This window comes from Cygnus atratus, chromosome 6 (genome assembly GCF_013377495.2).
Source record: "Cygnus atratus isolate AKBS03 ecotype Queensland, Australia chromosome 6, CAtr_DNAZoo_HiC_assembly, whole genome shotgun sequence".
NCBI lineage: Eukaryota > Metazoa > Chordata > Aves > Anseriformes > Anatidae > Cygnus > Cygnus atratus.
Genome location: NC_066367.1, coordinates 23,716,547 through 23,848,163, shown reverse-complemented (window position 1 = coordinate 23,848,163; position 131,617 = coordinate 23,716,547). Strand labels below are relative to the sequence as shown.

General features: G+C 64.8%; 11 protein-coding genes and 1 long non-coding RNA gene across 20 annotated transcripts in view; 4 read left to right on the top strand and 8 right to left on the bottom strand.

Annotated features, from left to right (window-relative positions):
• LOC118259812 (protein mono-ADP-ribosyltransferase PARP14-like) overlaps window positions 1-14,554 on the bottom strand; it is a 23,937-nt gene extending 9,383 nt beyond the window's left edge. The window contains exons 1-10 of the mRNA XM_035569589.2: window positions 14,306-14,554; window positions 11,909-12,048; window positions 11,784-11,817; window positions 7,828-8,085; window positions 7,048-7,284; window positions 3,688-5,984; window positions 2,410-2,646; window positions 1,927-2,148; window positions 1,383-1,446; window positions 297-446 (exon numbers count right to left, since the gene is read on the bottom strand). Of these exons, the coding sequence (XP_035425482.1) occupies window positions 297-446; window positions 1,383-1,446; window positions 1,927-2,148; window positions 2,410-2,646; window positions 3,688-5,984; window positions 7,048-7,284; window positions 7,828-8,085; window positions 11,784-11,817; window positions 11,909-12,048; window positions 14,306-14,492 (3,826 nt within the window). The 5' untranslated portion in view covers window positions 14,493-14,554. The remainder of the gene's footprint in view (window positions 1-296; window positions 447-1,382; window positions 1,447-1,926; window positions 2,149-2,409; window positions 2,647-3,687; window positions 5,985-7,047; window positions 7,285-7,827; window positions 8,086-11,783; window positions 11,818-11,908; window positions 12,049-14,305) is intronic.
• Window positions 14,555-16,238: 1,684 nt separating this feature from the next.
• Window positions 16,239-19,405, bottom strand: LOC126913346 (uncharacterized). Its single transcript, XR_007708482.1, has 3 exons — window positions 19,341-19,405; window positions 18,602-18,749; window positions 16,239-16,985 (listed from the first exon to the last, which is right to left on the bottom strand). It is a non-coding gene; the product is annotated as an uncharacterized LOC126913346 (long non-coding RNA).
• Window positions 19,406-19,451: 46 nt separating this feature from the next.
• LOC126913354 (beta-galactosidase-1-like protein) lies at window positions 19,452-21,744 on the bottom strand. Its single transcript, XM_050711662.1, is given in 6 exon segments — window positions 19,452-19,948; window positions 20,025-20,240; window positions 20,534-20,665; window positions 21,301-21,519; window positions 21,521-21,538; window positions 21,718-21,744. Coding segments are annotated over 6 exon segments (831 nt in total). The 3' UTR covers window positions 19,452-19,729.
• Window positions 21,745-25,045: 3,301 nt separating this feature from the next.
• Window positions 25,046-34,098, bottom strand: LOC118243168 (tubulin alpha-5 chain). Of its 2 annotated transcripts, none has more exons than XM_050711483.1 (4): window positions 33,999-34,098; window positions 26,904-27,126; window positions 26,314-26,462; window positions 25,046-26,113 (listed from the first exon to the last, which is right to left on the bottom strand). In XM_050711483.1, exons 1-4 carry the CDS (start codon window positions 33,999-34,001, stop codon window positions 25,142-25,144), a joined length of 1,347 nt encoding a protein of 448 aa, XP_050567440.1. In that variant the 5' UTR covers window positions 34,002-34,098; the 3' UTR covers window positions 25,046-25,141. The 2 variants fall into 2 exon arrangements, with proteins under 2 accessions (XP_050567440.1, XP_035392909.1); XM_035537016.2 differs by lacking the exon at window positions 33,999-34,098 and adding an exon at window positions 28,326-28,417.
• Window positions 30,522-34,098, bottom strand: LOC118243167 (tubulin alpha-5 chain-like). Its single transcript, XM_035537015.2, has 4 exons — window positions 33,999-34,098; window positions 32,095-32,317; window positions 31,772-31,920; window positions 30,522-31,590 (listed from the first exon to the last, which is right to left on the bottom strand). Exons 1-4 carry the CDS (start codon window positions 33,999-34,001, stop codon window positions 30,619-30,621), a joined length of 1,347 nt encoding a protein of 448 aa, XP_035392908.1. The 5' UTR covers window positions 34,002-34,098; the 3' UTR covers window positions 30,522-30,618.
• A 5,864-nt stretch (window positions 34,099-39,962) lies between these two features.
• On the top strand, window positions 39,963-45,402 carry DNAJB2 (DnaJ heat shock protein family (Hsp40) member B2). Of its 2 annotated transcripts, none has more exons than XM_035571169.2 (10): window positions 39,963-40,058; window positions 40,993-41,082; window positions 41,926-42,035; window positions 42,458-42,511; window positions 42,626-42,742; window positions 42,869-42,958; window positions 43,066-43,171; window positions 43,282-43,352; window positions 43,588-43,809; window positions 44,810-45,402. In XM_035571169.2, exons 2-10 carry the CDS (start codon window positions 41,018-41,020, stop codon window positions 44,818-44,820), a joined length of 846 nt encoding a protein of 281 aa, XP_035427062.1. In that variant the 5' UTR covers window positions 39,963-40,058; window positions 40,993-41,017; the 3' UTR covers window positions 44,821-45,402. The 2 variants fall into 2 exon arrangements, with proteins under 2 accessions (XP_035427062.1, XP_035427054.1); XM_035571161.2 differs by having other exon boundaries at window positions 42,623-42,742.
• A 39-nt stretch (window positions 45,403-45,441) lies between these two features.
• On the bottom strand, window positions 45,442-54,756 carry PTPRN (protein tyrosine phosphatase receptor type N). The gene is made up of 23 exons (XM_035569761.1): window positions 54,660-54,756; window positions 53,161-53,211; window positions 52,865-52,978; window positions 52,552-52,657; window positions 52,238-52,436; window positions 51,817-52,141; window positions 51,535-51,651; window positions 51,376-51,443; window positions 51,001-51,290; window positions 50,805-50,891; window positions 50,635-50,714; window positions 50,467-50,531; window positions 48,750-48,962; window positions 48,429-48,638; window positions 48,198-48,345; window positions 47,973-48,046; window positions 47,652-47,729; window positions 47,365-47,484; window positions 47,048-47,214; window positions 46,321-46,374; window positions 46,169-46,233; window positions 46,004-46,077; window positions 45,442-45,922 (listed from the first exon to the last, which is right to left on the bottom strand). Exons 1-23 carry the CDS (start codon window positions 54,754-54,756, stop codon window positions 45,851-45,853), a joined length of 2,874 nt encoding a protein of 957 aa, XP_035425654.1. The 3' UTR covers window positions 45,442-45,850.
• A 627-nt stretch (window positions 54,757-55,383) lies between these two features.
• DNPEP (aspartyl aminopeptidase) lies at window positions 55,384-59,487 on the bottom strand. 2 transcript variants are annotated; one of them, XM_035569611.2, is made up of 15 exons: window positions 59,445-59,487; window positions 59,226-59,313; window positions 59,042-59,130; window positions 58,841-58,954; window positions 58,580-58,705; window positions 58,337-58,467; window positions 58,092-58,176; window positions 57,699-57,806; window positions 57,450-57,527; window positions 57,068-57,151; window positions 56,687-56,847; window positions 56,548-56,587; window positions 56,084-56,185; window positions 55,839-56,006; window positions 55,384-55,493 (listed from the first exon to the last, which is right to left on the bottom strand). In XM_035569611.2, the coding sequence occupies exons 1-15, from the start codon at window positions 59,448-59,450 to the stop codon at window positions 55,443-55,445; spliced, it is 1,431 nt and encodes a 476-aa protein (XP_035425504.1). In that variant the 5' UTR covers window positions 59,451-59,487; the 3' UTR covers window positions 55,384-55,442. The 2 variants fall into 2 exon arrangements, with proteins under 2 accessions (XP_035425504.1, XP_035425493.1); XM_035569600.2 differs by having other exon boundaries at window positions 58,841-59,130.
• A 5,682-nt stretch (window positions 59,488-65,169) lies between these two features.
• Window positions 65,170-69,770, top strand: DES (desmin). 6 transcript variants are annotated; one of them, XM_035571286.1, is made up of 9 exons: window positions 65,170-65,720; window positions 67,410-67,467; window positions 67,638-67,733; window positions 67,823-67,984; window positions 68,063-68,188; window positions 68,886-69,106; window positions 69,220-69,269; window positions 69,529-69,611; window positions 69,729-69,770. In XM_035571286.1, the coding sequence occupies exons 1-9, from the start codon at window positions 65,170-65,172 to the stop codon at window positions 69,768-69,770; spliced, it is 1,389 nt and encodes a 462-aa protein (XP_035427179.1). The 6 variants fall into 6 exon arrangements, with proteins under 6 accessions (XP_035427179.1, XP_035427195.1, XP_035427187.1 ...); XM_035571302.1 differs by having other exon boundaries at window positions 67,410-67,470; window positions 68,955-69,106; XM_035571294.1 differs by having other exon boundaries at window positions 67,410-67,470; window positions 68,907-69,106.
• Window positions 69,771-72,731: 2,961 nt separating this feature from the next.
• SPEG (striated muscle enriched protein kinase) lies at window positions 72,732-105,963 on the top strand. The gene is made up of 41 exons (XM_035571435.1): window positions 72,732-73,161; window positions 83,969-84,058; window positions 84,220-84,598; window positions 85,695-87,172; window positions 87,525-87,668; window positions 88,210-88,392; window positions 89,997-90,208; window positions 90,378-90,466; window positions 90,667-90,848; window positions 92,926-93,186; window positions 94,083-94,241; window positions 94,322-94,511; window positions 94,625-94,854; window positions 94,946-95,065; window positions 95,201-95,305; window positions 95,389-95,595; window positions 95,729-95,852; window positions 95,981-96,153; window positions 96,882-96,994; window positions 97,187-97,355; window positions 97,445-97,538; window positions 97,684-97,884; window positions 98,013-98,073; window positions 98,266-98,343; window positions 98,462-98,634; window positions 98,726-98,752; window positions 98,937-99,089; window positions 99,438-99,480; window positions 99,575-99,643; window positions 99,739-101,980; window positions 102,068-102,214; window positions 102,293-102,409; window positions 102,493-102,660; window positions 102,954-103,076; window positions 103,273-103,437; window positions 103,625-104,252; window positions 104,337-104,576; window positions 104,663-104,886; window positions 105,148-105,223; window positions 105,429-105,578; window positions 105,756-105,963. Exons 1-41 carry the CDS (start codon window positions 72,732-72,734, stop codon window positions 105,961-105,963), a joined length of 10,425 nt encoding a protein of 3,474 aa, XP_035427328.1.
• Window positions 105,964-107,684: 1,721 nt separating this feature from the next.
• GMPPA (GDP-mannose pyrophosphorylase A) lies at window positions 107,685-111,425 on the top strand. The gene is made up of 12 exons (XM_035571422.2): window positions 107,685-107,816; window positions 107,897-107,994; window positions 108,603-108,706; window positions 108,839-109,031; window positions 109,140-109,199; window positions 109,318-109,448; window positions 110,103-110,237; window positions 110,387-110,484; window positions 110,631-110,677; window positions 110,750-110,842; window positions 110,931-111,099; window positions 111,184-111,425. The coding sequence occupies exons 1-12, from the start codon at window positions 107,774-107,776 to the stop codon at window positions 111,282-111,284; spliced, it is 1,272 nt and encodes a 423-aa protein (XP_035427315.1). The 5' UTR covers window positions 107,685-107,773; the 3' UTR covers window positions 111,285-111,425.
• Window positions 111,426-113,356: 1,931 nt separating this feature from the next.
• LOC118261391 (rac GTPase-activating protein 1-like) lies at window positions 113,357-117,394 on the bottom strand. Its single transcript, XM_035572213.1, has 16 exons — window positions 117,310-117,394; window positions 117,014-117,216; window positions 116,812-116,936; window positions 116,572-116,650; window positions 116,401-116,454; window positions 115,874-115,951; window positions 115,501-115,621; window positions 115,088-115,248; window positions 114,781-114,942; window positions 114,582-114,677; window positions 114,302-114,503; window positions 114,119-114,224; window positions 113,889-114,021; window positions 113,697-113,811; window positions 113,493-113,610; window positions 113,357-113,411 (listed from the first exon to the last, which is right to left on the bottom strand). The coding sequence occupies exons 1-16, from the start codon at window positions 117,392-117,394 to the stop codon at window positions 113,357-113,359; spliced, it is 1,893 nt and encodes a 630-aa protein (XP_035428106.1).
• Window positions 117,395-131,617: the final 14,223 nt, after the last annotated feature.

Below are 131,617 nucleotides of genomic sequence, written 5' to 3'. Positions count from 1 at the left end.
AGAACGAGAGCATTTTTACAGAATTATATCTGATCTCAAGAATCCCTTTTTTTTAAAGCATTTTTAGTTTTAAACTACAAAAATCTCCACAGACATCTTCTGAGTAGTTTGGAACCTACATGGAATACTCAGAATATGCTAAAACATTTTACTATCTATTTCCTGACAAATCACCACTTTCTATTTCACATCTGAAGAATACTTCATAAATGTTTCACATATGGACAATTCTTTCGCTTTCCCCCTCCTAAAAGCTAGCACAAATTTAACCACTAAATATTTATTCAGTGCAATACCTGATGTGGCATCAAATGTTGGATTTGATATATTTACAATAACCTCTGTATCCTCCTTCGTAATATCTCCAGTATTTACTCGGAGCATAATGGGACCAATCTGCATTTCATAAACTCCCAATACTTCAGTTGAAACAGACCTAATGAAATCTGCAAGGAAAAGAAGAGTATCTTAAAACATTTCAATTCTAGTTTGGGGTATTATTCTCATTCGTTGATGGAAACTTTAACTTATCCTTTTGAGGAGTTTACTGCCTACTTCTCTTTATTCAATTTCTGAAAGCAGGAAGGTGCAGTATTCTTCCCATTTAAATACTGTGAAAGCGAAACCAGTTTGATTCCTGTAAGTTCATGCAATATCAATTCAGAAAGGACTGTTGGGGTTATCTGATCAGACCAGCTCTGTAAGAGACTTTCCTGCATGAACTCTTAAATGACATGGAGCATCCAACTTAAGCATTACCAGTAATGGCGATCCTACTGCACCACTTTTCTACATTATTTCATCTTTACCCTTACAGAAAGAATACCATTCCTTATTTCTAGTCTGAATGTATCCAATTCATATTTTATCTGTACACTCTAAATATTATCTCACTGATACTCCCAGTAAGTGAGAAAAAAAGAGCTATATATTCTTAAGAATAATTGTCTGGTGTTGATGCAGTTCACTCCTATGATTTTGCTACTGTGTCATGCTACTGTCAATGAGTGGAAAGGAAACTATCCATTCTGTATTACCCCTATACGGGAGAGAAAAAGTACAGAAATACATGTGAGTTATAGCTTACTTGGCAATGTGATGCCAAGTTCTCGTACCCTTTGAGTTGGAGTGTTATTGGTTCTCCTACCAGGATATCCTCTTCCATGTAGTAAGACTGGTCTCACTAAGGGATGAGCATGCCCTCAACAAAAGAAATTCCTCTTCAATATTTTAACAAATAGAATTTAAGAATGATGGTCCATTAGGAGGAAAAAAATGCTCTACTTCTGATGACATTTCATGTGTTTCCTAGTAAGAATAAAAACACTTTGCAGTATTTACATTCTCCCTCACGTCCCACCTCCTGTCCCTGCAAAACTTACTTGGCTGTGGTGCTGCATTACTGCAATTCTCAGTTACCCTATGTTCTAGTTCTCTGGTAAAAGCCTAGAAAGAGAAAAAAGGTACTAAAGATAGTATTTCAGGGTTTATATACCAAATATTTCTAAAATTAAAATTAACAGTCACGTAGCTCTTGTTGCATTTTACAGTAGTAAACGCTACTCTTATTATTAATCGTTAGGTATCATTAGCAATAGTGGAAGCCTCAGTGTGGACAGAGTGATAAGAGATACAGTCTTTGCATTGCCAGAACTGGCAATTGCTCTGTGAAGAGATTAGTGAGCATCTTCAGGTGTTTACAGTGCCAACAGTGAGGCAAATTTTATCTGCAGCTTGTGCTTGCTAACAGTTTACAGTTCAGAGATGTTGAATGAGACACCAGCGTGCCATCCCCTTTTCATTGGCCCAGAGTAGTAAGAAAGTGCTAAGTTATTACCTTAAGAAAGCAATATGTAACTAAAATACATTATTAAGGTTGGACTAGAACATTGTGTAACACAGATGGCTTTCCCTGAGAAGACCTACCTGAATGTTATCCGTATCATTTGGGTGCAAGACAAAATGAACTTCCTGCAGAGTCTTCAGAGTGTGACTGCTACTGAACTTGAATACCTCATTAAACATTATCTTAGAAACGACAGTTTTAGGAAATCCAAATCCTCCAGTTCCAATAGCTGGGAAAGCAATTGAATTCAGTCCAAGTTCTTCAGTTTTGCTCAAGCAGTAATTGACTACATCTTCTAGGATCTGTAAAACACAGCAAAGATCAATATTTTTTTTTTTTTTTTAGATAAAAACACACTTGTTTCATGTGTTATTAGATCTTTAGAGACTATGCTGGTATAAGAAAATGTTTTTAGTCCATTAGGGCATCTTTAGGTTCACTGAAACAGAAGTAAGTGGAGTCAGTTTGCCTAAAACAACTATTTTAAATGCTGAAACTTCAGGATGGGGTCCAAAGTGAATCTGTTTTCAAAACCAAATATTGTAAAAATAGTTAAAACATACCTTTGGGGACTGTCCTTTTCCTCTGTCCCACCCAGGAAGTACAGCATGAAGCACGAACTTGCAAGCCAGAGCGCATCCACCGGTACAGAGCACATTCACTTGCCCATATGTATGTCCTTGTTTTTTCTTGTCAAACTCCGCGTGGAGTTCTGGTCCAGCCTTTTCCAGCAAGGCTTTGCAAAGAGGCCCTACACCAAACTGCAGATCTGTGCCAACGCTGTTGACAATAACATCCGTCTGCAACAAAATCACAACAGAAATATCTATAACCAGGAGAGATCAGGTCATCCATTGCCAGTAAATGCTGAGCCGCCAAACGCTGAGCAGAGGTTAGGCTGTGACTCACCTCATTTTGAGCAGATGCCTGTGTCTGGGCAGGTGAAACAAACCCGCCCCTGCACTCTGCCTTATCCCCTCTCCCCAGACCCAAGCCTTTCCGACATTTCCTTGTTGATGAACTGCAGCTGCACTGCTCCTTCTCCAGCATCATCACAAGATACAAGACGTACGTGTTGTATAAAGCACATGTGATGTATAAACTTTAATGCATCTTTCCTCCCTTTCACTGAAGTGGGATTGTACACTCCTGGTCAGAAAAGCAGCATCTCACACACCAAAAAAAGGTGAAAGAAGGTTGCTGTGCCTTCATGTAGTAAAATAGGCAGATCTCCAAAGGCTGTTGTTTGCTTTGCAGTTCCACTGGAGGTGTATTATTTACAAGTTATTTAAAATTTGTGTCACATTGAGATTTTTTTTTACATCTAGTATTGCTCTTCTGTTGGAACAGGCTTTTACAGACACCAAAATGACAGGGGAAGCAACCAATGTTGGAAAGAAAAAAAAAAGTCTATACTTTGGCATACAAGCTAATCGTGGACTCTTCCATGGGACTGCTTTTCTGATTTCCCTTAATATCTAGCCTAGCTAGCTACAGATCACTTAAATACTCCTAGAAAGTATTATAGTATTTGCCTTTTAGGAAGAAATCTATCTGTTTTACATGTTGATCCTACATCTGGAGAACAAATAAAACCTAGCGAGGAACTTAACGTTCTGAAATTCATGGCTGCTCTCTAGAAATGGCTTCAGAATGACAGATCCCAGTCTGATATCTGTCAATTCTGCCATCTCGATTCCTCGTGTGGCAGGCACACGGTCTCTGTTTCCCTACATAGCAATTATCCTGTAAAACAATATAACCTAATGTACTTCCTCTTCTACTAACATTTCAATAAAATCTTCACATGAAGTTAGAGAAGTAGAAAATTAAAGACCTACCGTGGCATCCTTAATGTTCTTCTTCTCCACTCTGATGAGCAGTCCTTCATTTGTTGTAACCATCTGCTCATTGTCTCTAGCCTCCTGAAGAGCCTCTTTTCTCTTCTCCTTCTGGCCTTCCTGCAGTCTAGGACTTGTAGACTGTGTTGGCAGCAGGAACAGGGAGAATGACTTAGCTGTAAATATGTTTTTTACAATCTCACTCAGAACCCGTACCTTATCCTCTGTGATATCCACAAGATGAATCTCCTTCAAGCTGCTTTTCCCCCTGGATTCTTCCAAGGTTTCCTTGATGGATGACACAATTGAATTTGCAGATATCTGCAGTGGGAAGCCAAAGATCCCTCCACTTACAGAAGGGAAAGCTATAGAACGATGATTATGTGTTTCAGCTAGTTCTAGGCTCTTTTTAACTGCTTCTTTCAACAAATGCACACACTTTCCTGCTTCATCCTTCTTCCACCTGCACACAACAGCATGAATGATGTTTTTGCAGGGGAGTTTCCCAGCACTTGTGATAACTGCACGCCCAGGCTGCAATCCCTCATTCATCCTCACCAGCTCATCATACTCCATTTGCAGCTCTGGACCTGCCGCCTGTAGCAGCGCCTCAGCAAGGCCACCGACGTGTTTCAAGTCTTCGTTTGATGCGCTCACCACAACATCAGCTGGGTAATTGCACAAGTTACCTTTATACACTGCTACTTCAACTCCATCTGGCAGGGTTTGCTTGTAGTGGAGCTTTCTCTCCTCTTTATCATCAACTTTTTCACTCTGTTGTTGATGTTCTTTTTCTTTCAGACTAATCAAACAGTTAAATTTCTGCTTTGCCTCTAAAACAAATGAATCTTTCCTCTCAGTGAAGAACTCTTTGGCTCCTGGTTTATCAATCAGCACATCTTTCCAGTAAAGGGATGAGAGAATTTTTTCAAATAGGGTGACTGCTTTCGGCACTTCTCCTTTTGGTCCGCTCAGGGAAATACACAGTGTCTCGGTGTGAAAGTGCACTGTCACACCTTTTTTTCCCAGTTCTTGATAAACACCAGATTTTTCCTTCTCTACAAACTGCAGTACTGCCACTGACTTAGCTGGGATTACTTTTTCCACGTGCGTGTTTCTATCTATAAAATCATAAAGATTCTGATAGACTTTTTCTACAGTCTTAGAAAAGCCAGTAATAATCACTCTACTTTCTTTTCCAACGTGTTCATCGATGACTACAGTTTCCTGGGAAGAATTGTACTTCTTACGCAAGAAGGCAAGCTGACGACTCCACTCCTTCTTTTTAATGACTGCAGAGTCTTCCACGTCAATGCTTTTATATGCTAAGCCTGTCTTTATTTGCTTTTCTGCTTCTAAAAGATCTTTAGGAGAATCTCCATATAGCACCACAGTATCATCCTCAAGCTCATAAAAGGCATTAATATTTTTCACAGTAAATAATGTCTCTGACATTGTTTTATTATTTTCACGCTGTAGGTATAGGAAGACATAGTGGTCGATGCTAATTGATGTGCGTGGCATATTCAACACCCTTTCCAGTAAGTCAGCTTTGATTTTATATACTTCTGCAGGTAATCCACACAACTGAACTGTTTTTATTGTGTCATCATAGAAGATCTTTAAGTGCGGATATTCTTTGTGAATATTCTCTTCTAGCCCAGCATTGCGCAAAAGTGCGTATTTCCCTGGGATCACCGACACAGAAATTTCTATACTTTGTTTTTTCCTTTCACTTTCCTTCATGGCTTTTTCCATGCATTTTCTCACTTCTTTCTCTGCACTGTCCACTGCTGCTCTGGTGCCTGCTATCACCACCGTCTCCTCAGAAATATCAGTTGTGATCAAAGCACTGCTTTCCACCAGTCTGTTTTTCACATCTTTCCAGTCCGCTGAATTTACTTTACACTTTATAGCTGTGTAATGTGACATGATACGTGAGAATTCAGTGGAAGCATCTTGCTTCCATGTCTTAATCAACTTAACCATTAGCTTCTTCTGCTCAGACATAGATGATGATGGACACAACGTAATTTCCGGGTTCACGCAATCTGTCTGTGGCCATTTTATACAACAATGGCAAATTGCCATTTCCTGGTTTATGTCTTGTATCAGTCTGTCTTGCCTTTGTAAAAATTGCCAGACATAGGGATCTAGTGGTACCACAACAGGGTCTGGCATCTTGATAACTGGTCTTTCTCCTCCATATAGAGCTGTTCCCAGGGAGTGGTAATATGGATGCACAGAAATTGGAGTCTGTTCAAGTAAATGCTGCTTTTCCAAAACAGTCTTTAGATCTAAAAGTTAAATAAAATAACTTGTGGGTTTTTTGCATTACAAGGAGCTGTTTTTATGTCTTTCTAATTTCCCAACCACTCTGTAGGTGTGGCTCCAAGTAGTTTAGTAAATATGCTTATGCCTTTATTTTCCTGTGCCTGGCTTTCGTTTTCTGAGGAAATCCCAGAACAGAGCAGGGCCAACAAGTTATTACTGTGAAACGTACCTTACTTTCAGCCTAAAATAAAACTCATTGTCCCAGTATTTTTTTTCCCAGTTGGAACAGACAAAGAAAAGGAATTATAAAGTTGACAGGGACTTAAAACCACATTACCACAAGCCAAATTACATATTAACTTAATGTAGAAAATATTCATAAGCAAATACAGAATGTCAGAAGAAAAGCAATCACCTGGCATTTAACTAATGCTAAAGGAATTTACTAAATCAGGAGTCTCCTTACACAGAGGTATTTACCAGAGATTAGGCTAACAGCAAAATTGGGCAGTGATTCCACCCAAGGAATAGTAACAAGACTGTTATTTAGCTTTATCCTTCACAGATAATGAAGAAATTTGACCTTAATTTGTTTCTGAAAGCTAACTGTGAAAGTCCAAGTCATTAACAGCTCCTGCTTCCTCTACCACCAAGAACAATTAATGTTGTATCAGAGACAAAAACTTCTGTAAAAGGGAAAAAAACACCCATGGGAACAACCCATGCATAAAGCAGGCATTAAAGTGAACTCCAGGTAACATAAAAAACAGAGAGATTCTGAAATCCTGCACGTGCAGCAGTATTTCTAAACCCTGAGATCTGACCCAGAGTTTACTTAATGCTCGGTCACTACACCTGATAAGACAGGATCAGAAAGATGCTCAAACTACTGGCCAGGGTTTGAGCAGAAGCTGCAAATCACTTCTCAAAAAGGCACAGGACTTCCCAGGAACAGGATGGCGTATGCTGGTTTTAGCAACAGGAAGCCAGGCTTCTCCTAAAGCCCAAATTTTGGTAATTTTCTTTCAGGTCCTCTGCCTGGAAGCACCTTTCTCAGCTTAGGTAAGGGACAGAGACAGCCATTACCTTTGTGATCACAGAAAGTAATGATAGCTGAGTTCTCCTCAGGGAGGAGCTGGATGTCTGACACGGGCCCACCTCCGTTTCGTGCACTCTCGAAATAAACTGTGATATAGTCTGTGGAAATGTTATCTGGTATGTTTTCAGCCTTGATGCTGCAGGTCACTTCAAGAAGCCTGGCAGTCATGTTGAATTTTTTGAATCTTTTGTTCTGTTCACATTTGTTGACAAATTCTTGAGTATCTGTAGACAGAAAAAGCAGTATTAACTGAACATGTTTTCCTGAACCCTTATCAGTCCCAGCTATCACTTCTGGCATAGGAATGAGCTGAATCTACTTCTCCTGGTATGTGAAACAGATCTGCCTTTGGTGCCAAATAACTCTATGTTGCAATAAAAAAGGGGAAGTGGACACAGTCACGTTACTTTCTGCTATCAATTACTGCTATGTTTCTGGTCCACTCTCACTCATCTCTTGCATATACTAAGCTTACTTCTCACTGTTTCATTGTCCTCTGGAACTGAGACAAAGACTGAAAAGACAAAAACAGTGAAACATTCTCTTACAGTTTTAGTTTATGAAGTTGTCATAGTCTTTTCTTTGTAACATTTGGAGCACAGACATTGTCATGGAGCTGTATATAAAATTTTCATCTTCCTTGAGAGACTACAGCCCAGATATGTTTTTGAAGCTGTTTGAATCTCTAACAGGAGAGGAATTAGGCTCTGAAAGCTACTATCCGTACATATACATGGAAATAATTGACAGAATTCACAGTGACTTACCAAAACTTTTTAGAAAAGTAGCTACAGCAACATTTAATTCAGGTATCATTTCCACAACGAACTCATCATCTACAGCTAAGCCACTGATGTTCTCCAACAGCATACTTATGTATTTTGCACTGCATCCTTGTACATTTTCAAGCACCACTGAAGGCGACATCTCTGCAGACTTTTCTGCAATGCTCTTCACAGAGTGAGATCTCTCCTGAAGGTCACTGTCTGGAGGAGAACTCTCCGTCTTCTGCAAGGCTTCTGCATCTTTTTTAACAGAAAGAGATATAAGCCATATTACATATCAGTACACACTTCCTGGAATAAATATATGTTACTTTCTCTCCTTCCTATGAAGAGATATTGTCTAACCAAACATATACTGCAGGGCGCCCTGGGACATTTTGGGATCTAAAACAGCCTAGAGGTGATGTTCTCTCTAGCCCCAATCATAACTGGAGGTCAAGGTTGCTGCTGAAAGGGATCTGAGTGAACAGATTTTAACAGGGATACACAAACAACAGAGTGGATCTGGAGAATACACAGAAGCTGTAAACGAAACGTAACCAGACTAACCCAGGCCACGATTTTATATGGGTCAGGTAATGGCTGTTCAGCTTAGAAGAAGGTTGCATCAAATGAACACATACACCAGACAAGCAGAGTCCTCAGCATCTGCTGACATCTAGCTGTGGAGTGCTTGCGAGCAGCCTTTGCTTTTTCCATCTGCTCCCAAAGAAAAAAAAAAGTCTATGCTGCAGCTGCTCACAGGATTCCTCAGGAAAACCCTGGAGAGTCACCGCAGTGGGTGGGTGACCACAGAGAAGAAAACCACACTACACATAAAAAAAAGGGTCCACTGTGGGGAAGAGGGGACGCTGCTGGTACAGGCAAATTCCACCAACCGTAGCAGGGGGACCCAGTCATCCTGGTGGTAACCGATATACCAGCGGAGACACTGCACCGTCTGAGGGGCTGCAGGCAGTCTCCTTAGTGGAGCAAAAATATCCACAAGTAAATGAGTCCACTGACACAAGCACTGCTGTGCGCCTCCAGGATGGGAGCAAGTCTGTGATAAAATCCAGTGAAATAATTTGCCACGGCCCCTCGAGCATTGGTGAGGGCTGTAAGAGACCCTGCAGGTTCTGCATCGTTCTCTTGGCCCAGGTGCAGACATAACAAGCCCCAACACAGCTCAGTACGTCCGCATGCACTACAGGCAGCTCTGTGTGACTGGACACAAAGCCTTCTGGCGAGCACCATGCGCCGCTGCCAGCACAGCACAACAGCACTGAAGGACCTGCAGGCACAGCATTTGGCAGGGACGTACAGCTGCTCACCACAGCACACCCAAACATCCTTTTCCTGCAGGTCCTCAGAAGTATCGCCTGCCCCGGCCTGCACGGCCCAAGGATCACCAGCCATCACCTGACAGACGGAAATTAAAAAAGGCATCAACTGGTGCAGCCACAACAAAATTTTGCAGAGGAGAAATGACGGGGGGCAGATTCACTTCAGCAGCTCTCTCTGGGGCTGCCTGATGTTACGGGGCACGCACCCCGCCGTTCTGCTTGCCGGGACTATCAGCGGCAGCAAACAGGAACTGAGGGAGAAAAGTTGCCCCACGAGCCAACAGGGGGCAGAGGGGCTTTTCAGGTTCCTGACACACTCCAGATTTCAGCGGTCTGTCAGAAAGAACCGAAGAGGGCTCAGCAGGACCCACCAGAAGATGCTTCCACCCAGCAACCACCTCTGGGACCACCACCCATGCAAACAGAGGCAGCTTTCCTCTCACCGTCCCGACAAACAAGAGTTGCTTTGCTTATGCTCAAAAGCATCTAGCAATCCCTAAACCCTGGGACAGCGACTGACAGATGGCTCTGGGGGCTGACCAGAGTCTCCCAACTCCACCGGAGCCCCGCATCGCCACTGCCGCAGGCTCCCAGCACCCCCATCCCTCAGAGCCACCCCTACAGCTTCTCGTTTGCCTCACCCAGCACCAGTCCCGGCCCCGCAGCGTCTTCTGCCCCTGCACCCGCTGTGGGGGCAGACATCTTCGCCCCGCGGTCCCCTCGGGGGTCCCTGCTGGCAGTGGGAGCAGGCCCCAGGCAAGAGGGAGAAATCCAGGGTGATGGGGCTGGAGCTGGCGGACGCGCCAAGAGGCCGCGCTCTGCTGGCTGGGCGGTTTTATTAGTGACCCTGACGTACAGCAACAACTGATACCCCAGCCACAACATTTACAGAAGACAGTCTCCTTCAAAGGCTTACCAGCATAACCCTGACAAGAGAAAAACAAAAGGCACAGCTGCGGAAGCCACAGCTCTACGCACGCTACTGCGATTTTACTCCTCTCCAGATCGCTGGAATCAACCACGCCACCAGGCCCAGCGAAGAAAGGGTGAAAAAGTCCAAAATGAAAGCTAGGCTGAAGAAACCAAAGAATTAAATGCAGCATCTGGAGTGTTTGGAGTGTTTTTTAACACTCATACTGACTTTAAAGATCCTTTATGGTATAACTAAAAAAAAAAAAAAAAAAGTAGATGTCAACCTTGACATCGAAAACAGGAGAAACATGCAAAGCAGCTTTGAACAGGAAGCAAAATGTACGAGCATAAGCACTGACAAACTTCCTGATGAAGTAGTCTTTCTTGGTGGCCAAGCATTTACTTTTCACCAATGCAGGTGTATTTTGATGTGCAGTACTGTTTTCTAGAAACATGACTGCTGCTTGAGTCATAAAACTTGCTAGAATATTGCTGAAAGAGGATCTAGGCAAGCTCACTGAGGTACTGGGGAGATGCACCATTTTACAAAGCCTCCTAACTGCAAGGAGTACAAAAACACCAGGTCTGGGATTAAGACCTTCCATATAGGTGCTTATATGTATGTCTCCTTTTAGAGCAGTTATGCAGGATATGAGAACTAAATCCCTCTGTAAAGATGCTCCTCTGGTGAAAATGGCTAAGCCTGGCAAGGTGAACTCCATCCTTGGTGAACATGCCTGGCTAGTTATGCTTCCTTGTATCGCATGAGCCAGGTTGCCAAACTCAGAAATAAATTTTCAGCACAATTCCTGTCCCAGTTTTGGCTGTGATAGAGTTAATTTTCTTCCCAGTAGCTGGCATGGTGCTGTGTTTTGGATTTAGGATGAGAATAATGTTGATAACACATCGATGTTTAGTTGTTACTGCACAGTGCTTACACTGAGTCAAGGACTTTTCTGCTTCTCAGCGAGGAGGCTAGGGGTGCACAAGAAGCTGGGGGGAAGACACAGGCAGGAGAGCTAACCAAAATGCACCGAAGGGATATTCCATACTATATGATGTCGTGCTCAGCAATAAAACTAAGGGAGTTGGGCAGGGGGACTGGCATTGCTCGGGGACTGGCATTGCTCAGGGACTGGCTGGGCATTGGTCAGCTGGTGGTGAACAATACTGTTGTTTAACACTTGCTTTTTTTTTTTTTTTCTCTTTTCTTTTTTCCCTTTCTTATTAAACTGTATCTCAACCCACAAGTCCTCTCACTTTTACATTTCTGATTCTCTCCCCCATGCAACCGGGGGGAGTGACTTGAGTGCTGTGTGGTGCTCAGCTGCCTGCCAGGTTAAACCACAACACGCTGGGCCTGGGATTAAGACCATCCATACAGGTGCTTATATGTGTAGCTTATTTTAGAGCAGTTATGCAAGATATGAGAACTAAGCCCCTCTCTGGAGATGCTCCTCTGAAGAAAATGGCTATTTCAGAAGCTAAAACCAGACACATGATCTAAGTCTGGGAAGGTGAACTCCATCCTTGGTGAACATGCCTGGATGTTTATGTTTCCCTGTATCACCTGAGCCAGGTTGCCAAACTCAGAGAGAACATTTCAGCACAATTCCCCACAGAATGGGAGATCTGTGTGAAGAAAAGCACTGGTTTTGTTCTACAAAGAATAATCACACAGAGAGATGGATAACATTTTACCTTTTCTTTGAAGGTTGCTCATGGCATCCGGAGCCTAAAATAAAATTAAAGCAAATTATGAATGACTGCTTCGGCACTCTCATCATTGTTTCAAAACTCTAGTTAGGATAACAATTTTTATTCACCTCTGTGTGAACTAATTTTTCTTCAAATGCTTCCTCTTTGGTAGCTACTGCTGTTTCAAGCTCCGTGACAATCAACTTCAATTTTCCTTGTATTCCCAAATCCAGCTCATGAGTCTGTCTCTCAAGAACACGTTGCTTCACTAAGGAAAATCAAAGAAAACAGTGACAATGTGAACAGAAATACAACTTTATAATTTAAATCATGTGGCACACCCTTCTGCAGCACCGGCATCCCAGGACTGTCCCCGTGCCTCTCACACCCTCTTCCAGCCAGTGCCAAAACAATGGCATGGGGATGTGTTCCCTCAACTTACCAGCTGGGGAGAGTCAGCAGCTGGGAAGCATGATAAGACAGAAATAAAAATTTATATAAATGTATGCACATATATGTATGTATATTTAACATAACTACAACTAAATGCTTTCCACACTGCTGCATGTTTGTTTTATATTTCATATTTCTAATATATATCTGTAATCATATGTTAACTTCGATTAATAGATTTTTTTATTCCAACTACAATTTAGAGAATATTACTGTGCATCAAATTTAATAAACGTGTATATATGGATCTATACAGAAGATTCATAGAACCACAGAATCATTTCAGTTGGAAAAGACCCTCACGATCATCAAGTCCAGCCATCACCTAGTGCTACCAAGTCTATCACTAAACCATGGTCTAAAGCACCACGTGTCTCTTAAATACCTCCAGGGATGGCGATTCTACCACTTCCCTGAGCAGCTTGTGCCAATGCCTAACCACTCTGTGAAGACATTCTTCCTGACATCCAACCTAAACTTCCCCTGAGGCAACCTGAGGGCATTTCCTTGCATCCTGTCGCTTGTCACCTGAAAAGTCTGAAACCCACTTCGCTACAGCCTCCTTTCCAGTAGTTACAGAGAGCGATGAGGTCTCCCCTCAGCCTCCTTTTCTCCAGAAACAACAACCCCTCAGCCGCTCCTCATACATCATTTGCCAGTCCCTTCACCAGCTTCCTTGCTCTTCTCTGAACGTATTTCAGCAACTCCATATCTTTCCCGTAGTGAGGGGCCCAAAACTAACACAGTACTCGAGGTGCAGTCTCACCAGGACCAAGTACAGAGGGACAATCCCTTCCCTGGTCCTGCTGGCCACGCTGTTTCTGATGCAGGCCCACATGGCATCGGCCTTGTAGGCCACCTGGCACACGGCTGGCCCACGTTCAGCCAGCGGCCGACCAGCTCCCCCAGGTCCTTTTCTGCTGGGCAGCTTCCCAGCCACTCTTCCCCGAGCCTGTGTCACTGCATAGGGTGGTGTGCCCCAAGTGCAGCACCTGGCCCCCAGCCTTGTTGAAGGCCATGCAGCTGGACGTGGCCCATCAGTCTAGCCTACGCAGGTGCCTCTGCAGAGCCTCCCTCCCCTCCAGCAGGTCAACACTCCTGCCCAGCTTGGTGTCATCTGCAGCCTTACCAAGGGTGCACTCGATCCCCTCATACAGATTATCGATAAAAACGTTACACAAAACCAGCCCCACTGCCAAGCTCTACGGAACACCACCAACGGATTTAACTCCATCCGCAACAACTCTTTGGGCCTGGCCATCCAGCCACTTTTCTACCCAGCAAACAGTACATCCATCCAAGCCAGGAGTGGCCGGTTTCTCCAGGAGAAGGCTGTGGGGAACCGTACCAAACGCTTTGCTAAGTCCAAGACCATGACACCCACGGCCTTTCTGTCATCCACGAAGCGGGTCATCTTATCATAGAGGGAGACCAGCTTGGTCAGGCAGGACCTGCCTTTCATAAAGCCGTGCTGACTGGGTCTGATCGCCTGGTTGTCCTGTATGTGCCATGTGATGGCACTCAAGGTGATCTGATCCATGACCTTCCCTGGCTCTGAGGTCTGACTGACAGGCCTGTAATTCCTGGGATTTATTAATTCGTAGCCTACTAAGCCTTAATCAAGAAGCCACCTAGAGGATAGTACTAAGCACTGAATTTAGACATATGAATTTATGTAAATCCATATATTCTATATTCTATATTACATGTTATAGGGTCCATATTATGCATTATACAGTATATATCTGCGTAGTTCGTATGAGATGGTGAATCACGGAGTGGTTCGGGTTGGCAGGGACCTTAAAGTCCCCCAAGCCCCCCCACCAGCCTGGGCTGCCCAAACCCCATCCCTCCTGGCCTCGGGCACCCCCAGGGACGGGACATCCCCAGCCTCTCTGGGCAGTACCCCACAACTTACAGTACAAACAATAGCACAACTCAGAGCGTGCACATACATAGAAATCCTGCATGAAGTCACCGCTTCTGAGTTACACCTCACCTCACCGACACCTCAACCCAGCACCACCCCATCCCCTCGCTCACCCCCGGGATCCCTCAGAGCAAACCCTCACCGTCGGGGTGGGCGAAGCAGACGAGGAGGTGCCCGGGCCCATCCCGCAGCTCGCACTCGCCGCCGCCCGAGCGCTTGTGGCTCTGGAAGTAGAGGAGCAGCTTCTTGCGCAGGGCGGCCGGCGGCTCGCCCGCGCCCCAGTCGCCGCGCACCACCAGCGGGCAGGCGGCCGCCCGCGGCCCCGACATGGCCGCCCCGCAGCCCCGTCCCGTCCCTCGGCCCCGCCGTCCCCTCCGCCTTTCGCTTTCGTTTCCCCTCGGGGCGGGTCCCGAACATTTCCCGGCACGCAGCGGAGCCGCCGCCGTCGCCCATCGGGCCGAGGCCTGAGGTGGGCACCGGCCAGGCAGGGGCCGCCATCGAGCTCAGCCCCTCAGCGACCCCGCGCCTTCACCCACAGCGCGCCTCAGGCGCTGTCACAATCACAAAGCTTGTGTTTCTCCACCTAAAGCGAGTTTCTCCAGGGCTGTTAACCCCGGCACCTGTCACGCTGCTGAGACAGCGACCGCCTGCGTTTCCAACAGAGATCTTTCTTTAAGTCTCTTGGCTTCAAAAGGAAAACTTAAGGCATTTGGGCCCCTGACACTTTGCCCTTGGTGACTGCTCACGGAGAGCTCCTGAGCCTGTGCCTGTACAAACCCCCACAGCCTTTCCCTGAGAAAGTGGCATGCTGCTCCTCGCTGCTGTGCTTGCAAGGCTTTTCCTTTAACCGGACTTGTTTTTCTTCACTAATGCAATAGCCTCCCTCACATCGCTACAGCTGGAGTTATCTTCTTCAAGGTCCTGCACTTGGGCCTTGAAAAAGGAGTGTTTTCCGATTAAGAGCCACTGAGTCACTGCACATCCAGTAATGATCAAAGTTTTTCCAGTCTTCTGAAGTTCAGCAAGTGTCCCCACCTCTGTGAGTATAAAAAGTGAAAGTTTGAAAGACTAAAGAAAAATTGCAATGTGAAAAGAGTTTATATCATGGCCAAGACAGGCTATGAGTGCTTGGTGTTGTAAACTGCACTCGAGAGCTTTTTGAGCACTGTTTAGTTAACTGCATTACCCTCTTTAACCAGAGATAAATACATATCCTTTCAGTTTGCAAAACAGTATTAATTCTTAATAAAATCTTAATAACACTGGAGAAAAGCTAGTTGCTTTTAGAACCCCACGTGAAGTTTCATTTTTGAATGGCTGCAGGGGACATATGAAAGCTATATTAGCAAAAACTTTCAGCTAGTAGCAACCTAAGTATTAAAAAGAAGTAATTGATAATTGTCTCCTAATCATCCAACCAAATAACAAGACAAACCTGATAAATTCAGCAGAGCCAAGAACTGCTAAAAAGTTGGAGGTGCTGCACCATTGTGCTTTCTCAGTAGACCTCACGACACCTGATGCTGTTAAAAGTATTTTTTTTATTGTCAGTATGCTACAGAGATTATATTGCTCTGATTCTCCCCCCACCCCCAAAGAATCTGAACTTTGGCTTGGTTAATGATTAGGTCTTTGAAATAAACTATTTCCTCAAGCCTTGTCAAAAAGGCCTTAACCCAATGAAACAAACACACAAACAAACCTCACCTCCCCTCTTCCAACACACGCACCCCTTGCCTTTCTTTGCCCTGTTCTTTTCTCCTTAACATCACAGGAAGGGCACTACAGGTAGTGTACAAGAGCAGGAACACCTTCCTTACGCTTGTTTTCATGGCTCTCTTAGGCTATACCTAATTAATTTGAGTATTAACTAATTGCAGAAGGTTGGTTGAGGTTTACAAATCCTCTTACTGACATGCCCGGGAGGGCTATCGTATTAAAATCAAGCAACACCATATTAGAGAATTCAATCCCCAAGTAGTTGCCTGTAAGTGAACTTTTGAAAACCAATGCTAAATATCTCGAGAGACTGTTTTAGACAAACACAAGCCATTAACTACAATTAGTTCATTTACTGAAATCCACAGTAAATGACAGTCAGCATTATAATTTATGATAGCTTCTCATACTCTATCAGAAATGCAATGCCATGCAATCAGTGGTTGAGAGAATGTCTCTTTCAATCCCCCAACAGCACTACCCACTCTTTATTGCAACTAGGATGGCCAGAATGCTGCATGGAAAGGCCAAGATAGCATAAAGCGGGTGGACAGATGTAGGATTTCTACTGAAAACTACTGTTAAGTTACATGTCAAATTGAACTCCTGTTCGATACGTTCAACTGCTCCAAGTGGAAAAAAGTAGTCTATGGCAGTGCTATCAAAAATTGCCAAAGGTTGCTTAAATATAAACAAGCTCTAAGAAATTTATTTGATAAAACTATTTGTTTTCACTGATATATATATACATATTAATGTGCAGGACAGATTTATAAAATGAAGAGACATGCAAACTTGGCTGCAATCAAAATGCTCATCTAGTGAAAGTGATAAGCTATTCTGGGTAAGCTTGAATGTCATTAAATATGATAAACATGGATGAATTGTTTCCATTATCAGTTGAACTATCAAATAGATCCATGGAGTTGCTAGCACTTTTTGCTGCTGGAGTAATTGATCCTCTTGTCCCTTGAGAACATTCTCCAAAAATACTCGAGCCACGTACATGTACTTCTTTCCATCCACATTTGGTTTAGAATAGGTGTCGTGGGCAGAATAGCTGGCATTAACAGCAAAGTTCATTCCATTTCCAAAGTTTGCAGCTATAGTCAGAAAAAAAAGTGTATTTCATTAATAACAATCACTTATCTGCCAAGAGATTCACAGGCTCTAATGACAGCAATAGGGAGATTTAACAAAACAGAACATTTTGCATACAAGGCAAGACTACACAGAGGACATGAGTTATTCCTAGCCCTATTCAAGGAAATGAGCAGTTTTGAAATTCACATTACTGTGCATTCCAGCATAGCTCCAATTAAATCCAGAGTTGTTAATTAAGGTTAAGGACTCCTTACTTGTCCCATGAAACAAAAGCTTCTCGTCATCTCCACTGACATTTTTCTCAGCCATTTGATGCTTTTTTATTTGGTAGATCTTCCACAAAAATGGGTTCTGTACCCTTTCAATCTGCAAAGTTTGAAATTAAGACTTTTTCTTTTTTTTTTAGCTTGTTGTCATGAAAAGCATCAGCGTATCAACAATTCAGTGTTCCAAGATTCTACTCCTAGCTACAACACATGTAGGCTACATTATAAAATAAGTTAGGCACATCACTCCAGACTTCAGCACAACAGATCGCAGAACCCAACCCAAAATGCAACAGGGAAATAATATGGGATAGTTTTGTGTATGACCCAGAAACTTGCAAAACACCCACCTGCCAAGCACATATGGGTTAAGGCAGAAGATGCTCTGCTCTACTATAGCAAAAGTGATCTAATGAAACTTTAGGAGCAATTGCTTAAGACTTGCTCCAAATAGCTTAACTTGATGCAACATCAAATTGATGCTGATTAAAATTGGTAAAACAGATGGCATTACTGCCACTAATCTCTTACTCTTTGGGGAAACGTCCCGAATAACCTCTCATGTAACTTGACTGCTGAGTAGTTGATGCCTATGCAAAAGGGACACTTACATGCAGAGGTATGCAGCCTTGTCATTTCAGGAGTAGCTAATGCTTGAAGCTAATAGCTTGACTGCAAAAAATTTACTGGATATCAACATAATGTCAAAACTGGCTTTACATAATCAAGCCAGCTCAAAGCAGGGTTACCCTCTTGAGGATTAACACACTGGCAAGCAGTCTGGCACATGCTTCTATGCTACCAGAAGTGAACAGTCAGTAGTGCTCAAACAGGAAGTTTTTTAGGAAGAGTATTTGTGTAGACCTAAGCAGTAACAGCCTTCATTAGCAAATTGCTTTTCCCTTGTTTCTGGACAGGGAATCCCCTCTGCTTGCTGAGTTTTGACACTTGAATAAGCAGAAGAGAAAAATGCATAGTAGCTACCTGAACAGAGACCATACACACAGGCACTTCCATTAAAATCACCCGACTTGGCATGTTTTCAGCATCATAATCTTGGCGTCAGAAGCAGCTTCTTCTTGAGAGTGGAGATATTTTGCAACAGGTTTGAAGTTCATAAACATCACATTAAATACCTGTGCAGGTATTGAAAGTTTTGTGCATCCTCTTCAGACAATTAATTATAAACATAAGTCAATCAGGAAAGCAGATAAAACTGTGTCTGCTTCTTTTCCCATATAGTCTTGTCCCATAAGTCCTAACAGGATTTATTTTTCCACTGTTTACTAGTCGTTATTCATGAGTTGTTATCAAAGTATTTATGCTTAGAAACGGTAACATGCTTTTACCTTTTCAATTTTTAGAAGCTGAAGCTGGTCTTCAGAAACCTTTCTGCCACCTCTCTGTAGTCCTTTGTTTCTGGTTTTAGTTCCACTACCTTGAGTTGCTGGTTTTGCATATCATCCCACGTTTCAGGGAGCACTGTGGTTTCTTGATCTTCAGGAGAAACACGATCGATTACTCAAATCCCCTACTTAAAGAGAAATATGGTCTGCTACAACCCCCTCTGAAAACTTGTACACCTAGCTTATCACTAGTGCCTGTTGGCTTCTGTCACCCAAGAGTATTTCTTTTAAAACCAACCAACCAAAGGAGTAGGGAGTTTCAGTTTCCAGGTTGTCATTGCACTGGCAGTTGATGTGCCTGAATGGGCACATGTCTTCTGAGTGGACCTCCACACCAGACTCTTTCCTACTTCCCTTATTTTGCAGGCTTTCAAACCACATACTTTTTCATCCTTACTCCCCATTCACTGGGTTTGCTGTTCACTAGCTGAATTTAGTCTACAAATAAATGCCTCTTCTGAGGCAAGAACCCAAATTCACTATTTTTCCCTCTTGGCCACACAGAGGATATGGTAGAGGGTTGCTAGTGAAGACAACAGTAAACATGTATTTTCTCACTCAGGGAAGAGGAAAGTTGCAGGTACAGAGTTGCTCCCAGTGACAGAGCTCAGTGTACGGGCTGATCCCCCTCCTGGTGACCGGGGAACCCAGTTTTGGGGCAAGGAATCGCCCTGGCACTTACACCTGCACGGTGTTGAGGAAGCGGGGAGGAAGCATAGCAGCAGCAGCAGCAGCAGCAGCAGCAGCGCTCACCACACACCTGACCTGGCAAGAAACCAACGCAGCCGGGGGATTACTGGGAGACACGGAGGCTCTCAAACGGTTTATTGCAAAGGGTTCCCGCAGGAGACACGGGAGAAGGAGCACGGTCCTCTTTGGCTGTGGCTTCTCTACTCCTTGCCTCCTCTTCGTCCTCGTAGGAGTCCAGGCCCACCTCCTCGTAATCCTTCTCCAGGGCAGCCATGTCCTCACGTGCCTCAGAGAACTCGCCCTCCTCTGTACCCTCACCCACGTACCATGGTGTGCATGAGACACATACCAGGCACGTGACAGTGCCTGGCAGCCCCGTGTTTATTCTGCAGTCCAGGTGCTGGGGCTGAGGGTCCTGTTGAGAAGGGGTTGGTCGAGGAAGAGCAGGAAGGGGGTGGGAGGTGCTCCCTCCAGCTCCAGCACCGTGATGTTGTTGGGGCAGCCAACACGCAGGACTGAGCCAGGCACAAAGAGGGTCTGCTGGGGCCCACGGCGGGGCCAGTACCGGCCCAGGTTGAAGCCGTTTATCCACAGCTGGCCCTGGAAGAGGGAGATGGGACTGAGCTGTGCCCCTCTCCACCCCCTCATCCGCTCTCCTCGCTCTGCACGACCTTACCTTGCTCCAACCTGGGAACTTCACAAAGGTGTCCCAGGCAATGCCAGGGGTCTCAAAGGTCCCGGTGTAGAAGGCTGGCCCCGATCTGCCCCTACCGCTTGATTGTGGCCGGGCAGCGTGGGGCCAGCCCTGCTGGACGGCAGCATCTATGGCCAGGGGGTAGATGAGCCAGTTGCTGAGCAGGCTGGAGTCCAAGGAGAGGTTCCCCAGCAAGCCCTGTGGTGGTGGAGGAGGGAAAATGAGGCAGTGGGGTTTGCCCTGGGAACGGAATAGGATCCCATGGGAGGGGCTGCACGATCCTGGCTGCCACAGCACCAGGAGAAGGCGATGCCAATCCCACTGCTTTATCCTGGTCCCGCTGGATTTGCCCCCTGCCCAGGGTCACACCAGTGGGTGGGTGCGGAGGAAGGGGGAGATAGTGCAAGGTTAACCAGGGAACAGGGCTCAGGGTGCCCGGATAGCGTCTGTGGGAGGGGGCAGGAGGGGGCTGTTTGGCTGTTTCCCCTCACCTTGAAGTCGCTGAAGTTGGCCCCGAAGCTGAGCCTGCCCATGTTCTCCAGGAGCACGTCCAGCGCGTCCCCTGCCCTGCCGGTCACACGCAGCGTGGTCTGCCCGTCCCGCTCCAGCGTGCCCTGGTACTCCTGCAGACACAGGGTGGTCAGCACTGCCTCCCCACACCCCAGTCCCGCCACCCCAAATGCTGCCAGCACAGCATCCCGCTGCCTTCTCCCCCTAGAGCCAGCCCAGGGCTGCCTGCTGCCCCCAAGGGGACACAAACAGGCCAGCGGGGTGCCCCTCGGGGGCTCAGCGGGGTGGAAGAGCTGCCGGTAGATCCCAGCCCGCCCTCATCTAGAGAGATCGGGGAGAGCTGAGCCTGGGCAGGCTGCTGGTAACAGCCAGGCTGGTGCGAGCCCCGTCCCTCATCCTCCTCCCAGCTCCACCTGCCCGGGGCACAGCCAGGACCCGCATATCACTGGGCCACCACGGGCAGCAGGTTTCTGCTCCAGACGGAGGTGGCTGCCACCTCCCTGCGCAGGGCTCGGCTTCTCCCGCCCATGGGAGCTGCTAGTGACCGGTTGGGCTGGTTTCTCTCTGCACACACGTGCAGAGCAGAGGCTACCAGCACCGCTGCCTCCAGGACATTTCAGTAACAAAGCCGGTGCGGAGCTTTGTGGCTTCTCCTGGGGTTACAGGTGCAGGAGACCCTGCAGGCAGCGCACAGCAGAGCCGCTCGCTGCCCACCCGGGGCTGCCCCCTGTGTCACACACGGCCCTGCCCAGCACTCACCGATCACGGTGGGCTCCAGGTCCACGAAGATGGCCCGCGGGACGTGCTTCCCGGCGCCGGTCTCGCAGAAGAAGGTGGTGAAGGAGTCGTCCCCCCCGCCGATGGTCTTGTCGCTGGGCATCTGCCCGTCGGGCTGGATGCCGTGCTCCAGGCAGTACAGCTCCCAGCACACGTGTTTGCCCATCTGGACGCCGGCCTGGCCGACGTGGGACGGAGATGCACTCGCGCTAGGGGGAGGGGGAGGCAGGGTCAGAGAGCCCGGCACAGCGCCCTCCAGCCCACCCCACGGGGGGCCCTGCCTGGTGCCGGTGCCCCACGGCCACCCGCCGGGGAGCACGCTTCCTCTTGCACAAGCTACGTGCCGCCGAGCGGCCCCACTCTGCCCTCACTGCCCTCGGATTGGGACCTGGCGTCCCTCCCGCGGCCCGGCCATCGCTGCGTGCCGCCAGCCATGCACATGCTGCCTCGGGCCCTCCCAGGCTGCTCCGGCAGCCTCAGCCCCTTCCCCACGTCGTGGCAGCCCGACGAGCTGACGCGGGCACATTCCTGTCCCGGAGACGCAGCCAGCACGGGGGGAAGCCCCAAAACATTCCTGCTCCGGAGCTGGGCAGGGGGGCTTTGGGACAGGGGGCAGCACGGGGACTCCCCCGGGGTTACGCAGCCCCTGTCCCTAAGCTGCAATGCCCTGGGGTGGGCAGCGGGCAGGGGACATGCCGGTGGCTCCCTGGCACCCCTGCCCCGGCACCGTACTGGGGACGGGGACGGTGCGGCACCGCCGCGGGCACCCCGGGGAGGGCGAAAGGGCTCCAGGCCCGGGGCGCGGGGCCCGGGGGGGCCGGGGCCGAAGGGCAGCGGGGCCGGCCCGGGGCAGGGCGCTGCGGCCATGCTGGCACGGCCCCGGCCCCCCGCCGGGACTCTAAATATAGCCCCGGGCCCCCGGGACAGGGCAGGCGGTCGCCCCGCCGCTTTGGCCAGCGGCGCCCTGCCCGCACCGCCGCCGCCAGAGCCCCCGCGGGACGGACGGGACGGGACGGGACGGGACGAGCCCTCTGCTCCCAGCCCCGACGGGGACCCCCGGTGCAGCGAGGGGGAACCGAGCCGAGCCCCCCGCCCCGGTGCCCGGCTGTCGCCTCCCCCCGGCACCTGTCCCCGTCCGTCCGCGGCCACCGCGCACCGGGCGCCACCGGAGAGGTCGCGGCCACCCCCCCCCCAAACCGGCGCCCCCCCCGCGGGGCAGCGGGGACGGGTCCGGGGGGACACCGAGGGGACACCGAGGGGACACCGGAGGGGGGGGGATCGGCGGGGGCGGCTGCCCCCAGGCAGGGCCCGGTGGGGCTGCCCAAGGTCACGGTTGGGAAGGAGGGGGCGCGTCGCGGTGGCTCCACCGTGCCCCCCACGCTACCGGGGCGCCCCCCCCGCCGTGCCCGGTGCCCGGCGCGCACTCACCATGCTGCGGGGGGGGCCCGGGCTGTCCCGGCGGCTCGGTGCGGCTGGGCTCGGTGTGGAGCTGCGGCTGCTGCAATCCCCGCCGCAGCGAACTTCTTATAGCGGGGAGGGGTCCGGTGCCGCCACGCCCCCCTCATTTGGGTACATTTGCATGCGGGGCGGGGGGAAGCTCCCCCGGGGCGGCGGGAGCCTACCTGGGTCCCTGCGCACCGGGGGGGGGACCCCAGGGTGCCGGGGCTGTGGGCACCAGGAGGCAGGGCTCAGCCACGGGACAGGGTACAGCAGCCCCATAACTGCTCTGCCACCAGCCCCCCCTCACCCCAAAACTCTGCTGGGAGCTAACCCCCACCCCCCCCCCACACCCCAAGAACTCCAGGGCTGCAGCACCTGGGTCCCTAGAGCAGGAGAAAAGAGGAGAAACAAGTGAGAGATGAGGACCAGGTCTGGAGATCAGGGTGCCCCAAAACGTCCCTTGGCCATCTCAGCACTTGGGGATCCTCTGGCCAGGGGCTGCCCTTCCCCAAAGGTGGGGACAGGCAGGCAGCACCGGGCACCCGGTGAGACTGCAGAAGGGCACAGCCAGTCTGGGCTGCGGGGCTGGAAAGAGGGGTGACTGCACCCATTTGTTGATACCCAAGTGACTCCTCGTGCCTGCCACACAGAGAAACCCCTCTGGGGGAGTGCAGCCCCCCCGGGGCCAGGGCTGGTGCTGCTGCTGGGGATGTGCGAGCCACTGCCAGCATCACTGGCTGGGGAAAAGCAGACCCCAGCACTCCAGCCTTGTGCAATGAGCACGGCACGGAGAGGGCTCTGTCCTTGCCGCCAGGACACGGTCTCACACAGCACTCCCTGCCCTTGGGGACAGGGGCTCTGCTACCTGGGAACATGCCAGGAGAAGCTGCTGGGTACCCCCTGCAGTGGGGTCTAAGGCACTCTGGCGGTGTGTGCTGGGGGTTTGTGCCCCAAACGCTGCTGCTGGGGGCTCGCACAGCCCAGGGCTGAGCCCCAGGACTGGTACACACGACCTGCTGCTAAACACAGGCGCTTACAGAGGAGCAGGGTGTCCAGCACGGCACCCCAAGGGGGCACTCCTGCCCAGGGCAGAGCCGTGGTCGGGGCCCAGCCAGGTGCTGGAGCGAGGCAGGGGGCAGGCGAGACCCGGTGCCTGCTCCACCGCCGCCCTCAGCGCCTACGTTGCCTCGTGTTTTGAGTAAAAGATGTTCTTTATTGCAGAGGTGTGGATGGTGTCCCTGTTCCTGCCGGGGCATGGGGTGAGCGGGACGTGCGTTCTGGGTTGAACAGGCAGCCAGAGCCTGCAGCGTAGTGCTGCCGGAGGGGAAGGGCACGGCAGGACAGCCCTGGTGGGTCGGCACAGCCACAGCATTAGCATTAAGCAGGGAAAATTAATCTCCGGCCCCAGCGTGCCTGATGGATGAGAGTTAACACAAATCTCCCACCTACAGCTGGGGCTGGGCACTGCTGTGCAGGCCCTCCGAGGCAGCACCAGCAGGAGAAGGGGGCTCAGCACAGTGTGGGCACAGGGCAGGGAATGGGCAGAAGGAGCAGCAGCCCAGCTTTATGTGACAAGGACAGCTTTGGGACAGCAGGGCCTGCTCTGCAAACACCCCAGCGCTACGGGCACCCGCAGCCTAGCAGCTGGGAGGGCTCACTGGGACACACAGCAGGTGCAATGCCCACAGGCAGGTGTGTGGGGGGGGAAATAAACGATGCAGCCAAGTGGTTTCCACAGGGAGCGTTCTCCTCCTTTAATCCTCCACCACAACACGGCAGTAAAGCAGCCACAGGGATTCACACTGCGCTGGATGCCCTCGCAGGGTGCACCTGATGCACCGCAGAGCTTGGGCACGGCCCTTGCCCTGTGCTGTGGCTGCAGGGGCAGGGGCACAGGGCTGCTCCCTTCACTCCCAACACTCTCCTTCCAGCCCAGCCCACCTACCCCACTGGCTGCACGTGGGGAGATGTCTCAGCAGCCACAGACGTTTTGTTGCTCTGGCTGAATCTGCTCCTCTGGGCTCCAGGTACGAAGCAGGGCCATCCACAGGAGGAAGCGGTACCCACCCTGCCTGGACCAGGCAGGATGTGCACATCCTGGAGCAGTGCGGGATGTGCGCTGTGGCCCCGGGGACACTTACCTGCGTGGGGAGTGAGCTGGAGCAGGAGAAAGAGCAGAGTGCAAGGAGGAAGCATAGCAGCAGCAGCAGCAGCAGCAGCAGCAGCAGCGCTCACCACACACCTGACCTGGCAAGAAACCAACGCAGCCGGGGGGTTACTGGGAGACACGGAGGCTCTCAAACGGTTTATTGCAAAGGGTTCCCGCAGGAGACACGGGAGAAGGAGCAAGGTCCCCTTGGGCCGCGGCGTCTCTACTCCTCGCCCTCCTCTTCGTCCTCGTAGGAGTCCAGGCCCACCTCCTCGTAATCCTTCTCCAGGGCAGCCATGTCCTCGCGCGCCTCGGAGAACTCGCCCTCCTCCATGCCCTCGCCCACGTACCAGTGCACGAAGGCGCGCTTGGCGTACATCAGGTCGAACTTGTGGTCGAGGCGAGCCCAGGCCTCGGCGATGGCCGTGGTGTTGCTCAGCATGCAGACGGCGCGCTGCACCTTGGCCAGGTCCCCCCCCGGCACCACGGTGGGCGGCTGGTAGTTGATGCCCACCTTGAAGCCCGTGGGGCACCAGTCCACGAACTGGATGCTGCGCTTGGTCTTGATGGTGGCGATGGCGGCGTTGACGTCCTTGGGCACCACGTCCCCGCGGTACAGCAGGCAGCACGCCATGTACTTGCCGTGCCGAGGGTCGCACTTCACCATCTGGTTGGCCGGCTCGAAGCACGAGTTGGTGATCTCGGCCACCGACAGCTGCTCGTGGTAGGCCTTCTCTGCAGAGATGACGGGGGCGTAGGTGGCCAGGGGGAAGTGGATGCGAGGGTAGGGCACCAGGTTGGTCTGGAACTCGGTCAGGTCGACGTTCAGGGCCCCGTCAAACCTCAACGAGGCGGTGATGGAGGAGACGATCTGACTGATGAGGCGGTTGAGGTTGGTGTAGGTCGGGCGCTCGATGTCCAGGTTCCTGCGGCAGATGTCATAGATGGCCTCGTTGTCCACCATGAAGGCACAGTCCGAGTGCTCCAGGGTGGTGTGGGTGGTGAGGATGGAGTTGTAGGGCTCCACCACAGCGGTGGAGACCTGTGGGGCAGGGTAGATGGAGAACTCGAGCTTGGACTTCTTGCCGTAGTCAACAGAGAGTCGCTCCATCAGCAGGGAGGTGAATCCGGAGCCGGTGCCGCCTCCGAAGCTATGAAAAACAAGGAAGCCCTGGAGGCCCGTGCACTGGTCAGCCTGCAGGGAGAGAGAGAAGCATGCGATTGCTCTGCTGCTGATCTCCCTGTCAACACCTGCCTGTCCAGAAGTCCTTCAGGACTTTCCCCATCCCTGCCACGAGCATCTACAGACCCCTCCCAGGGCACAGGGGGGCTCTGACCCCCAGCAGGACGACACAGCCCAGCCCAGGGGACACGTCCCCAGCAGCAGTTACCCACCAGCTTCCGGATCCTGTCCAGCACTTGGTCGATGATCTCCTTGCCGATGGTGTAGTGCCCGCGGGCGTAGTTGTTGGCAGCGTCCTCCTTGCCGGTGATGAGCTGCTCGGGGTGGAAGAGCTGCCGGTAGATCCCAGCCCGCACCTCATCTAGGAGAGATCGGGGAGAGCTGAGCCTGGGGCAGGCTGCTGGTAACAGCCAGGCTGGTGCGAGCCCCGTCCCTCATCCTCCTCCCAGCTCCACCTGCCCGGGGCACAGCCCAGGACCCGCATATCACTGGGGCCACCACGGGCAGCAGGTTTCTGCTCCAGACGGAGGTGGCTGCCACCTCCCTGCGCAGGAGCTCGGCTTCTCCCGCCCATGGGAGCTGCTGTGCCGGTTGGGCTGGTTTCTCTCTGCACACACGTGCAGAGCAGAGGCTACCAGCACCGCTGCCTCCAGGACATTTCAGTAACAAAGCCGGTGCGGAGCTTTGTGGCTTCTCCTGGGGTTACAGGTTGCAGGAGACCCTGCAGGCAGCGCACAGCAGCCGCTCGCTGCCCACCCGGGGCTGCCCCCTGTGTCACACACGGCCCTGCCCCAGCACTCACCGATCACGGTGGGCTCCAGGTCCACGAAGATGGCCCGCGGGACGTGCTTCCCGGCGCCGGTCTCGCAGAAGAAAGTGGTGAAGGAGTCGTCCCCCCCGCCGATGGTCTTGTCGCTGGGCATCTGCCCGTCGGGCTGGATGCCGTGCTCCAGGCAGTACAGCTCCCAGCACGTGTTGCCCATCTGGACGCCGGCCTGGCCGACGTGGACGGAGATGCACTCGCGCTGGGGAGGGGGAGGCAGGGTCAGAGCCCGGCACAGCGCCCTCCAGCCCACCCCACGGGGGGCCCTGCCTGGTGCCGGTGCCCCACGGCCACCCGCCGGGGAGCACGCTTCCTCTTGCACAAGCTACGTGCCGCCGAGCGGCCCCACTCTGCCCTCACTGCCCTCGGATTGGGACCTGGCGTCCCTCCCGGCGGCCCGGCCATCGCTGCGTGCCGCCAGCCATGCACATGCTGCCTCGGGCCTCCCGGGCTGCTCCGGCAGCCTCAGCCCCTTCCCCACGTCGTGGCAGCCCGACGAGCTGACGCGGGCACATTCCTGTCCCGGAGACGCAGCCAGCACGGGGGAGCCCCAAAACATTCCTGCTCCGGAGCTGGGCAGGGGGCTTTGGGACAGGGGGGCAGCACGGGGACTCCCCCGGGGTTACGCAGCCCTGTCCCTAAGCTGCAAAGCCCTGGGGTGGGCAGCGGGCAGGGGACATGCCGGTGGCTCCCTGGCACCCCTGCCCCGGCACCGTACTGGGGACGGGGACGGTGCGGCACCGCCGCGGGCACCCCGGGGAGGGCGAAGGGCTCCAGGCCCGGGGCGCGGGGCCGGGGGGGCCGGGGCCGAAGGGCAGCGGGGCCGGCCCGGGGCAGGGCGCTGCGGCTGCTGGCACGGCCCCGGCCCCCGCCGGGACTCTAAATATAGCCCCGGGCCCCCGGGACAGGGCGCAGGCGGTCGCCCGCTTTGGCCAGCGGCCCCTGCCCGCACCGCCGCCGCCAGAGCCCCCGCGGGACGGGACGGGACGGGACGGGACGGGACGAGCCCTCTGCTCCCAGCCCCGACGGGGACCCCCCGGTGCAGCGAGGGGGAACCGAGCCGAGCCCCCCGCCCCGGTGCCCGGCTGTCGCCTCCCCCCGGCACCTGTCCCCGTCCGTCCGCGGCCACCGCGCACCGGGCGCCACCGGAGAGGTCGCGGCCACCCCCCCCCCAAACCGGCGCCCCCCCCGCGGGGGCAGCGGGGACGGGTCCGGGGGGACACCGAGGGGACACCGAGGGGACACCGGAGCGGCGGGGGGCGGCTGCCCCCAGGCAGGGCCCGGTGGGGCTGCCCAAGGTCACGGTTGGGAAGGAGGGGGCGCGTCGCGGTGGCTCCACCGTGCCCCCCACCGCTACCGGGGCGCCCCCCCCGCCGTGCCCGGTGCCCGGTGCGCACTCACCATGCTGCGGGGGGGGCCCGGGCTGTCCCGGCGGCTCGGTGCGGCTGGGCTCGGTGTGGAGCTGCGGCTGCTGCAATCCCCGCCGCAGCGAACTTCTTATAGCGGGGAGGGGTCTGGTGCCGCCACGCCCCCCTCATTTGGGTACATTTGCATGCGGGGCGGGGGGAAGCTCCCCCGGGGCGGCGGAGCCTGCCTGGGTCCCTGCGCACCGGGGGGGGACCCCAGGGTGCCGGGGCTGTGGGCACCAGGAGGCAGGGCTCAGCCACGGGACAGGGTACAGCAGCCCCATAACTGCTCTGCCACCAGCCCCCCCTCACCCCAAACTCTGCTGGGAGCTAACCCCCACCCCCCCACACCCCAAGAACTCCAGGGCTGCAGCACCTGGGTCCCTAGAGCAGGAGAAAAGAGGAGAAACAAGTGAGAGATGAGGACCAGGTCTGGAGATCAGGGTGCCCCAAAACGTCCCTTGGCCATCTCAGCACTTGGGGATCCTCTGGCCAGGGGCTGCCCTTCCCCAAGGGTGGGGACAGGCAGGCAGCACCGGGCACCCGGTGAGACTGCAGAAGGGCACAGCCAGTCTGGGCTGCGGGGCTGGAAAGAGGGGTGACTGCACCCATTTGTTGATACCCAAGTGACTCCTCGTGCCTGCACACAGAGAAACCCCTCTGGGGGAGTGCAGCCCCCCCGGGGCCAGGGCTGGTGCTGCTGCTGGGGATGTGCGAGCCACTGCCAGCCTCACTGGCTGGGGAAAAGCAGACCCCAGCACTCCAGCCTTGTGCACTGAGCACGGCACGGAGAGGGCTCTGTCCTTGCCGCCAGGACACGGTCTCACACAGCACTCCCTGCCCTTGGGGACAGGGGCTCTGCTACCTGGGAACATGCCAGGAGAAGCTGCTGGGTACCCCCTGCAGTGGGGTCTAAGGCAGAGGTGCAGGCTAGCCTTCAGAAAACAAACAAACAAACAAACAGGAGCTGTGGTTGTGTCCTGTGTGCTCCTGGCAGCAGTCAGGTCTCTCCAAAGGTACGGGGAGAAGTTACCGATGCAGTGGGATTACTCCTGGAGGAGCAGGGTCCTTCCTCGCCCCACACTCAGACATGGCAAGGAGCTGTGGGGAGCAGTGCCCAGCACGAGGGGCAGCAGCTCCTGCCCTGGCGCAGCGGCCGGCACCGCTCAGTCTGAGCCCGGCGCTCCGGACACAGGGAACAGCGCCAGGAGCCACGGAGCAGCCCTGCGCACTGGGACATGCGCCTGGCCCCGCTCCAGGAATCGGTGCGGCCCGCTGCTGGCTCACACTTTCCCCTCCAGCGGACACGGGTGCATGCCGGGAGGAGGAGAGCAGTGGAGGACAGCCCCCGGGGGTCAGCGTAGCTGGAGCGTAAGCGTTAAGCAGGGAAAATTAATCTCCGGCCCCAGCGTGCTGGATAACGGGTAACACAAATCTCCCGTTTGCAGCTGGAGGAAGGAGACGAGGTCTGGATGTTCGGGCACCAGGCAGCACAGGGAGAGGTCTCAGCGTGGTGCCAGTGGCAGAGTCAGGCTGGGAGCAGGCACAGGCACTGCGTGACGGAGAGCCAGATCCCGTGGGTGTGAGGGAAGGGCTGGCAGCAGCACTGCCCTGTCCTGACAAAGAGGGAAGAAGGGAGCTGCTCCGTCAGGATGTGCCTATGGCATCCCCAGAAGCTACCATAGGAGAGGCATAAAATGGAACCAAAAGTCATGGGGGCTCCTTTGAAACCCTCTGGCATCAGCTCCAGCACAAGAACAAGCGATGGCCAGGCTGTTCCTACTTTAATCCTTCTTTCCAGTTGAGTTCAGCCTCCTGGGGTGCCTTCCCAAATCCCTGCTCACAGAGACCAAGAGCACACTGAGAAGACTCAAAACTATTGCAGGCTGCTCCAAGGGGAGACATTTCCCTCTTCTTCCGTGCCCTTCGAATTCAGGAACAGAGCTAGGTTTCTCTCCCATCACAGCATCAGGTTTCCTCCTGATCCCTTTGCTGGACATGGCTGGGTTTTTAACCAGAACATGCTGTGTCCTCTCCTCCTCCCCCAGGTATGGGGCTCTTGCCTGTGTGGGGAGCGAGCTGAAACAGGAGCAGGAGCAGAGCGCGGGGAGGAAGCATAGCAGCAGCAGCAGCAGCAGCAGCAGCGCTCACCACACACCTGACCTGGCAAGAAACCAACGCAGCCGGGGGGTTACTGGGAGACACGGAGGCTCTCAAACGGTTTATTGCAAAAGGTTCCCGCAGGAGACACGGGAGAAGGAGCAAGGTCCCCTTGGGCCGCGGCGTCTCTACTCCTCGCCCTCCTCTTCGTCCTCGTAGGAGTCCAGGCCCACCTCCTCGTAATCCTTCTCCAGGGCAGCCATGTCCTCGCGCGCCTCGGAGAACTCGCCCTCCTCCATGCCCTCGCCCACGTACCAGTGCACGAAGGCGCGCTTGGCGTACATCAGGTCGAACTTGTGGTCGAGGCGAGCCCAGGCCTCGGCGATGGCCGTGGTGTTGCTCAGCATGCAGACGGCGCGCTGCACCTTGGCCAGGTCCCCCCCCGGCACCACGGTGGGCGGCTGGTAGTTGATGCCCACCTTGAAGCCCGTGGGGCACCAGTCCACGAACTGGATGCTGCGCTTGGTCTTGATGGTGGCGATGGCGGCGTTGACGTCCTTGGGCACCACGTCCCCGCGGTACAGCAGGCAGCACGCCATGTACTTGCCGTGCCGAGGGTCGCACTTCACCATCTGGTTGGCCGGCTCGAAGCACGAGTTGGTGATCTCGGCCACCGACAGCTGCTCGTGATATGCCCTCTCGGCTGAAACAACCGGGGCGTAGGTGGCCAGGGGGAAGTGGATGCGAGGGTAGGGCACCAGGTTGGTCTGGAACTCGGTCAGGTCGACGTTCAGGGCCCCGTCAAACCTCAACGAGGCGGTGATGGAGGAGACGACCTGGCTGATGAGGCGGTTGAGGTTGGTGTAGGTCGGGCGCTCGATGTCCAGGTTCCTGCGGCAGATATCATAGATGGCCTCGTTGTCCACCATGAAGGCACAGTCCGAGTGCTCTAAAGTACTGTGGGTGGTGAGGATGGAGTTGTAGGGCTCCACCACAGCGGTGGAGACCTGTGGGGCAGGGTAGATGGAGAACTCGAGCTTGGACTTCTTGCCGTAGTCAACAGAGAGTCGCTCCATCAGCAGGGAGGTGAATCCGGAGCCGGTGCCGCCTCCGAAGCTGCGAAACACGAGGAAGCCCTGGAGGCCCGTGCACTGGTCAGCCTGCAGGGAGAGACGAGTGAGAGTCTTCCACGCACTGACTTTGCTGGAGGGAGGTTTCTGAGTTTCACTTGGGCTAATGCAGACCCCTCCCAGGGCACAGCAGGGCTCGCTGCACGCTCCCACCTCCACCACAGTGATGGATCCCAGCCCAGGGGACACGTCCCCAGCAGCAGTTACCCACCAGCTTCCGGATCCTGTCCAGCACTTGGTCGATGATCTCCTTGCCGATGGTGTAGTGCCCGCGGGCGTAGTTGTTGGCAGCGTCCTCCTTGCCAGTGATCATCTGCTCGGGGTGGAAGAGCTGCCGGTAGACTCCTCCCCGAACCTCATCTAGGAGAGGTTAGCACAATATCAGAGGCCGTGGGGAAAGGTGGCAGGAGACACGCTGGGTTACTCCTAGCACTAGTGACCACCCTCACTGCCCACCTGGGGTGTGCAGACAGGAACAGGAGAGCAGTCAGTGGCTGCCCCCCATGCCGCGCATGGCCCTGCCCCAGCACTCACCGATCACGGTGGGCTCCAGGTCCACGAAGATGGCCCGCGGGACGTGCTTCCCGGCGCCGGTCTCGCAGAAGAAGGTGGTGAAGGAGTCGTCCCCCCCGCCGATGGTCTTGTCGCTGGGCATCTGCCCATCGGGCTGGATGCCGTGCTCCAGGCAGTACAGCTCCCAGCACGTGTTGCCCATCTGGACGCCGGCCTGGCCGACGTGGACGGAGATGCACTCGCGCTGGGGAGGGGGAGACATGGGACAGAGGTCAGCAGGGACCACGAATGGAGCTGCTGCAGGCGCTGAGGTGCCCGCAGGAGCCCTGTGCTCCGCACAGGGCAGCCTCGCGAGCTTGTTCATATCACACTGTCCTACAGCATGGTGCCTTCATCCCAGCCCGCTGACCTGACCAAAACCCCATGCTCTGTCTCCCATCGCTGCACTGCCCACCTGGGGGGGATGGAGACCCATCTGCTGGAGCCGGGGACACCAGGCCAGCATGTTCCCTGCTCTGCCCCAGCCAAAAGCCCTGGAAGCACCCAGGGAGCACCTTCTCCATTGCATGAGCGCTCATGCAGCTGAGGCTGGGGTCCCGCAGCAGCTGGCATGCCCCTGGCCATCTGCTGCACCTACAGCAGGGCTGCGGGCTGAGGTGGCACAGCACCGCCCGGACCCCAGAGCTGGGGGGTGGCGGCGTTGGGAATGGAAGCCCAGCACGGGGGGAATTTGCAGCAGTGAATGGTTGCCATGCTCGGAGGCTCCGCTTCCCTAAATTAGCTCCGGAGTGGGAGGCGTTAGCTCAGTTTGCAGCTGAGCTGAAGGGCTGATGCAGGAGGGTCCCCTACAGCGCAGTGCCTCGGGGAAAGTGTGGCCGAGGTCAGTCCTGCAGCCTCCTTCCCTCCAGGTGAGGCACCGCAGAAGCTGCAGCCCTCTCGACAAGCACCAAAACGCTCAGTGCCTCGGTCCTGTTGTTGCCAAGGGTTGGATGCGTCATCAGGCACAGCCGAGGCAGAGGAGCATCCAAACCAGACCGGATTTCCAGAGCAGCCAGTGCCCCGCTGTGAGTCAGCTGGCAGGAAGGCGCTGGAGCCATTTTGTGCGCAGGGGTACGGCAGCGACGGCCGCCCGGGGAGGCTGTGCGGGTCACGGCACGCACGCCCTGGCTCTGTGCATCTGGGGAGCTTTCTGAGCTGCTCTCCTGAGGCTGCAGTGACAGGGATAAGCCTTGGTACCCTTCGTGAGGACCAGAAGTCCATCTCTCCTTCCTTCCCAAAGCTGAGGAACGAGGAGTTCCCCTGTCCCCCCCAGCAGGTCCATAGAGGTTTGGTATCACAACGAGCCAACGGGGAGGAATCTCCAGGACCCCCAGCAGAAGCGTGCAGCCAACACTGCTGTTAGCACCCTGGGATGGCCAGAAGAAAGACACGGGACAGGGCTCCTTGCTCTGCCTTCCCTCCCCGACAGGCCTGGGGCAGCAGGCAGGGCGCCGGGGCACCCTGATGCTCTCCAGAGCCGGAGCTGGCAGCACAGCAGCAGGGCAGGGGGTGAGGCCGGGGCTGGATCCCAGAGCTCGGCTGCGGGGTTGCAGTCCGAGAGCCCGGCAGACCGGGCACAAAACCCGCCCGCCGTGGGGCCAGGGGCTGTCAGAGGATGGAGAAGGAGGCGCGGTGACGGGTTCGGCCAAAACGCAGGTCTCCCCGCGCCTTGCCCAGGAGCCGTCAGACGCCAGCAGCTCACACGGCTGCAGGGGGTGCTCGGAGGAGCCGCCGAGCGCCTGGGTGCGAGCAGAAGCTGGGGAAAGGCTGAAACCCGGCAGGGGCAGGGGGGCACGCCGGGTGCGGGACCCCTCCGGCCACTGCCCGGACACCCCGGGGGGGCCCTGCCCGGGCTTCCCGGCACCTCGGGGCGCCCCAGCACTCACCATGCTGCCGCTCCGCACCGCTCCGCACCGCACCGCTCCGCACCGCCTCTCCCGGGGCTGCCGCAGCTCCGCACGCCCGGCCCGGCCGCGCCGCCGCCTTATACCGGGGGCGGCACCCTGGGCTCGGGGCGGGCGGCCCCGCCCGCAGCCTTTGCATAAATTGGCGTGCATCGCCGATATTTCGCAGGAGTTTGCATAGGTGAGGCTGGGCACGGTGGCAGGGCCACCGAGGGGCAGCATCCCCAGCTCCCCGCCTGGCAGGGGGCACAGGAGGGCTGCGAGGCTGCTCCTGCACCCATCCGGGCTGGTCCTGGCAGGGGGGCTTCCAGTAACCTCAAGGGGGGTTATTCACTGGGACTTTTCGCTGCTGTGATTCAGTGACGTCCGCTCCATCCTACCCCCTGCCAAATATTTGCAGCATCCACCGCGATGCAGAGCCAGCCTTGCCTCTGGCTTAATGAGTTTTCACTGAAAGGTGCTGTCGTCTCTCAGCTCACGCTGAAAGCTGAAAGCTGGACGTAAATCACCCGCTCACAGGGGTCCTTCTTTGTGCCTGACTCACCTGGAAAGTGTCACCTTCGCTGATGAAGACGTGCCAAGTGGCAGAAGGCAGCGGTACGGCTGTGCCTGAGCAACACATCCTGAGCCCTGCCGAAATGGCTGAGCCAAATGATCAAGGTGGGCTTCATCAAGCCAGCAGAAAAAGGTGTTTTTCCACAGATACCCCTGGTTGTGAGCACTGCCAGAGCTCAGCAGGGCACTGTGGTGACTGTATAGCTCTGGAAACGCCCAAATCTCCTGTGCTATAAATGTCCTTTGAGTGACCTCAGAGATCAGCAGATAACATGGGGCTTGCTGATGCACACAGTCCGGGGGCGTGAGGCAGTAACGAGGCATCAGCGTTTGAGCCCTGTAAGTTAATTGATGTGAAGGGGAGCGGTGGGATCATCTTTCCCTATGAAAACCTTTGCCAAGGCGCTCGCTGAAATACGTCCTAGATGGCAAGGCGTCGGTGCTGACTGGGTGTCTCCTGGCACCGTCCTGACTTTTGCCAATTAAATCTGGGGCGTTTATAGCATGAGTAGTTTGCAGCACAGGTTGGAACACACGCAGCAGAGCTAGGCAGCGAGCGGCCTTTCAGACGAGCAACAAGACTTGGGCAGTTCACCCAGCTTCGGAAGATTTGTTTGATAATCCCGTGGCACCTCGGGGTGTTAAACGATGTGATATGTCTCCGAGAGGTGCCGGGATCTGCTTATATACCATTCTGGTAGGGAGCTGGGGGTGAGACAACACTGACTGATCATTGCTGTGAATGCATGCTCGTGGTGAAAAAATATCATTCAGATGCTGTTATGTTAAGAGCAGGCTGGCAGTGAGCGACAAGGGAGCCATGAGTGATTCGGAGCCATGCACGGCCACGCACTTCCCATCTGAAAACACCGAACAGATGTCTGAGCCTTTCGGAAATGCTGCAGAGCAGCTGGCTAAAGCTGGGCAGCAGCGATCAGCCGGATCGTCAAGGCTGTGGAAAGTCACTGAACTGACATTGTATAAACTGACGTCGTATTTGACTGGGAAACAAACAGAAAGTGTAATGACAAGCCCAACAAAACGCTAACGCGTTCATATCATCCCAAGGATATATTTGCAAGGAGCAAGACCCAGCAATGGAAATTTTTTTCTTTCATCAGTGAGTCAGAATTCAACAAGCTCTTGATGGAAGAATGAGAAAAACAGGTTGGAGGTAGTGCAGGTGGCAGAGCCCCTGCTTGCTGCTGCCTGCAGAGCCCGGACACTGCTACGCGAGGAGGAGGAGGAGGAGGAGGAGGAGGAGGAGGAGGAGGAGGAGGAGGAGGAGGCAGCATAACATTTTGCAGGTCTGCAGTGCCTCCAACAAGGGCAGACCCTGCCAGGGACTTGCCACTCACAAGTGCCTCACAGCCCTTGCAACAGACCCCCGTTGTTTATGGCACTAAATGTAGAGAGTGAATGTATTTCTTAGTTCCTGATTTACGCTAAAAAGCCCTTTGTTGCAAGTTATTATGAAAGGTTGTCTCTTGGTGTGAAAACGCACTTCTCACCAGAGGAGAAGTGCTGCTGCTAGTAGAGGAACTGCTGCCAGCAGAGCTTGCTGTCCCCAAAACAAAACCTCTTCCAGAAATCTGTTAGCTGGTCCAACTGGGCCAAGCTGAGACTCAACAAAGGCCTTAAAGTGTATTTAAGGCAGATGCAGACAGGAAGGGATTAGTTTTCTATGTGCTCAGGTGAGAAGATACATGTTTGAGACTTGCTGGCTGTAAGGGTGTTGAAGCGCGATTGTCCCTGGTCCAAGGAGTCTTCCTTTGTGGATGTCTTTGATAACCAAGTCTGGCTTCTGCTCCAGAAGAGCGGATGGGATGCAGAGCACCGAACTGATCCGGCAGGAGCTCTCTCTGCTGGAGCTGAGCTAGAGCAGCGTAATTGCTGGTTCAGATAAAATGAAGTCAGTTGTGAAATGCCTGCTGCATGGCCCGGAGCGTGCGCGGCATTACAGGAACAATAAAGCTAATTCCAGATCTCGCCGCAGTCCTGAGCCCTGAATCACCGGGCGGTAGCGAGGGCAGGGAGGCGCTCCCAGGGCCGCAGCCTCTCACCCGTGCTCGTCCCCAGCCTGCAAGGCTACGAGGGCCGGGCGGACGAGTCGGGACTGGCCGTCCCTGGGGTGCACCAGCCCTGCGTGAGCAGCCTCCCTCGCTCAGAGGCTGGCTGCGTGTCACCGCCTTGCCTCACGTCCTGGGAAAAGCGGCTACACACCCACAGGAGTGAAACAAAACCTCGGCTGGCTAATTGCGGTGACTTCACGGCGGGGCTCTGAGCATGCCTGGCGTGAACCAGCTGCCCCCAGGCAGGTGATGGAGGGGCTGAGCCCGCCGAGGTGCCCCATGCTCCTGGGTACGGGCAGCAAGGAGGAGCCAGCGCTGCTTTCCCCTGCTCTCTTGCCACTGGGAATAGACAACGAATCCTGCATGGCCAGGTGATGCTAGAGCTCCTGGAGGGGCTCATTGAAAGGGGTTTGGACAGATGTGTGTAAGGGGTTTTGCACGTGGTCCCTTCTACGTTGTGTGCAATGCAAGCAGCTTGTCAGCCAGAGGGCAGGGTACGAAAGCAGCCTGGAGTCCCGGGGATTGCTGCAGAGTCGTTAAAAGCGGAAAGATGGTGCTGGCGGCTGGCCAGACACCAGAGGATTTCAGAGAGAAACAGTTAACGAGATAAAAATGCATTTAATAACTGGGGCAGGCAATGGCTCCCGGGGCACTCCCCTATCCAGCACGGCTCCAGCCCGGGGTGTCCAACCGGGTCCGTGTGGAGCCAGGAGCTGGACCCCGTGAGCCTTGTGAGTCTCTCCCAACTCAGGATATGCTGACACCACCTCACCAAGCTGTGTTATCCCCCCATTTTCTCAGCAGCCATCTCCTGTCACTGTGGGCCATGAACACCCCCTGGGGCTCCCCACTACGAAGGCCCCAGCAGTACACGTCCTGGCTGACAAGCACAGATTTGCTATTGACACATCCAGTGCGTCCTTAGCAGTGCAGGATAATAAATGGGCTGGCTTGGCTTGCCCAGGTAAATCCTCTGCTAAAACACAGAAAGCGGCTCTGGAAGGCGAGGACGTGCCACTGCCTCCAGCAAGCTGCTGCGCTGCTCTGCCACCTGCACCATCTGAAAGTATCTCCTTGAGGAACCTCTCTCACTGCAATATTATCCTTTGCTTCTTCCGTGGGACTGGAAAACGGATTATTGTAGTCCTCTTTGCAGCAATGTTGGGATTTATGTGAACTCTGTTACCATTATCTCCTGCCAGCTTCCAAGTAAGGGTGTTGTGCCAGCAGTGCTGATCTGCATCAGCCAGATGTGTAATCATGCTGGAGAGAGACAACACATTCGCATCGCAATACCTGCCCTCCCCGAGACAAGACTGGTCAGTATTAAACGCATTTCTTCAGTCTTTGATTCTTTGCTGACACAATCCAAATTCTCTCTCTTTTTTTTTTTTCCTCCAGCTTTATCAGTAATCTAGAGTTTTCTGGTTTGACTGACTTATTTTCTTAACTCTTGGAGTGATTTCTGTCCTTCAGAATTACCCTACTTTTCCTAACTCTGTTCAAAATTACTACTAACAGCTCTACAAGACCCTCAGTCAGGTCCACTAATAATCCCAGTGTGGCCCTGATGAATTGAAAACATTAATTTTAGCAGGTGATGCTTTACTTGCTGTTTTTTGATGGGTGGTATCAGAACTACAGCCTTCTCCATCGCACCCACAGCATTGCACTGATATTTAGGCACCAATGGCTATGGAAAACAGCAGAATGCTGAAAATCCCCCTGGCCCTTTAGGGATTTGAAAGGTGGTGGGGTCTTGGGGCTTGGGAGCGTGTAGGCACGAGCATGTTGGTGTGCACATGAAATCAGCTGCGGTGCTGCCTGGGCACATGTGTGCGCTCATGGCAGATAACCTACTTAATCACGCGCTCCTGCCACCTCCGCCAGCCGCAGACTTTGCTGATTTAAAATCTGCAAACACCTCAGTTTTGCCTGGGCTTGGCTCGGGCAGCAGCCCTGGCGTCAGCGCTCACGAGCAGTCCCGCGGGGTGGTGCCTCGCGTGCACAGCCTGGGTCTGTCTGGTTGCTGAAGCCAGCCCAAAGCAGGGCCCTGCTTGAACAAAAGTCACCTTGCCGCGGCTGTTTCTTGCTTCTCCATCCTTCTGCACCTGCTTCTGCTGAAAGCACCAGGATGACTTTTCCCCCCTAGGTCTGGGCAGGCTGCCGGGGAGAGCAGGGCATCAGGAAGCACAGGCACAGCTGGCCAAGGGTGCTGCCATCAGGATGGGTGGCACTGCCTCCTGAGATGGCTTTTCTCCTCTCCGGGAGCCCACCGGCCTGCTGTGGCTGTGCTTCCCGGTGCGTTACATGGGGAGCTCCCACGGGGAGCTGGGAAAGGGAGGGGAGATGGATGAATGTGACGTGGGACCCTGGGCATGCAGCTCCCTGCACAGTTCAAAACCCAGCACTACGAATGCTGTTTTGTAGCCTGCAATAATATCGTCCTGTAGCACGTAACCGCCAGTTTTGAGGAGGCTGTGGAAAGGGTTGCGTTCTGAGGAAATCAAAAGCTGAAACGTTGTGGAGTGCTGAAAAAAAAAAAGAAAAAAAAAAACCACGTCTCTTACCGCGTGGCTTGCACAATTATTATAGCAAAGTTTCTGATGCAATTCAGCTGACTTCCTGAGATAAGGGGCGACCGGGACTAAACAAAAACGTTCCGTTGGGGCCGGGCCTCACTCCCCCCGCAGCTCTCCCCCCGGCAAGCCCGGGGCGCTCTCCCTCCCCTCTCCTTTTCGCGAGGGCAGGCAGGGTGCTGCGGCCGCAGCGGGGCGCTCAGCGGCGGCCGGATCGCGGTGGCACCCCGGGCTCCCATCCTGCGGCTCCCCCTGGTGCCCGGGCCAGCCCGGTGCCGGCGCTGAGTCACCCCAGCTGTCCCCGTCGCTGTCCCCGCCGCTGTCACCTCCTGGCGGTGCCGGCAGGGGCTGTGCCGGGCGGTGGCTCGGCACCGCGGGCCGCGGGGGTACCACGGCAGGCGTGCGCCCCGGCGGGGCGGCCGCGACCCCGCTGCGGGACACGGCTGGGACAGCAGCACCGAGGAGCACCGAGGAGCACCGAGGAGCACCGAGGAGCACCGAGGAGCACCGTCCCCCGTCCCCCGGTCCTCCGTCCTCCCGTACAGCGGGGAGAGCCGGGGCCGCGTCCGGGGCCGCCCCGGGGGGACGGGGGGACGGGGACACGGGGACGGCACGACGTAGCGGCCCGGCCCCTCTCCCGCACCAACTCTCCCCTATGACCTCACCGACGTGAAGGGCGGCCCCATGACGTCACGAGGCGGCGGCACTTCGGTTGGCTGCGGCCGGTGCTCGTCAAGCAGCAGGAGCCGCCTCCAGCCCCCGCTGCGGCCCGGGCCGGGGGACGCGGGGCGCGGGCGGCCCGGTACGGGCGGGGAGGGCTCGGCTGCGGCAGCGAGGTGGGCACGGGGCCGGGGGGACCGGGGCGCGGCAGGGGGACGGGGGGACGGGGGCGCACGGGGGGACGGGGGCGCACGGGGGGACCGGGGCGCACGGGAAGCGGGGACGCACTTGGAACAGGGGCGCACGGGGAGCGGGGCGCACGGCGGGCACCGGGGCGCACGGCGGGGAGCGGGGACGCACGGGTGCGCGCCCTTCCCGTGCAGCCGGTGGCCGGCGGTCCTTCCCCTGCCGGTGGCCTAGATCCGCTGGCCGCAGCCCGGGGCCGCCCGCCGGTGGCGGGGGGAGAGACGGAAACTTCCAGCAGCTGCGCAGCGCCCGTCGCACCGGGCCGGGCCGCTCCCCCCGCGGCTGGCGGGCAGCGGGCAGCGGGCAGGGCGCCGTGTTTACAGCCCGGCCGGGGGCGGGCCCCGTCCCGGTGCCGGTGCCAGCGCCGGGCAGGGCGAGACGGAGCCGCCGGCCCCGGCTGCGGCTGTGCCGGGGCGGGGGGGCACCGGCTGCTGCCGTGCCGATCGTGCCGCCCTGCTGAGCCCCTGATCCGCTAAGGCCTAATAGCCACTAAGCGCCTTATGGCGGGGGGGGGGGGGGAACCGAGGGCAGCCTCCATGCCCCCCCCCGTCGGGGTGCAGTGCACCGGCATCCCTTGCCTGGGTGAGCTGCGGGGCGGGGGGGGGCACCCGGTGCGGGGCGGGAGGATTTGGGGAGGGCGCAGCCGGGGACGGAGGTGACGCAGCTGCTGGGAGGGGGGCAGAGAGCGGCGTGCCCCCGGAGCCGATAAGGATGCTGCGCGTGGTTCGGGGGGGTGACAGGTTCGGAGGCGGCCAGGGCGGTGGGGAGGGTCCGTATGGGACCTGGGGAGGGTGGGACAGCCCGTGCGTGCTCCCGCAGCGCTCTCATTGCTCTGCGCTGCCTGACCCTGCCGTTCCTCCCCAGCGTCCCCGCGGGACGGCCGCGCGTCATGGTGGACTACTACGAGGCGCTGGGCGTGAGCCGCAATGCCACCGCCGACGACATCAAGAAGGCGTAAGCCTGTGCCAGGCGTGTGCTCGCGCCCTGGCGCGGCCCCCGGCCTTTGTTTCCGTCCGTCTAACGGCGCGGGTTGGCGCTGCCTGTCTGTGCAGAGGCCGGGGCAGTGCTGCACAAAGGCTGCCCTTGTTGGGGCTTGGTGCCCTTGTCCCTGGTGTCAGCGCAGGGCTCGGGATGGGCACAGAGGTCCTGCTGGTGTTCACGAGGGTCTCCTTGTCCCCTCCGAAGGACACGGGGGTGGCGGAGGACGGCTGGCAGAGCCAGCTTGGGAAGACCCCTCCTTGCCAAGAGCTGTGCAGCGACCCAGAGCCCTGACCCAGCTAAAAGGGGGAGGGGGAGAAAAGTTGATGAGAAGCTGTGCGGCTGGGTGCTGGGAGAGCTCGCAGAGCCCAGCCGTGCCCCCGGCACAGCCGTGGCTGCGTGCCCAGGCATCCTGCAGCGAGCAGAGCCCAGCACAGCTCCAGGGACCCATTAGCCCCCGGGAGGGGACAGGGTGTGGGGACCGATGCCCGAGCTGGCGTGCGCCATCGACCCGCTCGTCCTGCCCAGCCAGCGGAGGGGAGCGGGATGCCTGGGGCCATCTGAGGGGGTGGGAATAGAAAACAGCTGTGGGAGGGTTTGTGGCTGCTACGGGTGACATTGCAGGGAGGGCAGGAGCAGCGAGTCCACCTCTGTATGCACAGGGCCTGGGACCAAAGCTGGGGTGAAGCGTTGAAGGGAGAGGCTGTGAATCAGAAGGGCACCAGGGGCTGGTTTAAACCTCAGGAGCTGCGAGCGCTCAGAGGGGCTTGGCTGGCCCAGAGGCCGTGGTGTGCCCACCGCTGACTGTCCTCTGTGCAGGTACAGGAAGGCAGCGCTGAAATGGCACCCGGATAAAAACCCAGACAACAAGGAATACGCTGAGCAGAAGTTCAAAGAAATCGCGGAGGCCTATGAAGTGCTGTCAGACAGTAAGAGGCCACGATGCTGTGCTGCGTGTCCCCCCCCTGCCCTTGGGGCTGCTGACTCTGACACCCCGTGTGTCCTGCTGGGCTCACCCGGCTGGCACCCCTGGGCTGCGTGAAAGCCCCCGTCCCCAGGAGGTAGCAGGTCTCTCCTGCAGCCTGTGGGGCTGGGCTGCCTCCTCACAAAAAGGCTCTCGTGAGCGATGGTGCCCAGGGGGAGGTCTCCCCGCGGGGGCTGGCGCAGCCTTGACCGGTGTTGGGGGCTCAGGGGGAGCAGCGGGGGCTTGTGCCACCCCCCTTCCCTCGCTCCCCGCTGCTCTGCACCCACCTTGGCTGTGGGAACATCACCGCTTCGTGCTCGTGCTGCTGCTTTTGGGCCCAGGCCTGGCTCCCAGCTCCCCCCCAGCCTCCCTCTCTTCTTCTTCCAGAGCAGAAGCGCGATATCTATGACCGCTATGGCAAAGAGGGCCTCATGGGGGCAGGTGAGTGGGGGCAAATGAGGGCTACAGAGGGCTACTGCACCCCCTGGAGCTCCCGCCCTCTTGGGGGTCCCCACCCCGGGCTCCACTTAACCCTCTGCCTCTTCTCTCCAGCAGGACCAGGGGGCTCCAGGGCCGACGCCGGGGCCCCCGAGTTCACCTTCACCTTCCGCAGCGCCCACGACGTTTTCCGGGAGTTTTTCGGCGGGCGAGACCCCTTCGCTGACTTCTTTGGTGCGTGTGGGGTGGGAGGGGAACAGGGGCCGGGGCTGGGGTCCTGGGGCAGCCGCGGAGCTCGGGGACGGTTGGATGCTGCGGGGTCTGGGGGCTGCTGCTGAAGGGGGGCTCCCTGCCTTGCAGACGAGATGCTGCCCTTCTCCGAGCTGCGAGGAGCTGGCCACCGGCACCACGGAGGGGGCCACTTCTTCTCCCCGTTCCCTGGCTCCTCAGGTATGGGTATCACCAGCCCCCGGTGCTGCTCACGCCTGGGCAGCGCCCGGTTTGTCCCCGTGTGCCCCGAGCCCCCCGGGCACTGATGCTGTGGCTCCCTCCTGCAGACTTCTTCGCCTCGTCCTTCAGCTCCGGTGCCGACGCGGGGCTGGGTTTCCGCTCCGTCTCCACCTCCACCACCTTCGTCAACGGCCGGCGCATCACCACCAAGCGGTGAGGGCCCCGGCCGTGCCGGGTGCTGCTCGCACCCTGCTGCTTGCTGCCGGGGTGCTTGGGCCGCCGGCTGACTGTCTGTCTGTCTGTCCGTCTGTCGGTGCCTGCAGGATCATCGAGAACGGGCGGGAGCGCGTGGAAGTGGAGGAGGACGGGGAGCTGAAGTCGATCCACATTGACGGTGAGAGGCTGCTTCGGGGCTGGCCGTGCCACCTGCCCGCGCCCCTTTTTGGGGACCCCCTCCTCCCTTAGCGGGGCTGTGGGGTGCTGCGTGAGAGCTTGGATTTGGGCAGGTTTGGGATTTTTGAGCAGGCGTGGACCCAACCGGGCTCTGCGCTGGGGTGCACGGAGCAGGGGGGGACCGGGATTTGGGGAGGTTGGGACCCGGTGCCAGTAATCCCCCTCCCGTCCCACAGGTGTCCCAGACGACATGGCGCTGGGGCTGGAGCTGAGCCGGCGGGAGCAGCAAGCCTTCCCCAGCCCGCGCCCCCCCTCGCCCCCGCCGCCCGCCCCGCACCGGCCCCAGAGCTCCTCGCCCGTCTGCCTCTACACGGACAGCGAGGACGAGGACGAGGACTTGCAGCTGGCCATGGCCTACAGCCTGTCCGAGATGGAGGCCGCGGGGCACCACCGAGCAGGTGGGCACGGCCCCAGTGCCCCCCCAGCCCCGGGGGGCAGCCCCGGCCCCCCTGCCGCCGGCACGGCCCGCAGGAACCGGGGGGGGGCCGAGCGGGAGCCCCCCAGGGCTGGCAGCCCCTTGGCACCGGGGCACGAGCCTGCCCCCAAAGCGAAGCAGTGGCACTGCCACCTGCTGTGAGCGTGGGGCCGGGGGCTGTGCCCCCCCGCCACGAGCAGGGCCCTCCGTAGGGCATGGAGGGGAGAAGGGGTGCCGGGGTTCAGCGCGGCCCCGTTACAGCGGGGCTGCCCGTGGCTCGGCTCCTGCCTCCCCCGGCAAGGGACGGGGTCTGTGCCCTGCCTCCTTGCTCCTTCCTGGGTGGGGAGGCGGCTGGGGGGGGTCTGGAGCTGGGGGGGCTGCCAGGGTTAGCCTGGCTGCTGGGCGAGGGGCCCTCGGTGGGGTCTCGGTAGGACGGGCAGCTCCGTGCCCCTGGGGACCAGGGCAGGTGGGGGCCTCTCCCTGCCTGCCCTGCAGCCGGGCAGGGGCTGTGACAGTGCCCCCCTGCTGCCGCCCCCCCGCCTGGCCTGGGTGGGCCTGGGGAGGGGGCTTCGGGGGTCTCCCTCCTCGCAAGGAAAGGTGTGTGCGTGCGTGGACTCTGCTTGGTGCCGTGTGTCTGGCTGGACGCCACTGCTCCTGCCTTTACCTCCTCCTCCATCCCTCCTGCTGCAGCCCCTGCCTGCCCCCCCGCTGCCTCCCCACCACGTACCCCACTTCTCCCACCCCTCTCACACCCCACAGGGCACTGGCAACCCCCTGCCTTGGCTGGGGGGGGGGCACCCCAAAGCTGTGACCCCCCCCGGCCGTGCTCCCACCGGGAGGTGGGTGCCAGCTCGGCTGTACTGTGCCTTGGCTCTCCTCCTCCTCCTCAGACCTTCCTCCTTCCTTCCCCATGTCCCACGCGCTCCCAGCACTGGGTTTCACCGGTCGTGTTGTGTCCCCCCCCCCTCCGCTTGTCTCCCCAGGTGTGTTCTGAGGCTGCTGCGCCCGGGGGACCGCGCACGCCCGCTCGCCCACGGAGGCTCTCCGAGCCAGGACTCCGCTTTGTCCCTGCACGGCCACCCCCTGCCACCCCCTTCCCCAGCACCCCCTGCCTCCGTGGGGTTGGGGGGGGACGGGCCCTATGGCCAAGCAGTACCTGGGGGGGTTTTGGGGAGGGGGAACCTCAAGCGTGCCCTGGGGAGGCAGCAGGAGGGGGTGATGGGGGGGCTGGAGCAGGGGGTGCTGTAGCTTAGCCCCAGCTGGCTGCTGTTGGGGTGCACCCGAGGAGGTGGGGGGGATATGGGGGGGACGGGGGGGCAGGCAGTGAAGGGCAGCAAGGCAGCAGTACCAGGCTGTGCCCCTGTAGCCCCCCCAGACCCCGTCTGCCCACAGCAGTCAATAAACCTGTTTGCAGGAGCTGCCGCATGTGGGGTGTCTCTGGCGTGGGGGCAGCCCCAAAACGGGGTGCAGGGTCCCCCCCTGCCCCTGCCTGGGGGCAGCTCTGGGCTCTGCAGCACTGGGGGGGTGCAGGCTGTGCTCCCGGGGGGTGCTTCAGAGCCCGCCACCCCTGCGTGTCCCCCCCCCATGCCCACACAGAGGGAGGCCAGGCCCGGCTGCAGCTGCACCAACGTGACACAAGGACTTTATTCACATCCAGATACAAAATTATATTTCTCTAGAAATTTCTCTTCTGCTCGAGTGACGAGGTGGGAACGACACGGAGGGGACGGGGTGGGGGGCAGGACCAGGACCCCAGCGCAGTGCTCCCCCGGCTGGGGGGGGGGGGAGAATGTGTCCCCACGGCACCATCCCAGCGTCGCCCCCCCCCGGCCCCTCCGCTGCAGGGGATGAGAGGCAGGTCCTGCAGCAGCAGCGGGGGCTCGGTGCCACGGGGCAGGGGAGCAGGGGGGGACAGCGAGCAGCACAGACAGCATTTACAGGGCGAGGAGAGCGCTCGAAGCCAGAGGGCAGGGGGGTGTCGGGGAGTGGAGGAGACGAGAGGGAAGCGGGGGGGGTCCTTGCCATCACTGCGGCAGTGCCTTCAGGATGGCGTTCACCTCCTCGGCCACGGCGGTCAGCGCGAACTCAAACTGGTCCTGGGGGCGCAGAGGAGGGGGTGAGCCTGGGGGCAGCCCCCGCTCGGGGCTGGGGGCAGCCAGGGAGGGGGTCTGGGGTACCTTGGTCTGCACCATGCCGGGCCGCTGGTCGCGGATGTGCTCCAGCGTGGCGGCAATGTCGATCTCCTTCACCCCTGGGGGAGAGGCACGAGGAGGGGCGGAGGTCAGGGCTGAGCCCCCCGCCGCCAGCCAGATGGGGCAGAAGCGCCCGCGGCACCGCCGTACCTTTGGCCATGCGGTTCAGGACCATGTCGACGAGGATGTAGGTCCCGGTCCTGCCTGCGCCGTCACTGCAAGACGTGGATGTTTGGCACAGGGTGGCCAGCTCCAGGGGCCGGCCTGTCCCTGCCTCGCAGCCCCCCCGTCCCCAGCGGTACCTGCAGTGCACGATGATCGGGCAGGAGCGGCCCCGGTAGCACTTGTTCACCTTCCTGCAAGGACAAGAGGCAGCAGCACATCAGCGCCCTGCCCTGCCGGGGGCAGGCTGCACCGAGCAAACGGGGGCAGCGACGTGGCACGGGGGGCCCGGCCCTCGGCTCCTGCCACCTCCCTGGTATGGGACAGGGGATAGCAGGGGGGGTGGCTCTGGTCCGGCGGGGGCACGAAGCCGCGTGCCGGCCCCGGCTGGGCTCCCGGCACGCTCCATGCAGCAGGCACGGCTGCCAACGATCACTTTTGTGACTATGCAACTGGAGCCAGATTACTAGCTGCAAATCACAAAAATGACGCCGGCAGCTGCGAGAGAGGGACAGAGACAGACAGAGAGACACAGCGCATGAGCGGGGCGACGTGCCCGGAGACCCCCGGTGCCCCCAAAAGCAGGGTTCCCTGGCCCCAGCAGGAGCCCCCCCCGGCTGCAGGTGAAGCCGGAGCTGAGCCGCGAGGTGACCAGTTCTGTGCCTGCCCCACGGGGTGTTTCTTCTTGCACCCAGGGCTGGGGAGGGTGCCAAGGCTGTGCCATCCCCACCGCGAGGGCTGGAGGGCCCCCAGCATCTTCCCCTGGTGGCTCGTCCCTGTCCATCGCTCCCCGCCACCGCCAGCCCCCAGCCGAGCTGCGCCCACCCTGCCCAGACACCGGTGCCCCCCCGGGGGGCTGACGCTCACCTGCGGAAGTCGAGGAGGGGCCGGGTGGTGGCGGGGATGCCCTCGGCCGGCCAGCTGAGGAAGTGGAACTGCGTCAGGGTGCGGGTCTCCTGCGACTGCACGTTCTTCAGGTAGAAGCTGCGCACCAGGAAGTCCTCGCACCAGATGTGCTCCGACACCAGGTTCACCTAACCGGGGGGGGGACGGACACGGACACGGGATGGGGTGACAGGGGCCCCGGGGGAGCCTCGCAGCGCACAGCCCCACGCTGGAGAAGCAGGGCAGGGCGGTGCTCCCAGGAGCCCCCCCTCACAAGGATGCTCCCAGCCCTCGCTTGCCTCGTAGATGTGGTACAGGGAGGAGCCTTCGTCCGGCCAGTAGCGGTCACACTGCTTCACGCTGTCCTCGGCCAGGGGGCTCAGCATGACGATGACGGTGCAGCCGTGCTCCCACACCATCTGCACACACAGCGCCGCGGCCGTCACCGCCGGCGGACAGCCCAGGCACGGTGGCCGAGCTGCTGGGACCCGGCTGGACCGCAGTGAGCAGCACCAGGACCAGGGCGGAGGAGCCCCGGCTGTGTGTGGGGCAGCCCCCTGTCCCCAGATTGCTGGGGGACGCTCACCTGCCAGAAGTCGGCGATGGTGTGGGACAGCGGTCCCTGCGTGGCGATGTACGCTGGCATCCGCGGGTCGTGCTCGATCTGCAGGGGGAGGGGGGGGGGGGGGGTCACAGGGATGCGGCACCAGGAGGGGCCCCGGGGGCAACAGGGCTGAAAGGGAGCTCCAGCTGCCACAGCCGGGGGGAATGGATTTTAACATCTGAATCCTGGGACGGGTGTGTCACGGGATAGCCCGGATGGATGCACGCTGGGTCTGGCCCCGCCTCACAGAGCCGAGCCCGTGGCAGGGTGGGACCCCCCCGTGGGACCCCCGCGCTCACTCACGATGGGGCTGGCATTGATGAAGTCGCTGCGGGACGGGTTGCTCTCGGCTTTCAGCTTGATCCGCACGTGGTCATCTGGGGAAAAGGAGCCGGGGAGGCCGTCAGCACCCAGGGCAGCACCTGCCAGCTACCTGGGGCACACCGCAGCCTGCCTCGGCCTCAAGCATCCCCCTGCCCCTCGCGTCCCTCCTGCCTCCCCCTGGCAGCAGGTCCCCGGGCCGCTCACAGGGCACGTAGTCCGGGTTGCGGTTCTTCTTCAGGTTGGCTTCGCTCTGGGCAACGGAGCAGACGCTGGGCTCGGCCTGGTAGGCGCACAGAGCCTGCCACTCCTTGGCCAGCCGGTCCCGGTTGCGGAGGTGGTCCTCCATGTAGGCCTGGCACGGAGAGAGGCGGGGGTCAGCACGGTGACGGGGGGGGGGGGTCCTCGAGGGGCCGTATCCCCGCCGGGAGGGCTCACCAGGATCATGTGCCCGGTGGAGATGTCCATGTTGGACTGGACGGGCTCCTCGCACCAGGACGGCGTGCTGCTGTGGGAGCTGGGGCTGGGCTGCGGGGCATCGCTGAACTGCGACGAGACGCTGCTCACCCGCGACGTCTCCGCCGGCGCTGCGGGGGCCTCGGCGCGGCCGAACAGCGACTTGGTGGCCATGTGCTGGCGGCACAGCTCCTGGGGACGCCGGCCAGGACCCCAACCCTCAGCTGCAGGGCACCCCCTGCGCACCCCCCTGAGCAGTGCCGATGCAGTTTGGCCGCATCCCGCGGCACCCAGCACCCCTACCTGGTACTCGAGGGTGCTGTCGGCGGCACCCTCGGGCCCCAGGGCGGCCAGGCGCTCCTTCTCCCGCTGCTTGGCGTGCTGCCGGAGGCAGAAGGCCGCGGCGGCCGCGATGGAGACGCCGGCCACGCAGGCCAGGGCGATGAAGGTCAGCAGCACCGAGTGGAAGCCGTCCCCGAAGCGGGAGGGGTGCGGGTAGGCAGCCGCCTCGTTTCGCTGGGGGCAGAGCCGAGCAAGGATTAGCGGGGGGCATCTGCACGGGGGGAAGACCCCGTTCTGCGTCGTTTTTGAGGGGCTAAAGCAGAGCGAGGATGGTTGGGGCTGTGCTGCTCCTCCCAGCACACGGCTGGGGCAGAGCTGGTGTCCCCCTGGGGACATGCGTGCCGCTGTTTGCACCCGCCTGCATGGCGCACGGCTCACACTCGTGTCCCTGGGGATGCGGAGGGTTGCAGCCTGCATCCTACCGCTCCCAGCACCCGGGGGCTGCTCCCTGGGCCCCCCAGCCTGGGATGCCCCATTCCTGGCCCTTCTGTGGGGCAGGAGCCTGGGCTCAGCGCGCTCCTGCCCCATCCACCCCAAGAGGCTGAACCTCCTCAACCCCTCATCCCGCACGCTGTGGCAGGAGGGTGCTGAGCCCTCGCTGGATGAACCCCCCAAGGCTGAGCCCCCCTTCTGCCGGGTCCGGGGGCAATCCGCCCCCCCCCAAAAAAAAAAACTCCCCACACACCCAATGCGGCGCCGGAGCCTGGCATTACCTCACTGCCTCGGGCTGCCATTGGCCACGGCCCGGTGAGGTTACCGGGGGGATGCGGCGTCACCGCCATCACCATCCTCACCGTCACCATCCCCGCGTCATCCCTCACGCTGCCGGGGATGCCCCCGCCCCGGGGGGTGAGGGGGAGGCCCCGGGGGGGGGGGGGCGCAGCTTTTTGCCACCCCCTCCCCAAGGGGACCTCGGCTGCGGCGAGCACGGTGCCAGCAGCCCTGCGTGAGGCCCCCACCTCTCATCCTGCCCCCCACCCCGAGCCCGGAGCGGGGCTGGGGACCGAGAAGGTCCCCGCAGCAAGAGCTGCTTCAGCCTCCTCCGAGCGCCGCTCCCTCATCTCCCGGCTCCTGCCACTTGTCACATCCAGCGGGTTGCCATAGCGATGCTCCACGGTGCTGATGGAGGCGCTGCCTCGGTGCCCAGGGCCCCCCTCCATGGCCTTCCCCCACCAGGGTCCCCAGATCTCTCCACAGGGGAGGAGGGGTGGGAAATGGGGAGCCGGGGCTCGGGGCTTGCTGTACCCGTCCCCAGGCTGCAAACACGGGGGCTGTGCTCGGTCCCCACCTCTGGCCCCGCTCCCCCGCCCCGGGAGATGGCTCCCGAGGTCCCAGAGGGGCACGGGGAAGGGGTGCCCCCCTCCCAGCAGATGGCTGCTGCTCCATCCCTGCCCCCAGCTGCTTTGCTGTTCCCTGGGGGGATGGCATTTTCCCTGCCTGGTCCCCAGGGTGCTCAGGGCACAGCGCAGAGCTAGGACGGCCAGGCCCTTGCTAGAGAAGGGTGCACGGGTTGTAGGGAAGTGAGGGTACGAGATCAGCCCCGGGGGGCGCAGCCTGTAGCCCCCCTGGTCCTGGAGGACGCCGCCCTCTGCTCCCCGGGGACCCCCAGAGCCCCACGCTCACCGCAGCCCCCCGCTGCCCACCCCAGCCCCAAGGGACGGCCCCGCCGTGCCCCTACCTCTCCCACTCCCGTCTGCACGATCTTCAGGCCCAGCTCTGCCTCCAGCTCTGCCTTCATTTGCTCTGCGGATGGAAGATGCTCAGACGGAGGGAAACAAAAAAAAAAAAAAAAAAAAGGGGGGGAGGGGGGCAGGAGCAGGGGAACCCCAGCCCCGAGCCCACTCACCAGCCCGGCTGGCCACGTCGGCCAGCGAGAGGTTCTGGGCGTTCTGCCGGACGCGGAAGGTGAGCGCAGGACCCACGACGCTGCCGGGGGACACAGGGTGAGACCGGGGTGTGCAGACCCCGTCCCCATCCCCTCCCCTCCTCGGGTGGCCGTACAACCCGCACCCTCACCTGATGTTGATGAAGCTGGCGGTGGAGAGGTGCACGCGCTTGGCGAGGAGCTCCAGCAGCCGCACGCCGGCGGCCAGCCCCAGCGGCCTGCGGGGAGCAGAGGCAGGGTGAGGAGGGGGCTGCAGGGGGGGGTACACAGCCCCCATGCCGGGGATGGGGTCTGCACATGCTCAGGGAGCCCCGACGTGGCTCTCACTTCTGGTCCGTGACGATGTAGCCGTACTCATCCGGCGGCCGCGTGCCCCGCTGTGCCCCACCGCCGTCCTTCGCCTCCGTGTAGCTCTTCTTCTCCACCGCCACCAGTGTCCCGGGGCCGAGCGTGTCCCCCCCGTGTCCCCGCTGCGGCTCTGCTGGGGGGGCTGGCGAGTAGCCTCCCCGGCCCCTGGGCACATCCGCGGGGGAGCTGCTGGCTGTGGTTTTAAGGGGCGGCGCCGCGGAGGAAGGGGGCACCGGCTCCTCTCCGTGCTGCATGTCCCCTTCTGTCACCTGGACGGAGGGGAAGGGAGGCGCTGAGACCCCCGGGGGGAGCCCTGGGCGGGCTGCGCCCCCTCCCCACGCACGCACACCCCACCTGCGGCACGGCGGCGCCCTGCTGCACGCTGACACGTTTCGCTGTGGGCGCTTCGGGGCTGGCAGCACCTGGGAAGGGGAGAGATGGAGATCCCACAAGGAGCCCCGAGGAGAGGCAGCGCCCCACGCCCCACGCTGCGAGACCCCACGCCCAACTCACCAGAGCTCTGGAGCAGCTGGAGCAGGGCGGAGAGGCTGCTCAGCTGCTGGGGGCTCAGCTCGGGCAGCCCCAGCCCGTAGCTGGCCAGGAGGGAGGCCAGCCTCTTCAGGGAGGCATCTGCAAGAGGGCACAGCGTCAGGTCGGAGCCCCTGCAGCGCCCAAGGGCTTGGGAAGCAGCAGGCAGGGGTTTGGGGTGGGATATGCTGCTCACAGGCTGCACCAGGGGGCTAGCAGGCGTGAAGGCAAATGGGATGGAGAGCCCGGACCGGGAGGAACCCGTACCTGTCTGCGCAAGGGGTGGCTGGGCGGCCAGGGGCGCCGGCTGCTCCCGCTCCTCCACGTCCCTGAAGTCTCCGGGGAGCCGCAAGCCGTGCGGGAGCCGGCTGCCGGCGGGGTCCGTGCGGCCGTTCTTCTCCCGGGGCAGGGAGAGCATGCCCAGGTCCTGGAAGAGATGCCCCCCGTCCGCCCCCGGCTGCCCGCCGTAGGAGGGCACGGGGCCGGCCCCAAAAAGGGCCTGGGCAGGGACCCGGCCCAGCAGCGAGGCGGTTTCAGGGCTCTGCCTGGCCGTGCTGCCGGGGAGCTGGTGAGCGCTGTCCTGGTAGCCGAACTGCAACCAGAACCGTGTCCTCGGGTCAGAGCGCAGCAGCCCCCTGCCCATCCCCACCTTTCTGGCGGGGGGGGGGAAAGGAGAGGGGCTGCACACCTTGTGGTAGGAGTAGGGGTGCAGCAGGGCCTCCTCGTAGCCCAGCTGGGGCGGCGGGGGCAGCAGGAGGTGCTCCAGGTAGCGCTGCAGCAGGGCGGCGGGCAGCAGCGCCGGGGGCTGCCCCACGTGCGGGGCTGGGGGCACGCCGGGGTCCGGGGGCAGCAGGGCTCGCCGGGGGGAGCCGCGCAGGGGCAGGAACCTGGGAGGGAACAGCGCGGGGTGACCCTCCTGGGTACGGGGTGCCCCCAGCCCCGTTTGGGGGGAAGACCCCGCAGGGAGGAGCGCGGCCAGGCCGGAGGGTGGCCCTGCCCCACCTGTCCCTGGCCGCGGGCTCCAGCGAGGGCGGCGGGCGGAGGCGGGGGATGCGCTCCATCTCCTGCGAGATCACGTACTGGGTGACGCCGTCCTGCCACGAGAGCCCTGAGCAGGGAGGGGGCCGTGAGACACCAGGAGGCTGCCCTGGGATCCAGCTGACCCTGCGTTCGGCCCCATTCCCCCCAGGGTCAGCTGCATCCCTGCTCACCCCACCCCAGCCTCGGGCCAGCAGGACCCCAAACGCTCCTGCGCCCTACAGCGCCACTACACAAGGCGGCCTGACGCCCTGCCCCCACGGCGCTGCCCCTTCACCTTGTGCCATGAGGTGCCGCAAGACATCCTGCAGGCGCTGGAGCACCGGGGAGGTGACCTGGAAGTAGGGTCTGTCCTGCGCCGAGCCCACCTGGCACTGCCCAAACAGCCCATCTGCAACAGAGCGGGGCGGTGGGGCACGGGGGGCAAACAAACACCCCGCGGTGGAGAAGGGGGGCACCTTTCTCCTGCCGTGCCCAACCCCCCCCCGGCATACCCCAAGTCGCCCTGCGTCCTCCCCAGCTCCTTGGAAAGGGCCGGGAGACGGGACCCCCCCGGCGCCTCCAGGCACTTACCCTGCACACACACCTCCTGGGGGGCGCACAGCCTCCGGTCAAACAGGCAGCCTGGGACGGACGGACAGACAGACAGAGCCAGGACGGTCAGAAGGGGGGGGGGGGGGGGGCAATGGGGTTTGCTCAGCAGCAGCAGGACGGACACCTGCCTGGGGACCTCTGCTCCGCGCGTAAGTGCCACGGGGGCGCAGAGGCGTCTGCGGGGGGCAAAGCCTGGTGGCACAGGGCCCCAGCGCACGCCTTCCCCTGGCCCCAAAGCCACGAAGGGGGCTCGGGGCGGGGGGGGGGGGGGAAGCCTGGAAGTCTTTGGGGTGCCCGGAGCAGTTGGGAAGGGACGGCTGGGAGCTGCAAGACCCCGTCTGTCGCCCACCCACACGCGGCACTACGAGGCGGGGACGCAGCCCCGCGCCCTGCTACGCGGGGACCCGCTCTGCCTGCGCGGGGGGACCCCAGGCACACAGATGGGGCGGGGGGGGGGGGAGAGGGGGGCTCTCCGCTCGTTTCGGGGGGCGGCTTCCCCCTTCCTCCCCCCCGCATCTCGGTCCAAGACCGTCAGCAGCGAGACGGCAGCAGGCGATGACTCAGCCCCGGATGGCGAGGAAGGAACGAGAAAACAACCGGGGGGAGGGGAGGGAGGGGCCCGCCGAGCCCGCCGCGGGGGGGACGGGGGCAAGTGGGGGTGCAGGTGTGGGGGGGTGGTCCCCCGAAAACCCCCAAACCCCGGCACCCGCGGGCTGCGCCGCGCCAGCTCCCTGGGGGGGGGGGGGGGGGGGTGGGGGGACAAACGGGGGGACGGGGCAACGAGCGGGGAGGGGGCGGCGGGATGCGGGGGGCTTTGGCCCCGGAGGGGTGAGGGGGGGTCCGGGGGGGGTTCCCGGGGGTGGGGTCCCCGGGGGTGCCGGTCCCGGGGCGGCGGGGCCGGCCGGGCGCTGTCCGCGGTGCTGAAGCGGCGCCGCCGCGTCCCGCCGGGGGAGGCACCGGCCCCGGGAGGCCGCCCCGGGCAGGGCAGGGCTCGGCCGCGGCCGCTCCGGCGCCGTCTCCGGTTGCTCCCGGGGCTGGCGGGACCCCGCGGGGCGGCCCCGAGGCGCTGCCGTCCCCGCCGGGGTGGCCTCGGGGGCGATGGACGGAGCGGCACCGGCCCGCCGGTGGTGAGTCAGCGGCTACCGTGCGGCCGGTAACGGCACCCGGTGCCCCGGAGCCCCGGGCGGGGGCCGCGCAGGACGGGCGGGCGGGCGCACCGGCGGCTCTCGCCTCCCGGCAGAGGGCGGCCAAAGGGCGCCGGTGTCCGGGGGGGGGGGGGCGGGGAACCGCCGCCGCCGCTCGGTACCGCTGCCCCGGCCCCCATCCCGGCGGCACCCCGGGGCCCGACCCCGCCGGCCCAACCGGCCGCAGCGGCGGCCCTCCCGCCGGAGCAGCGGGGCTCTCCCGGCGCCGGCGCCGGTCCCACCGCGCAGGGCCACCCCCGGCGAGCGCCCCCCGTCCCGGTGCCCCGGCCTCACCGTGCGCGGCGGTGGCGGTGGCGCCGCCGGCCCGCGGCAGCCCGCGGGCGGCCACGAGGAGGAGGCAGAGCAGCGCGCGGAGCAGCCGCCGCCCCATGCTCCGCTCACGGCCGCACCATGGCGCACCCGCCGCCGCGCCCCCGCCGCCGCCGCCGCCAACCCGCGCCCCGCCGCGCCGCGCCGCCGGCCGCGCCCCCCGCCGCCGCCCCGCCAATCACAGCCGGCCCGCCGCCGCGCCGCGGCCAATGGGAGCCCGCGACTTTTTTCCCTCCCCCCTCAGACGGAGCGGAGGCAAAGCCGTCGCGCCCCGCGCCGCTGCCAATCGCTGCGTCCCCCGAGGCCAGCCACGCCCCCCCCGGGGGTGTGTCGGCGCGCCGCGGCGCCAGTGGCTCCCGCCTGGGCCACGCCCCCGGAGCCGGGCCAATGGGCGGCGAGCGCCGGGCCACGCCCTCACACCCCGGGCCCGCGGGAAAGGCGCCGTGGCGCGCCCGGAGCCGGAGCGCGGGAACGCGGCACCAGGGGGCTGCGGGGCCGGGCGGGCACCGCCGTGCCCTGTGCACCCCCCTCTTCCCCGGCACTGCCGGCTCCTGGGGCCGTCCTGCACCGCCCCGTGTCACCTCCCACCCCGCACCCCCCCCGCTGGCCCCCCGGCCCAGGCAGCTCCACGCCCCCCAGGACCCACGCCCCTCTCTTCCCACTGCAACCACATGCACGGACACGCTGCTGAGACAAGAGGAGCTTTAATCGGGGCTGAGCCCCCCCCGGGAAGCCCCCTCGCCGCCCTCAGTCCACCAGCAGGCTGCCGCTGACAGCTGGCAGGAGCTCGAAGAAGGCCTGGAAGGAGGCAGCCCATCAGGGGGAGCAGGGGGAGCCCCCCGCCGGGGGGGGGACGGTGGCAGCGCAGCCCCCGCCTCGCACGGAGCAGGACCACGTCGCCATAGAAACCCAGCGCTGAGTCAAGGCAGCGCCGGTTGCCATAGGAACCATTTGGGGATGGCAGGCACCGGGAAGGCTGGGATAGAGGGGGGGGGGTGAGGGGGCACCGCTGGAAGCGGGGAGCACGGCAGGGTGGGACCCGAGCCGGGGGGTGGATGGGGATAAAGGAGTGCGGGGATGTGGAGCAGTGGGGGCAGGGGTTCGAGGGGAAAAGGGGGGTGGGGGTGGGGGCACCGGGCTCACCTTGAAGAGGGTGATGCTCTGCAGCACCCCCGAGGTGCAGCACATCTCGCGGATGGAGTGCATGGCCAGCTGCGGGCAGCCCATGTCCAGCACGCGCAGCCCCAGGCGGGACGCCAGGATGGGGCCGATGGTGGTGCCGCAGGGCGTGTCGTTGCGCACCATGAACTCCTGCGCGGGGACACGGCGTCGGCGGCTGCCCCCAGCGCCCCGCAGCCCCCCTCGGGGGGCCCAGCAGGGCCACTCACCTGCAGGGGGACGCCCACGCGGGCGGCGATGTCCCGGATGACCGCCTCGGTGACAGCCGTGGAGGCGTAGCGCTGGTTGCTGTTCACTTTGATGACGGGGCCCTGTGCAAGGGAAGGCACGCTGAGGTCTGGGATCGCACGGGGCACGCTGTGCACCTGGGCTCAGGAGCGCCCGGGAGAGACGCACGCTCAGAGACACCGCCACACCCCATGCCACCGGGCTGTTCCCTCCTCCCCGGGACAGCCCCACGGGGCCGGCCCCAGCTCCGAGCCAGGAAGGGCTCCAGGGCGAGGGCTGCAGTTCCAGGCAGCTAACTGCGGGTACGTGGCACAGCGGAGCCATGAGGCAGGACAAAGTACAAACGCTGGAGTTGGACCCGGGGCTGCACTCTGGGGAGCGGCTGGGTGCCTCATGCTGCCGCAGGGCAGCACCGGGTCTGGCACGAAGCAGAAGCCGTGCTCACCTTGTGGAAGGCTGGCCGATGGTTCTCCTCGTGCTTGTCTCTGCAGAAGAGCAGCACAAGTTTCACGCTGCAGCCCTCCCTCCTGCCACTGAGAGAGAGGTGTCCCCCCCGGTGAGGGGCAGGGCTCCCGCATACTCACACATAGTTGGGGTGCACGGCGTGGGCCATGTCAGCGCTGATCATGTAGGACTTGGCCACAGCCTCCTCAAAGGCCGTGAGGTTTTGTGGCGACGCCGAGATCCGGCGCAGCACCAGCTCCGTCAGCAGGGACTCCGCGCCCTGCGCGCTCTCCGACCCCACCTGCCAGGACACCATCAGCACACCGCACCCAGCGCCACCCCAGGGGACAGCCGGGTGACGGGGTGCTCCCCCCAGCCGGCAGGCGGGCTGCCAACCACACCAGGCTTTGTGGTGGGGTGACCAAAGCCTATCTTGCCCCTCAGGTCCTGCCAGACACCGGCGACGGAGAGCAAAGAGGACGGAGCCCCTCTGTGTGGCTGCCCCCCGGCTGTGCCCTCACCTCTTCATTGTCGTAGAGCGCAATGAGACGCACGTTGGGCTCCTGGGAGAGGGAGGAGGGTGCTGAGCACGAGTCGATCAAGGCCTGGAGGCATGGAGGAAGAGAAAGGGCACCAGCCTGAGTGCCACCCCATCGCAGGAAGCTCAACACCGAGCTGGTGGGAATTTCCCCAGGAGAACCCAAAGCACCAGGGAGAGGAGCTGTGAAGCCGGCACCCTTGGGAGCTGCTGGGCGCGCCACACACGCAGCGCAGCTCCCATCCAGCCCTGGGTCCTCTGACGAGCAAGACCCCCCTGGGAACCAGCTCATGGCCCCACTAAACCAAACCAAGTCCCATGGGGGCCACGCTGCAGTCCCAAGGCTCCTTTCCTGCTCCGCTCACCTGCAGGGCACAGTAGCAGCTGTGCAGGTTGTCCAGGCGCGGGGAGAAGATGAACTCGTCAAAGGCACCACCGAGAGTCTGCAGGCAGAGGGCGAGGAGCAGGACATGAGCTTCGGGTCACCAGAGGCACGCTGGATGTGTCCCAAACCCGGCCCCTCACGAGCCACCTCCTCGCAGCGGGCCCGGCTCCCAGCAGAACCTGTGCAGGCACGCTGCGTGCGGGCAGGGGAGGCTCCTGCCCCTACTCACCGCCGGCTGCGTATCCGCCAGGCACAGCTCCAGCTCCACGATCTGCTCCGGTTTCACCCCCAGCTGGGTGCAGAGCAGGGAAAGCAGCACGGGGCTGTGCCGCTCTGTCTGGGAAGGAAGCAGGGCTGTGGGCAGGCTGCCGGGAAACCTCCCCACCACGCCATCGCCCCTGGGAGCACCGGGAAGCCACCCGTGACAGCTTTATGGGGGCTGCCCCCCTTTCTGTGTGCTGGCTGGGAACAGAGCACAGCGGAGCGGGTGTGCAGTGTACGTGGTGAAACTCGGGGTTACCAGCAGGGAACAGGGAGAAGGGGAACCTGAGGGCTGGCAACCAAAAGGTGGCACATGGAGGTCCTGGCACGAGCCTCCTCTAGTCCTGGACGCCTAGCTCACCTGGGCGGCAGCGTTGCACGGTGTGCCCTCCATGAGCACCTCCTTTTCCAGCTCCTCCTGCACAGCAGTGGCCAGAATGGGGACCCTGGGGGAAGACGGTGCTGTCAGCACACGGGGCTTTGCTCAGCCCTCTTGCTCAGGTCACACACGAGCGTGCCCTCCCGGCGTGCCCGCCCTGCTCCCCAGGGAGTCACCGTCTCGCCGAACGCAGCGAGGACACACCGAATGTTAAGCACAGGACTTACAGGTGGTGCTCGGTGTTGGGCCCGAAGCTCTCATTGACGCTGCGCTGCAGATGGATGGCCAGGTGGGGGATGCGCAGGACGGGCCGCTCCACGTGCACCAGGCGCTGCTCCAGGCGCCCCGTGCTCGGCTCCTGAAACACAGGGAGCACTGCTCGGCCGCCCTGCGGGGCCACGGGGGCAGCAGCGGGCCCCGCTCGGGGTGAGGGCAGGCACCCGAGCCACCATCCCCGCGCCAGGGCTCACCTTTACGATCACCCTCCCTGCCACCGTGAGGTCGCGGTCGAACCAGGTGTTCCAGATGCCCCCTCCGTAGGTCTCCACTCCCACCTGCACCGTGCCCACCTGGCCCCGCTTGGAGCGCCGCTTCACCTGGGTGAGGGCAGAGACGTCGCCGGCACCGCAACGCCCCGGGGGGCTCGGGTGGGCACCGGGAGCCGTGGGGGCTCACGGAGAGCTCCCCTTTCGCCCACGAAGCGTGTCCGGGCGGTGCTGGTGCTCGCTCACCCTGAGGCAGGGGCTGTCGGTGTGCGCCCCGAGCAGGCTGAAGCCGTTCCCCGGCTGGAACCGTCCTCCGACGGCGAAGGCGATGAGCGTCGAGTGGTTCCTGGTGACGAAGTACTGCGGGCAGAGGCGCGCGGTGAGGGTCCCCACCTCGCCGCCACGGCTCCCCCGGCGGGGAAGGGGCCGCCCGAGCCCCCAGCCCACCTTGCTGGCGGGGCGGATGTCCCAGTGCTCCGTCTCCTTCAGCTCCTGGAAGCCAGCCTGCAGCAGCCGGCTGCGGCACTCGGCCACCGCTGCGGGGGGGAAACGGCGCCGTTACCGGGGGGCTGGGGGGGTTTTGGGGGAGGGGGATGCAGGACGGGGGGGGGGGGGGGGTAGGGTTCCTTACCATGGTAGGGCGAGGGGCTGCGGTTCACGAACCTCACCAGCTCCTGCGCCGCCGCCTGCACGGCCTGCTTCGGGGCTTGGGTCGCCGCCTGCGGGGACCGGCACCGGGGTCACCCCGCGGCTCGGACACCCCCAGACCCCCCCCCAGCCGGTCCCGGACGGCGGCTGGACCCCCTCCTCGGGGGGACCCCGTCCCCGCCAGCTCCCTCCCGCCCGGTACCTGCATGGCCGCCGCCGCCCCGGCCCGGCCCGCCCCGCGCCCGTGCGCCCCCCGGTGCCGCGGAGGACCGGAGGCAGCGGGCAGCCCTCCCCCGTCCTCCCCCCCCCCCCCCCCCACCGCTCCCGGGGAGCGCCGTGCCTCCTGCAGCGTGCTCCGGGCACCTCGCACCGGGCGCCCTGCGCCCTCCGGGGACGCGGTGCCCAAGGGCGCTGCAGCTCCCGGCAGCGTGCGAGCAAGGGGTGCCCCCGTCGGTTGCGCCCGTCCTGCCCGGCGCTGCGGGGGGATTGTGCACGCTGGGTCGCCCTGGGGTCGTGGCCGGGGGCACGGCTCCCTGTGGCGCTGCTTCACCCCGGCTTCGGCGCTGCCTGGGCCTCGCGAGGAGCAAGCCCTCGGTGCCACGTCCGCCAGGGGACCGTGGCCGCGGGTGGCGGTGCTGCCCGCCGTGCTGCGCCGGCTGGGGCAGCCCGGAATGGGAGCAGTCAGGGTGGCTCCTGGCCTCGCCCTCACCTCATCCCCCGGCACGGGTCGGGGTCGGCAGCTTGAGGGCTCCCACCAGCACCCACGTCATTTCCCAGCAGGACTCCGTTTTCCCTGAAAGCAGCGTGGCTCAGGGGGGGACGCACGTGGCAGCCCGTGAGTGGTACAGAGGGGCCAGGTGCTGGGTGCCAGCCGGATTCCCAGCTCCTGAGTCACCAGCATTGGGCACCGTTAGCCTGAGACGTCGTCCGTGTCCAGGGGAATGGAAACTGGCGGTCCTGCCGCCCCTGACCCGGGACCTGCCGTGCCGGCAGCTCACGACAGCTCCGGATTTATGCTCCCAGCCCCCAGCACCTGCCTCTCCCCCCCCCCCGGAGGGGAACAAGTGCCCCCACCTCCTGGCACCCCGCGAGCAGACAGCTGGGGGGTCTCCATGTCAACCGCAGCCACCACAGCAAAACACAGGGCCAGTGCTGCACCAGGGCAGGGCCGGGCGCCCAGCACCCCTTGCCCTTCACCCTCCTTCTGAGGGGACCCTGTGCCACCGTCCACCTGCTCCTCCTGCCACCATCACCCCCACTGCTACGGGCACCCGGCTGCTCGGGTCCCGGCTCTGGGGACATTTCCGAAGTGGGTGCCTGGATCAGGTGTGTCCCCGGAGCCCACGGGGACCCCAGGATGGACTGTAGGATGCGGGTTGCCCTGGATGGATGTGTCCCCAGTGGCTGGGTGTGGGATCGAGGGGGTGCCCTGGGGCTGGGGTGCCCGGGGTGGGTGTGCCTGGGATGGGGGTGCCCAGGGTGGGGGCGTGGGTGAGTGGCAGTGCCGGGTGTGGCCCCTGCCCAGCGCCACGGTCGGTGAGCAAAGGGCAGCGCCTTGGCATGCGGCAGCTATTCCTGGAGCCACGGGGGCTTCCCGAAAAAGCTCCCGGAGTCTATTTCTGGGCACTGACTCACCCCTGGCTGGGTGCTGGGGTCTGCGCAGCACCTGCCGCGGCCACCCCCCACCCCATCAGGAGGATCCGCTCCTGCCCCCGAACCGCCGTGTCCCACAGCCCCCCCGGTGCCGCGGGGAGCCCCAGGCAGCCCCATCGGCCCCCCGGAGCTGGCTCCAGCTCCTCCTCGGGGTGCTTGCACCCCGCTGCAGGGCTCACGCATGTGCCCAGGGGTAGCTGGCGGGGAGCAGGGTGCTGAGCAGTGCGGGGAGCAGCACGGTGTGGGCTGGGCACCGGGAAGCGTTCCTTGGGCTGGCTGGCGGCTCTGGGAAACGGGCAGCCAGAGCTGAGCCCCACTGGAAAGAGTTAAGGGAGAGACGGCCCGGGATGGGTGTGTAAACACAGCCCGAGCTCCGGGAAGGGCCGCCCCTTCTTCTGCAGCCCGGACCCCTGCTCTGCCAGGACGAGGGCCGGGATGGCACCCGCGCTGCCGCCCAGGAGCGGCGAGAGGCGCCGAGCCCCCAGCCCAGGCCACGTGTCCGAGCATGGGGAAGTGAAATCACCGCCCAGCATTGCTGCAGGCTGAGCGCACGGCCTCCGCGCCTTACGTGAGCCGCCAGCCACGCCGGGCAGCAGGCACTACCTCATCTCACTGGCACGGCTGATGCCATCGGGGCCGTGCAGACAGATACCCCCAGCATCCTCCAGGACCACGGGGGCGGCCCGTTATCGTGGGTCCGTGCGGACTGCGAGGGCAGCTGGGCTGCATCCCCATGGCCACGGGGGGAGGTGACAGCCCCCAAGGACCGCGGGGGCAGTGGGGTATCCCCAGCGTCCCCTCGGGATGTGGGTCAGGTGAACACCACCAGCACCACCGTGGATCATGGGGGCAGCTGGGTATGACCGATCAGTGCAGGCATCCGCAGGGACTATGGGGGCAGCCGGTCTCCTCCAGCATCTACACAGGCCCTGGGGGCAACAGGTCCCCCCCGGCATCCTCATGGACCACAGAGGCAACAACTTGCCCCAAACACCTACGTGGACCACGGGGGGCAAGCAAGCATGCCCCAGCATCCCTGTAAATTATGGGGATAGCCGGACACCCCCAGCATCCACAGGTGCCATGGGGTCAGCCAGGCACCCCCAGCATCCTCGTAGTGCCTGGGGACAGGCAGTGATCCCCAGCATCCCCACGACCCGGGGTCAGCCGAGGGGAGCAGCGGGCGGTGGGCTGCAGCCTGCGGTGCACCCACAACCTCCTGGGACCCCGGCACGCTGCCTGGGCCGTGGTCCAGGCGGGGAAGGAGCGCTATCTCCTATTTAGACAATAGCACGCGCCCCGGGCCTGTCAGCGCCGGGGAATGGGCGCACGGTCCTTCCCTCTTAGGGTAAAGGCGCCTGGGAGGCTCGTGGCTGTAAAAGGAGCGGGACGCAGGGAGAGGGCCGGGGGCCAGCAAGGAGGGGGTGGACGCCCTGGCTGCTTCATTCCCATCCGCCCGGTCACCCCTGCTCGCCGGGCGGGAGGCGGGCGTGGGGGCACGCAGAACCAGAGTGGCCCCGGGGCACGTGGTGCTGCGGTAGGGCACCGGGGAGGAGCCGGCCCCCCGTCCCGCACCCTGCCCGGCTCCAGGCCCCGGTGCCCGCAGCCCCGGGGAGGCTGTGCGCGGCTCCCCGCGCTCCTAAATCCTGGGGGAGCAGCGGGGAGGGAGGGCCGGGGAGGAGGGGCGGCTGCGGGATTCAGCTGGCTTGGCTCACGGGCCTTGTTTGACATTCCAGCTCCCGACGTCTTCCCGCTGCGGCCTCGTCCCAGGGGCCCTGCGGGAGCTGGGGCCAAGCCAGCACTGGGGGCTTGGGGCCCTGTTCCCAGGCTCGGCTTGGGTCAGCTTGGCCTGGGCTGGAGCTGCGTGGCCGCTGGGTGATGCTGGGCATCCCCCCCAACTGGAGGGACCCCACGAGCCCCTGCCATGCCCCTGGGGTGCAGAGAGGAGTTAGCCCCCCAGTTCGGTGGAGGGTCTCTCTCTGGGGGTGCCAGTCCACCCCGAGCCCTCCTTCCTGCTCCTCCCTGCCTCTTTCCTGTGCCTGCTCCTCGGGGAAGGGGATTTCCTAAGAGGCGTCTGCCTGTCCACGCCAGCCGCCGGGCCTCTGCACTCGCAGAGATGTCCCGGAAGGCTGTCGGGGCGGCTGAGGAAAGGCCACTTCAGAAAGTTCGTCCCAGAGCAGGATGGGCACGACGCGGCTCCTTAACCCCTTGGAAACACTTCCCCTGCGCCCAGCGGTGCCCAGGAGCACCCCAACCCTGCCTGCAGGATGGGGTCACGGGAAGGGGCGGCAGAGCAGTGGGGCTGGGTCCCCGTGCCAGCATGGGGTCCCACGTGCCCTCTGTGCCCGATCCAGGGGCTGGCGTCCCACCCTTCCTGCCCGAGGCGGCGTGGGGACAGGCAGGGCACACGTGCGGGGGTCAGGGATGCGCCGGGCACTCCGGGAGCAGGGCCAGGAGGAGGAAGGATGCTGTATGTTTTTCCATCTTCTTCTCCCCCCACCCCCCCCAGCCCGTGCTGGGATGAAACAGCCCCATCTGGAAATACCTTCCCTTTTAAAGGCAGGCTCCGCCAGGCAGCGTGCACCGTCCGGGAAGCCACGGCATTACGCTGTGTCTAAGCAGCCTGGAGGGGCTCCAGAGATTGAGAGGGCTTGAGGGGGGGGGGGACAGGCTAGATTTGGGGCCTCGAGCTTCTGCCCACCTTATGGCCCCGGCACCCAGACCCTCGCTTTCCCCCCCCCCCAGGCTGGCAGGGAGCCGGGGCAGCGGAGGATGCTGCCGCCAAGCCCTGGCACCGCTCGGTGCCTGCGCTGCAGCCGGCGCAGGGGGCCAGGAGGTTGTGCGGCATGCGAGGCTGAGCGCTGCTCCTGCTGCTGAGTCACCACGCACCCGGTGGCACCGCGGTGTCCCCCGCCAGGACGTCCCAGGGACAGTGGCACTGGGGCTGTGCCAGCTGCTGTCGGTCAAAGCAGCCTGGTTTGGGCAGGGCGGGGGGTCAGCGGGTGGGCAGCGGGGCTTGGGGAGGAGGGGGTGCCCCAGCACAGCCCCACTCTGGGAAGTTTTGGAGAGTTAGGACGGGCGTTCTGCTCCCCAAAGCACTGTAGGGCGAAGGGGAAAGCTGAGGAGACAGGGCAGAGCCTGCTGCTCCTGGGGACATCGCCCTGCTCTCGGGGTGACGGGGACCAGGGAGGTGTTGGGGGCTGCTCCGGGCAGGGTCCCCGTCCACGCTCCCGGCACAAGAAGGGTTAAGAGGGTGCCTCCCCCAGCTATAAATACCACGCCTGTCCCACGCGGATGAGTACGGAGGCTATTTTGGTTGGGTGCCTGCTGCTTCGGGAATGTGCCGGAGCCGGGACCCGGGTGATGTCACTGTCACCGAGCGCTCCGCACCCCGGCACCTGCTCAGGGTCACTCAGCACCTCCCCGCGGGTGCCCGGCCCCACCTTGGACCCCTCTGTGTCAGAAAAGGGGGGGCCTGCCTGGGGGGGTGAGCCCAAGCACACTCAGGGCAGGGCCCCCCATGTTGCCCCCTCCAAAGGGTCCCCCCTGTGTCCCCCTCTCTGTGGGGCAGGTCTCCGGGGGGGGGGTGGTGTCACTGTTATCTGGCCCCAAGCAGGGAGCTAAGCCTGGGCCTCTTGCCATGGGGCAGGTCAGGGTGGTACCAGGGACGTTTTGGGGTGCCCGGGGACATTTTGGGGTGCCCACGGCCAATTTGGAGAGTGTGCCCACCAGGACATGGGGTCTGGGCTCCAGGAGGGACAAGTGATGGTGCGAATGGCTGAGCGCCCCTCTTTCCCCCCAGCACCATCTGTCTGCCTGGGCACCCCGGTGGGGGGGCACTGCGCCCCATTGGGGATCTGGGGGGGTCACCATCCGCTGCCCCCGATCCTCTCCTTGTTCCCCCAGGGACACTGCCCAGGATGGGGCAGCATGAAGGGGGTCCATGGGGGGCAGTCAAACTAACAAGAGGTCTGGGGGTGCCCAGGGGTGCCCAGGCGGAGGTGTGAGCCACGTGGGGGGGGCCGTGGGGGGGCCGTGGCCCTGCGGTGCCCGCAGGTGAGCGTCGGGGGGCGGGGGCTGGCAGCCGTCCCCCCCAGCATCCCCCAGCTGTCCCGGAGCAGGAGGGGCCGGTGATGTCAGCAGGATACAAATAGCGGCGCCGCGGGTCCCCTCCCGACGCCTCGCCGAGCTCCGGCCGCTCGCCAGCCCTGCTCCTGCTCCCTGCTCCCTGCTCCAGCCTCGCCGCCGCCGCCGCCGCCGCCGCCGCCGCCACCATGAGCCAGTCCTACTCCTCCAGCCAGCGGGTCTCTTCCTACCGCCGCACCTTCGGCGGCACCTCCCCGGTCTTCCCCCGCGCCTCCTTCGGGAGCAAGGGCAGCGGCAGCTCCGTCACCTCCCGCGTCTACCAGGTGTCGCGCACCTCGGCCGTGCCCAGCTTCTCCACCTTCCGCACCACCCGCGTGACGCCCCTGCGCTCCTACCAGAGCGCCTACCAGGGTGCCGGCGAGCTGCTGGACTTCAGCCTGGCCGATGCCATGAACCAGGAGTTCCTCCAGACCCGCACCAACGAGAAGGTGGAGCTGCAGGAGCTCAATGACCGCTTCGCCAACTACATCGAGAAGGTGCGCTTCCTGGAGCAGCAGAACGCCCTGATGGTGGCCGAGGTGAACCGCCTGCGGGGCAAGGAGCCCACCCGCGTGGCCGAGATGTACGAGGAGGAGCTGCGGGAGCTCCGCCGCCAGGTGGACGCGCTGACCGGCCAGCGGGCACGTGTGGAGGTGGAGCGCGACAACCTGCTCGATGACCTGCAGAAGCTCAAGCAGAGGTGAGGGGGGCCCTTGCCTCTCCGCCCCGTGGCTCCGTCCCTGGGGACGGCTCCGTCCCTGGGTACGGCTCCCCGGCACCCGCTCGGGTGCTCGCTGCCGTCGTGGCCCCGCTCCTCCATCCCCTTGTCCTTGCCCCATCTCCCTGGCCACGGCCCTCGCTGGCTGGCTGCTGGGCGCCCATCTGCCCCACGGTCCTGCGAGTCCTGGGAGGGAGGAGGGCACCCGCGCCCCGCCGTGCCGGTGCTGAGGCTGCCCAAACCACGGCACAGGGTGAGCAGGAGAGGAGAGCCACGGCCAGCAGACACCAACCCTTGTGAGGTGCCCAGGGAGCACCCAGCAGGGAGGACGTCCCCGGCAGAGGGGGGTGTCCCCTGTACCCTCCCTTCCCAGATGCTGCAGCAGGGCTGGGGACCGGGCTGCGATGGCACGGGACCCCCAGAGCTGGGGGATCGGGGATCCCTGCCCTGTTCACGCCAGGAAGGGGCAGCCAGCCCGTGAGTGTGCTGAGCTCCGGGGGATGGACAGATGGAGAGATGGACAGACGGACAGATGGACAGGGGCAGCCGGGCAGGCGGAAGCAAGACGGGTGGGAGGGGGGTGCTCCACCGGCTCTGGATGCGAAGGAGGAAGCGAAGGAAGCAGCCGTGCTTCTGCAGGCCAGGGGTGCCAGGTCTGCCGTGGGTGCCCATGGTGCCAGGGGAGCTGCAGGGACCCCCCGGCCTCCCCAGGGATGCTGCAGGCCCTGCTGGGGCTGGGGCTGGGGGGCACAGCCAGAGGGATGGCTGTGCTGAGGGACTCCCATGGATCCCCACGGCACCAGGCAGCACCCCTGATGCTGGGGGCTCCTTCCCCCTGGCTGCTGTGCCGCTGCGGGGATGTGGGCGAGGGGGGCTGGCGTACCCAACTCCTGGGGTGACCCAGGCTGCTGCCCCCCACCCGGAGCAGCAGCCCCTGCCCCAGACAGGCAGGAGCAGCAGCCGGAGCTGGGGCCCCTGATGCAGTGAGGCTGGGGGCCGCAGGGCTCTCCTGCCACCCTGCTGTGCCAGCTCCCGGAGGGACGACCCCAAATATCGGGGGAGGAGCAGGGCACAGGGCAAACGGGTGTCAGGTTCCTGCTGCCCTCTGTGCCAGCATGGCTGGGCATCGCCGTCCCCCTGAGGCTCCGTGAGCCACGTCCTGGGGCACCTGGTCCCCTCCCCGGGCACAGCCCAGCCAGGGTGCACATCCCAGAGCTGCCCCCACACCCCGGCACTGCCCCCCTGTCCCGTGGTATGGAGGAGATCCCAAAACCCAGTGACCTGCTGTGGCTCCCTCCACTGCCCTGTACCCCGAGCTGGGTGCCCAGCTCACTCTGCTGCCGTCCCCACGAAGGGCTCAGCCGGTGGCCGTCCCTCAGGCCCCCCGTGCCCCCCGGCTGCCGGCCACTCGTCCCTATAAGGGCCGGGGCAGCGAGCGTGGCACCGAGCTGACCTCATGCCTTTGTGCTCCCGCTGCCGATGACTATAATAGGGAATGGGAGGAAGAGCCCCTGGCCCCCCGCCAGCCCTCCCTCCGCCTGCCGGGAGCGCAGGACAATTCGCCCTGTTCCCACCAGACCGCGCTGGGCTCGGGGACAGCAAGCGGGGACACCAGCTCCAGGGGACAGGGTTCCGTCCAGGTCCCCCTAACGTCCCCCTCTTTGCCCCTAGGCTGCAAGAGGAGATCCAGCTGAAGGAGGAGGCTGAGAACAACCTGGCCGCTTTCAGAGCGGTGAGTACCCGTGCCCCCCCCACTGCCTGGCCACTCGGCATGGCTGGGACCCCCGCCCTCCCCGTGCCCCTGCTGGCGCCAGGGATGGCCATGCATGCAGCTTTGCTGCTCCCAGCCCTGGCACCCCACGGGGTGCTCGTCACCACAACCCCTCCGTGTCCCCCCAGGACGTGGACGCGGCCACGCTGGCACGCATCGACCTGGAGAGACGCATCGAGTCCCTGCAGGAGGAGATCGCCTTCCTCAAGAAGGTGCACGAAGAGGTAGGTCCCGGGCAGCCCCCGCTTCCCGCGGGCACCGCTGGGGTCGGGGATCGGGGCGGGTGCCCTGACGCGTCACCCCGTGTCCCCAGGAAATCCGGGAGCTGCAGGCCCAGCTGCAGGAGCAGCACATCCAGGTGGAGATGGACATCTCCAAGCCCGACCTGACGGCTGCCCTGCGAGACATCCGCGCGCAGTACGAGAGCATTGCCGCCAAGAACATCGCCGAGGCTGAGGAGTGGTACAAGTCCAAGGTGCGGGTCCGGGCGGCCGCGGGCGGCGGGTCGCATCCTGCCCGCTGCCAGCACCCGCTGACCCCAGCCTCTCCCCAGGTGTCCGACCTGACGCAGGCGGCCAACAAGAACAACGACGCGCTGCGGCAGGCGAAGCAGGAGATGCTGGAGTACCGGCACCAGATCCAGTCCTACACCTGCGAGATCGATGCCCTCAAGGGCACGGTGAGCTGCGGGCAGCGCGGAGCAAAGCCTGCCTCCCGGGAAGGACGTGCAGCTCCGGGGTGCTTGGGGACCTCGGGGGCTCCTCCCAGCTCTCAGAGCTGCTGCTGTGGGGACTCGCCCCCCGCATTTGGGCCGGGCAGTGCCTCCCCTGGCTCCGCAACAGGTTTTGGCAGAGCCCTGGTGTCGATGCAGGACGTGCAGAAGGCGCCCCAGCCCGGGAGGCTCCAGGCAGACCGGGGCAGGGCACGGGGTGTCTGGTTGCAGGGTGGGAATTACAAACAAATGGCACAGCAGTCCCAGCCTGGCATGGGCACGGTCACAGGAGCCGGCCAGGAGCCACCAGGGTGGCAGTGCCCCCCCCCGGCAGCTGTCCTGTGCTCCTGCACCGCTCCCCACCCTCCAAGGGACGGCCTTGCCGGGGTGCTGGGCTCTCCTCCCTCCTTGGAGCCCTGCTAGGGGTCATTTTGGCACCCTGGAGGCTCAGGGGCACCCTGGGTGAGGCTCTCACCCGCTCCCTGCCCAGGCTGCTGAGGGCGACAGCCCCTCGTCAGCTGGACCCCGAGGTCCCCATTGCTTAGGGTGTCCCAAAAGCACCCCACATTGCAGATCCAGCCCCTAGAGCCCCAGAATCGAGCCCAGCTCCTACCCCAGGTGCCCCCCAGCCCCCCCACCCTGCTGATCCCCCCTGTCCCCCCAGAACGACTCGCTGATGCGCCAGATGCGGGAGATGGAGGAGCGCTTCGCGGGGGAGGCCGGCGGGTACCAGGACACCATCGCGCGGCTGGAGGAGGAGATCCGGCACCTGAAGGACGAGATGGCCCGGCACCTGCGCGAGTACCAGGACCTGCTCAACGTCAAGATGGCCCTGGACGTGGAGATCGCCACGTACCGCAAGCTGCTGGAGGGCGAGGAAAACCGGTGAGAGGTGGAGGGGGGCAGGACCGGACACCAGCGGGGTCGTGGCGTGCGGGTGGCTGCCGCCCCGCTGCGTGGGCTGGCGCTGAGCTCTCCCTGTGTCTGCGTCCCTGCAGGATCAGCATCCCCATGCACCAGACCTTCGCCTCTGCGCTCAATTTCCGAGGTGAGCTGGGGGGGCACAGCCCCACCGTGGGGACACACCTCGGCTGGCTTTGGGCAGGTCCTCGGGGGTCCTGTGGGTGCTTGCCATGAGCTGGGGGTGAGGTGGGGGGGGTGACCCAGGGCTCCCGGAGACCCTGGCCGTAGCAGGGCACGTGGAGAACGGCCCCACTGCCCGCAACCCAAACGCCCCCCCTGTGCCACATATTCCCCACGGTGGCCGTCACCACGGCGGGTGCCATCCCCTTGTCCCCTGCCCGCAGAGACCAGCCCGGAGCAGCGCGGCTCTGAAGTGCACACCAAGAAGACCGTGATGATCAAAACCATCGAAACCCGGGATGGGGAGGTGAGCAGGGGCTGAAGGGGAGGCGGGGGCCGCGCCCGGTGCCTCGCCCCCTCTCGGGGCTGGGGGCTGGGGCCCGGGGGGGGCCATCTCAGCACCTCACGCCGCCTCTCCCCGCAGGTGGTGAGCGAGGCGACCCAGCAGCAGCACGAGGTGCTGTAGACGACGCTGCCCAGCGGCACCTTCCGTCCCTTCCTCCGTCCCGCCGCCCCGGCGCCCAGCCCCTGTCCTGACCCCCATCTCCCCCGTCCTTCCCCCCCCCCACCCGGGCACGGCCCGGGCTCCCCCCCTACACCCCCGGGCTCTCTCCTTCGGCTTCGCAGCGCTTCGCAGCTTGGCAGCCAGCGTCAGGATCAGGGCCGGGCCGGGGGGCGGCAGCAAGGGACGGAGGGGACAGGCAGGACGGGGTGGGGGGAGCAGGTGGTGGCCTCGGCCAGCTCGCCGGAGAGCCGGAGGGTCCCAGCAGCGGGTTCTGGATCCCCCCGCGCCCCGCAGCCCCCTCCCCATGCCGGGCACAGGCTCGGGGTCGGTCCCGCAGGAGCAGGACCCGTCTCCCCGCGCCGGCATCGCCGCCCGCCCCGGAGCTGGCGTTTCTCCTGGGGGGCCGCAGCGATGCCGGGGATGGGGAGAGGCTGGGGTGCACCCAGCCCGCGTCGCCCCCCGCACCGGGGGGGGCGGGGCCCTGCGCTCCCCCCCCTGCCCCAGAGGCAGCCCCGAGGGGCTGAGGGCAGCGTCCGGCCCCCCCATGCTGGGGGTCCCCGGCAGCAGGAGGCTGCGCAGGGGCGGCCGGGCTGGGTGAGCCGAGAGGAAACCCGTAGGTGGACACGGGAGAGAGGAGGAGTGAGTGAGTGGGAGAGAGGGGGGAGAGAAAGAGAGGAGCCGGAGAGAGGCCCGGGGGCCAGGGCAGGCGCCCCCACCCCTCGCCCCACTGCACCCCCACCCCACCGCGTGTACGTGACTCTTCAGGCGGCTGAAATAAACAGCGGAGCATCGCCCTGCCTCTGAGTGCGAATCTGGGGGGGGGGGGGGGGTTGGATGGGTGGGGTGGTGGCACCCAGGGGGCATCGCAGGGCCCCCCGCTGCTGAAGCAGAAGGGGCGAGGGCCAGCCCTGCACGTCCCCCTGAGCCATCACGCAGGGTCTCCCCGAAAAGCGGGTTGCTCACGCTGCAGGCGCCCCAAAACATTTCTCTGCCCGTGGTTGTGGGGTTCCCAGTCCCACTTCTGGGGGCGTCCCAAGGGTGCTGAGCCCTGCGCAGGTTCGCAGGGGCTCTGGGGTCACCACGGGGACCAGCCAGGTGCGGGGTGCTGCTGCCACCAGCGGGGACGGGGCTGCCACCAGAGAGGCAGCGCAGCCCCCTGGCCTTGTGCCAGCGTGGGGATCCCCAGATTTGGCCGCGGGGCCAGCGAGGGCTGGAGGGGGTCGGACCTCAAGGGCTGCGTCCAGCAGGTGGCCCTGTGACACCGAGCACTGCCCCGGGGAGGGATGACGCCAGGCAGCCCCATCCCTCCCCGGCCGGCAGGGCCAGGGCTCTGCTGCAGCTCCGGGGCAGGCGGGGCTGGGGGCACCTTCCCCTCCTTGCCCACCTTGTCCATGGCTCCAGCCCCCTCGCAGCCCCGTGCCCCCCAGCACCGGCTGCCCCCAGGGCTGCCCTGTGCCAGCCGCCCCCTCCATCACCTTTGGGGCCAAGAGACCGAGCTGGGGGGACAGGGAGGGGGAAGAGCATCCCTTGGCGCAGAAGAGGTGCCCCAAGGCTCTCAAGCTTTTCCTCCAGCCTCCAGACCCCTGGGCTCTCTGCAGCCCTGGGTGTGGGTAGCAGGGACCCCCACCCCGGCACGTCCCAGGGCATCCCGGCTGCCCGCCAGCCCCCCTGGCACGCGTGCCGCCAGCCCTGGGGATGTGCCACTAATGACGGTGCCCTTGGGCTGGTGGCCGCGGGCTGTGCCGCAGCCAGCCAGGGGAAGCGGTGTGCCGTGCTGTTAACGTCCTGCTCGCCCAGATTTACAGCCCCTGGCGAGGGTGGCCAGGGCCAGGTGACGAGGCGGGTGCCATAAATCCACCGGTCGGGGAAGCCCTGCCTTGCCCGGGGGTGGCGAGGCGCCACGCGGGGCTGCTGGCTGCAGGGAGCCCGGCGTGTGGGAGCCCTTGTGGGGCACCCCAAACCCCGACGGCGGGGTGCTCCTGCTCCTAGCACGCCCTGGGTGCTGCGAGCCGGGGCAGAGAGGCAGGGCTCAGAGAACAGAGGTTTTGCTGCTTTCACAGGGCTGGTTTGGGGACAGGAGGGATGTGGGGATCCCCAGCCAGCATCCCTTTGCTCTCCATGCCCACGGCCCTTCTTGGGGATGGCACGGAGGGCCCTGCGGGGCCGGATCCTGCCCGGCCTCACCGCCAGCCGGCCCCCGGCTCCTGCGCGGGGTCTCGCGTTGCAGGAAGCATTACGGTGTCCTTTCCCTCCGCATGCCACCAGGGTCTCTCTGTCCTGATCCGGTGACACAGCCGGGGATGGGGAAGGCTGGTTCCCCCCCCCCCAGCCTCGCTGCTAATATGGGAAGGCCCTGGCCCCTTTCTATCTTTGCAAGCGGAGCTGTGCTGCAGGGCCGGCGCGGCGGGCGCGGAGAGGGGGAGCCCGGCCAAGGAATGTGACATATCAGAGGCAGCTGCCACTTGAGGAGAGGGGGCAGAGGGAGCGCAGCTCTGTGGGGGCCGCGCAGGACGGGCGAGGGGGGGACGCCACGGCCCCAGCGCCGGGGCAGCGCCGGCACCCGCGGGACCCGCACCGGGGCAGGCGGCGGAGCAGGTGCCGAGGCGCGGGGAGGGCCGGGGTCGCGGCGGAGCATGGGGCGTGGGTGCGGCACCGCGTGGGGCGCTTGGTGACCGGCGACGCAGCGAGCAGCAACCTGAGCCCCCGGCCTAAAAATAGCCCCCAGCTTGCCCACGGCGCTGCGACCTTCGGGGCTGCGGCCGGCCGGGGGGAGGCACCGAACCGGACGGCACCTGGACCGGGGAGCCGCCTCGCCGCCGGCGCCCCTTGGCAGGCACCCAGCGGCCCGAGAAGAGAAGAGGGGCGCGGGGCTGTGGGATCGGGGCCGCGGGGCTGCCAGAGCGCACCGGGGAGCCGTGCGCCATGCACCGGGCGCGGGCACGCGGCGGCATGAGCGGGGCCGGCGGGGAGCCCGGGCGGCCGATGGGGAGAGCAGGGGCAGCCCCGCCGAGCCCCGGCATCCCCCCGAAGCGCGCCAAGGTCACGGCGGAGCAGGGGGTGGCCGAGGGGGGCCCCGCTCGCCTGGCGGCGCCGGCCTTCGTGCGGAAGCTGAAGAACGCGGCCATCGGCACCGGCTGTGACATCCGGCTGCGGGTGGTGGCGGTGGGGAACCCCCGGCCCAGCCTGCGCTGGTACAGGAACGAGGAGCAGCTCGCCCCGCACGAGGAGGAGTACGGCACGCTGTGGATCCGGGACAGCAAGAAGGAGGACGCTGGCGTGTACACGTGCATCGCCGAGAACGAGCGGGGAGAGGCCATGACCAGCGCCGTGCTGGCCATCATCGACATGGAAGGTAAGGACTGCGCGGCTGACGGCACCGCTGCTCCGGCTTCCCCACGGACACCGGCAGCCCCATGCCAAGTGTGGTGGCTGTGCTTTGCAGGCTTCCCCCATGCTGCATGCCCGGGAGCCAGCCAGGGCTGGGCTCTGCCGTGCCCACCCCGCTGCAGGCAGGGGTCCCGGTGCCGGCAGCAGAGGGGCAGCTCGGTGGCCTGGGAGCGAGCATGTGGCTGCAGCACCCGCTGCCAGGCCAGGCAGGGTGCCAGCGCTGGGCATGCAGGTGGTGGGGGCATGTGATGGTGAGCCTGCGTGGGGCAGCAGGAGAGAGAGAGGGAGAGAGAGAGACCACCCGGTCTGGGCGCACGGCGCCGGCGGTGCCACCTCCCGTGGCCCCCGCCACCCACCCGAGCCACCCCTGTGGGCACAGATGGCCGTGGCGTCACTGGTGGGCACTGGGGGAACTGGGACACCTGGGTGTGGGGAACTGGGGGAGGAGCCTGATGAAGGGGGGAGGAGCCTGTGCACTGCAGTGGGCGGGGCCTGGTGGTTAATTAGCAGTAGGAGGAGCCAGTCATTGATGAGTTTTCAGAGCCCCATGGTTACCTTGTGCTCATGGATGCAGCCCCTGATGCTTGCGGACAGATGCCACATCCCTGGGGCACTGCGAGGATGGCGGCACTGTTGGGGAGCATGTGGGGGAGCATCCCTGCAGGGTGGAGGAAGGCGTTCCTGCTGCTAGGGAGCCTGCTGTGGGGACAGGAGTGCACAGGAGCAGTCGTGCCCGGAGGTGGGGAGGTGTGGGATCGCTGCACGTTGCACCACTTTGGGGATGGTGGTGCCGAGGGGACACAGAGCACGGTGCTGTGTGTGTGGAGTGCTGGAGGCTCCCTGCACCCCGGATCTCACCCCGCTCTTGCACTCTGACAAGCAGCGTGTCTCTGCCTGGCGCCACGAGCCCGGGCCCTGCCTCTGCCCGGCCGTGGCACCGCCTGATTTCCCCCGGTGCCCGTTCCCGTTGTGCTGACGCACTCCTCCCTGCTCCCGATTCCCAGCCTCCGGCCCTCGCGGCCACGTTTCTGGAGCAGCCGAGGGAGGCGCGGAGCAGCCGGGGCTGCGAGCTGGGTTAATGTCACCCTGCCCCAGGCGCTCCTCAGAGCTGGTGCTGGGGCTGGGGACATGCTCTGCCTTGAGCAAACAGCCGCCGAAAAGCCACCCCGGGGGCAGAGACGTGGCTCTGCCCTGCCCCAGGGCACAGCGCTCTCTGTGCCGTGCTGCAGCAGTGCCCGAGGAGTGCCACGTCCCCAACCCTTTGCTGGGGGGGGTTCAGGAGGGCGTGGGATGGGGTTTAATGCCCAGCTGCAGAGGGACCCGTGCTGGAAAGGCTGGGGAGGCAGTGCTGAGGTAGTAGTGAGGGGGTTTGGTGGGGGTCTGCAGGTGCAGCACCCCCACGAAGCGCCAGCCCTATAGCCTGGCCCCGTGTGCAGGCCCTGGCACTCGGCGTGTTGTTCCCCCGAGTCCATTTTGTCCGTGCCGGGAGCTGATGACGGGTCGTCATGCGAAATGGAGGAGCCGTGCCATGGCCCTGCACCCCCTGCCCTGACACGCTGCCAGGCCCCGGCGCCTGGGCTCGCTGGCATCCAGCACGGAGGCTCCGGCTGCTCAGGGGGCCCCCGGCACCCCTCGGGGAGACCCGGCTCTCCAGGGGCCGTGGGTGTCCCACTGGTGGCAGAGCCAGCCCGTGCCAGGCAGGGACACCCTGTCCTTGTTCCCTGGGCGCCCTGCAGGTCAGGCTATGGCCAGATGAGTGCAAGGTGCCCCGGCAGGACGGGGTGCTTCCCTGGGCTCGGGGGCCCTGTCCTCGGTTTCTGGGGGGTGCAGAGGACTCCGGTGGGTGCAGAGCCCTGTCCTCTGCCTCCTCCTCCTCCCCCTGAGCTGCAGCTCTCCATGGGGCTGACGCCGGCTCTCCCAAGGTGGCTCAGGTCACGGCTGGTGGGGTGGGGGGGCTCCGCGCTGCCCGGCTCCGCGCTCAGCCCCGGCAGGTCCTCCTGCACCGGCTCTGCATTCCCCCTTGCTCGCACGAGCCCGATTTAGCTCTTCTAATCCCTTGCCCTGAATCTGTCGCTCCACCCCACTAATGATTTTCCCTCGCTCTTCTCCCAGGTCCCCTGAGTGTGTCAGCGCCTGGTGTGGGGATCGGCGAGCACACGCGTGGGGCTGGCCAGGAGGGGCTCCCCGGGGTGGGCTGGCCCCCCCTGCGTCCCATCCTTTTGCCTCTGCAACACCAGTGCAGGTTCTCCCTCGCTTCCTGGCCCTGTGGGTGCAGGTGGGGCATGGTGTCCCCTCTCCCAGTGGCACCAAGACCAGGTTGCTCTGGGGTCTCATGGGTCTGCAGACCCCAGACCCTTCTGGGCAGCCCTGGAGCTCCCCCAGGTCCCCACCGTAGTTCCATTGTCTCCAGGCCCGCTAATGCCTGTATCACTTCTCAGCTGCATCTCTTGAATTTTTCCCCGTAAGCCGGATTAAATCACCTCTTAAAAACTCCAGCTAATCTCCTTTTAAAGAGCCGAGCCCTCCCTCGCCGTGCCAGCACCGACCCCTCCTCCCCGCCGGGGCTGCGTCTTATTTCAAGGTTGGCTTTGCCCGTCCCGGCTCCCGGCGCAGGGTCGCTCCGCTCGCCTCCACCTGCACTCAGCAATCAAGGCGCCCTGTAACCTTTCCTCCTGGGGGAGCGGGCTGGGCGCAGGGGCAGGGGAGGCACACGGGGCTGTCCGTGTGCGGCGGCCCTGCACGGCCCCTTCCCTCTGTCGGTGCTGGGGGTGAAGCCTTCTCGCAGCGTGGGGGACGCCCTGGGGGCTCTGTGCATTTTGGCACGGCCCGCGCAGCTCTGTGGCTGCGGTCCTGGACCCCCGTGCCCCCCCAGACCCCTGGTTTCTTCCCCTGCTGTGGGGCCTCTGCGGCTGGTGGCGTGCGGTGGTGGTAGCCCGGTGGGGACGGCCATGCTGACAGTGTCCCCGGTGGCTCAGCACCTCTGGCTGTTTATCTCGGTGCCTAATTTTAGGCCCTTACTTCGCAGAGCTGTGTCTGCGCCTAGTGCCAGGTGCCCCTTTCCTCCGGAGCCCCTGCCAGCCCTGCGGAGCACTCTGGGGCTGCACGCAGCCTAATGCCTCCCTTTGCCTTCACCTCCCTCCCATGGCACTCCCCGGGGCTGCCTCAGTTTCCCCTTGGAGCTCTGCCCCGTCTCCCAGCCGGGGCTGCTGTGCCCACCCTGGCCCCACCGTGGGGTGGGCTTCGAGTCTGTGGGGGCTGCCATGTCCCACCTGAGCCCGGCACCGCTGGTGCCACCCCAGGCGCGGGGACAGGTCCCCAGGCCGGGCTGTGCAGGAGGGACGGGGCCCTTGGGGATCTCCCCGAGGTGGCTCTGCCTGCAGCTACCTGGGCATGGGGCTCGCACGGTGGCCCCTGGGGCCGGGTCCCCTCCTGGGGCACTGGGGACCGGGCAGGGGAGCAGCGTGTGCAGCTGTCCAGTCAGTCACCTCCACCCCTGCCCTCTCTCCCGCTGCCGGGGGGTTATTTTTGCTGAGGAATGTGCCGTCCCCTCGGATTCTCGCGGGCTGCAGGGCTTGTGTTACAACGCGAGAGGCCGAGACCCGGGCCCGCATGCAATAAATATAGCACCGCCGCTCGGGGCTGCGTGTGGGACCACGGCCCCTTCCTCCTCCCGGGGCTGCCCCCCGGCTCCCACCGCTCCCTGCCCTGGTGGCACTGGGAGAGGCTTTGCTCCTCCTGCCCCACCGCCCGCGCCCCTGCGGCACCGTGTCCGCTTCCCCCTGTGCCCTCTGCACCCGGTCCCTTGGCCACGGGGTGCCGGCAGCAGGGCTGGCAGGGCGGGGAGGAGATGTCCCCTCCCATCCCACCCCGTGCCCGGCACCCGCAGCCAAGGTCACATTGCCGTCCTGTGTCCCCGTGTCCTCTGCCTGCAGCGGGCACCGTGCGCTCGGGCATCCTTCTAGAGGCAGCAAGGGGAGGGGATGCTGGGGAGCTGGGGTGTCCCTGCCTGTCCCCACAGCCAGGCTGTGCCACGCCGTGCTCCATGGTGAGGGGATGGCCAGCAGAGCAGCGGTCTCTGGTGCTCTGGGGCCACAGAGCTGCTGCAGAGCTGTCCCACTGTGTGACAAGGGATGGAGCAGGGGGATGATGGTGACAGGTTTACAGCCATGGGCAGCACCGTGCTGAAGCCTGCTGTGCTTATTTCCCCCTGGGAAAAAAATAAATCTCACCCCCACCTCCTGCCCACCTCTGCTGGGCATCCCCAGCACAAACACGTGAAAGATTCATGATCAGCCCTCCTCGCATCCCAGCCGGCTGCGTGCACCCACAGCCACCAATTACTCAAGCACTCAGCACCACCAAGACCACGGTGCTGGTGGCCACAGCCGGTGGCCAGCCGGTGATGCAGCACGTGGCAGGGGCAGGATCCATGCCGGGGGAGCGCAGGGGAGACCCAGCAAGGCGTGGGGCTTGCAGGGTGCTGCTGCCTCTGGAAAGGGGACTTTGGAGACCGGCAGCAGGTCCAGCTCCTCCGAAGTCACCCGGCTGCTCCCAGGGGTGCAGCATCCCTGTGGCACTGCCGGGGCCACTCCTGGCGCCGTTCCTCGGGGATGGCCAGGCAGCAGATCCGCGGCGGCAGGGAAGGGCTGCGTGCCCGGGGAACTGAGGGGGCGGCAGGTGCTGGGGGGGGGGGGGGGAGGCTGCGCGGCAGCGGGGTGACACCCAGGTGTGCGGCCAGCCCCCGTACCTGGGGGGCTCCGGCTCAGGGGTGCCAGGCTGCGGGGGACAGCAGCGTCCCCTGGCTCTGGCAGGAGGTTCCCTTTGTGCCAGCTCCGGCGTTCGCGTGACTCGCCTGACGTGCGGGGTCTCCGTGGAAACCCCGCAGCATCACTCGGATCGCGGGGCTGTCAGAAATGTTGTATAAACAGCTCCCTTTGTGCTGGGTAATTTGCAAGTTATTATGAAGCCACGAAAAGCTTCACGTTGGGAGTCAGGGGCTGGGAGGAAAGCTGCCGTGCGCCCCGGCGTGCGTGATGCCCGCGTGCGGGGCGGCGCGGGGGGGCCTCCTCCCCGGGGGACAGGTGAGCAGCACGGGGACAGGGAGGCTTCCAGCCGCGTCCCCACGGGTGTCCCGCGGCGGGAGGAAGCAGCGTGGCTGGCTGCTGGGCAGGGAATTTGGCAGCCTCTGGGGGAACCCGGGGAGAGCGGGGGCAGGCGGGCAGGGCTGGGGAGGGCGCGCAGGGGTTGTGTTGGCGCCCTGGGGACGCTCACGGGTGGCTCAGCAGTGCCGGGACCCAAACCCGCACCTTGGGGAGGGTCCTGGCGGTGTCACCCGCGGACGGAGGGCTTGGGGTGGGGGGTGCTGAGCAGGTCTGGGCTGGGCACCGTTGTGGCACCGGAGCTGGCCTGTCTGTGGGCACGCTGGGGACGGTGCGTGGACGTTATCTGCCGTGGGGTGCGTGTGGGAGCCCCGGCGTGGGCTGCGCCCCACGGTGCTGAGCGCAGGAGGGCAGGGAGCCTCTGCCCCGGGCGGAGGGGCAGGGACAGCGGCACGGCAGGGCACGGCGCTGGGCAGGGGGCTCAGAGCCCCGCGTCCCGCGGGGCCGGGAGGGGGGTGCGGGACGTGCGCGCCCCTCGCCCCCCGCCACCTGCGCCCCGCCTGTCCCCCGCCGCTGCCGCTGCGTGCCAGGGCTGGCGGGGAGGCGGAGGCGGAGGCAGGCGGGGGAAGGATGGAGGGAGGAGCACTCCAGTGATGCTTCATGCTCACAGCTCCAGCCCTCCCGAGAGCCCGACCTGGCGAGCCCCTTCCTCTCCCTCGGCCGTGCCCGGCTGCCGCCGGGGAGGATGCTCGGAGGGGCTCCGGCCCCGCGCCGCGCTGAGCCCGGGCCCCCCGCCGGCAGCGGGTCCTGCCGGGCCTGAGCCGCCGGGGCCGGGCCGCCGGGGCTCTGCAGAAGCATGAAGAAGATCTGGGTGAAGAAGCGCTTCCAGGTAAGGGCTCCGGGCTGCTGCGCCGCCGAGCGCCCGCAGGAGGAGGCAGCGACGGCGGGGAGAGGGAGCGCGCCCGGCGCACGGGGGGTCCCGGCCCCGCGCTGCGCCCCCCCGGGGCTTCGCCAGCCCCAGCCCCGCCTGCGGAGCCGCCGGCGAACGGGGCCACGGCGGCGGTGCCCGGGAGGAGCGGAGGGCAGGTGCTCGGCACCGCGTTGGGCACGGCCCCGGGCCCGGCGGCGCGGCTGTGACCCCCCGAGGGGGGGTCCCCCCCAGCCGGCCTCTCCCCTCCCTGCCCTCCGGAGCAAACGGAGGCGGCTCCATGGCCCCCCCCGGCCCCGCCGCCGGTGGTCACGGAGCTGGAGCCGAGGCTTTGCATGCGTCATCCCCTCCGCGTCAGGAGCATGCCTGGCACAGGCAGAGCTCCTCCGCGGGCCTCGCCGCACGCTCCGCCGCTGAGCAAGGAGCAAGGACGTCACTCGGCCCCGGCGGGGGGGGAGGATGGGGGCCATCCTTCCAGGAAGCCCCCCCGTGGGGCACGCCAGACCACCCCGCTTCTCCACCCGGCGTGGGGCACGCGGCCACCCCGCCGTCACCCCGCCCGGTGTCCCCGCAGGGGCCGGGGAGGGGATGTCACCCGCAGTCCCCACCGAGGGGTGCGGGATGCGTTTGGGGACGCGGATGCCCCGTGCCGTGGTGGGGAGGTGACAGCCCTGCCCAAAAGGGGGCATCCTTCTCCCTGGGGCACCGCCTGGCTGCCCCGTCTGCCATAGGGCAGCACGCCCAGGGCCACCTGCGTGGCAGGGCAGGGTCCTGCTGCACTGGCTGTGCGCTGGGGACACCAGGAGAGCCACCCGCTGCCTCCCCTCAGCCCCTGTCCCCGTCTGTCTCACAGCCAGTGGCACCAGCACCACATGGTGCTGGGCTCCATGTGCCCAGCTCTGGCAGGCTGCGAGGGCTGTGCTCCGTGGCCCCAAGTGCCCCTTCTCCCCTACCATTCCCCTTGACCCCACGGCCATGGCTAGGGATGGAGAAGCCCCCCCCCAGGACCCCCGTGTGGGCAGGGCGGGGGGGGGAAGCGAGGCAGGGCCAGGTCTCACCCCACCGCGCAGCGGGGCAGGGCTGCAGCCAGGTGCTGATCCCTGCTGGCTCCTTTCCCCCTCTCCATGGGCACAGAGCGGGCTCCGGGGGCGCTCCCCCACCCCTTTGTGCAGGCTGCAAATGAAAATCCCAGGCAGGGCGCACATCCCCCACTCACCGCTGGCCCATTCGCCCAGATCCTGGCCCCGTGGGGTTTGTCCCGAGCTGCTCCTGCCCCCTTTCCACCTCCCTCCCGGGGCTGCTCCCCTCCTCGAAAGCAGCAAGGCAGCAGCTGGGAGGTGACCCTGCGTCACCCAGAGCGGGGCCGGGTGCTGCTCCCTGCCGAGCCACGCGTGGGTGCTGCGCCCCGGGGGGGGGGGTCCGGGCAGCGGGGACCTGTTGCAGGGCGGAGGGGAGCACCCCATAGCCCTGGGGGAGGGAGCCCAGCCCGGCCCCGCTGGGTGCAGCCACCAGACCCGATGGGGAGCCGATGGCGCCAGTCCCCGGGGAAGCCAGGAGAGCACCCGATAATGGCACTCAATTGCATTTTCATTTTTTAATGGGGGAATTATCCGCCGATGGTGCAGTTAATCACTCATATATCTTTCCCTGGCCTGGAAGACGGGCTGCCGGCCAGCACCGGCACAGTCAGCCGAGGAGGGGAGGTGAAGCCTGGCTCAGCCTGAATACAAATGTGTCTCGTGCAGCCGCTGCCCTCCGGCCAGCGCCGCATGCCGGGAGGGGGCTGGGGGGACCCCTCGAGCTGCCCACCACCAGGGGCTGCCGCTGCAGTGGCAGCAGCTCGGGGGCTTGCAAAACGAGCCTGCTGCCCTTGCAAGGGCAACTAACTGCTGGCCGTGCCTGGCTGCCTGTCTCCGGGGGCGTCCGTCCCCGGGGGCTGTCTGTCCCTGGGGCTGTCTGTTTGCGAGCTTGCTTGGGAGCTGTGGAGAGGCAGGAGCGGCTAGGAGAGCCTCTCTGAGCTCCCGGCAGGGAAACAAGGGCACAGGGTGTTAGTGTCCCAGGGGGACCCCGCCGCCCAGACTGCTGCTGGCAGCCCAGCCCCGCCTGTCTGCACGCCGCATCCCCTGCCCTGCCTGCCGTGAGCTCGCCGGGCATGGCAGCCGGGTGGCCCGGGCTGGTCTCTCCCTTGGCAAGCGTGTGTCCAGCCCCGAGCCGTGGCGCGGAGGAGGGCAGGGAGCTGGCAGGGAGCTGCCGGCACCTCCACCCCGTGCTCCCATCCCTCCTGCCCAGACAGCGCGGGCGAGCGTGGCTCCCACGCCTCGTCCCTGCGCGGGCTGGCCGTCCCGTGCCACTTGTGCCAGGCGGCCTCTCTCACGGCTGGCACGGCCACCGCCGGGCTGGGGGACGCTGTCCCCGTGCTGGGCCCATGCCCGGGGCTGAGTCTGGGCCAGAGCCTGGAAGACGCTTGGCTGGCTCCGTCCCCGCGCTGCCGCAGGCGGTGGCTTCGAAGGGGCTGCGGTGCATTTGGGCACCCGCCTGGGCGAAGCCCTGCTGCAGGCAGTGCTGGGGCAGGTGGGGTGCACGGTGTCACCCCTGGGCATGGGCAGCGTGTGGGGGCTGCCAGGCACCCATGGGCAGGCTATAGGGTGGGTTTTTGGGAGGGCAGCAGGGCCGTGTCAGGGGCTGTTTATGTGTCCTGAGGGTGCCCAGGTGTGTGCCAGGAGGGGAGCAGCACCGCGGGGTGTGCGTGTGTGTGTGTGGTTGTTGTGTGCATGGCTGGGCATGCGCCGCACGTGCCCACCTACACCCGTGCACGGCTGCGTGCGGGGGGTGTGCGCCCGGGGGCGTGCGCCTGCAGGTACCCCGGGGGCGTGCAGCGTGAGCGCGTGTAAGCGGTGCCGCGTGTGCCCGCGGGTGGGCGCGGGCACGGGGGGGGCCGTGCCGTGGATAACGCTCTCTTCTTTTTTCCTTTGCAGAAGACCGGCCACTCGCGGCGCTTCGGGCGCTTCACGCATGGTGCGTTGAGTTACCAGGATCTGGCCCCACCGCCCTGCCGGGGAGGGGGCGGCAAGCTGAGGCTGCGCAGGGCTGGGCACGGCCCCGAAATGGGGCTGGGGGCTCCTGGTGTCCCCCGTGAGCCTGCTCTTGTCCGGACACATGCTGGGGACGCAGGATGGTGGCAGGCAGCCTGCTGCAGTGGCAGTGACGGGGCAGCTGGTGGTGTGCTGGGCTGCAGGTGGGGGGAGCAACGTGGACCCCCACGGGGCTGTGGTGTGTGCTGAGAGCTGTGGCAGGGCAGGGGGGCGCTGCGCCCTCCTGTGCCCTCCACGTGGCGGCGGGGCAGGGGACGTGTCCCTTGCCAGAGGGCTCTGTTGTGGCAGCTTGCGATGGCTCAGGTGGTGGCGTGGAGGAAACGCCGACCCTTCGTTCCTGGGATGGGACTTCGCGGTGGCTCTGAGCCGGCATGGCCTCATCCTGCCTCTGGGGACTGTCACTGATGCCCTGCTTGTGCACACAGCAGCGCACAGCCTTAGCCTGAGAGCAGCGATGCCAGAGCTGTGCTGCAGGGCATGGCAAAGCCTCACAGCACTTGCCGCCTTGGGGATGGACGTGCACATGTGTTTGCACACCAGCCCCTGACGTGGTGTGTGCGCCCCTGGACACACACGTCCATGTGCACCAGCACCTCTAGGAGTGCCCAGCAGGGCCACGGGCTGCAGTGCCCTGCAGAGCACAGGAGGTGCAGGTGCTGCAGCACAAAGCCAGCCCAGGGGGCAGCAGGAGGAGCAGCAGGGGCAGGAGCTGGCTGCAGTGCGGGCAGGATGTGACCGTGGGGCGGGGAGGGGGTGATGCCACGTGCTCCGCAGGGGGGATGCTGCGTAGAAGGAAGGGGAGGACATGTGTGGTTTAGGAGAGGTGTGTAGTGACTGTGGGCGTACAGCAGACGTGGTGGGGAAGGCTGGGGGGTGCCAGACCTGTCTCCATGCCCCGTGGGTGCCTGGTCCCTGCCATAGCAAAGAGCAGGGTGTGGGGTGCCCAGCGTGGGTCCTGGGTCAGGCAAAAGCCCAGTCCCAGCCCCATCCCTGGCCCCCAAGGCCAGCACACGGTGCCAGGCTCCCCGAGCCGTACGGCCCACCCGGCTGCTGCCCTGGCAGGTCAGTGCCCCGCGGCAGTGCGGGGACATGCTGGGGACAACGTCCTCCCCAGTGCCCCACGCGTCTCCGCAGGCCGGGCCGATAACCGGGTGTTGATGTCTCTCTCTCTCTTGCTGCCCCTATGGAAGCGAAGTTTTCCGCTCCTGCAGGAAACAAAGCTACGGTAGGAAGACGCCCACCTCCTGCCAGCCCCGCTCCCAGAACGGGCCCTGTGCCCCCTCCCTGTCGCAGCGCCACCACTGTCCCCCTGTGCTGCCTCCTCGTATCCACCACCCCAATTTCAGCTGCCTTCCCCCGCATTGCAACCCCGGCACCATCTCCCCTCCTGCCTCCACCCCACATCTGACCGTTTACTGCTGCTCCTGCCCTTGGCCCCGACAGACTTTCCAACCTTGGTTCTGCCTTTCCCTGCTGGCAGCTTTTGTGTCCCCTGTGTCACAGTCACGCCTCTCCCACCGCATCATCCTTCTGCTGCCTGGAGCTGCCCGGGCGCTGCTCATCTGCCACCTGAGCTGGTGGCTCTGCGAGGAGCAGTGCCAGCCTGGCCTGCCGTCCCCACGTCCCCTCACCCCCTGCTCTCCCCCCCCCCAGACTCGGAGACCGGCGAGGATGAGCCCAGCGACCCCCAGGTGACGCAGCGCAGCGAGCTGCAGGATGAGACGGCCTTCAGCACCCCCACGGGTGAGCCGCGGGGGCACGGGTGGCACCGGGAGCTCGGACACGGGTGGCACTGCGAGCTCTTCCAGCCCAGCCTTGGGGGTCCCCGTGCGGCGAGGAGGTCAGCGGGGTGCTGCTCGGGACCCCCAGGGGCACCCGTTGGCGGCTCACCCCTCTCCTTCCAGGTGGGTCCGACACCCTGGTGGACGCCTCCATGAACACGACGCCGACCTCGGTGCTGGCCCTGTCGCAGGCGGAGGAGCGCTCCAGCTGGTCGGGCAGCCAGCAGACCGTGGTGGAGAAGGAGCCGGATGCCAGCCTCCCCGCGCGGGGACCCTACCTGCGCCCCAGTGCCTGGCAGCCGCAGGGAACCCCAAGGCAAGCAAACGCGCCGGCCCCGCGCGGCGCCGAGGTCCGGCACCTGGGCGTGGAGCCGCTGGTGCGGGCATCACGGGCTAATCTGGTGGGCACAAGCTGGGGGTCGGAGGATAGCCTCTCGGTGGCCAGCGACCCGTACGGCAGCGCCTTCAGCCTGTACCGAGGACGGGCGCTCTCGCTCCACGTGTAAGTAGCCCGGGGACGTGCGCGGAGGGGACATCGCGCTGGGGCCATCTCCTCCCCGCTGCCATCTCCTCCCCTCCGCCTGGGCTTCCTTTGCCTTCTCCACGGCCGGATGAGGAACGGCGGCTCTGAGCAGTAGGCAGCCCGGCCCCGGTGAGGTGGGGACAGGCCCTGGGGTTGGATACAGGGGGGTTGGAGCGGGGACACTTTCTGCCGTGGCCAGTATGGGTTTGGGGGTAACCCCTGTGCTGCTGCACCTCCAACCCGGACCCCCCTCCTGCCTGGCTGCGGGGGCTCTGCACAGGGATATAGGGGTGCACAGCAGCCTGAGGCACCTACAAGCAACCCGTCCCCACCACCCATGGGTGGCAGCAGGGACGAGGGACGTGCTCCCTCCCCAGGGCCCGCTGGCATGCTCAGAGCCCCCGTCCCTCCCCACCGCCTTTGGTCCCCACCCCTGCAGGCCTTCTCCTTCGACCTCCATCTTCCCCTTTGTGTTCGAGGCTGCTTGTTCCACCACCAGAACCTCATCTCCACCCTCTGATTTCCGCACCACGCACGCCGAGCGGGGTGGTGCCACTCGGCTGTGCTGCCGATGGGGGCGGGCGGGGGTCTGGGGGTTGGAGGGGCAGGGGGACGTGCTCGCAGCAGCATGTGCACGGGGTGATGGCTTGTGGCCTCGGGGACCTCTCTGCCCTGCAGAAGTGTGGGCCTGTGCCACATGGTCCCAGCACGCTGGGACACTGCAGGCAAACTGGGGTGTACCCCTCCGCCCGGTGCCCCAGTCCTGTCTGCATGGCAGCACTGGGGAGGGGGCTGGCTGGGTGTCCCGGCGTCACAGCCCCAAGTGTCGCTGTCCCACAGGGGTGTCCCTGGGGAAGGGGGCCCCCGACAATAAAGGCACTGCTGGGTTACATCAGCAAGCCAGCTCCCGGTGACCTTAGGGTGGCTGGATCCTCTTGCCATGGCCTCTTGAGGGTTCTGGGGCTGCCCTGGCCACCTGCCCCATAGGGTGCTGTGGACTGGGCTGGGACCCCTGATGCAGCATGGAGACGAGGACGGGCTCTGACCCGCTCTCCCCTGTCCTCTCCCCTTGCAGCAGCATCCCCCAGGGGGGCTACCGGAGGGATGACCCCCACAGTGGCCCCGTCTCTCCGAAGCCCGGCGCTGAGCCCCCGCGGTCCCCCGCTGCCCTGCCGCTGACCACCAAGCCACCCATCATCCGCTCGCCATCACCTCGACCCGGCGCGTGCCCGCTGCCGCCCTCCGGCGCCGCCCCCCAGCCGGCCGCCCGCAGCCCCGGCGTCCCCTCCTGCACGCCCGTCACCCCCCGCAAGAAGTCCTCGGTGCCGACCGAGTACCAGGACACTGTCCCCGAGGAGTACGAGGAGAAGATCAAGAAGCCCAAGTCCTCGGGGTACTCGCAGGGCAGCACGCAGGACTCCCGTCCCCCGACGCCCATGAGCGACGCGTCCGGCCGCGTCTCCGTCCGAGCGTCGCCCAAGCTGGTGCGCGCCGGCTCCAGGATCTTCGAGCGGCTGCAGTACTTCGAGGAGCGCCGGAGGAGCCTGGAGCAGGCGGACAGCCCCTTCCCCGCCCGGCCCTGGCTGCCCCTGCGCAAGACGCGCTCCTTCGACCAGCCCGGCTCGGAGACGCGGCGGCCGGGCACGCCGGGGGGCTGGCGGGACGAGGCGGGGGGCAGCAGTGCGGCGAGCCGGCGCCTGGCCTTCCGGCAGAAAGCCGCCTCCTTCGACGAGCGGGGCAAATTCGCCGGGCGCGTGCAGGACATCGAGCACAAGTTCTCGGAGGAGCTGACCCGCATCAAGAGGACGGTGTCCAAGCAGCAGCTGCGGCGCTCGCAGGAGCTGGGCAAAGCCCGGGCGCCCTCGCCCCAGCCGGCCAGCGAGCCCCCCGCCGCCCGCGCCCCCCGCACCCCCTCCTTGCCAAGCACCGGCGGGCGCAAGGTGCAGCCGCCCAAGGCCTCTCCAGCAGCGGAGAGCACGCACGTCATCCAGCACCTGGCCCTCTCCAGCGTGGCGCTGGTGGGGCCCAACGGGGAGCCGGAGCCGGGGGGGCAGCGGGGGCGGAAAGCCCCGGCGCGGGGCGGCGCGGCGGAGGAGGCGAGGAAGGGTGCGCAGCAAGAAGGCGTTGGGGAAGTGAGGAAGAAGGAGCAGTGGCCGCTGGCACAAGCCACCCCGCAGGGGCAGACAGCCCTGTCCCACGGGGGTGCTGCCGAAGGGACCTCGTGCCCGGACGGGGGCCCCGCCGGTGCAGCCAGGGCCCCCGGGGCGGCGAGCGAGGGCCTGGCCGCCAGGCTGGCCGTGCCCCATGGGCTGTACCGGAGGCCAGAGGCGCCCACGGAGGTGCGGTTCCTGCCCTGGGCGAAGCCGGGGATGGAGCAGGAGGCCCGGCTGGAGAGGAGCTGGGCAGGGCAGCACGGCGCAGGCAAGGAGGTGGAGAGAAGGCAGATGAAAGTGGCAGAGAAGAAAGAGAGCGTTCGGACAGCAGCTCAGGAGGGCAGGAGCACGCGGAGCAAGGGGAAGGGGCGCCGAGCCCGGCCCACCTCTCCAGAGCTAGGTAGGGCATGGCTTACGGCCCTCCTGCGGGCACAGCGATGTCCCTGAGCGGGGTGCGGGACCCCAGCCTGCCCCTTGGGGGGGGCACGGGGGCTGGGGAGCACCGAGATGGGATGGGGGGGCACAGCGTGATCTGGAGGCTTTGGCAACAAGTTGGGCCTTGGGGTCGCGATGCTTGCTGATGCCTCTGTCCCTCCTACCCAGCAGGGGAAGGTGCCGGGGGGGGCTCTGTAACCCTCCTGCTTCTGCACCCCGCTGTCACCTGGGGACGGGCAGAGGGCTGCAGCGCTGCGCAGCACAGGACGTGCCTGCTGCTCCCCCTCACAGCCACGGGGCCGTCTCTCCCTGTGCAGAGTCCTCCGACGACTCCTACGTCTCGGCGGGTGAGGACCCCCTGGAAGCGCCCGTCTTCGAGATCCCCATCCAGGACACGGCGGTGGCCGTGGGGGCGGAGGTGCTGCTCAAGTGCATCGTCACGGCCAACCCCCAGCCAGAAGGTGAGCGGCCCCGGGGCTCGGGAGCGTGACGGGCTCTGGCACAGCCACCCCCCGGCGTGTCCTTGTCCCTTGGGGCCACCCAAGCTGGGTGGCTTGGGGCTGGCAGAGCTGTGCCTGTGCTCCTCAGGGAGACGCCGTGCCCACCTCGGGAGCATCCCCAGGCAGGAAGAAAAAAGGGCTAAGGCACCGCATGCCAGGGCAGGGTGCGGAGGGCAGGGTGTGGGCAAAGTGTCTGCGATCGCCTGCATGGGGCTGGGCTGTGGGGAGAGAGGGAGAAGGCACCAGGCACAGCACAGTCGGCAGAGACGGGGAACGAGCAAAGCGGCTCTGGTTCCCTCCTCTGTCCTCCACTGGAGGGCAGGAGGATGCCAGGAACCAGAGAGGGGCCAGCGCCGCTCTCGTCAGGGGCCTTGGGGACATGGGGCTGCTGCCCATGGCAAAGGGGTCCCCAGGCCGGGCAGGGACCCCACGCTGACCACCGGGGCTAGCGGGGGCTCTCCTGCCCCGGGACGGTCCGGAGTGACCCCGCGTCTGCCCGCAGTGTCCTGGAGGAAGGACGGGGTGCCGCTGCGGAGCAGCACGGCGCGCCCCATCAAGGCGGAGGGCGAGCGTCACACCTTGCTGGTGCGGAGCGCGCGGGTGGCCGACGCCGGCCTCTACACGGTGACCGCGGCCAACGAGGTGGGCGCCACGTGCTGCAGTGCCATCCTCAGCGTGCGGCCCGGTGAGTGCCGGCGGCCGGCCCGGAGGCAGCGGGGGACGGTGGGAGGGCCGGCGCGGCGGCAGGCAGGCTGGCTGCCAGCTCGGCCGCTGCTGTCACTGGGAAGAAACCGGCTTCCTTACCCTACAAGGCTCGGTCTGAACCAAAGCAGCTGACGCGCTGCCGGGATCCTGCCGTGGGGGGAGCGGGGTCAGGCTCTGAGCATCCCTCGGCGCCCAGCAAGCGGCCCAGCGGCCGGCCGCCCCCCCCCGGCCTGCCCCCAGCCTGCCCCGGCTGCGGGGACACCCCAGCTTGCCATTTGTGGGGACACCCTTGCCTCCCGCCCCAGGGGACGCCCAGCGCACCCTGCACCCCTCCGTCCGCGGACACCCATCCCACGCAGCCCCAGGGCTCTCCCCACCCCGACATTTCCCCGGGGGGAGCGCGCAGAGCCCCGCAGCTGCCCCGGGGGCCGGCGGAGCCCCGTGCGCCCCGGTGCCGCGCCCTGCACCCCGGGGCGCCCTGCCCGCCGCCGGGGCTTCGTGCCCCAGCCCCCGGCAGGGAAGGGGCCGGCAGCCCCCGGCCCGGCTCTGAGCCCTCCCCCGCGCTGCTGGCCCAGCCCCGGGGGCCGGGCGGTGGCGGCAGCGGGCCCGGGGCGGTGCTCGGCCGGGGAGGGCGCAGCGGCTCCGGGCTGGACGCGCGCCCGGCGCCGCCGCCGCCGCCGCCGCACCGGCCCCGGTCCCGGCAACGGCAGCGGCCGTTCCGCGGCGCGGTTCGCTCCGGCTCGGGGCTGCCCCCCCTCCGACCCCATCCCCCGGTGAGTGCGGGGGGCACCGGGGGGCTGCGGGCGGAGGGGCGGCAGGGCGCCCGGCGCCGCCTGGGGGGGGACGGGGAGGGAGCCGGGGGGTGCCCCCCCTCTTCCCCCAGCTGTCCGGGGGCATCGCGGGGGCCGGGGGGGGCCGAGCCCTCGTCGTGCGCCGGGCAGCCCGCCCGCCTCCCCGCTTGGGCAGCGCCGTAAGGGGATCCGCTGCTGGCTGGGGGGGGGGGGGCATTGGGGAGGGCTGAGGCACCCGGGCTGGAGGGGGGCCAGCCCCCCCACCTCGGGCAGGGCTCTGCACGCTCACCCCCGGCCGCTCGCGCCCGGCTCCGCACGCATCTCGCCCCCCTCCCCGCTTTTCCACCCCCCGTCGTGGCCCCACAGCCCCCCGGCCACCCACGGGGGTTCGCTGCGATGCCGGGTGCGGGCCCCCCAGGCTGGGCTGCGAGGGGAGCGCAGCTGCAATGTCACCTTCAGCCCTCCGCCGGCTCGGGGCAGGGGCAGCCATTCCGGGAATCCAGGCGGCTTAAGGATGGGAGCGTGGCCTGCTGCGTAAGAGCCACTTGAGCCCTGCTGTCGCCTTGCGGGATATCGCGTCCCCTTATCGGCCCCGTGGCGTGTTTCGCACCCCCTCCCCCTGCACAGCCCGGCACCCCTTCGCTGCCGGCCGCCGTGCCTCTGCCCCGTGGGATGAGCAGTGGGGTCGGTGTCCCCGGGCACCCCAGGGGCGCAGGGTGGTGGGAGGGGGGCCCTGAGCCCCCTGCCCGGCTCTGGCTGCTGCCAGCTCCTTACCCGGCCTCTCCTGCGCTAGCCCCCGCTGTGGAGCGGCATGGGAACTTGGCACCCCCCCTCGGCCAGGCCAGCCCCATCACGTCGGACGAGGAGTACCTGAGCCCGCTGGAGGAGTTCCCCGAGGCCGGGACCCCCCAGCACCGACCGGCCATGAAGCTGCAGCCTCGAGCGGAGCACGGGGCTGCCCACGGCTCCCCGGAGAGCAGCTTCAAGGCTGCGCCCACCTTTGAGGTGAGCTGATGGCCCCCCCGGGACCTGGCAGAGGGGGAGCAGTGACGCGTGGCCGCAGCCCTGAGGGGCTGCCCTTGTTCTGGGGGATGCGTGGCCCCGGGTGCAGTGGTGGGGACACGTGGCCCTGGGGTGGCGGGTGCCGGCTGCTCCCTGACCCCTGCTTCCCCAGGTGGCCCTGTCGGACCAGTCGGTGCTGGAGGGGCAGGATGTCAGCATGAGCGTCCGCGTCCGCGGGGAGCCCAAGCCCATCATCTACTGGTGAGTCCCGGTGCTCGCTGGGTCACAGCAGGGCAGGGAAGGAGGGGACAGGCATGGGGACCTCCTCGTTTGGGGCCTGCCAGCTCAGAGCGGCACCAAGGCGGGGAGCTCTGCCTCTTGAGCAGGGATTGGGGTAGAGGAGCGGGGGCTTTCTGCGGGGCCAGGCGTGACCGTGCTGCTCTGCTCGTGTCCCTGCGCAGGCTGCGGAACCGGCAGCCGGTGAAGTACGGCCGGCGGCACCACGCGGAGGAGGCGGAGGGGGCCCGGGGGCTCTTCACGCTGCACATCCTGGCGGCGGAGCGCACCGACACCGGCTTCTACACCTGCAAGGCTGTCAACGAGTACGGCACCAAGCAGTGCGAGGCCAAGCTGGAGGTCAGAGGTAAAGCTCCCTGAGCGCGTCCCCATGGGACTGGCCGGCTCCGGCACCCTGCATGAGCTGGGCGGGGAAGGGGCCGCTGCAGACCCCTTCTCGGCGGTGCTGCTTCTCACCCTTTCCTGCCGCAGAGCAGGCGGGCGTGAGCCCGGAGCAGGAAGGGCCCGGCAGGGCCATGGACCTGCATGCCTGGCCCTGCTTAAGGTGGCAGGGAGGGGATGCGGAGCAGCAGTGGCTTGGCCGTGCTGGCCGCAGAGCCCATCCCCGCAGCAGGAGACAGGCTGTCCCCCTGCCCCATCCAGATGTGCGGCCCCACAGCATGGGTCCCGCTGCCTAGCTGTGCCGGGGTCTCCGGCCCGACCCAGAGTCTGCTGCTCCCCCAGCCCAGCTTCATCCTATGTCCCTCTGTCCCCGCAGGCACCCGTGCTGGCGCCAGGTGCTGGCTCTGGCTGCGCAAGAAGGGCTTATGCCCTCGGTGGCCCTGCAGGGGACATCTCCCCCCAGCACACCCACAGCTCCCTCCCTCCCTGCCTGCAAGCTGTGCCCAGCCAGCGGGCAGCTTGGAGAGGTCCCCTCCCTGCTTGTTCCCAGCTCAGAGCAGGTCCCACGTTAGCCTGGGTGCCCGGGGCTGGGCTGTGTCTCCCCAGCCCTGCTGTGGGCTCAGCATCCTCCTAGATCCCCTAAAACGTGCGCGCAAACGGGGCGGGTGGCTGGGGACCACGCGCCAGGAAGGAAGGAGCCCGCGGGGACGAGTGATGCTGCCTCCTTTCTCTTGCCCTTTGCTTGTGTGCCCTGCTCCCCCCAGCCCTCCCTGCTGACGGCTGCCTGAGCCCCCGGGCTGTCCCCAACCCACCCCAGCCTTCGCTGCACCGCTTGTGTCCTGCCAGACCCCGCTCCAGCCTCCAGCAAAGCGCAGCGGCACGGGGGCGGCTGCGGGAGCCGGGCACGTGCCCGACGGACGGATGGGCACCAGGCTCAGCGTGGTCCACGTCCGTGCCCGGGGCACGCGGCGCTGCGTGCCGGCGTGCGCTCACACCCCTCGCGCGTGCACGCCCCTCGTGTGCGTGCCGGCCCCGTCTCCGCTGCACTAACCCTTCCGCTTGCTGACTGCGGTTTTTGTCTGTACGCAGGGGGAGTACGATAAGGGGGTGCATCTCTCAGAGCCGCGGCCGCGGGGCTCTTAGTTGGACACCTCTTAGGCAGTGGACCTCACCTTGTGTTATTACCTTCTGCTCCATCCGCCGCCTCGTCCTGGACGCACCGCGGGGATGCGCGGGCCCTCGACGGCGAGCGCGGGCGCGTTGGATGGCCGGGGGAGGCGGCACCGAGGCCGAGCAGCGGGTGGGGGGAGAAGGGGGGGAACGGCGGGGTAGCGCCAGGAGGCACCCCCTCAGCCGGGCCAGGGCGGCCGTACGATGCTGTCTCGTCTCTCGCTCCGTCCGTTTGTCTGTGTCTGTGTCCTGCTGCTCCTCTCCTCGCCGCCCAGGGGACGGGGAGCGGGGAGCCCGGCCCAGCCGTTGGCTCAGCTTCCATAGGGAAGGGGACGTGGTGCAGTGGGGGCTCCACAGCGGTCACCTGGGAGCGTGGGGAATGAGGGACCCGGGGACCCCCATGCCGGGGCGGGGGCTGGTGGCACAGAAGTCCCTCGCAGCCCAGCCACGTCCCCGGGGTCCGCCCGGCTCCTGGCCGCAGAGGCAGCCCCGGCTTGGGTCTCTTCTCCCTGGGGGGGCTCGGCGGGGGGTGGGCTGCGAGGCCGTGACCCTTTTTGTAGCTCTAATAAAATCTGTTTGGTAAAGCGCTGTGTGGTGTGTTCCTGGCACGGACACCTCCCCTCACCCCCACACCCCCCCGGCCCCCCGCCCCGGCTCAGCTCCGCTTCCCACATCTCGCCCCCACCTCCTCCCCGCTGCACCCCCCTGCCTGCGCCCTGCGCACTCGCCCGCGGCGCCGGGCCCCCTCCCCGCATGCCCCTGCCCCGCACGGCCCCCTCCCCGCCACCTCCCATGGTTGCTTTTCAGTTGCTGAGACGCGTCTCTCTCTCTCTCTCTCTCTTTCTCTCTCTTTCTCCCCCCTTCCCGGGCAGCTCGCCCCGAGTGCCAGTCCCTGGCCGTGGTGGTTCCCCTGCAGGACGTGGTGGTCGGGGCGGGGGAGCTGGCGCTCTTTGAGTGCCTGGTGGCTGGCCCGCCAGACATGGACGTGGACTGGTTGTCGCGGGGCCGGCTGCTCCAGCCCGCCCTGCTCAAATGCAAGATGCACTTTGACGGGCGCAAGTGCAAGCTGCTGCTCACCTCCGTGCACGAGGACGACAGCGGCATCTACACCTGCAAGCTCAGCACGGCCAAAGGTAAGCGGCGGGCACGCAGCCCCACCGGGGGTCTCGCTTGGGGGACGGCCCCCGCGTGGTGGTCAATGAGGCCGGCACCCCTGGGGCTTGGGGCTTCAGGGTCCCCCCAGCGTGGCTGTGAGTGCTGGAGGGGGTGTGGGGATAGAGAGGGACGTCTGCCCCCCGTAGCTGGTGTGTGCCATTCCCTGGGCTCCCTGTGGAAGCTCTGGCACCCAGGGAGACGTGTTTGCACCACGGCTGTACCATGCACCCCGAGCTGCCTGCCTTCATCCCGGCTGTTCTCAGCCCAGCTGGCTCCACAGCCTCTGGGCACCCAGCTCCAGTTACCAACATGTCCCTGCTGGCCTGGCGGGGGCAATGGGCAGGGGTGAGGGTGGCCTGCCCTCTCCCCACAAGCTGGCAGCTGGGGAGGGGCAGCAGCATCCAGCCTCCTGCATGCTGCCCTGCCCTGTGCCTCCGACATTGCCCTGTGTGCCCTTCATCGGGCAGGGACATCCCTGTCCCGTTCCCCTCCTGGGCTGGGCGAAGACCCCGTCAGTGCAAAGCGGTCCCTGCCACAACCACCCCACCTGGAGCACTGCACCCGCACTGAGCCCCATGGCACTGTGCTGGCACTGCCTGCTTCAGCGTCACCGCCCCGTCCCCAGGACTGCGACCCCATGCCTCAGGGGAGGACAGGGCACCCTCTCACCCCTCCAGCAGCCAGCATCTCTCTTGTTTGAGGGGAGGGAAGAGGCACCCCCCTGCCAGCAGAGCACCATCCCTGCGCACGGGCGCCTTGGTCACCCTGCAGCACCCTGGGGTGACACACCGCTTCCTGCCCTGCCCCTGCACCCCCGCGTGTGGCTGTCCCCCCGCACCCGTCTGGGGCTCAGCCCTGCCCGCTCTCCTTGCAGACGAGCTGACCTGCAGCGCCCGGCTGACGGTGAAGCCCTCGGTGCAGCCGCTCTTCACCCGCAAGCTGGAGGACGTGGACGTGGTGGAAGGGCGGACGGCACGCTTCGACTGCATGGTCAGCGGGACGCCCCCGCCGGCGGTCACCTGGACCCACTTCGGTAATCCCCACGCCCACGGCCCCCCCCGGAGCCCCCGATGGCACAGGGCTGCGAATGCCGAGGGCCGTGTCTCTGCGCAGGCCAGCCGGTACAGGAAGGGGAGAACGTGAGGATCCAGCGGGACGGGGGGCTGCACTCCCTGGTCATCGTGCACGTGGGCAGTGAGGACGAGGGGCACTACGTGGTGACCGCCAGGAACGCCCACGGCCACGTGGAGTGCTCCGCCGAGCTCTACGTGGAGGAGCCACGGCCGTCTGCTGCCTCCCAGATGTAAGACGGGTGTCTCCCTGCTCGCTGCCCCCTGGGATTTGGGGGGGGTCCCTCCCCTGGGGCCGGGCTGGGGGCACCGCGCTCCCGTGGTGAGCACGTGTGGGTGGTCGCAGCTCCAAGCTGGAGAAGATGCCGTCCATCCCGGAGGAACCGGAGCAGGCGGAGACCGAGGCGGAGTGCTTCACCATGCCCGACTTCCTGAAGCCTCTGCACAACCTGGAGGTGGTGGAGTCGAAGGAGGCGGTGCTGGAGTGCCAGGTGGCCGGGCTGCCCTACCCCTCCATCACCTGGTTCCACAACGGCACCCGCATCGACAGCACCGACGACCGCAAGATGATGCAGTGTAGGGCCCCCGCCCTCCCCGCGGCACCGGGCGCTCCAGGAAGGGAGCTCGGCACGGTGCTGCTGACGGGCTCTTACCCCTGTCCCCGCAGACAAGGACATCCATCGCCTGGTGTTCACGGCCGTCAGCCACGCGCATGCCGGCGTCTACAAAAGCGTCATTGCCAACAAAGTCGGGAAGGCCACCTGCTACGCGCACCTCTACGTCACGGGTAGGTGACAGATGGGGCTCGGCGTCCCCGCAGCACGGTGCTGGGGTGGCAGGGGACAGGACCACAGGGAAGTTCAGCTGGTGGTGTGTGGGGGGCTCCCAGGGGCTCACGCCGCTCCCCACCTCTCCCATGCAGACGTGGTGCCCACGCCCCCCGACGGGCCCCCCACGGTGGCCTTGGTGACCGGCCGGGCCATCACGCTGACGTGGAACAAGCCCAAGTGGCTGGACACTGCCATAGGTGAGGGGACTGGGAGCGGGCAGGGGGTGGGCAGCAGCGTGGTGGGGTGCCGGGGGCTCTGCACTGACCCTGTCCCCACGCAGACCCCAGCTCGGTGACCTACGTGGTGCAAATGCAAGTGCTGGGCACGACGCAGTGGGTGGTGCTGGTGAGCGGCGTGCGGGACACCACCTACACGGTGCACAGGCTCACCAAGGGGGCCCAGTACCTCTTCCGTGTCATCACCTCCACCCCCAAGACCAACAGCAAGCCGTCCCCGCTCGTGGGGCCCGTGCAGCTCCTGGATCGGGGTGAGAGGGGCAGCGGGGCGAGGGTGGGGTGCTGGGGTGGGACGTGGGGGGTCTGCACGCCCGGCGGCATGGCGAGCTGCCTGGGGCTGGGTGACACGGGGTGCTGAGGTGGTGGTGACGATGTGCGTGGCAGGTCCCTACCTGGAGGAGGCCCCGGTCATCCTGGACAAGCCAGACGTGGTGTACGTGGTGGAGGGCCAGCCGGCCTCCGTCACCATCACCATCAACCACGTGGAGGCCACCGTCACCTGGAAGAGGTAGGTGGGACGCGGTGCGGTGCCCCACGCCCGGCCTGACCCCTGGGGCTGGGCACGCACCCGAGGGCGACGCGCAGAGCTTGTGGGGTGCCATGGGGCGGCCACAGGCTGACGGTGTGTGCCCGCAGGGGCGGGCAGGTGCTGGGGGAGCAGGACGGCACGTGCGAGGTGACGATGCCGGATGACGACCAGCACTGCCTGCGGCTGCTGCGCGTGGGCCGGGGGGCCGCGGGGCCGCTGGCCTGCGAGGTGAGCAACCGCCACGGCTCTGCCCGCTGCACCCTCCGCCTCCACCTCGCAGGTAGGTGCCCCCGCGCCGGGGGGCCGTGCCCCTCTGCCATGGGGGGGCATCGCCCTACGGTGCCCCGAGGCCGTGTGCCGTGGGGGCGGCGTTGCCCCATAGGGTGGCACTGCCCCCACGGTGCGCCGTGGCTGTGTGCCATGGGGACACTGCCCCATAGCACGGCATTGCTCATCCGTGCTCCATACGTGTATGTCACCCTGTAGGGCTGAAGGCCCTCAAACCATGGTACCTACCATTGGTACTACCACTGCTAGTGCTGCCTGGTGTCCTACACCTCTGTCTGACTTGGGCAGAGGTGTTCTGTGCGCCCCATGAGTGTGTGCATGGGGTGGCACTGCACTGTGGGTGGCACTGCGCCGTGGGTGCACTGTCCCATCGCGCCCCTTGGCCACGTGCTATGGGTGGCACTGCTGCATGGTGCCCCATTCCTGTGTGTAATGGGGTGGCACTGCCCTGCAGTACCCCACACCCCTGTGTAACGGGGAGATGCAGCCCCACTCTGCCCCATGCCCATGTCTGCTGAGTGGCACTGCCCCACGGTGCCCTGCTCCCAAGAGTGTCGCATTGTCACAGCCCTGCGGCACTCCACGTCCCCATGCCATGGGCTGGCACTTGCTCTCCGTGCCCCGTAGCCGGATGCCACGGGGCGGTCCCCCCCAGCTCCCTATGCCCACGGCAGGGGGATGGCACTGCCCCATGGTGCCCCACGCCCCATTTCTTGGCAGAGGCGCCGCGCTTTGAGTCCATCATGGAGGACATCGATGCTCAGGAAGGGGAGACGCCGCGCTTCGCCGTGGTGGTGGAGGGGAAGCCGCTGCCGGACATCATGTGGTACAAGGTGGGATGGGACCCCACCACCTCCTCCTGACCCCCAGACCCACGCTCCCTGCTCTCCTCCGCTGCCTCGGGGTCCCCGCGCTGGGGCTTTGGCTTCGTGTCACCCCAACTGATGCGGGGTGCTGCATCCGTGCCGGTGGTGGGAGCTGGTGGGGGATGGCAGGGGCCCCCCTGACGCCCGCCGCGCCCCCAGGACGGGGAGCTGCTGGAGGAGAGCAGCCACCTGAGCTTTGTCTACGAGGACAACGAGTGCTCCCTGGTGGTGCTGGGTGCTGCCGAGCCCGACAGTGGGGTCTACACCTGCACAGCCAGGAACCTGGCCGGGGAGGTGTCCTGCAAGGCGGAGCTGGTGGTGCGCTCAGGTACGGCTGCCCGGCCCCCACCCTGCCTGGCCCCACGGGGCAGCCCCCGGCCCCTTGCTGCCCCCCCCCAGCACCTCTCCTTCCCCCAGCCCAGCCCGCGGCCGATGCCAGCATGGAGGAGGATGCGCTGCACAAGGCGCGACGCCTGACCGACTACTACGACGTGCACGAGGAGATCGGGAGGTACGGGGCCACCGGCTCCTCCAAGGGTGGTCCTGGTCCTCCAGGGATGGTCTTGGGGCAGCTCCCTGCAGACCCAAGTGCCTGCAGGGACGGGGGTGTCTCCAGCTGCCCTGCCAGCCCCTTTCCATCCCTCCCCATGTCACAGGGGGGCTTTCTCCTACCTGCGGAGAGTGACGGAGAAGAGCAGCCGGCTGGACTTCGCCGCCAAGTTCGTCCCCGGCAGGACCAAGGCCAAGCAGTCGGCACGCCGGGAGCTGCACATCCTCTCGCAGCTGGACCACGAGCGCATCGTCTTCTTCCACGACGCCTTCGAGAAGAAGAACGCCGTCATCATGGTGATGGAGCTGTATCCTCCGGGACTGCGTGGCCTGGGGGCCAGGGGAGGGCTGGGGGACACGGGTGGGCAGGGTGGGTGCGTGCGAGCAGGGTGCCAAGGGGGGTACCGCGTTCCTGTGCTCCTTGACCAACGCCCAGCTGTGCCGAAGACGAGCTGCTGGACAGGATGGCGAGGAAGCCCTCAGTGTGCGAGTCTGAGGTGGGTGAGCCCTGGCAGGGCAAAGCCATGGGGTGGAGAGGGTAGCTGGGGACATGGGGGGCCCAGGGACATTGCATCATGCCCAAAGGGGGGTGACAGCCCTCTTCTTCCTCCGCCTGGTCCCACGTGGGGCTGAGGGGATCACAATGGTCCCCTGGGTGCCATCCCCACCCCGCCTCCGGCCTCTCACAGGTCCGCTCCTACATGCGGCAGATCCTGGAGGGGATCTGCTACCTGCACCAGCACCACGTCCTGCACCTGGACATCAAAGTGAGTGCTCTCCCCACGGCCCCGGTCCCTGCTCGGGGAGTGCCCCGTGTCCTGCCCTGCCTCTCCCCAGCCTGGGAGCCTCCCGCCAAGCTCCCGCCCGCCCCGCGCTGTCCTGTAGCCAGAAAACCTCCTGATGGCGGATTCGAGCAGCGAGCAGGTCCGCATCTGCGACTTCGGCAACGCGCAGGAGCTGACGCCCGACGAGCCGCAGTACTGCAAGTACGGCACCCCCGAGTTCGTGGGCCCTGAGATCGTCAACCAGAGCCCCGTCTCCAGCGTCACCGACGTCTGGTAAGGGCAGCCCCCTGCCCAGGTGCACCCCAGCATCCCCGTTGTGCCGGGGGGCTTGGGCTGTGCAGTGACCACCCTCTCCTCTCTGCAGGCCTGTGGGGGTCATCGCCTACCTGTGGTAAGTGCCCTGCCGTATCCCCATGGAAGGGACCCCATTTCTGCCCCCTTTCCAGCTGGGGCCATGCTCACCTCCTCCCCAGCTGCTCCTGCCCTGTGGCACTGGGGCTGTGGTCTGTTCCTCAGTCCCCAGGGCTTGCCGTGCGGCTGCCCCATGTCCCAGTGGCCGTGTCCCCCCCTTGCAGCCTCACAGGGATCTCCCCCTTCGTGGGTGAGAACGACAAGACGACGCTGATGAACATCCGCAACTACAACGTGGCCTTCGAGGAGAGGATGTTCCAGGGGCTCACCCGGGAGGCCAAGGGTTTTGTCATCAAAGTGCTGGTCAACGACAGGCTGTGAGTGCCACGAGGTCCTCCTGGGGGCACGGCACTGACTGTGTGCCCCATACCCGTGTTCCTGGGTGGTGACGGGTGTCTGGGGGTTCAGGGCACCCCGGATCAGCAGATGGGTCCTGCTGGGGCCGGACAAAGTCCCTGTGTCCCTGCTGAAGGTGATGCCCTCCCTCTCCATCCTGCCACCCCATGGCATGAGCCTGGTGCTCCAGGGAGCCTGGTGGTGGTGGTGGGTGCACGGCTGGATGCAGGCAGGCTGGGTGCACCCCAGGGTGCTGGGGTGAGGGGGCAGCACGGGATGCCAAAACACTCTGGCCAGGGCAGTCCTCACCTGGCGGTGCTGCTTCACAGGAGACCCAACGCGGAGCAGACCCTGGAGCACCCCTGGTTCAAGGTGAGTCTGGGCAGGGAGCAGCACCTGGGGGCAGCAGGGCCCCTCAGAGCTCGGTACGTGGTCCGTGTGACGCTGCTGTCCCCTTTCCCCACAGACGCTGGCCAAGGGGAAGGTCATCAGCACTGACCACCTGAAGCTCTTCCTCTCCCGTCGGAAATGGCAGGTGAAGGCAGGAGCCGGGGTGGGAGGCTGGGTGCTGGGCTGTATGGTGCTATGCCGCCCAGCCGGGCCTGATCCAGCCCTGTCCATGTGCTGCAGCGCTCGCAGATCAGCTACAAGTGCAACATGGTGCTGCGTCCCATCCCGGAGCTGCTGGAGGACACCTCCAACCACCTCTCCATCGCCGTGCCCCGGCACCTCAAGGAGTCCCCGGCGCTGTCGTCCTCCTCGGACTCCGATGACCTGGACGAGCTGCCCTTCATCCCCATGCCGCACCAGGTGGAGTTCTCTGGCTCCCGCATGTCCCTCAACGAGATCCCCACGGACGACGAGGCACCGGGGCCGCCCGAGGGCCCGAGGCAGGAGGTGGCCATGCCAGGGGACGGCTCCGCCATGGAGTGGCAGAGCGAGGGCGCGGGGAAGCCTGGGGTGGCCCTGGGGAAGAGACCAAGGGCCACAGGGCCACGGCGGCCGTGCGCAGAGGCAGAGGCACCTGGCTCCTCCGACGAGGAAGCCCCCGAGGCCCAGAAGTGGACGGAGTACCCCCGCAAAGCCATGAGGAAGGGCTCCAGCCTGGAGTCCCCGGAGAGCGCCCGCAGGGGCGAGCTGAAGCGGGGCAGCTCAGCCGACAGCGCCCTGCTGCTGGGGCAGCCTCCAGGGGCCGAGGAGGGGGCCGAGGCGGGCCGGGAGCCCCGCCGAGCCCTGGCCAAGGCGGCCTCCATGGAGCTGCCACGGCGCCGGGGGGGCGAGGAGGAGCACGCCCAGCGCCTGGAGCTGATGCGCCAGCGCCTGCTGCGGAGCGGCCCCACCGACGGCAAGGTCAGCGGCTTGCGGGGTCCCCTCCTGGAGACGCTGGGGGTCAGCCCCGACAAGAAGGGGCTGCGGCCGCCCCGCGTGGAGCAGCTGGCACCGGCGGGGCCAAGGCTGGTGCGGGCAGCCTCCAGCGAGGCCGCCTCGTCGCAGCTTCTGCCTCCTGAGCGCGTCCTGCAGAAGAGCAGCTCCTTCAGCCAGGGCGACGCCGAGCCCGTCGTCCGGCACCGCCGCTCCGGTGCGCCCCTGGAGATCCCGGTGGCCCACGCGGAGGCCCAGCGGCTCAAGGAGTCCCCGTCGCTCTCGGCGCTCTCTGATGCCCGGCCCCAGGCGCTAGAGGCCACCTTACCCAGGCCCCCCACAGCCAAGGCTGCCCAAGAGAAGAGGCGAGTCCCCGAGGAGCGGGGCCAGCCCCCCGCCAAAGCATCCGCCACCACTGCAGGGAAGAAGCCAGCAGCCTCAGGGCAGGAGGAGAAGGTGACCACCAAGGCCGAAGCCACCAGAGCTGGTGGGGCAGCTGGGGAGGGGGCTGCCAGGGCGAGAGCAGCCACCCCGCAGCAGCCCGCAGTCCCCGGCGCCCGGGCCCCCAAGACGTCCTCCTACGCTGAGGTCATGCAAGCCATGGGAGCCACGCAAGGTGGGGAGCCGGCCACCGAGGAGGCCCCACAGCTCCCAGCCGCTGCCCCTGCCCCTGCCCCTGCCGAGCCTCCCACGCCGGCACCGGTGGAGAAGAAGGAGATGAAGGCCAGCGGCTCCTCCAGCTCCCTGCTCATCGAGGACATCGACTCGGAGGAGGTCTTCGAGGCCAAGTTCAAGCGGAGCCGCGAGTCGTCGCTCAGCCGCGGGCTGAAGCTCCTCACCCGCTCCCGCTCCGAGGACCGGCACTTGGCCAGCCCCGCGGCCCACGACGAGGGCATCTACCGGCCCACACCGGCCGGCGTGCCCCTGGAGCTGCGCAGGAGCCAGCCTGACGGCTTGGCGGAGAAGTCCAAGTCCAGCGGCTTGGCAGAGAAGTCCAAGTCCGTGCAGGACCTGCACGAGGTGCAGAAGGACAGCGGCTTCCTCCGCAGGATGTCCGTGCTCCTCAAGCGCACGCCGCCTGCCGAGAGGAGGAAGAGCAAGGGGGAGGAAGGGGGCGGCGAGACCCCGACCCGCGGGCGCCGCTTCTCCTGGAGCCTGGGCCTGGGCAGCTCCAAGGAGCGGAGGGACTCGGAGAGCCTCAAGTCGGAGCCGGGGGGTGGCGGGGAGAGCGAGTCGCCGGTGGTGGCGGTGCGCAGGAAGATCAGCGCCACCATGGAGCGCGTGTCCTCGCGGCTCCGCAGCCTGTCGGACGAGCGGCCGGAGGACGAGGAGCCGGGGGAGCCCGGGCAGCGGCGGCCCTCCCTGCTGCGCCGCTCCATTTCGGAGGGCGACAGCCTGCGGCGGGTGGGCGTCGCGGCGCAGGACCAGGTGGGCCCACCCCCGGCACCGGCGCCCTCCTCCGAGTCCCTGCGCTCGGAGGGCAGCACCCGCTCCTCCGCCTCCGCCAAAGGTGAGCTGGGGGCTGACGGCACTGCCGGGGCAGCCCGGGCTGTCCCCAGACCCCCATCTGAGCAGCCCCCCGTCCACGTCCCCACAGGTGAGGGGCAGAAGCGGTCACGCTGGGAGCGCTGGGGGCTGTCCCGGGCTAAGAAGGAGAAGATGGCCTCGCAGCCCAGCATCCCCTCCAGCCTGCTGCGGGAGGAGGGCTCGGCAGCCAGCCGGCAGCATGCGCCCAGCGAGTCGGGTAGGCACGGCCGGGGCGCAGGGCGCGCGGGTCCCCCCTCTGGCACCCCAGGTCCTTACCCTGCCCTCCGCCCTGCAGACTTCCCCCCCGTTTTCCACATCAAGCTGAAGGACCAGGTGCTGCTGGAGGGCGACGCGCTGACCCTCTGCTGCCTGCCCGCCGGCAGCCCGACCCCCAGGATCGTCTGGATGAAAGGTGGGGGGCTGCTGCCGGGGCTGCTGGGCCAGTAGGTGCCGGGGGAGCCGCGGTGGCATCGCTCTCCTCTGCTCCCCCGGCAGACAAGCGCTCGCTGCAGCCGGACAACGCGCTGAACATCGTCTCCTGCAAGGACGGCCGCCAGATGCTCACCATCTCCAAGGTCTCCAGGAAGGATGCGGGGCTGTATGAGTGCGCAGCCGCCAACACCCTGGGCACAGCCATCAGCTCCTGCACGCTGGCTGTGGCACGTAAGGATGCGGGGGGGACCTCGGGGGACAGAGGTGCTGCCCTGCAGGGACAGAGCATGCACCAGGCGCTGGGGATTGCCTGCTCCGGTTGCTGGGGGCTGGCTCTGGCAGGAGGGACACGCTTGGGCACTGCTGCTCGCCTGGTGGCACAGCCCTGGGGCTGGGGATCCACTGGGGCAGGGCGCTCGATCGCTGCTCTCCACATCCCCACCTGGGGCTTTCGAGAGGGGCAGGCTGCTGTTGCACAGGCATCGCCCCGTGGGTCCCAGCCTGCCCTGTCTGTCCGCCGGCAGGGCTCCCCGGGCGGCCGGGCACCCCGGAGATTGCCCAGAAGTACAAGAACACGGTGCTGGTGCTGTGGAAGCCTGCAGAGAGCAAAGCCCCCTGCACCTACACGCTGGAGTGCCGGCTGGAGGGTATGTGGCCGGTAAAAGCGTGGCCACCAGCCGGCCACCCCCCCACGCTGCTTGGGGACACCCCCTGGCTGGGCTACAACCCTTGCCCTTGCATGGATGGGTGCTGGTGGCCTGGGGAAGTGTCCTGGGGGGGGGGACAGGATGCTGCGCCCTGCCTCACAGCTCCCTGAGCCTCACCGTGCCCCTGTGCCGGCAGGGGAGCACGAGTGGAAGCTGGTCAGCACCGGCATCGCCGACTGCTACTTCAACGTGACGGAGCTGCCCCCCGGCAGTGCCCCCAAGTTTCGGGTGGCCTGTGTCAACAAGGCCGGGCAGGGGCCCTTCAGCACCCCGTCGGGCAAGGTGCACCTGGAGGCAGCAGGTGAGCAAAAGCCCTTCCTGCAGGGCAGCACCCACAGCGAGCTCAGGGATGTGGGGCGGGGTGTGGGGCTGCAGCCTCTGCTGCTCTGGGGGTTCTTGGTCCTGGGGGATCTTCCCCCGAGGGCTTCAGACCGGGGGATGCTGCCTGCACCCCGCTCCTGGCTCACAGCTCCCCTTCCTCCCCACAGATTCCCGAGCTGCCCTGGCCAAGGACGTCACCGTCCCTGTCCCCGACAAGGTGGCCTCCAGCCGCTCGACCCAAACCCCCCAGGCACAGCTGGAGCCCCCGGCCGCAGGGCTGCCCCCCACCACGCCGCCCCGCAAGCACAAGGCAGCGCTGCAGAAGCCCGAGCGGCCACCGCAGGCTGGCGTCCCCAGGGGGCCACGGCCAGACCCCGAGCTGCCACCCAACATCACCGTCTGCGAGCCCCCAGAGCTGGTGTTCACCCCCCCTCGGACTGCTGCCGTGCCCCAGGCCAGCTCCCCTGCCCGGGGCTCCCCCACCGCTCCCACGGACACATCCACCCCCACCTCGCCCACCCAGGGCTCCCCCCAGCCCCGGGCACCCTCCCCATCCAAATCCACCCCCGTTCCCCCGGCGTCGACCACCTCCAACGCTGCTCCCCCCAGGAAGATGCCCCCCTACATGGTCACCTCCTTCGTCTCCATGCCCTCCACCTCGCCCCCTGCCCAAGAGGCCCCCACCTCTGCCCCGTCCTCCAAGGAGCCCCCGGCTGACAGCGGGGCCCCGGACGGCACGGCGTTGCGGCAGGGCATCCCCCAGAAGCCGTACACCTTCCTGGACGAGAAGGCGAGGTGAGGAAGGGCGGGATGGAGTGCTGTGTCGGGGTGACCCCAAAACATCCCGCCCGGGGGGCTGAGCATTGCCCTGTGCTGCAGGGGCCGCTTCGGGGTGATCCGGCTGTGCAAGGAGAACGCCACGGGGAAGCACTTCATAGCCAAGATCGTGCCCTACGAGGCGGAGAGGAAGCAGAGCGTGCTGCAGGAGTACGAGATCCTGAAGGCGCTGCACCACGAGCGCATCATGGCCCTGCACGAGGCGTACATCACCCCCCGCTACCTGGTGCTCATCTGCGAGAACTGCGCCGGCAAGGAAATCCTCTACAGCATCGTGGACAGGTCCCGGCGGGCGGGCGGGCAGGCGGGGGGGAGCACTGGGGTTTGGGGAGCAGCGTGGGGACCCCGCTCACGTCCCCCACCCGCAGGTTTCGCTACTCGGAGGACGACGTGGTGAGCTACGTGCTGCAGCTGCTGCAGGGCCTCGAGTACCTGCACGGCCGCCGCATCGTGCACCTCGACATCAAGCCCGACAACGTCGTCGTCTCGGGCATGAACGCCCTCAAGATCATCGATTTCGGCAGCGCCCAGACCTACAACCCCCTGGTGCTGCGGCAGCTGGGCCGGCGCGTGGGCACGCTGGAGTACATGTGTGAGTGGGGCAGGGGGACGGGGCGCAGGGATGGGGTGCAGTGAGCCCCGGGTGGGCACGGGCTGGGGGGCCTTGGGGAGGCTGGGGAGTCTTTGGGGTGCTGGGGGTGTCTATTTTTTTTTTTTTTAGGGTTGCTGGTGTCTGTTGGGGTACGGGGGTGCTGGAGGGTGGAAGACGGGGTGCTGGGGATGCCGTGGGTGCTGTGCATTGGGGGTGCTGGGCTGGCCACCCCGTGCACATGCCAGATTTGCTCCCTTGCAGCGCCGGAGGTGGTGAAGGGCGACCCGGTGGGCTCTGCCGCGGATGTCTGGGGTGTCGGCGTCCTCACCTACATCATGTAAGAGCAGGGGGCCGTGGGCACGAGCACCTGAGGTGTGATGAGCAGGGCTCGGTGCCATGGGGGACACCGGGCTGGGGGGGGGTGCTGCAGCCCTGCAGACCCTGCCCAACTGGACCCCCTGTGGGGGTGTGTGGGTGCGGGGTGCCCTCCCACGGCTGCACCCCATCCCGTGCCACCTCCTCCCTCCCTCCCTCCCTCCCAGGCTGAGCGGGCGGTCGCCGTTCTTCGAGCTGGACCCCATCGAGACGGAGAACCGCATCCTGGCGGGGCGCTTTGACGCCTTCAAGCTGTACCCCAACGTCTCGCAGAGCGCTGCCCTCTTCATCCGCAAGGTCCTCACCGTCCACCCCTGGTGAGTGCCCACCCCAGCCCGGTGACCCCTGGGACCCATCCCTGCTCCTGGAGAGGGCTGGGACGCCCCGGGGCCGGGGGGGGTGGAAGCACTGGCATTCGGTTTTGGGATGCCGTGGGGCACGGAGGTGGTGGTGGGCACCCCGTGGCCGCTGACCCCGAGCCGCCCCTGCGCCAGGAGCCGCCCCACGGTGAAGGACTGCTTTGCCAACGCCTGGCTCCAGGACGCCTACCTGATGAAGCTGCGCCGCCAGACCCTCACCTTCACCACCAACCGCCTCAAGGAGTTCCTGGTGGAGCACCAGCGGCGCCGCGGCGAGGCCGTCACCAAGCACAAGGTCTTACTCCGCTCCTACCAGGGCGGCCAGCCGCCGGGGCCGCAGTAGCCACGAGGGGCGAGGAGCCAGAGGAACATTCCAGGGGCCGCGGGACGGGGCGGCCGAGGAGCCGGGATGAGCCCACGGACCCCACGTGCCGGGGATGCTGGCGGGGCAGGACGGGGAAGGGGACGGGGACAGGCGGCGACTCTTTAGGTGGAGACGATGGAGAAGGAAAACGGAGCCCCAGCCGGGGCCGGGCAGTGATGCCGGGATGGATGGATGGATGGAGAACGTGTCAGAGGGTTGGGGGGAGGACGGCATGGGGGCGGGATGCGGATGAGGGTCTCGGAGAGCCGCCAGCACGCCGGCCAGCCTGGGCCACACGGTCGGTGGGGGGCTGGCCCCACAGCACGGGTCCCGCCGCAGCCTCCAGCTCAGCCGCGTGCCTTACACCACAACCCGCGGCTCCCACCGGCCACAAGCACAGGGGGCGAGGGGCACAAGCCCCCCGGCACGGACTGAGGGTGCCCGCGGTCACCCTGCTTTGCCCGGCAGTGCCCGAGGAGGGGGGGCTGTGCAGAGAGGGGCCAGCCACCAGCACGGCCCCGCTCCCACCCCGCGGGGCTGCAGCCCGGGACCCACGCCGGTGCCTTCCCCGGGGCTGCGTGCCACCCCCCGCCGGCACCCGGGCAGCCCCGTGCCACGCACACTCCTGCGCCTGCTCAGGCCCACGCTGCTCGTGCTCCCTGGGGGCACCCCGAGCGGGTGGAGATGCTCGCACACGCGCCTGTTTCTGCAAAGCCCCCCCCCCCCCCCGGCACCCCCTGCAGCACCTCCCGCCCGCAGCGCGCTCACGCACGGCCCCACACGTGCCTTGCTGAGCCACGCACACACCCCCCTTGCACACGCGTGCCCTTGCACACGCACAGGCGCTGCCCGCACCGGGGCCGTGCGGGGTGCTCCCTGCCCAGACCCCCTTCGCCTCCCCTGGGTGCCCCGGTGCGGGTCGGGGGCAGCGTTCGGGCACCGCCTTCCAGCTGCTGCTGCATCGCTCGGGCTTTTATTTATTGACTTCGGGGAGAAGGCTTCTGCCCCGGCTCTGCCCCCGTCCCCGCGCCTGCCCCCGCCTCTCTGCCGGGCTCCAGAGTCGCCACCGTCCCCGTGGCCTGGAGCAAGCGACGTGCCAGAGCAGCAATAAAGGCCCTGAGCAGCCGGTTCCCGTCTCTGTGCTGTTACTGGGGGGGGGGGGGGGGGGATGCTGGGGGGGCTGAGGTGTGGGTGTGCAAGGTGTGCAAGGTGAGGGCGGTGTGGGAAGGTGGGGATGGTGCCAGGGCTGCGGGGCCGGGCCGGTGGTGGGGTGTGTTCATGGGGTAGAAATACTGGGGGGGGGGGCTGGCACCATGCACCCGGCCGTGCGCATCGCCCTGAGGCGCGCACCTGCAGTGCACTGTGACACACGCGTGTGCAAGGGTGCGCGCGGAGAGACGCTCATCCAAACGTGCGCGTGCACCTGCTCGCCCGGGCGCGTGTGCATGCACGAGGGCCTGTGCCTAGGCACCACCCCGCGCACACACGCGTGCTTACACGCGCACACACACACGCACACACACGCACACACACCGCCGTGCGCAGCGCGCCCACGAGCCCCGCCCCCACACGCCCGCAAACCCCGCCCACACCACAAAGCCCCGCCCATCCCACCCAAACCCCGCCCCCCCCGCGCCCCGCAGCCGCCCCCTGGCGGCCGGCGGGCTGCGGCGGGGGGGCGGTGGCGGCGCGGTGGCGGCGCGGTGACGTGTCCCACACGTGTGCGGAAGCGCCGCGCCGGGCAGCGCCGGGCAGCGCCGGGAGCGGGGCCGGGCCGGGCCGAGCCGCGATGCCGCTCAAAGCCGTGATCCTCATCGGGGGCCCGCAGAAGGGTGAGTGCCGGGGGCTGCGGGCGGAGACCGGCCCGGCCCGGCCCCGCTGACCGCCCTGCCCTGCCCTGCCCTGCCCGCAGGCACCCGGTTCCGGCCGCTGTCCTTCGAGGTGCCCAAGCCGCTGTTCCCCGTGGCCGGCGTGCCCATGGTGCAGCACCACATCGAGGCGTGCGCCAGGGTACGGGGGGGGGGGGGAAAAGGGGGGGTACGGGGGGACATGGGGGGGTCGGGAGGAAAGGGGGGGGCTGGGGGGGGGGGAATTGGGGGTTCGGGGAGAAAGGGGGGGCTGGGGGGAAATGGGGGTGTCGGGGGAAATGGGGGATCTGGGGGAAAGAGGGGGGCTGGGGGGAAAGTAGCAGGTTGGGGGGAAAGGGGGGTGTCAGGGGAATGGGGGACCTCGGGGGTAAGGGGGGGGGTCAGGGGGGAAATTAGGAGGTTGGGGGGAAAGGGGGGTGTCGGGGGAAATGGGGGACCTGGGGGGAAAGGGGGGTGTTAGGGGAATGGGGGACCTGGGGGGAAAGGGAGAAATAGGGGGGCTGGGGGGAAATTAGGGAGGTTGGGGGGAAAGGGGGGTGTCGGGGGAAATGGGGGACCTGGGGGGAAAGGGGGATGTTAGGGGAATGGGGGACCTGGGGGGAAAGGGAGAAATAGGGGGCTTGGGGGGAAATTAGGAGGTTGGGGGAAATGGGGCAGCCAGGGGCAAATGGGGGTGTCAGAGGAAATGGGGGACCCAGGGGGTAAGGGGGTATCGGGCCCCGGCGCTGCCCTGCCCCCTGTGCCCCGCAGGTGCCCGGCGTGAAGGAGATCCTGCTGATGGGCTTCTACCAGCCCCACGAGGCCCTCAGCCGCTTCCTGGTGGCGGCACAGCAGGAGTTCAAGATCCCCATCAGGTGGGTGCCCGGCTGCACTGCCCCCTGCCACCCTCCTGCCGCCTTCCCCTGGCTGCTTCCCACTCTAAGCACACTTGTCCTTGTCCCCTCTGTCCCCTTCCCCTTGTCCCCTCTGCCCCCCTCGGCCCGCAGGTACCTGCAGGAGTACGCGGCGCTGGGCACGGGCGGTGGCATCTACCACTTCCGAGACCAGATCCTGTCGGGCGGCGCCGAGGCCTTCTTCGTGCTCAACGCGGACGTGTGCTCCGAGTTCCCCTTGCAGGAGATGCTGGACTTCAGGCAGCAGCACGGGGACGCGCACAGCTTTGTCATCCTGGGCACCACGGTGAGTGGCGGGGCTGGGAGCAGCGTTGCTCTGCCCTGGGCTTGTCCAGGAGCCGCTGGATGAGGCCCTGGGTGCAAACTCCAGCACTCATACGGCCTCGCCCCACAGGCTAACAGGACGCAGGCTCTGAACTACGGCTGCATCGTGGCGAACGCCGACACGCAGGAGGTACATCAGGGGCACGGCGTGGGTGGTGGGTGCCACCCCACTCCTGCATGCACTGGGGCAGAGGGCGGTGCTGGGCAGGGGTGCTGTGCCCCAACTCTCACGTCTCTCCCTTGATCAGGTGCAGCACTACGTTGAGAAGCCCAGCACCTTTGTCAGCGAGGTGATCAACTGCGGCATCTACCTGTTCACGCCCGCCATCTTCCAGCACATCGGCGAGGTCTTCCAGCGGAACCAGCAGGAGCTAGCGCTGTGAGAGCCCCCCCCCCTGCCCTGCGTCCCTCCCACCCCACTGCTCCCCGGGGCTGCAGCGGCACGCTCATCCTCCATTCTTTCTCTATCTTCTCTCCTCCTCTGCCATCACTCACTTGTTTCCTGGTCCTGCACCAGCTGTCCTTACCTTGGGTAAGTCCGTCCCTCTGTGTCTGCGCTGGCTGCTCTCTGTGCTGGGTCGTGCCTGGCGGTAACGCGTGCTTTCCTCCTGCTCCAGCCCTGCGAGGCTGTCCTCTGTGTGTCTCCTCCTGGCCAGCTTGAGACTCCCCTTCTCCCTCCCTCTCCTCCCACCCCATCCTCATGCAGCTCTGGACAAGGGGCCGAGGCTGTTCAGCGGGGAGCGTTCTGCTTCCCCTTCAGCTCTGTGCCAGCGCCCTGCAAAAACCCGGCTGTGCAGTGAGGGCAGGGTCCAGCACAGTTACTCCTGCCTGGGCCAGGTGCAGCTCTTGCACCACCCACTTCTGGCCCAGAGCTTGTTTCAGCTGGAAGAGCGACTCCGTCCCTGCCTTCGGGGAGAAGTGCACGGCTAGGAAGGAGTCTAGGAAGAGCCCCATGACCAAGGAGCCCCTAGATTTGGAGAGTCTGCTGGGGTCCCTGGCTGGGGTGGGTGGCTAACGGTCCTCTCGCTTGCAGAGAGGAGAACTCCAACGGCTGGCAGCGTGCAGAAGTGATCCGGCTGGAGCAGGACGTCTTCACAGCGCTGGCTGGGAGCGGCAAGCTCTACGTCTACAAAACCGATGGCTTCTGGAGCCAGATCAAATCAGCTGGGTACGGGCTGGGGCAGCAGGAGCACCGAGAGGGAGAGGAGGGTGCTCAGACACGGCCCCACGGGTGGGGGTGGCAGGCGTTGAATTTGGACCCTCGTCTGCCCTGCGGGCACTACAGACACAATAACAGCCTTGCTTTTCGTCCCCCAGCTCTGCTATCTACGCCAGCCGCCTCTACCTCAACCAGTACAGCCAAACCCACCCGGAGAGGCTGGCCCAGAACAAACCTGGAGGCCCCATCATCAGAGGTATCCCTGTGACATCCCCCCAATGGCCCTAGGAGCTGCCCCACGCAGCCAGAGGAGGAAGGGGACCCACGGGGCAGGTCCTGCCCCGCTCACAGAGCCCAGTACTCCCGGGAGCTGCCTCCCTGACACCCTGCCTTGTGTTGCAGGGAACGTGTACATCCACCCCACGGCCTCCATCGACAGCACGGCAGTGGTGAGTGCTGGGGGACCCTGCGGGGCTGAGGGTGCCGTTACCTGACCTCATCGTGTCCCTCTGCCCCTGCAGCTGGGCCCCAACGTCTCCATCGGGGAGGGGGTGACGGTGGGAGCCGGCGTGCGTGTGCGCGAGTCCATCGTCCTCCACGGGGCCTCGCTGCACGTAAGTAGGGCTTACCCTAGGGAGGGGGTGTCCTCCTCCAGCACCTTGCTGCTCCTCTCATCCGTCACTGCTCCCTCCCACCCTCCAGGACCACACCTGCGTCCTCAACACCATCGTGGGCTGGGACAGCACCATCGGGCGCTGGGCCCGGGTTGAAGGAACGCCCAGCGACCCCAACCCCAACGATCCCTATGCCAAGATCGACAGCGAGACCCTCTTCAGGGACGGCCGCCTCACCCCTTCCATCACGATCCTGGGTGAGTCCCAGCTGCAGCCTGGGTTTTAAGGGATGGGGCAGGGTCCGCTCCCCTATTACTGCCCCCCTCGTGCTCTCCCCACAGGCTGCAGTGTCACCATCCCTGCTGAGGTTGTTATTCTTAACTCCATCGTCCTTCCTCACAAGGAGCTGAGCCGCAGCTACAAGAACCAGATTATCCTCTGAGTTCGCTGCTTGCTGGGCTGGGGTGGCCTCTGTCACCTCTGCCACCTCCTGGGGGTTCCCAGCACCCCCGGGGGGGCAGGTGAGGAGCCCTGCAAGTGCCTGATTCCTGCTCCAGACAGACATTAAAGCTGGTGAGCATCAGCCTCGCTTGCTGCTTCTCTCGGAGCCCAGGGATTTGGGTGAAACTTGGGGACAGCACGTGGCTCAGGCTCCAGGCCAGCTGCTGCGAGCGTGCGCAGGGAGCTCCTGCTGCCTGCAATGTCTCAGGTCTTGAGCTTCGGGTGCTTCTGTGCCAACGGGCACTACCCACGAGGGCTTGGTGCCCCATGCCAGGCTGTCCCCCAGCTGGTATCTCCAATTCTTGGGAAGGTTTTAGAATCATAGAATATCCCGAGTTGGAAGGGACCCATAAGGATCATCGAGTCCAACTCCTAAGTAGGAGTCTTGACCTATCTAAGAGGCAAGGGAGCTTTGAATGTGCCTGTTCTGCCTCAGCACCCCACCCAGCACGAGCCTGTTGCGAGACTCCCGCTGTCAACAGCGTGATTGCAACAGCCTGAGCTGGGCTCCTGCCTCCCACGGGGCAAAGACAGCAGCACCAGGCTGTCCTGAGGGCACTGGGCAAGAGGGGTGGCTGGGACAGGCGAGCCCTTTCCCACCACTGCTGCTCCTGGAGGGAGCTGTGGAGTCACCCAGTAACACCTCCACCCCCCCAAGGCTCAGTGTGAGCCAGGAGAGCAGCCAGGAGAGCAGGCAGCCCAGTGCAGCGTGCTCCCGGCAGGCTGAGACCTGTGCAGGAGCAGTGCTGAGCGATGGCAGCAGCCCCCTGCCCTGCTGGGGGCCCACCGGGACGGCGGGGGCGCTCCCTGCGTGCCTGCCCTCGTTACCAGCTGCGGCCACAGGGCACTGGAACGATCATCTCACTCCTGCAGAGATCTACCGCCTTGCTTGCTCTGTGGGTTGGAAAAACCTGTTTTTGTTGAAGGCAGCACCGTGCTGCTCCTGGCACAGGGCAGTGACAGCGCTGCCCCTCAGCCCCTTATCTCCCTGCCTTCTCCCCGTGCTGAAGCCCCAGCCTGCCAAGGGCCCATCACGATCGCGCCTCGTGCTTCCCACCAGGCACCGCATTAGGGATTCCCCATCCGTCCTGTACCACCCCAGCTCGATGGATTTGCAGCAAATCCTTGCTCCCAGCCCTGCGCGTTCCCGTGCCAGCTCTGCTGTGGTCCTGGGCGGGGATTAGCTGTTCCCTGACTTTAAGCACATTAAAAACTCCTTCAGTTTTGCCTCTGCCTTGGATGTGCTAATTTCCGTGCCCTCTGGTGAGCACCCCTGCGTGGAGGGAAACTGGGCCAGAAGACTTGCTCAGGACTGTACATGAATTCTCTCTTCTCCAGATCCCACATCTGCCCTGGGTTTTAGTACAGTTTCGGGGGCAGTTTTCAGCCCTGCTGCGGGGCAGACAAGCCCTTGCCCCATCCAGCTCCCCCGGCACACCTCCGCTGTGCTCCAGCTCTGTGCCGGAGGGGAGGAAGGAGTTAAAGGGGCCTCAGCAGAGGTGCCAGGAAGTCTGGAAGCGCTTAGGGTTGTCCTGCCCCAGCAGCTCTGATTACTTGAGGCCAACATCTGGGCTGACAGGGGCCCCTCGCCCTGCGGGGTGGGGAGAGGGGGGCTGCAGCAGGACCCTGCCTGTCCTCCCCCTGCCCACCCAGGCGGGTGGTGGTGCAGGGATGCAGGGGAGGGCTGCTCACCCGTGCCTGAAGGAAGCACGGCTCTTCTCCCTGAGCACCCAGGCCCAATCCTGCCAGCGAGCCCCAACGCCCTCCTGGCACAGGGACGGATGGACGCCAGTCACAGCCAGGCTGGTTTTGCTGCAAAAGTTTAATACAAGCACTTAATACAAACATTTAACACCAACCAGCCCGTGAGCACAGTGCTGGGCCACCGTACCAAGCTCCAAGCTCAGCACCACAGGCCCACGCTGCTGACTGCCACAGGCTTCCCTCCTCCTCCTCGTCCTCCTCCTCCTTGTCCTCCTCCTTGCTGCCAGCTCCGTCCCCAGGCAGCACAAGCTACACCGGGGAGGGGAAGAACCGTCCCACCTTCCCAGGGGGGGCTGCCCCCTGCCTGGGGGGGAGAGGAGATGAGTCAGGGGCACAAGCCTTTTCCCCCCTTTGGTTCCCCCCACCCCCTTCCAGCAGCACTCACGGGGGCCGTGGGGCCGTGCCCACGCAGCTCCGCAGGGCGCTGGGGAGGCAGCAGGTCCCGGGGGGGCTCAGCTGCCCCGCGTGGGGCTCCGGGGAGGCAACGGGGCGGCAGAGGGGCTCTGTGGGACAGAAGGCAGATTTGGGGTTACGGTGTCACACCCCAGCCCCGCTGCAAGCACAGGGGTGGGGGGTCCCACGGGCTCACCGCGTTCACCCCCTGGGTCCGGGGCGCTGGCTGGCGTTGGCACCAGGTTCTCCTGCTCCATCCCCACGAAGCCTCTCCAGAAGTCGGGCGGCAGCGCGAGGAGCCGAGCCACCACCTGGGCACGGAGGGATAGAGCCCGGGGCTGCCGGCGGCACCCGGGGCACCGCCGGCACCTGGGGTCCCTGCCCTCACCTTGCTCTGGCGCGGCGTGTCCTCCATGATGGCGAGCGGCGTGGGGTTGGCCGAGCTGTGCCCCACCAGCGTGGGGCCGAAGACGCGGGACAGGTTGAGGACGTCCATCTTGCAGTCGGGGCTGCGCGACACCCTGCGAGGGGGGGACGGGGGGAGCGTGCTGCCGGGCCCAGCGATCCCATCGCCATAGGGCGCAGGGAGGTGGGCGCAGAGCCCCCAGAGCCCCTCACCTGAGCAGGTGCAGCATGAGGAAGGCCAGCGTGTCCCTGTTGGCTGGGGGCAGCTTGCCGACCACGTGCCGCAGGGCCGTGCTGCAGGCGGTCTCATCGGGGATGTCTGCGGCGGCACCGGGGGTGTTAGAGGAGGGTCGGCCCCAAACCCCACCCCGAGCCCCTGCTCGTCCCCCCGCTCACCGGCGGCCCGCAGGAAGGCCGGGTGCAGGCTGAAGGTGACCAGCGGCTCCTTGAGGCCCCGCAGGAAGTCCTTGAGCACCCCGCACACCACGTGGATGTCGGCCACGCTGCCCAGGGCGGGCGGCACGCTGCCGGCACGCAGCAGCCTCTGCTTCCACTCCCGCACCAGCGGCTCGGCACCCGGCACCCGGTACAGCCCTGCCTGGGGGCGTGGAGGGGCTCAGCCCCGTGGGGAGCACGGCCTCACCGTGCTCCCCGTTGTCACCACCCTGTCCCCTACCTCGGCCAAGCCGCGCGTCTCCACCTCGGTCACACACTGCACCACCAGCGCGGGCACCAGGGGAGGCGTCGGGGGCGCGAAGTCGGCCAGGACGCCCTGGGGAGGACGAGGAGAGGGGAAAGCAGCGCCAGAGCTATGCGACCCCAGTCCCCAGCCCCACATCACGCCCCGGCCCATGGGGACCCCATGTCACCCTCACCTCGCGGGGCCAGGCGTGCTGGTGAGGCCGGGGCGCGCAGGGCCCGGGGCAGCGCGGGCGGCACTTGGCGTGCAGCAGCAGCTGGCACTGGCGGCACTTGAGGGCGGCCTTCCCGAAACGGAGGCGGGAGCCGCAGGCACCGCACGGCTCGGGGCGGATGACCTGGTGGGGCAAAACTGGGTCAGCGCCCCCCTGCATCCCTCCTCCATGCCCCCCAAGCCAGCCTCTGCCGCCTCCATCCATCCCAGCTCCCCCCAGAGGCTCCCTTCTCCCTGGGGTCAGAGGTGGGGAGGAGCTGGGCACGCACCGTTTTGGAGGTGAACTGGTGCTGGGGCTGCGGGAGGCTCGGTGGAGGGGAGGCAAAGGGGACAGGCGCTGGCTGCCCCACAGAGCCGCCCTCGGTGTGGCTGTCCTGCCCCGGGGCACGGCTACCCAAATCCTCACTGGCACCCCACACTGTGGTCAGCTCTACAGAGAGAGGAGACAGTGGAGGGGACCCCATCGGTGGGGGACCCCATAGGCAGGGGACACTGGGAGGCTTTCCCCATCCCGCGGAGCCCCTGCAGCCTCCCAGCACATCCACAGGACCCCAGTCCCACCATGGTGGGGGCAAGCATCCCCCAGCAGATCTCCTCCCTCCCCCATGATGGCAGCACCCCCAGGCTAGTCCCACACCCCCCGGAGCATCTCACCACCTGCCCATGCCCCCCTGTCCACGACCTGCACGCGTGGAGACGCGGTGTCCCTGGCGAGAGCGGCGGGGTGGCACAAGCGTGGCGGGCGGGAGGCTGCTGGTGGGCTCCGGGACCTCAGCAGGAGGGGGCGCAGCGGGGACGCTCACCTGCTGATTCAGGGGGGCAGTGAGGAAGCGCCCAGCTGCAGCCCCACGACGCTCCCCATGAGCTCTGTGGTCCCACACGGCCGGGGGTGCTGTCACCCAGGAGAGGGGGACAGGGGCTGAGGGGACCGAGGTGTACCCCAAGCCCTCACAGCCCTGCAGGACCAAAGGATGCACCTCGTGTCCTTCTGGCACCGGGGCCCTGCACCCCCACCGCCCCCCAGCCCTGCCCAGGGTGCTGGGGTCCCTACTCACGGTGCTCGGGGGTGCCACAGAGGAGCGGTGTCGCTTTGCCACCACCACGGGGCCGATCTGCGGGGCCAGGGACACACGCTGGGGACAGAGAGATGGATGGGGTGAAGGGTGCGCAGGGACCGCTGCCTGACTCTGGCCCTCAAGGCCCCTAACATCCACATACCAAGAGCCCAAAACGAGTGCTCCCAGCCCCACAGAAGGTGCCGGTCGCATCCTGTGCCCTTGCACCACCTGCCCCACACCAGGTACCGTGGGGACCCAGCCCCCCTGTGCTGGGGCAGGGGCAGGCCAGGCCTGCAATGCAGAGGTGCGAGCGGAGCTGCGTGCAGGATGCCCGCACGTGGGGATGAATTATTGAGGAGCCCAGCTGGGCCGCGGCACAGGGTAATGGAGTTTCTATTGATCGCGGGCAGTTTGCTGAGAGATGACGCTCCCAGCCCAGCGCCAATAAATTAATCCCCCTGCCAGCCTCCTGCGGGGGGAGGGAGGGATCCGGGTGCCTGCGTGCCCCAGCGTCCCCCTCCTACCTGCCTCTCCTGGGCTTTGCGCTTCAGGGCCCGCACCACCGTCATGTCAACGTCCTGGAAGGCAGAGGAGGTGCTGGGGGCCGGCCGGGCTGTGTGGGGTGAGCAGCACCCCGGTATTTGTGCTCTGCCACCCCCAGCCCAATCGGGACAGGGAGCGGGGTCGCTCCTTACCACGTCGTCCTCGGTGCGGTCGTAGCTGATGTCCGAGTGGGACAGGAGAGACTGGCACGAGTCGTCCACCATGGATGACCTGTGGGAAGAGCTGGGGCTCAGCGCAGCCGGGGCACCCCCAGATCCCAGCCAGCACCTGGGGCACCTCCACAGAGCCTGAGCGTGCCCCAAGCCCACCCAGCCCCAGCAGAGGAGAGGGGCAGGGGACACAGGGCCACCGTGGCCACCAGCTTTGCTCACCTCCTGCCCGGTGCCAGGGCCGCCCCAAGGCGCCGGCCAGCCAGGGCGCTGAGGATGGAGCGCTGCTCCCCGTTTCCCCACGGCTCCTGCATCAGCAACTCGAAGACCAGCTGCAGTTTGCGCTCCTGCAAGCCGAAACGGGGCAGCGGTGAGGCCGGCACCCCCCCGGTACCCTATTTCAGGGGCTGCTGGCCCCGCTGACCTGCTTCTCCAGCTCAGCCTCCGCTCGGTGCCGCTTCTTCATCTCCACCTCCACCTGGTTGCGGGCGTGCTTGAGCTTCACCTCCAGCGCCGCCCGCTCGGCCTCGGCGCGGGCCAGCTGCTCGCGGGCTCGCCGCCCGTCCTGCTCCAGCCGGCAGCATTTCTGGCGCGTCGCCTCGAAGCACCGCGCGATGCGGATGTAGTCTGGGGGCAACACCGAGCGGCACGGTGACCGTCCCCAAGCCCCCCGCCCCACGCGCTACGGGGTACCCGCACCCAGGGGCTGCGCGCTCCCACCTTCCTCCAGGCTGCCGCCCAGCTCCAGCAGCTGCAGCGCCCGCTCCAGCTGGGCCAGCAGCCGCCCGCAGCGCTGCCGCAGCATCCCCGCGCCGAGGGAGGGGACGGGGCGCACCGGGGGGGTCCCCGGCCCCGCAGGCTCCAGGCTGCGGCCGCCGCGCTCCGCCGTGCGCCCCCGGGATGGCGCGGGCTGCAGGGGGCTCGGGGCCCCTCCCGGCCGGCCTATGTGGGCCGGGGGTCGGGGTGGAGCCCGGCCCGGCTCCGCCTCCCCCCGTCCCGACGGCTCCCGGAGCGGCGGAGCTGGGGGTGCCCCGGGCCCCCCGGCAGCGGGGAGCGGGGGGGGCGCGCTGGGTGCGGGCTGGGGGTGCCGGGCGCTGAGCGAGACGGGGGGGGTTGGAGAAAAGAGGTGTGGGGTGCCCCGGGGGGGGCAGTGAGGGGGGCAGCCCCCCGTTTGCCGGGGTGGGTGCTGCTGGCGGTGTGGGTGCTGCGGGGAGAGCGGGGGCGATGCCCTTGGTGGGAGCGGAGGAGCGGGCGTCCTTGGCTGCCTCGTCGCGCCGGTGCGTGCTGGCACATGGCGCGTCCCCAGCCCGCTGTCCCCGCGCGTGCTAAGTGGCTGGCGGGGACGATGGTGTCACCCCGGCACCCAGCACTCGATGGGCATTCCCACCACCCTGCTCCCTCCCCACTGCCTGGGCGGGGGGGTGTCTGGGCTCCCCCAGGAGCAGAAAAGCCCACGGGACCTCTGGCCACGGCTGGGCCTGCCGCCACCTCCGGCTGTGCTGGCGAGGGGGACCTGGAGCCCCCAAACTGCGGGGCTCCTGGCCAGGGCCGTGTCCTGCAGATGGAGCCACCTCCCTGCTGCAAAGCCCAGCTGCTGCCCTTCCAGGCCCTGAAGGGAAGCTGTGCCACCCAGGACCCCTGCCAAGGGGGTCCCACACACCCTCCCTGGCACAGCCCCCAGGTCCCCCCCGGCCCTGAGCTCCCGCGGGGCTCCGGGTGGGTTCGTGGGGCCCCGCTGAATGGCAGCCGCCTCTCCTCAGCGCCTGTCCCAACCTGCTGCAAATACCGGGAATAGCAGCGGGGCTGGCGGCAGGGCTGGGCGTGCAGGGAGCCCTGCACACGCACGCACACATGCACACACACACGCTCTCAGATCCCCTGATGTGCACCCCCCCAGCACCCTGGGACCCAGGAATTGAAAATTGAGGGACAGCGTGGACAGGGCAGGGAGCACCCCCACATCCCAGGGATGTGTCCCAGAGGCTCAAAGAGGCAATAGCTTGAGATAATCCCAGGCTGTAAAATCCAGGTGGTGAGCAGGGCTTAAAGCAGACCCCCCTCTCCGAGGGCTGACACTCGTCAGGGTCACTTTGGGGCTGTGCAGTGCTGGGGACACCAGCCAGGACATCGCTTGATGGGGTGCTGCTGCCCTGGGACCCAGTGGGACAGAGCTGTCCCAGGGCAGCCCCCGGGATGGCCACCCTGTGCTGGGGAGGAGCACGGGGAGCAGAGGCTGTTTCTCCGAGAAGCTCCTTCCTCCCAAGGTTGAATATGAGTCAGGTTTTGGAGCGACTTTAATTACCGCTGGATCGATAGGCTTGGCACGGCCAAGCAAAATCCAATCGCAGCCCCAGGAGCCTTCCTGCTCAGCCCTCTGCCACCTGGCTCCCCGACACCTGCCTCCCCGTGCCCGGCCCCGGGTGGCACCCATCCCGTGCACCCCAGCATCCATCCGTGCACCCCAGCACCCTTCTCACTCGGCCCTAGCAGGGGACATGGGGATATTTGTTCCCCTGGGGGGCTTTGCTGTGGCCACCACACGGAGCAGGGAGCTGGGAAGCCTCTATCCTCGCACACTGGGTTGCTGGGACCCCACACACCGCCCAGCCCCTTCCCCACCTGCGTGCCCTGGCTCAACACACAGGGCAGGGTTGTTCCCCTGGGGACATCCAACCCCGGGCACAAGGGACACTGCGGGGAGCCCTTCGCATGCCCATGGACAGACAGGGGGCATCCCCCCACCCCCTGCACCCGCCTGCCTGCTTCCCGGCTCGGCCAGGCGCTGCATAAATAGCTGTTTGTGTCTCCGCTCGGCCCCTGCGTGGGAAATAATATCGGCTGATGGAACATAATGCCCTGCTTCACATGTTCAATTTTATCATTTTCCGAGGCAGGCAATCTTCGTTTAAAGCTGAATGGGCTGGGGAATGTTAATGAAGCGCCGGCGCTGCTCTGCACCGCGCTTTATCTCTTCGAGAATAATTTGGGTGAGCTCGGAAATAGAGTTCCCAGTCCCAATTCAAGCGGCAGCAGCACCGCGTGCCGATAAAAGTGTAATTCCTGGCCAGCGCATGGCCCTGAATACATGACAGCTTAACCCTTGGGGCCCCGTGGGGACGGTGCTGGGGAGCCAGAAAGGCAGGCACCAGGAGCTGGAAGCTTGGACCACAGAGCCTGCACCCATGGGTGCTCTGCCTGGTCCAGCTCCCTGCCCAGGGTGACCCCAATCCACACCTCCAGGTGCCACGGACGGGTGCGCCCAGGCAGCCAAGGCCCCCCACGCCCTGGGCCACCTCACCCTGAAGGTGCTGAGATGCTTTGGCCCAGCAGATGCCAGCCCAAGGGGGCACAGAGGCCCCTCCGGTGGGTGCTACGGATGGACCCTTCCTCCGGGAACGAGCGGGGTGGGCAGGTTTCCAGCACCGTTAATCAGGGCTGTGAGAGCCGGGATTAATGTGCACTCCAAGGCTCTCCAGTCCCAGCTGTGATCCAGCCCTCTGCTCTCAGCCAGAGCCGCCTCCACGCGCTGAATTATCAGCCTGAGTAATTAAGTGGAGAGCTTTGTTTTAACGCAGACATCTGATGCCTTCACGCCGAGAAGCACAACAACTGTCGCGGGTGTTTATGCTCCGTGCAACACATCTGGCTCGCAGGGAGAGAACCCATCGCCGCCGCTGCGCGAGGTTAGAGGGAAGGCAGCTGGGGATGGGGTGGCAGCGAGCGGAGGGCAGGCTTCACCCCGGGGCATCCCCCGCTGCCCCCGGCCATCCTGGTGCCTCCGGCAGGGTGCTGTGCTCCAGGGCCGCCCGCCAGGCAGGCGCCCGCTCCGCTCCTGCACGCGCAAGGCAGCCCGGCGTGCGGTGAGATGGGCGATAATTGCAGGCTCGGAGATAAAATGGAAATAGGACGAAATGAAACATGGGTTTGTCGGAGGTAGGTGGTGCCTGGCTCACCTGATACCTGCTGCTGATAAGGGAGCCGGGATTTGGAAGAGGAGGAATGCAGATTTCAGCTGTCTGGGCCTGCGAGAAGCAGCCACCGTGCCACGCAGGAAATCGTTGCTGTGCGCAGATTAGGGGATTAGCACCGGCAGGAGGAGGTGGAAGGAGGCTGGTGCGGGGAGAAGCCAGGCTGCGGGAGGAGAGGAGACAGCAGGATGGGGAGATGCTGCTCCTGGCACTGCTGCGGATGCGCCTCGTTGCACAGCTTCCTCTGCAGCCCCAAAAATAAGGGGCACCGGGGGAAGCTGCTGATGCTCCAGGGACACGGCCCCGGAGCCGCAGGGTGGCACCGGGCACGTGGAGGCGGTGGCCCCATGTGGGCTGCGGTGGTGCTGGCCACCAGCTCCCTGCTCTGGGGCTATCGGGGCTGGGTCCCCAGGTGACAGAGCAGGAGCTGCGGCACGTGCAGCGGAGCAATGCCACCACGCTCCCTGTGTGTGCCAGGGCTGCCCCGTCCCCCTGCCTGCCGAGGGCGAGGGACGGCTGTCCCCGCCAACTGGAACTAATTCCATGAGATACTACATCAAACACTTTAATAAAAGCCAGATATATCACACCTCTTGTCTCCTCTCTATCGATTCATTTAGCAATTTTACCCAAAAAAAGGCAATCAAGTTGGACTGGGCAGATTTATTCTTTGTGATCTCCGAGCACATCTTTATTGCTCCCCATTCCCCTGCCCTCGAGGTCCTCAGAAGCATTTTTCTCTTAATATTTGTTCTATTATTTCACTAGGGATGAAGCTCTGTTGATGGGCAGTAATTGCCTGGACTGCCCTGCCTCCCCGTGATGAAGATTGGTACCTTACCGCCTGCTGCCTCCCCCTCCCCTGCTCTCCTGTCCTTCCTCAGCAGCGTTATTGACTAGGAAAGTTCATTAGCAACCCCCCTTAATGACTGCGGCCACTCCAGCCCAGCCCATGAAGCTAACCTCTCCTGTGGTTTCCCTTGGCGGCCGGCTGCAGGAGATGCTGCAGGATGTTTTCTGCATCTCCGGAGCCACGTGGGTGCTGAGCCGCTTCTGAGTCCCCGCTGACGCCCTTGCTGACGGATGCTGGCCCTGCACGGGCTGTCACGGCCCCATTTTCGGGGACTGTCCCCGCAGCTCTGACCCCTCCGTCCAGGCTGTGCTGGCCGAGCAGCGCGGGGGAGGTGTGGGCTGGCTGGTCCGTGCTGGTGGGGAGTTTCTGGGGGGTCCTGGCCATGCGGGGTGCTGGAGCATCCCCCAGGCTGCCGGCCCCCAGTGCCCACAGCCTTGCGAGCCAAGCTGGCGCCGAGCCAGGCGCGATGCCGGGATTAGGCACTGCCTCCTACAAATGAGCTGTTAATTATCATAATCTGGTAATTGAGAAAAATCTAATTATGCAAAGCTAATGGATTTAGAGCTGTGCTGGGGAGCACAGGCCACAGGAACGCAGCTGGGCAGGACCAGCATCGCAGGCCCGTGAACCCCAGCGCTCGCAGAGCTTTGTGCTCTGCTCTGGGACGTGGCTGGGTGCCAGGCCAGGGCTGAGCACCCATGGGAGAGAGCCCAGACCCTGTGCTTCCCTCCAGCCCCCTGGGCCTGGGCATCACCTCCTCCTGATGCCCATCCTGATGCCCACCTCAACCTCTCCTTTCCCCATCGTCCCTTCCTGCAGCCTCCTGCACCCGGTGTGGGGAGCAGCCCCGTGACAGCTTTACATCCTCCCTGCCCCACAGGCACAGCTCAGCCCTGCGCTCCCGCTGCCAGCAAAGCCGTGCTGCTGGATCCGGCCGGGTGGATGCACGCGTGGCGAGCCTGATAGGGAAAGGCAATACCTTTTATTAGACCAGCTGAGATGGTTCAGAAAGGGATGGCTCAGAAAGGGAGATAAGCTTTTGGGCATGAAGGCGCTTCTCTCTGTGCTCACAAGCAGCTGTGTTTCCCGCAGCTGTATCACTGGCCTAATCAAAGATATTGCCTCTGCCTGCACGCCTCCGGGCTGAGGGATGTGGCCTCTGCACCGTGCCAGAGCTCCTGGCCTCACAATAGCCGCCACACCGCAGTGGCACAGCGGTGATGCCACCCCCGCAGCCGCCCCAGTGCCCTGCGCCGTGCTCCCCACTGCAGGCTTTGGGGACATTGTGGTTGAGCCCAAAGGTGCGGGAGATGAGCCATGGGTGATACCACGCACTGCAGCTCCTCGGTGTCAGCCCAATGTCATGGCACTGTGCTCCTGCAGAGCTGGGGCTCCTGGGGACCCCACGTGCCCACGGCCACCTCCCCATGGTGACGCTGCCCCCATGCACACCCACACACCTCTCCCAACCCCGGTGCAGCCCTGCCTGGGCACCTTCTTCACGTCCTGGCAGGGAGACTCGAGGCGTTTGCCCACTTCTGCCCCCCGGGGAGCCTGCGCTAAGTGCACGGAGATGGAGGAAGCAAGCAGGACTGCAGCTAATTGCCTGGTCCCCTGGGGGATGTGGGCTGAGAGTGCCCCGAGGTTTCCAGGGATGCTTTAGTCTCTGGCTCCGGATGGCTAAGTACGTCTGTGGGCTCAGCACTTAGCGAGCTTCCTGCTCTCCCCGCTCGGGCAGGGTGCAGCACCACGCCGCCCGCCCAGCGCTCAAACCTCCTCTGTTACCTCGCGCTCACCCGCACAGCATGTGGCCGGAGGAACCCCGCGGGCTCCCCCCGCGCCCCTGGGTGCCCGCCCGGCCCTCTGCACCCCTCCACCTGGAGGGCTGTCCTGCTGGGCGCCCCGTGTGCCGTGCCCACCTCGCCGAGCCGGCGGCTGAAGCCGCAGCCCCGCGGCAGCGGCCGTGCAGCCTGGAGGAGTTCGCCCGCCGCTGCACGCTGCACGGCATCCAGCACGTCCTGCGGCACCGGCGCTACACCGCCCGCAACCTGCTCTGGCTGCTGGCCTTCCTGGGCTCGCTCGGCCTCCTCGTCCACGTCTACACCAAGTGCGTGGGCTTGTACTTCCAGTACCCCCACAGCACCCAGCTGGAGGAGGAGACGACGCGCAACAAGACCTTCCCCGCCGTCACCTTCTGCAACCTCAACCCTGCCCGCTTCTCGCGGCTCTCCGGCCACGACCTGTACTGGGCCGGGGAGCTGCTGGGGCTCCTGGACGGGGCCGGCCGGCCCCTGGCCCCCGAAGGCACGGAGCGGAGCACGCTGGCGGCCCTGCAGGGGAAGCTGGACCTGAGCGAGGAGGAGAAGAGCCGCCCCTTTGACCTGGAGGAGTTTTACGGGCGCGTGGGCCACCAGCTGGAGCTGGGCAAGATGCTGGTGTGCTGCACCTTTGGGGGCGAGGAGTGCACCAGCAGCGACTTCCAGACCGTGAGTGGTGGCGGGGGGGTTTGGGGACAGGAAGGGATGGGCACGGGGCACCCCAGGTGGTGGTGACCTGGATTTGGGGACAGGGACAGCAGGCAGGGGGCAGGTTTTGCAGGCACAGCCCTAATGTGTGGTTTGGTGGGGCTGTGCAGAGCCGGGCTGGGGGTGCTCGGGCAGGGCTGGGAGCTGCGGGGAGAGGCTGGGCTGGGGAGCACAGCCCTGGGATGGCTCCACCTGGGTCAGACCCCAGCAGGGATGGGACGCGACCTCTCTCCATCCTGTGCTTCCTCCACTGGGGTGCCCGCCAACACCGTGCTGCGCTCCCCGGGCTGGCAGCCGCTGCTGGCACGGCAGCTGCAGCGCTGCGTGGCGGGGGGGGGGTTCCCTAATTTACCGTGACGGCTCCGCTCATCGCAGTAATGAGAACAAAGCGCCGCTGCCGCGCGGGGCCCACGGCCAGGTGTCACGCAGCTGGAGGGAGCCGGGAGGCCACCGCGGGGACATCGCTGGTTTCATGACATGGTGCCACCGTCGTTCACCCTGCTCTGTCTCCCCACCGGGGACACCGGTGCCCAGACGGGTGCTGCAGGGCTCGGGCTGGTGGGCAGGCAGGGCAGAGGCGATGCCCAGAGCCAGCCACCTCCTCCCCTTCTCCTCCGGCTCCTGAGTCAACGGAGTGAGGATTACGGGGCTGTAAACAAGGGGATCAATGGTGCTGATAGGAACATTTCCTGTTAATAGCTCCGGCCTGTAAAACACCGCGGAGGGGGAGGATGGGGAGGCTCCACTTCCAGCGCCGTTAACCCTTCCCACCCGTGGCCTCGATCTGGCTTTTGGGTGGCGAGGGCGAGCAGCGAGGCCAGCAGTGATCGGTGGTGGGATGGATGCCCAGCGAGCAGCTTCCAGCACGGCCATGGCAGGAGGATGCTCAGCTCTGCCCAGGGGCAGCCAGGGAGCTGGGGCAGCCACCAAAGAGCCCTGGGCAGGGCACACAGCGTCCCCCACAGCCCAGGCAGGACAGCCTGCCTGCGTCCCTCTGCGGGCATGGCTCGGCCACCCTGCCCGCCCTGCTCGGGGCTGGCAGGTAAATGTCAGCCTATTTTTATCCACTCCCCTCATGGGGCTGCTGTTCCTTCCATTTGGATGAGCAGCGTTACCTCTATTTCCCGTCCCGCTGCGGCGCAGGGTTAGTCTCCCCAAAATTAACCTTCCCTGTGTCCTGGGGGGGCCCTCCCAGTGCTGGGCGGCGTGGGACCAGGACTAATCCTCCCGAAAGGAGCCGGGCTGCAGCAGCTCTCGCTGTGACAGCACGATGGCTCCTGCGAGCCCCACGGCACGCGGGGGAGCCTGGTTTTACACGGAGCTGAGATCCAGCCAGGGCAGGAGCAGGGTGTGGAGGATGGTGAGGGCTGCAGGGACTGCTGCAGGGGTGCAGGAGGGCTTTGGGGCATCGGGTCGGTGAGGATCTGTGCGCCAGTTCTGGGAGCGCAGGTGGGCACGGGCAGCTCTGCAGGGCGGCTTGCAGCACCCGACAGCAGGGGAAAAGGAGGAGCCCAAAGGCGCTGGTGCAGCGGTGTTTCCTCCAGCCCGCTCCCCCTGGAGACCCCTTTGCCCAGCCGCAGGGTGCTGTGGGGTTTGTATGGGGTCATCGCTGTGACGGGGCTGGTCCCTAGGTGCTGCCTGTCCTGGCTCCTCCATCCCCAGCACAGGGTGCCCCTGGGCCAGGTGTCACGTCTCCTGCCACCTGGGCACCCCGACCTTCACTCCAACCTTCCTGCCTCAGACAACAGTGGGTATTTTAATGTTCTATTAATAGTTTTACCCCCTTAAATTATTGATCTGAATTTACAGCCAGAGCTGCCAGCTTACCAGCGGGCCTCCCCAGGAATCAATCTCGTGCAGGAGGCCGGGGGGAAAGCAGCAGGTGAGGGTGAAAGCACGGCACAGGGCTGGGCGTGGGGTCCCCGGGCACCCTGCTCACCTCCCGCTTCGGCTGGGCCATGTCGGGATGATGCTCTCAGGGCCTTTCCTCTGTGAACGCCGACCCTTTTCCTTCCCAGGCGGAGGTGCCAGCAGGCTCGGGGCAGCACTGGGGTCGGCGCGAGGCAGGGTGCTGGCAGGGACCGCACTGCTATCTCTGCCACCCAAGCACCGCCTGGCTCCGTGCGCCCTGCGGCAGCCTCTGTGCTGGAGCTCACACCGGTGAATTATTTAAAGCTTCCCCTGGTGCCGCGGGGAGACGATAAATTCGGACGCGGGGATGGATGGGGAGCAGGGGCTGATCCCTCCGGCCCCAGTGCCAAGCCCTGCAGAGGAGCCAGCGGGGGGCTGCGACCCCCAGGGCACCCGGAGCTGGGGGGATGTGACCGGTGCCGGAGAGGAGCCTGTTGTCCTCCCGTGAGCACCCATGGGTGTCCCCGAGGTTGCTGCCAGGCAAGGAGAGGGCCAGGGGGTGAGGCAGGAGGGAGGCAGGACAAGGTGCCCGGAGTGGGGGCTGGTAGGGGGGGTGAGGAGGTTGGGGGGGGGGAAGCAGGTGGGGGGGAGCCCCGGGCACTCGGCGCTGATTGCGGATCCGCCTGGCAGGGGATGCGGAACCTGCCGAAATAGCGGATTTAATTATCTCCGCGGAGCAGCAGGAAACCAGCGAGCGGGGAGGGGGTGCGGGCGGTCGGGGCTGGGGCATCACAGAGAGGGGGGGGAGAGGACTTTATCTAGCAGGGCTGTGCCCCCCCAAACCTCCATCCTGGGGGTCCCCACAGCAGCCGCCCGCCGCCAGGAGCCCCCGTCCTGCCTCCCTTCCAGGAGGAGCACGGCCTCGTGTCGTGGAGCACCCCCCCTTCAGTGAGGGTCCCCGTGCAGTGCTGGGGACCCCCTCACGGTGCACCCCGCTGCGGCTCCCCCCTCCCCAGCCCCTGCTCAGTATGCTGCTCGCTCCCTCTGGGCACTGGGCAGGAACTCTTCATTTCACACATCGTTTCCTGCTGCTGCTGCAGAGGCACCCGCAGTCCCCATCCCCACCCCTTCCCAGCCCCCCCGGCTGCCCCCAGCCCCATCCCCTCAGCACCTGCCCCCCGGGGGCTGCTCCGTGCTCCCTGCTGTCCGTGCGCCCTTGGCCACTGATGGCCACCGCGCCCCGTCCCCGGGGTGCCATCCCTTTGTCACCACCTGCCATCCCTGTGTGCTCAGCACCGCTCCCTGGCACCACGACCCATCCCCTGTGAGCTGTCCCCTTATCGCTGCCCACCATCCTCAAACCTTTGGCAACCCAACCCTTTTGGCACCAGCCCTGCTCCTCCAGCCTCGCCCCTTGCCAAGGGACGTCCCCGCCGCCAGCACCACCAAACCGCCCCTGCCTTCACCTCCCTGAGCCCTGCCCTTCTCCCGGGAGAAGGGCCCTGGCTCCCCATTTCCATGGGACTTTCTCATCAGACAGCTACACAGCGTGGCTGCGAGGGAGCTTGGGGAGGGAGAGTCGGGCTGTGTCTGGGTGCCCTGGCTGCAGCGGAGCAGAGGGGAGCCCGTCCCCAGCCCCCAGGTCAGGAAGAGTTAACAGGCAGGGCTGAGGCAGGAGGGGCTGCGAGGCGAGGGAGCAGCGGGAGCAACCAGGAGTGATCAATACCGTGTGCTTGAGCCGCGCACAAATCGCAGCTTGGAGCCATAAATCTCCCTCCCGTCACACACAATGAGGATGAGAGGGGAGCTTATCTCCCGGCTGCCGCGCTGCCAGCCGCTCCTCCCACGTGCACCCGCCTGTGCTGCCAGCGGGACCGTGCCAGGACGGCACCCCGCCACGGGCACCCCGCCACGGGCACCCCATCATGGGCACCCTGCAATGAACACCCCATGATGGGCACCCCATGATGGGCACCCCACGATGAGCGCCCTGCAGCATCCGCAGGAGGAGGCTGGCAGCTCCAGGGGTGTAGGTGCCTCTCAGCTGCAGGGAGCAGGTTTTGGGGAGCAGAGCGAGAGCACACGTGGCTTGGCAGGGGAGATGGGCTGGCTCCAGGTGAGATGCCTGGCTCTCTGCAGCCCTGGCAGCTGCCGGGATGAATCCCGTGGGCTGGGTGAGGCACCCATCGCTCCGACCAGAGCTGAGCTGCCTGGCAGCAGGGCTCGGCGCAGCCTCACCTCGGCTCTACCTCACCTCGGCACGGTCACGGGGCTGGGGCTGCCCAGGTTTCTGCAGGAGGAGAGGAGCTGGGGAATAACCAAGGGTCTGGGGAGGGATGGATGCACCGGGGCTTCGGCAGGGTCCCCAGACTCTGCTGGGTATCTCCAGAGCTCTGCGTGTGCCTTCCCAAAATGGGGCTGGGGAGTGGCTGCGGGGTCCCCCAGCCAGGTGCTGGCTGTGCCTGTCCTAGCTTTAGATGCTTTGGGCAGGCTCACCCGAGGCCAGCAAGCAGCCTGCTGCTGGCTGCTGGCCTGGCTGGATTTAAGCTTCCAACCAGAGGAGAGCCAGCGCTGGAGAGCACCGGAGCGCAGAGCAGCAGGCAGGCACGCACGCTGGGCTGGTGACCCTGTCCTGTGTCCCTGGCCAGCCTCCAGCTCCTCCTGTCACGGCATGTCTGGGAGCAATCCCGAGCTGGGCTGGGCGCATCCATCCCTGCTTGCAAGCAGCTGCCCAGAGCATCCCACGGACAGGCACACGTACCCTGCGCCCTGCCCCGCTGCGTGCAAGCCCGGGTGCTGCCAGGCAAAGGGCAGCCCTGTGCAGGCAGCGCTGGGCAGGGGAGCCCTGCAGGACCAGGACCCATGGCTGGGCAGTGCCCAGACCTGGGCAGGAGGCAGTCCTGGCCACTGGGGGCTGGCAGCTGTCCCCGTTGTGCCCGGGAGCCAGCATCGGCCGTGAGCCGAGCCCCGCAGCGCTCAGAGTGCCGGGGTCCTGTGCCTTGCGGGATCCCCCAGACAAGCCCGGCTGGGAGCAAAGAGCTGTGCAGTCAGCAGCCGGGCAGGATCGATGCATCGATCCGGCATCAATACGGGGAGGGAGCTGGGAGGAGCCCTGGCTTTGATCAGGCTGGCACAGAAGAGGCAGACATCAGACGTCAGAGGCCGGTGCGCGGGCAGTGATGGATCTCCCCAGGACGGAGGGGAAATCCGGCTGCCGTCCTGCCAGGGAGGCAGGGATGCCCCGGGGCTGGGTCCCAGCCTGGGAGGCCACACAACACAGGATGGGTCCCCAAGAGGGGCAGTGACATGGGGCAGCCCCACGGCCCTGCCGGGCCCTGCCCTGAGGCAGAGGAGCGGGAGAGGTGAGGGGAGCGGGGCAGATGTTAGCGCAGCTGCTAAGCAGGGGTGACAGGTGGGATAAACGAGCCCGGGCTCTCCAGGGGCCAGTAAATTAGAATCAATAGGAAGCAGGAATAATTTATTTGTTTGATATCGTGTGTTAATTAACTGGGCTGATGTGTGTGATGGGAATGGCACGGGGGGGGGGAGAGCAGCCCCTCCACCCGCTCAGCCGGTGCCTCTCATCGGAGCTGGGATCGGTGTTGCAGAGCCCTGTTTCCACCTGGGCAGCACCCATCCCCACCCCGCACCTAGCAAAGGGATGGGACGGGCAGGGTTTGCAAGAGCTCCCACAACACACTGACCGCCCGAGGCCATGCACGAGGACGCTGGGTGGCCGGGAGCAGCGCCGTGGTCCCTGTGCTGGGGGTCCCCTCCTCGTGCCCAGCTCCTCGTGGGATCCGCGCTGTCCCCAGGGCAGCTGGTGGCCCTGCCTGGCACGTCCAGGCTCTGTGGCAGCTGGCTGAGCGCTCGCACACGTGTTGCCTGCTCCGTCTGCACGCGTCCTTGACAGCTCCCACGGAGGCGGCCGGGAGCACAGCTGGCTACAGATGTGTGCCACAGGCACTGCCACCAGCGGGGGGCACGGGCGCAGAGCCACCCCCGGAGGGGTGCTGGGATGCACCAGGACCCTGTGCCCCGGCTCCACCGCCCCGGCTCAGGCCCCCCCTGCCCCAGGCAGCGCCATCACCTCCCTGTGTTTTTTTTTTAAAGAATAACATTTCTGCTAAATACTTTAATCAGATTAGTAGCAGTGTGTCTGCAGTGCTGTTAAATCAATGCTCCCCAACACATCTCGGCGGCTAGAAATCAATTACTGTTTAAGCCGTGCCTTGGTCCCTGGCCTGCGATCAATATGGGAGATGTATTACTCTCCCAGAGTCTTTCCCACTAAAAACCTTTCATTTGTATAACAGGAGCTCAGGCAAAGTGCCGCTGCCCTCCCCTCTGGATGCTGTGCAGGGGCCATGCGGACCCAGCCCAGCCCCTGCCCAGATCCCATTGTGCCCCATACCCACCGCCCAGCTCCTGCATCCCCTGGCAGGGCATGGCCAGATCCAGGTGCCCCCCTACACCCCCGGCCCCCTACTGCTCCCCAAACCCCCCAACGAGGCTGCCTCTGCACCCCTTGTGCCCCTGCCCCACAGCTTTCCACCCCTGCAGCCCCCTCTCCCCACATTTCCCCCCCACCCCCTCCATCCGTGTCCCATAATTTGGAGCCTGAGCTTCATTATTCATGATAAGGATCTTTAATTAGCTGTGAATATTAATGACTTACTCTGTAATTAATCACGCTTTGCTTGCTGGGGAGGGGGTAGCTCCCACCGACACCGCGGCGGAGCACGGTGGGTGGGGAGGCCACTGGGACAGGGGGTGCGATGTGGGGCCTGGGGGGGCTGCATGGGGTCAGCACCCCCCTGTGATGACGGGGAGGAACTCCCTGACCCTCTGCAAATGTTGAAAATGGCCTCCCCAGGAGCTGGGAAAGGTGAGGTGGGGATCCGGCCCCTCACCCCCAGGGCTGGGCTCGGGGATGCTGCGAGGCACCGCAGGGTGCTGACCCCACGGGGCTGGGGTGGGAGCTGGGGGAGGCCTGGATCACTGCCCCCACCCCATGCTGTGCTGCCGGGGTGCCTGGAAGGGGGTGAAAGGGGGCTTTCAAGGCATCACATCCTCTTCTGCCCCGTGCTGTGCGCTCAGGCAGGCTCCGGGATGGGTCCCTGTCTTGTCCCTGTGCAGCTGCGGGTGCCCGCCGTGGGGCAGGAGGAAGGTGAGGGGCAGGAGGAAGGCGAGGGGCAGGATGAAGGCAAGGGGCAGGAGGAAGATGAGGGGCAGGAGGAAGGAGAGGGGCACCCTCCCTTGTTGGCAGCTGAGGCACCCCCCGGCTGGAGCCCGCAGCCTCCCTCCCGCGCACGGCCCCAGGCTGCGTGGCACCAAGCGCTCCCACGAGGGCACAGTTTGCTTAAACGGAGACAGATTTAACTATTTCCATTACAGCTAAATGATGAGGCCCATAAACTTTATGGCTCCGTGCGCGCGAGAGCGGCTCTAATGGCCTTCGCCATCTGGAGGAGACGGCTCCGTGGGGGCCCCGCCGCCCGCCCTCCGCCAGGACCCGTGCTCCCGGCCAGCACGGCCCCGGGTCCTGTGCCTGCACCGGCACCACCTGGGGCACCCTGCACCCATGGGTGCCCCTGACACACAGGGATCCTCTGCAGGGATGCACAGGGCTGGGTTTTTTGCTCTGGTGCTGCCCGCATCTCCGGCATGCTCCCTGCTATGGGGATCCGTCCCTGGCAGGAGCAGGCAGGTCGCCCGTGTTTTGCATGCCCTGCATAGCTCCTGCCTGAAACCTGCTTGCTTTTGGTCATGGCAAGGGTATGGGGGGACTGTGTGCCCCCCCAAAGGGCTGTCTGTGGCATCACAGATCC

Excerpts from the sequence above, each read along its gene's own strand:
- LOC118243167 (XM_035537015.2), bottom strand. Across the intron at positions 31,921-32,094 it reads CCTGGAGCCCACCGTGATCG|ATGAGGTTCGGGGAGGAGTC; the intron begins GTGAGTGCTGGG and ends AACCTCTCCTAG. Across the intron at positions 31,591-31,771 it reads TGGACAGGATCCGGAAGCTG|GCTGACCAGTGCACGGGCCT; the intron begins GTGGGTAACTGC and ends CTCTCCCTGCAG.
- LOC118243168 (XM_050711483.1), bottom strand. Across the intron at positions 26,463-26,903 it reads CCTGGAGCCCACCGTGATCG|ATGAGGTGCGGGCTGGGATC; the intron begins GTGAGTGCTGGG and ends GATCTCTCCTAG. Across the intron at positions 26,114-26,313 it reads TGGACAGGATCCGGAAGCTG|GCTGACCAGTGCACGGGCCT; the intron begins GTGGGTAACTGC and ends CTCTCCCTGCAG.
- DNAJB2 (XM_035571161.2), top strand. The coding sequence starts at position 41,018 with ATGGTGGACTACTACGAGGCGCTGGGCGTGAGCCGCAATGCCACCGCC. Across the intron at positions 41,083-41,925 it reads GCCGACGACATCAAGAAGGC|GTACAGGAAGGCAGCGCTGA; the intron begins GTAAGCCTGTGC and ends TCCTCTGTGCAG. Across the intron at positions 42,959-43,065 it reads CCCGTTCCCTGGCTCCTCAG|ACTTCTTCGCCTCGTCCTTC; the intron begins GTATGGGTATCA and ends TCCCTCCTGCAG.
- PTPRN (XM_035569761.1), bottom strand. The coding sequence starts at position 54,756 with ATGGGGCGGCGGCTGCTCCGCGCGCTGCTCTGCCTCCTCCTCGTGGCC. Across the intron at positions 51,291-51,375 it reads AGGGCGCCGCCGTGCCGCAG|GTGACAGAAGGGGACATGCA; the intron begins GTGGGGTGTGCG and ends CCCTCCGTCCAG. Across the intron at positions 50,715-50,804 it reads GCCAGCTTCATCAACATCAG|CGTCGTGGGTCCTGCGCTCA; the intron begins GTGAGGGTGCGG and ends GTCCCCCGGCAG.
- DNPEP (XM_035569600.2), bottom strand. Across the intron at positions 56,588-56,686 it reads GCCGTGCACCCCAACTATGT|AGACAAGCACGAGGAGAACC; the intron begins GTGAGTATGCGG and ends GCTCTTCTGCAG. Across the intron at positions 56,186-56,547 it reads ATCGGCCAGCCTTCCACAAG|GGCCCCGTCATCAAAGTGAA; the intron begins GTGAGCACGGCT and ends TCCCTTGCACAG.
- DES (XM_035571277.1), top strand. The coding sequence starts at position 65,170 with ATGAGCCAGTCCTACTCCTCCAGCCAGCGGGTCTCTTCCTACCGCCGC. Across the intron at positions 67,734-67,822 it reads TCAAGAAGGTGCACGAAGAG|GAAATCCGGGAGCTGCAGGC; the intron begins GTAGGTCCCGGG and ends CCGTGTCCCCAG. Across the intron at positions 67,985-68,062 it reads AGGAGTGGTACAAGTCCAAG|GTGTCCGACCTGACGCAGGC; the intron begins GTGCGGGTCCGG and ends GCCTCTCCCCAG.
- SPEG (XM_035571435.1), top strand. The coding sequence starts at position 72,732 with ATGCACCGGGCGCGGGCACGCGGCGGCATGAGCGGGGCCGGCGGGGAG. Across the intron at positions 87,173-87,524 it reads GCCCACCTCTCCAGAGCTAG|AGTCCTCCGACGACTCCTAC; the intron begins GTAGGGCATGGC and ends CTCCCTGTGCAG. Across the intron at positions 102,215-102,292 it reads GCATGCGCCCAGCGAGTCGG|ACTTCCCCCCCGTTTTCCAC; the intron begins GTAGGCACGGCC and ends TCCGCCCTGCAG.
- GMPPA (XM_035571422.2), top strand. The coding sequence starts at position 107,774 with ATGCCGCTCAAAGCCGTGATCCTCATCGGGGGCCCGCAGAAGG. Across the intron at positions 107,995-108,602 it reads ACATCGAGGCGTGCGCCAGG|GTGCCCGGCGTGAAGGAGAT; the intron begins GTACGGGGGGGG and ends TGTGCCCCGCAG. Across the intron at positions 110,485-110,630 it reads TGGAGGCCCCATCATCAGAG|GGAACGTGTACATCCACCCC; the intron begins GTATCCCTGTGA and ends CTTGTGTTGCAG.
- LOC118261391 (XM_035572213.1), bottom strand. The coding sequence starts at position 117,394 with ATGCTGCGGCAGCGCTGCGGGCGGCTGCTGGCCCAGCTGGAGCGGGCG. Across the intron at positions 117,217-117,309 it reads GGGCGGCAGCCTGGAGGAAG|ACTACATCCGCATCGCGCGG; the intron begins GTGGGAGCGCGC and ends TGTTGCCCCCAG. Across the intron at positions 115,249-115,500 it reads CCGCGTCTCCACGCGTGCAG|AGCTGACCACAGTGTGGGGT; the intron begins GTCGTGGACAGG and ends CTCTCTCTGTAG.